Source organism: Hypomesus nipponensis, chromosome 17, assembly GCF_054491055.1.
Source record: "Hypomesus nipponensis isolate SF chromosome 17, ASM5449105v1, whole genome shotgun sequence".
NCBI lineage: Eukaryota > Metazoa > Chordata > Actinopteri > Osmeriformes > Osmeridae > Hypomesus > Hypomesus nipponensis.
In genome coordinates this window covers 5,478,662-5,618,685 of record NC_140377.1, presented here as the reverse complement: position 1 = coordinate 5,618,685, position 140,024 = coordinate 5,478,662, and the positions used below count along the sequence as shown (strand labels likewise).

Below are 140,024 nucleotides of genomic sequence, written 5' to 3'. Positions count from 1 at the left end.
CAACAGACTAAACAAAGGATCACACTCCATTCTGGAGGGTTGTTGGATCTAATTATCCAAATCAGTTTCCAAACAAATTCATCCAGCATCAAGACGTTAGCATGTGTGATTGCTATCTTGTCCACTGTTTCTCTGGCCTGTGCTAATGCTGATACAGTAGATTAGATTAATTAATGGAATTAGTTCTCCCCCTAGAGAAGTGTTATGCTGCCTCAGATTACCTATCAGCCATCTGGATCCAGTCACCCTGGCAGCATGGCAGATTGGTAAAGGAAACCAGAAAGGCTAAACGTCTGAGTGCGTGCGTGTGTGTGTGTGTGTGTGTGTGTGTGTGTGTGTGTGTGTGTGTGTGTGTGGGTGTCTAAGTGTGTGTGTGGGTGTGGGTGTCTGTGGGTGTCTAAGTGTGTGTGTGGGTGTGGGTGTCTGTGCGTGTGTAGATACTTTTCACCTCGCCTTGCCATTCGTCTGTAAAGGACATTGACTGGCTGCACAGACAACCTCAGGAGAGAGATTCCAGCTCTCCTCCAGGCCCCAGCTGACATGTGGTGGATCTATCAAGGCTGAAGTCTGCTCTTGTGCTTCCTCAGATCACCCAGACAATTTGGAGCGCTCGTTTTCCCCCTTCCTGCTGATGAAGCAGTGGAGGGAGAAGGACTGAAGAACACATCGGGAACATCTCGCCATGTATGCCTGCGAGTGTTTGATTTGTTTCACTCGCATGTATTTATTTATGAAATTGAAAGTCTTTCAGATGATTTTTTTATTTTTATGCTACAGTTGTGTGTGTGTGTGAGGGGGCGACTTCAAATAAAATATTTAATCTGAAGGATCAGTGATCATAGATCACATAGATTATATTTCATTAACTCATAATGAATGCATTTCCTTTTATTGTATCCATTGTTATATGTCATGCAGGCCACGTCCGACAGTGACAAACGCACACACACATTTATGAATGCTTTTCTTTCCCCATATTTCTCTTTGTCTCCCTGGTCTGTTTCTTCTGTTTTTATCTGTTACCGTTTATGTTGATTTTCTTATAACCCCATGTATACACTCCGTTTCTCTTTATAGATTCCCTTTTACCCTTATTATACCCCATTTGATCTTTTATCTTGACTTCTCGTACAATGAATAAATGATGCTTTCAAAGCCAAGCCAGAGATCCAGAACTTAGGAAGACTTCAACACAAGCAACTCAATTCTAAAGAGGCTGTTGACAGTGACCTCTGAGCAGTGTGCTTCCAGAAGGGTACAATAGGTATGCTTGTCACCCAGCATGAAGAATGTACGTCTGTATCCCTATGACTGTTCTAGAATCACAGCGTTTCTGCATCCCTGTGACTGTTCTAGAATCACAGCGTTTCTGCATCCCTGTGACTGTTCTAGAATCACAGCGTTTCTGCATCCCTATGACTGTTCTAGAACCAGAGCGTTTCTGAATCCCTATGACTGTTCTAGAACCACAGCGTTTCTGCATCACTGCGACTGTTCTAGAACCAGAGCGTTTCTGAATTCCTATGTCTGTTCTAGAACCACAGCGTTTCTGCATCACTATGATTGTTCTAGAACCACACAGCTTCATCGAGGCCTCTTCTGTCCCGAGCTGCTGCTCTTACTGCCAGCATCAATGATTCATCGAAGTCCTCTTATCTTCTGTGGCCTCTCTACTTTATGGTCAACATAAAAGCCGGGGTGGAGACTCTCCTGAAGGGTTGTCTGAGATACACAGGAAATGAATGTGGTATGTACTCTATAGAAAGGGACTACAATCTGTCCATCCAAGAGCTTGGTTCGTTCACATGTTTTATCACGTGTGTCGTGTTTCTGTCTTTGTGTCTCGATGATGGAACAGCCTTTTGAAGTGCATGCGCCTGTTGGTGATTGCGTGTGTGTGTGTGTGTGCGTGCGTGCGTGCATCTGTGTGTGTCTTCTCCCTTCATGACAGCCAGTGCAGAGTGGACTGGTGCACGTGTCAGCCTCACCCCTCCCCCTGGCTGCTCTCCCATGTGGCATCCCTCAGCAGCCATTTTCCTAAACACTCTCCATATGTGAGTGTGTGTGTGTGTGTGCGAGTGTGTGTGTAACCGCCAATACATGTGTGGGGGTATGCATTGTAAGGATGCCATTAAGTTTATGCATGTGTGTGCAAGGTCCTTGTGTGTGTTGACCGTAATTGTATGCATGTGTGGGGGTGTTTTTCTGCTGTCAAATGTCTCCCATTGTTCCATCTGTGAATGTATGTCAGAAAATGGTCTTACAGCAAGAGAGAGAGAGAGAGAGAGAGAGAGAGAGAGAGAGAGAGAGAGAGAGAGAGAGAGAGAGAGAGAGAGAGAGAAGATGGAGAGATATCAAAGAAAGAGACCTATTTATCTTATTGTTATTCCAGAGAGTGAGTGGGTGTAAAGTTATACTAGTTTCCTGCTTGACTCAGTCAGTATGCTATCTCCTCACCTCCAGCACTTCTCTTACAAGCACTATTATGTGACATGAAAAAACTAGATGAGATTGCTTAAAAGTGACTCTTACAGTAAATCACACAGGGTTGTGTGAGTTGACCACAGCTGAGCTCCACAGTAATAATTACATTCTGGAAACAAACAGACAGACCCCTGTTATCTGAGCAATAGGTGAATGTGTCACGTGATTGTCTTGACTCATGGACATGCCAGCACATCGACGCCGGACACCTGCTGTTGTTGTGGGCTTTTACTGCAGACTAGTTGAAACACATTCACCATCATCAGCCTTGGAGGTACCTAGAAGCCAGCTTTTCCTCCATGGCTGCCGTTCTCTCTTTTAAATATGGTTGTTGCTCAGAGAATAGGGTTATGGTTAAGGTAAATGAAACTATATGAAAGAAAGCAAAGACTTAATAATTGATAATAATATCTATATATATTTATAATAATAAATTAATTCATATTAACATAAATAAGACTCAGGTGTCCAATGGGGTTTGTCCTTGGTCCCTTGCACTTGCCTCTGTGAATATTCCCATAGTTACATGCTCGAGCTGCCAAGAATTTCAATATTTCACTGCCCGTCTTTCTCTCAGATTCCATCTATCTGCTAGGCACTGAGTCTCTTTCCCGCTCCCTCACTCCATTTCTCCAGCCTTCCTGTAATTGCAGACCTCTGCTGAACCCTGCACTCACAAGAGACTCTTTGTGCCTTCCACCTGGAAGAGTAGAGGAGAGGTGGAGGGAGGGAGGGGAGAGAGGGTGGGAGAGAGGAGATGAAGGGGATAATCCACAAGTCTAACATCCACTCTTCCCCTCCAGTCATCCCTCTATCCAGCCCGCCTGACTGTCTACTTACACCTCATTGTCTTTTAGGGTTAGTATCATCGGCAGGCAAGGCCCACTAACCACACTCATTTGCGTACACACCCGTGCAGCCTGAATTATAGTCCCTCTCATCATGCTGTTTAAGCTCTTAATGGTTCCTAGGTGTCTTGTGAGCTGGTGTTAGGCTGGCGTCATTTTCAGGTATGTAAAGAGAGGACAACCACCGCTCTGATGAAGGCGTCGTGGCAAGATACCTGAAAGAAGAGGGATGAATAGGATCTTTGTGCACAAATGTGACAGACGTGTGTGTGTGTGTGTCAGAGTGTGTGTGTGTGTGTGTGTCCGTGTGCAAGTATACAATATGTATAGTGTGCGAATAACAGTGTGTGCGTGTGTCTGTGTGAAAATGTGTGTGTATGTCTCCAATATGTGTGTATGTTGCAGCCTGTCAGCCACAGTTTCAACAGGCAACCACACTTGTTGTTCTGTCTCCCATCATGCCTCTGTGAGTCACCTTGCCTCTCTCGTCGTCCTGTCTCCTTCCCATGTCCCTGGCTGTCACCACCATTCCCTTCCTGCTGTCAGACAGTGAAGCGTTTGTAATGGCTGCACACAACCTGGTGGGAGTGTAAACCTTCACCAACTCTGCATCCCTCTCCAGTTAACCTGCCAGAGAATTTGGTCAGTGATGTCATAGGTTCTTAGGCCGCTTGTCAATTGATCTGCATTGTTGATCAATTTCTAGGGCAGGTTTAGGCTCACTGGTCATTGAATGTTTCCAGCGGATGTTAGGTTTTACAGTAAGAGGGCTCTCTTCCTAATCCCCTGATGGCACAATGATCTGTTTCCGGTCAGTCAGTTAGGTCAAGGCTCTATGTCACTTAAGTGCCTGGTCAAAGCTACGTGACAGGCTCACAGAGTTGGCTCTCGTTCCAACTGCTAGAGGTCCACCACACTTCACACATCAGCTGTAAACAATGCATGGCTTCATGTGATCTGATTGGCTGGCCAGTTCATTCACGCCACATGTCCTTTGATTTGATTGGGTCTGTATAAGGGTCCCGTCTTCAGGGTCACCCATGTCACAGAGCAGCTAATCGACTATATGGATGTTGAAGACAAGGTGTGTGACAAGCTGTGGAGATGTACTGCTAGATGTAGCCAGAGTGCACAGCTAGCTGAGAAAAATGTTTGACACCACATTTTGATACATTTAAGAAAGTGTAATTTTTTGTATGATTTTGCCAAGCCAAAATGTGAATGTAAACTTGATTTGCGTTAAATTGTAATCATTGTTCTAATACCTTTTCACTAGTCATATTTTGATCAACAGATGTACGTACAGTCCCAAACAAACTGCTTAAAAGACTGTTTCTCTGTTGTCTGCTGAAAAGAAAAAGACAGTTACACACACATATACCCACATGCACACACACACACACACATATGCACAGTCAAACACATAGACAGCCACGCAGCGCTTTTCTGTAGGGATCATTATAGGCCTTGACCTGACAGATCTGATTAAAGATCTTGGCCACGCCTTTACCATGACAGAGCTCAAAGGATCACACCACCACCAGACCACATGGAGTGGAGAGAGAGAGAGAGAGAGAGAGAGAGAGAGAGAGAGAGAGAGAGAGAGAGAGAGAGAGAGAGAGAGAGAGAGAGAGAGAGAGAGAGAGAGAGAGAGAAGGGAGTGGATTAACTGTGAGGACAAACAGGACTAAGAATAGCTACAGCAATTAGGAAGCAACCACCAAGAGAAGGAAATGGGATCTAGCGGGAAAGCGTAATGGCCAAAGTCCCAAAGTTAGCCAGATCAGACCTATGGACGATGATCATTTTAACAACAACTGATGACTAACAATTCCATTCTCCATATCCAAGATTCTGTTGATACTTCAACTCCTTACAATGATATTCAAATCCTTAGTGATTGATGACGAAAACAGACAATTTACACAACATATATGAACATCAGTCTTGCATTGTGGAGAAAGGAACCCACTGCCCTGTTCAGACCTACAGGCATGTCATCATCTAATAAAAGCTGTCTTGATTTGCATGTTGTCCAGCATGCACTCTGCTTGCCTCCTCTCTCCCACCACTAACTAGTGTCCTGGTTAATCCACTAGTTTTCCCAACAAAATACACACATTAAATGTATACTGTAAATAAGTACACATTGTAATTACACGCATCACATAAACAAGTAAACACATAATTATGGAACTCTGCTTCCTGTGTGGTAAACCAGAAATGTTATAGCTTCTATTGGCCAGTAACAGTTTTGGGGGTTTTCTTTTTTTATCAACTTTGGTGGAAATTTAAGGCACATATCATTATACAATATATTGTTTTAAGCCATAACATGAGGTAAGTTATTTCAATTTCTTTACTTATTTTTGTCATGATTTTTGTTTCCTCCCTGTGAATGATCTTTGTAATGAAAGATACTTGAATTGTTTTTTATTCAATCTGTGATGCATCCAGGTCACATCTTCTGGTCTCCAGTGAAGGGTTTTCCCCCATTTGGGGCCTGGCTATAGTTTGTGGTGATGAAGTCAACATCTTGGTTTCCATTTCCCTCCAGCGATTACACCCATCTATTATCTTTCCTGAGTGGAACCTCTGCCAATTTGTGTACAGTGAAATAAGGGCCATTTTGGGGTGGCTTTGTCAAAGCTGAGGGTTCAGATGCTTGTGTATCAACGTTTAAGCTATTTTTCCTTGTTTCAGAAACTTTGGGGGAAGTACACTGGCAGTTGAACTGAAAGGATATCCAGCCGACTACTCAGTTCAGCACATGAATACGTGTGGGAACTCGGGATGAAATCAAATAAAATCAGTTCATGTTATCATACAAGAAATCTTTCTTTTGCTCATTGGTAGTATGGAATTGTAAAATGTCAATACAAATACATATGTATAAACTACAATGATAGATCAATTCATTGCTCATTGTACTTTACTGACCTTTGTCTGAAATCTTATTGGGTCATTAAAGCTTTCATATCAGAAAAAGACCAGCCAAGATGAAAAGCTATAAACTAGTAAGGTCCAAATGTCATAGAGGCAGTGGGAGAAGGTAGAAGATGAGACCAGAGTGAGGTGAAGACCTCGTTTCCTTCCCTGACTTTAGGACCATGTGCCAGAGGGCAGCATCAATGTCAAGTTATCAAGTTCAGTCTACAGTGTTTCTTTGTTTTCGATTTCAGTCTCCCTCCATGTGTGACCAGCCCTTCAACCACCCATCACACACCCCTCTCCTACCAGCTCCTCCTCCCACTCGCCCCCTACCTAGCCTTGCACCCCGTAACCCCCAAACCTTCTGTTGCCCCTCTCAAATATGCAAAGGTGTCAATTTCTCTCCCCCCTCCTCCCAATCGTCTGTCCTCCCCTTCCCTTCCAGTGCCCCCTGCTGTCTTCCCCCTCCCTCCCAATGCCTTCTGGGACTTCAAGACCCATATGCCGGTGGTACCTCTCTGTTTGAACCTCCTATCAACCCTTGGGAAGGCAATGTGATTATGCCGTTTGAATCTATCTCACAAAAGAAAAAAGTCAATTCATGTCTAGAGACCAGCTACTCGCTTTCTGTGTTGGCTGACGTTTTATTATTACAGTTTATTCTGAAGGCCAAGAATGGAAAATTATTTGAGAACCGTCTGAACTGGGTTTCAGCCTATGGTTCTGCACAGCAGTACAAATAACACAGAACGCATAGTGGATTGAATGCTCCGCAACTGTTTTTTGTGTTGTGATTTTGACGTGCTTCTATACTTGTCAGTCTATGGCACAAAAATGCATACTAAATTGCACCTTGGCACGTATCAGTTTTATGAGACAACTAAGGAAACCATATGTTGTTCCGACTTTATGGAAGCAGGAAGTCTGTATCCTTTAAAAGAACAGCCAACGTTTACAGAGCACAGTGAATTCTGTGAGAATACAGACTGTACAATTAGGTCACCTACAGTTAAAAATATCCCTAGAACTGCTCATGAGCAGCTATACTTTCTAAGGAAACTAAAGACGTTTGGCATGTCAAAACTTCTACAGGTACACTATTGAGCATTCTCACCGACTGAATTACTTCCTGATTTTGGCAGCTACTCGGCTGCAGATCGCAAGGCCCCACAGAGGGTGGTGAAGACAGCGGAGCGCATCATTGGCTGCCATCTCCCCTTCGTGCAAGTCATCCACCTCCCATGATGCCTTAGGAGATTACAGAGAATCACAAAGGACTACAGCCATCCAGGCATTGAATTTTTCACACTGCTGTCGTCTGTTAGATGTTACAGAAGCATCCAGGCACAGACTACTAGACTCACAAACCTTTTTCTTTCACCAGGCCATCAGGCTTCTCACTCCTTGTATTTACCGCCACGTTTTTACAGCATTTGTACATTTCTTTGCTGTTTTTTGCTGCTGTTTTTTGCTGGTTTTACACAACTACATAGCTGGTCGTGTGTGTATGTGTGTGTTTATGTGTGTGTGTTGGAAGGGGGGCTTGGTTGAGTTAGTAACAACATGCACACCATACTACGTGTCCACTACGTGTCTGGTATACCATTTAACCTGTGTTTTTCCTCCAGAGACCACAACAAAAACACACATAGTTTAAAGACAACACGGCCACAAGTTCCATCCTGCCTGGCCCAGAATAGCTATATTTAGAGAGAGAGAGAGAGAGAGAGAGAGAGAGAGAGAGAGAGAGAGAGACAGAGAGAGAGAGAGAGAGAGAGAGAGAGAGAGAGAGAGAGAGAGAGAGAGAGAGAGAGAGAGAGAGAGAGAGAAAGATCAACATCGGGGAAGATAATCAGAGCCTTGGTAGAAAGGACTGGTGGTTGTTTTGTCCCAGAGGTAAAAGAAGAGAGGGAGGAGAAGAGGAGGTTGAAAAGGGAGGAAATGTAAACAAACCCATGACAGTCTGTTTACAATATGTTCTCTATGCATGGATTCGAAGCGACGGCGACCTATCATTTCTGAAAGCTTAGAACATTGCGTCACGTATGGTGTGTCTTCAACCTAACTGTGTTAAGGGTCAGTTTGACCTCAGAAGCAATCTAACCTGCTAGACAACCAGCCCCCAGTTAGCAGGTGTGAGAGGAGATGATACTGAAGAATGAAAACAATGCAGGTCAACTGGAAGAAATGAATAATGCAGGTGTGAAAGTGGTGAGGCAGGAATGGGAGGAGGAGAAAACAAACAATGGTAACATAGTAGAAAGAAATACCTTGAATACGTCAAATACTTTGTGGGTCAAACTGCATTGCTGTGCTGCGTAGGTTCTGTGTCACCTCTGACAGAAACACCATAATGTCCTGACAATTAAGGATGCCAGTTAAACTGGATTAGTTGGGTAGAACATTGGTGTGCAAGTATCCCTTTAAAACAACCATACTGAAGTGTACGTCTTCATTTCGAAAACTAAGTAGTCCCAACAATTCATCAGCATGTCATTTTTTTAAAGATTTGGGGTTTTCTCACATTCTAACTGAGGTTTGGACACAGTCTGTGTCATCGTTCACCAAATGACATTATTTACTACTGCTACTACTGTCTTGGAATGATGCAAACTTTTGTTTGTCTTGTGAAACACAAAAAAACTTTGGCCTCCACTAGACAAGGTGATCAGGTAATGCCAGTCTTGTTGGTCCACGTGTCATGAATGAATCATTACAAACTCACTTGGCTCTGGACTCTTGAACACTGGCTCTACCACTCTATAGGCTTGGCATCCACTTTTGGCATTCAGTTGGTGCAGTGATTCCCTTGAACATGATGCATCCCACATCTTGGCAGTAAGCAGCTCCATAGTAACACACCCACACGCAGAAATACACAAGGGTGTTCCCATACGTACACACACACACACATACAAACACATCTGACACACACACACAAGCACACAGGCACGAATACTCCAGAAACAGGATAGCCTTGAGTAGGTTGTCTGCCTGGGTGGATGATGGGGTTGACTCAGAACCTCCCTTGATAAAGTCAGCAGCATTGACACACCTCTCTCTCTCTCTCTCTCTCTCTCTCTCTCTCTCTTTCTCCCTCTCCATCTCATGACTATGTGTGTATACAAAGATCATGTAATTGTTTCTATTAACAATGCCCCAATCAATACAGCTCATACATCAATAACAGGATCGCTTGTCTAAGCCAGGTTGGTACATAGACCATGTCGGCCCAGACCATGCGTAGGCCTGGGCTTGCCCACAGTCACCTCTCATATCATAGGCATCCAACTTATATTTCTATCAATTTACTAGGAGCATTAATGTGTATCGGCTAACTGTGCAACACCAACCCACTTACAATATCATACATCCTTATTTATATCAGAACTTGAGACACTACTTTCCTTTATAACAACAAATTACATAATTCAGTTCATCGCTCGCTCAGGGTTATTTTGTGCGTTTAGTGCAAGAATCTCTCCTCCTACACTTTGCTCTGTTGTTGACCTAAGTAGCAGAGAGATTCTAGGTAAGAATTTGTTTTTAATCTTTCGCCCGGCCAAAAGGAATATTTCACCAGAAGTGTCTGTGCACCCCCTTGAGACTTGGTCAAAAAGTAACACAGAATGCACACATGCAGTCCTGAGAATCTGCTCATGTCTACATCTTTGTTTTCTTCTTCTCTGTGCCGCATACTGCAGCATGCCTCCAGCCTCCAGCCCAATGTCACATCCAAGTGGGAGATACCAACGACCCTATGGTTTTATTATTGTATTATTCTTGTTATTATCATTACTATTATGGATTTTATATAGATGGGCTCTGAAAACTGTCCATCCACCGAAGCCTCTGTTTTCTGAAGACTTGATGTACATACAATCCAAACAGTGTGGTGCATATACTGGTTGGTTCTGTGGTTCAGAGGAAGCGTGTTGGTTCGAACCAGTGAGTCAGAGATGCCCAGAGGAGGACATGCTGTCTGGATGAGCATCACGACCCCCCTGAGAGTGAGTCAGAGAGGATGACCGTTGGATAGGCAAGTCCTGCCTGCTGCCCACTTCTACAGCACAAAACGTGGGGGAGGCAAAAACAGTCAGAACACGAGTAACCGTGAAATGTATGTGTACCCAGAACATAACATTCAGACCAGAATTAGAGAACGTGCTAGAAACATCCTAAACTTTATGCAGGCTATGACTGACAGGCTATCACTGACACTGACAGTCCACAGCTGTGCTCGTGCACCACAACCTCCGTCCATATGTGTCTCCTACGTCCACACCATTTAGATACTAAAGTTGCCTTTCTTCGTACATCAAACATGAAGACTAGTTTGTTTTTTCCATAAACGCCATCTGATTTGCTGATGACTCACATGATGTTTCCAGAAGCATCCACATCCAGCTCTTTATATGCAAAGTACATTGCATAAATGTTAGTCAGTGCGTCATCTGCGCAGGCAAATGAAAAGGCAAGCAATTTATATAACTGTGTTGCCACAGATCTCCGCAGTTGACTCTCATATGTGCTACTGGTGAACCACATGTAATTGCTTTACAGAATCAAAATAAATGATGAGCTATGGATATTTGATCATTTCATATATATTTGATTTTAGTATGACACATCTTTAGTTGATTAAATTAAAACAAAAAGACGTGGTGCTCTATGTCCATTTGCATTCATTAGTGAGTGATTGTAACAGTATTCTGTACATGATGGAATATTACCAGTGTCAAAGTCTAAATGTGGCATGATGTGGTAACAGCATACTGTGTTGCTGAACTAAACAAACAAATCAGTTTAGTAAATGTCTGTTTCTCCAGCTGACCAGACCTGTCAGGACCCACAGTTTCCTGTTGGCCCAGGATAATTCAGTTACGCACATCATTCATTATTCAAATTGTTTGCAAGCATCTGGCCAGGTTATTTTAGAATTGGTCATTTTTAAGGAAATTAGCTTAGTTGGACTCACTTACATAAACTACCAGAAAATGTTTTCGACAGAATGGACATTTCAAATTCTAAAATGAAGGGTTCATGGTATACTGTTTGTCCCTCAGGTAACATAACATTTGAACATTTACATTTAGCAGACGCTCTTATCCAGAGCGACTTACAGTAAGTACAGGGACATTCCCCCTGAGGCAAGTAGGGTGAAGTGCCTTGCCCAAGGACACAACATCATTTTTGGCACAGCCGGGAATCGAACCAACAACCTTCTGATTACTAGCACAATTCCCTAACCGCTCAGCCACCTGACTACCCGGTAGATACAATGGTAGAGTTAGCTCTCCTCTGTTGTCTCTCAGTAGACCTCCCACCCGCTTGTACAGTATGTAGGTCAAGGCTGGTGTACTGTAACGCACACGGCATTGTGTCCACAGTCATGCAGGCAGCTTCTCAAGGAGACTCTGGGAACAAAAGTCTAAAAGGAAATGATGTCATAACTCAGGTAGGAAACCCAGCAGAGAGTCTGAGGAGTAGTCATCTTCAATGACACTCGGGATGTGTCCTTGGCCCTGCTCTGCACCTCTCAGTCTGCTAGGGACCAAATGACAGCAGCAAAACTTTACCATCAGGAAGTGACACACACGCACACATACACACACAAGCACACACTAACACAGATACGCAAACACAAATTCTAAATACAGACGCATTAAGGTACATGATATTAACGCGACTCGAGAACTCTCTCTCACCCACATGCACACACTAAGTTTGTCACAGGCAGGGACAGCAGAAGTGTGTCTGAGCCTCAGGACTCGTCCGTGGCTTGAGCCTCGTCCTGAGCTGCCACAGTTTACTGCATTGCGGAGAGGGGACGGAGGGAGGGAAACCATGAGAGGGAGGGGAGAGGGAAAGGGAGAGAGGAAGTGGAGATATGTATCGAGATAGACAAATACAAGGGGACACAGAGGGAGCCAGGAGACTGTAAAAGACAGAGGCAGAGAAGGAAAGGAAAGGGAAAGAGGAGAGGGAAAGGAAGAAAGAGAGAGAGAGAGGCAGGAACTGCATGATTCACCGCCACGTTTATTATGCTCTCCTCCCCCTTTTCCCTCTCCTCCATCGCCCAACCACAGGCCACCTCTCTTTTTACGAAAATTAAAAGCCGTTCACATTGAATTATTAAAGGACCAGCCTTAAAAGCACAACTTTCTCTATATTCCCTCCAAGGCTGACAACCCCCCCCCCCCCTCCCCACACCCGCGGGAGAGGAGAACAGATCAATGTGCTGACAAAGAGGGATGGTGGTTTCAAGAGTATTTTTTTAACAACTCAAGTGAAGTTCTTAAATTCACATAGTTCAACCACAGCCAAAACTGAATCCTGTAAGTGGATATCTGGAAACTCCTAGCAGTGCGTCCAGAGCAGTAGTAAAGTAAAATATTTAGGAAGAAACATGATTGGAAGATGATCTGTAAGAAAGCGAAACAGACAAGTATAGTGACATTGTTGATATCCTTCCCTTACTAAATCATGACTCTAATGTCCAAAACATTTACAGTGAGAATCTATGCCCCCCTTTTGGAATTCTAAAAAAAGGATATCTTTTGCAGCTTCCCGCAAGGCTCTACTGAACATAACTAATTCATGAGATAAACACAATTACCCCAGATGAGGTGAACATTGGTACAGTAATGAGGTTTTTGCACTCATAATGTTCTTTCTTTCATCAACTTCACATTAGAAAGAAGCAAGGGGCAATAACATAGCAGGAGACTTATCAAGTGGGTTTCAAAGCCCCGTAATACGACTCGACGTAGGAAACCAGGTCAGATCCACACATGGTGATAATGGAACTAGAAACTTCAAAAAACTAAAGTATGGTAACTCACAGCAAGGTTTTTTTAAGTTCTTTTTTTCATCCTTTCTGTCTTTTTTTCCTTTTAGACTTCCTTTCATTCTTAACCACAATCATCCCTTTTCAAATACAGGTCAGGTTTGTAACAGGCAGATGAACTAGCAGGTTTGTGATAGGTTGACCAGAGAGGGTGTGAGAGAATGACCTTAAAGCACTGGACCTAAGAAAGCTTGTCTCTCCTCCCTTCAGGTGACAGCTAATCTCTCTGACGTCTAAGTCAGTGAAGAACAGGATCATTTATGGCTTATCTTCCGCTGAAGGAATTGATTCCAGACACTAAGCCAGACAGGGCTACTAATACAAGGTCTGGGAAGTCGGAATTTGCTCAAATTAACAGAAATCTAATTTGATAATTTTACATACAAAATTGCAATATTGAGAATTTGGTTCCATGTGATGTAAGCCCCTTGTTACTGTAATCGTTCCGTGTGCACAACAATGTTAACCCCCCACATCAATGTGAACATGTCTGCCAGCACATATGGACTTCATACTGCATGTGCAATCCTGTGTGCTTTCCACACGTTACATGTAGGACACAAGCTCGTCAGCACGTGTGTGTGTGTGTGAGGGCATGGGGGTGCTGGTGGGAGGAGACGGGTGGACGCACGTGTGTGTGTGTTCGTGTCAGTGCGGGAACGCGTGCGTGTGCCTATGCACATGCAGAGAATCTATGTCAGAGTCAGAGTTATCTCTCAAAGCAGACAGCGGTGAGCAGGTCCCCCGTGGTTTACAGGCCGTGTTGTGATCAAGCCAGAGCATCGGACAAGTCTGTACACATTCAGCCTCCTCCCTGCTTCCACCCCTACAACCCTCCACCCTATCATCCACCCCAACGTCCCCCTCCACCCCTCCACCCCCCTCCTCTCCTCTCCTCTCCCCCGTCTACCACCATGCAGGGTGGCGGCGGTGACAGATAGCCTGACTGTCTGAATCATCTTCTTCTCTGCCACAGGCCGTCAGCCGCGGCACGATCGTTAGTTTTATTGTCAGCAGCTGAAGCTGCACTAACTGTAACAGATGAGGCAATTATTTGTCAAGCACTATTAAATATTGATGAGAGGGATGGGCTGGTGTCTTTCTCTCGGTTTCGTCTCTTTTTGTGTGAGTGTGTTGTGTGTGTGTGTGTGCTGTGTGTGTGCTGTGTGTGTGTGTGTGCGGGCATGTGTGTATGTACAGTATGTAGTTTGGTATTGCAGGGGATCTCTAAATCCCCAAACTGAAAAAGTGAGGTTGGAGCCAATAGACAGAAGCAGTGGAAGCTGGGTCAGATCCCTGTCCTGACCGAGAGTCTGAAAGAGGGGGCGGGGTCTATCTGGGTCTGCTCTCCAGGACGGGAGCAAAAAATGGACTAACACACACCCAGAGAAAAAAAATCGAGAGAGAGAGAGAGAGTGGATCCAAGCCCAGACTTGGCAAAGCTACAGGTGATCTCCTGTAAAAACACGTCGACAAGACAGCACCTGAGGATCCACTGGACTGTAGCAACCAACTGTACACCCATGAATGTTTTTGTCAGTGTGTGTTTGTCAGTTTGTGTGCGCGTGTGCTCGTGTGTGTGCTCGTGTGTGCATGCAGGCATTGCTGTGTGTGAAGTCTGTCTTCTTGGTGAACAATGAGGCAGTTGTGTTGTTAGACACATTTTAAAAGTCAGCCCTTCAGTGAAATGAGCAGTCAGATCTCAGTTGTGACACGTTACTAGTCCTTAGCACGATAACACACACACACCAGAGAGACATGCTCACTCAGAATGGAATAACACTGAGTCACACAAGCCCTGATCTGAGCAAACACATTAAGCATAATCCTCATACACCACCCTGATTCTCTGACACTACATTCGCAGCCCATGTACAAACACAACCACACACCATCTATACTCTCCCAATCTCTCTCTCTTTCTCTCTTTCTGCCTCTGTTTCTCTCTCTCTGCACCTCTCTTTCTCTGCCCCCCCCTCCCCGCCCTCTCCATCTCTTTCTATCTCTTCATCTCTATCAATCTTTCTCATACTCTCAGTTTCTCTGTCTCTCTCTGTCTCTCTCAGGGGCAGGATGCTGCAGCTTCGTGTTCTGGCAGCCGAGGAAGACTTTTACATGGTCCACTGACTTCAGTCACGGCAAGCCGTGTTACCGGGCAGAACCCACCCAGCCCCAGCCCTGAGCATGCTCACGAGCTCTCTGGTGACAAACTGAAACTGAGTGCTGAGTGTGTGACCTGGAACCGAGCACGCTCAGTGGTGTGGTTCTGGTTTGTTGATGAGTCAGTGAGTGTGCTACCAAGTGGGCCATAGGGCCAGGGGTGATGTAGTCTATAGATCACAGAGAGGGTAAGGGAGAAATAGAGAGAAGAAGAAGTAGATGGTGAGGGAGAGCGAAAGAGAGAGAGAGAGAGAGAGAGAGAGAGAGAGAGAGAGAGAGAGAGAGAGAGAGAGAGAGAGAGAGAGAGAGAGAGAGAGAGAGAGAGAGAGAGAGAGAGAGAGAGAGAGAGAGAGAGAGAGAGAGAGAGAGAGAAAGAGAGAGAGAGAGAGAGAGAGAGAGAGAATGGGTGGTTTAATAGCTGAGATCACAGTGCGAACCCCACTGACCATGGTGGTGATGTTAGCCTGCCAATCAAGAGCCTCATTGTAGGATGGGATGAGATCAGACAGAGCTGGTCTCATGGGGCTGTGACCCACTTCGACTCACGAGGACGTCTACTGTGGACGGAGAAGCCAGCTGACCAACCTGCAGAGACACAGAGTCATGTTGTCCTCCGGTGGTTCTGGGACATTGGAAGCAGAAGCTGATTGTTTTTGTTCTGCAATATGCATTTCTGTGATAAGCCTTCAGGCCCATTATACTGTATCACAATGATTCTATAATAAGCCTCTGTAATGGTTTTAATCTGAGCTCAAATGCTTTGGCTTCTCAGAATAGTGGGAAAGCATATTAGTGTTAATCCATGGATAGTCGTGGACGTGATGAATAATGGGAATTATGCCACCAGAATCAAACCGTAAACCGTGTGTGAGTGTGTGTGCAAAGTGTGTGTGTGTGTGTGAGCGTGAGTGTGAGGGTGTGTGTCAGTGTGTGTGTGTGTTTCTATGAATGAATTTCCCTCACTGAGTACACAATGAGCCCAAGACGCTGTGCTGTGTGTTTCATAGACAGCAGGGTCCCTCCATACGGCTCTCTCCCTGTGTGACAAGAAGAGCACTCTGAAGGGTCAAGGATGTCCCAGGACAGGTCATCATCCCCCACCCTGGTCAGAGAGACTCTGCCTGGATCTGGGAGCCTCTCCATGGGAGAAACTCCCACGCTGGCATCCTGGCACGCTTTCAAAGCCGCAGTCTTCAGAGGCAAAGGCTGCGTTGGCCTTTCCACCTGATCGATGGGAGCCGGTGGAGCACTGGCCGGAAGATACAGGGGGTCTCCACACAGGAGCTTGTCCTGTCTGTCACACACGCCTGAGAAGCCCTGGTCCTGCTTGTTGGTTGGTTGTTTGTGTTGAGGAAGTGCTGATGGTACAGTTCCCTAGATCACTTTGCGGGCGGTTTGACCTTTGACTGAGCGAGGCCAGCTATGGCCTCGCTCAGTCCGACTCCACAAAGAAGGAGGAAGGAGAACAGCATTAATCTAGTAAACATCTTTGAGGTTTTCCTGTGTGCATTAATGCCTGCATTTGTACATTATTGATGTATTTGGCTTATTTTACAGGCTTCTACTGTATAATGCAATTAATCCTCCTTGTTTGGTGATTAAGAATTCCATTAACAAGCAGTGAAGCTAGAGGGGAGAGCGTAGCTATAATGTGGCCTCCTGAGTTGTGGTCCCCATTGTAGCATGAAGAAGGGTGTATTAGCATAATAGCATAGTCTGTTTATGGCAACTTCTTCATTTTTTATCTATGTGATTAATATTAGGGTTTGGTTTATTGGCTGCATGCGTCTGCTAATTGCAGTTAAAATGAAGCATCACAACCATGCCATGTGTTGATAGAGATGTTGTTGTTCTTGTGCATGGAAGCATCAATCCATTCTGTACAACAGAGAGGCCTTTCATCTCAATTAGGGCTGTCTTACGTCCATTTGAATTGTATTTATGAATTTTATGTAGTGTATTGTGTTACACATTCAGACTGAGAGGAAGAAGCTTCAAATTGAATGTTGAGTCTATTCTAGAGTTTGGGCACAACAGCCCGAAGTTAACTTATAAAACCGCACATGGCCTGAGGTTAAGCCCATGACTTGCAGTCTCGCTAGTCCCAGCTCTGTCTCTGAAAAAACGCAAAGCCATGCAAAGAAACATGGTCATCTGGTCATCCTGGCCAGTCTCATCTCTCCTTCTCTTTCTCTTTCTCCCTCTCTCTCTCTGTTTCTCGTCTCCTGTCCTGTCTTGGTATATGGCCCCTTGGTGGGTTTAGTGGCGACAAACTCTACACAGAGACACAAAGACTCTCCCATTCATGTGTGTGGCCTCATTGTGAGCGCACAAAGAACATGCCGGCGGGCGCAGAACACATCAGCTGCCTCTTTCAATTCCTTCATTAATGAACGCAATCCTTCCATTTCTTTCTCTTGCCGCGCATCTCGCTCTTCATCTCTCCGTTCCTCCAGTCCCTCTATCTGCAGAGCCCACCCTTTGTTTTTGTCTTGGTCACACTGAAGGATACGTTCCAGAGAAGGCCATGATAACATTGAGAGGCCTTCAGAAAGTTTCAACAAAGGTCACCGGGGTCCCAAACAATACGTAGGACAGCCTTGTTTTTCTATTGTGTGAAGGCTGCACACAGTGGTTAGACAAGGGTTTGGTTTTTATCAAATATAATTGAATGGGTGTTTAACTTAAAAACGACACTTCACTGAGTGGGGATTCTTCTCACAAACTGGGTACCAGTAGATCCTATTCCTGCCTCCCTCTACCTGTTGTCCCCTGCTGATGGAGCGCTTGAGGTCTGTCACCAGTGTGGGTTTTCGCCTCTGTGAACACGCTGTTCCTGCCTCAGCAACACTGTTTGTTTGCCTAATTGGGTGAAACAGAGCCTGTGTTGCTGTACAACACAACTCTCATCCCCTCATGTCATCCCTCCACACACACATACACACACACCCCTCCCACCTCCCATCACCCCCCCCCCCACCCCCAACAACACCGCCGTAGATCAAATAACTGTCATCTGCTTGCCTGCGGCGCATTGGCTAACCAGCACACCACTGCTATCCCTGTTAATAACACCTGAGACTAAAACTTTATAACGTATTTTTCCTTCACCTGCCTTCATGATGCAGAGGAACTGTTCAGAGAGACTGTACTGAAAAAACCTCTTGTTCGCTTCTCTCTCAAAATAATTTGAAGCCAATACTGTTTGGATAATTGGGGCTCCAAAGAGGCATGATCTTAACATACTTGTGATCTCATTGGAAAGTTTCAAGGCTCAAGGGTACGGCAAGGTAGGCCTGTAGTTGAATGCTTATCTAGCTACAATCCTATTTGAAGAGTCCTGACCGGGAGAATTGCTCTGCTCCAGGACTGTCACTGGGCCCACGCAAAAACCCACTCACTGACACACTTTCACTTTGACCTATTTGTGTTTGTGTGTGCATGTCTGTGTGTGTGGTAGAGGGGCGGCAGTGCACTGTGTGGGTGTCCTGTGCATGTGTATGGCCTGCTTGTGTGTGTGTGTGTGTGTGTCGGGCATTGCTCATCTTGTCAAGAACACGACTTGTGTGTGTGTATGTGTGTGTGTGTAGGTGGGTGGGTGGGTGGGTGGGTGAAGGTTACTGTCGGTGAGAGTGGTTTTTGTAATCCTTTCATTTTGAAAACTTCTCCCTCAAAACTTCACTTCAAGACCTTGTCTGACGATAGTGCAGAGAGTGGAAAGTGCGTGCTGATGAATCCAACAAAGGCAGAGTATTTTAAAGCAGCATGGTTGCTTTTCTCTGGCTATATATTCAAACTAGACTAAACAGAACTAATCTGGTCAAATTGGCCAGAGCTGCAGTAACACTGCAAATGTTATGTTGATGTTTGAGCCTGCCTGATTCCGGCAGATTCTGGGTCAGCTAATCAGTGCCGGAGATGGGGAGTGAATCGTCCAGGGAGAACCAAGCTGATTATACAAGCTGAGTATATACATGTTGTTTTGTCCTGTGATTAGACTCCCACTTGCCTCCATGTGGATATTGCCAGGTTGTCAAGTAAAGGCTTCATAAACACCAAACACATTTGCAGGGTCCAGCTGATGTCACCCCTGTGTGTCTAATGTTCTAAGTGAAGGGATAGATGGTTAGTTATATTATGCAGGGCTCCTGGATTGTTTGGAGAATGGGTCTGTAAAGCCACCATTGTCTTACAGACACCACCTTCCTCAAACATCACCACTGTCCACAACAACAGTGGGGTCTGCAACTCCATCTCACAGTGCATGGGTAGAAAAAAATCTAATTATGTTTTTTTAAAGGGCAGGTTCCAATGACAGCCATGAGAATGTTGTTGTCTTTATTTCATAAAGGGCCGGGAAGCTTCATATCTCACGAGTGAAAAGGCACACCAAAAAAAAACAGAAAAACAAGGGCAACACGTTTTGTGGAGGATAAACAGCAGCATTACTCTTCTTGTGACACATTGGGGGATGTTAAACTAGGTTACTCCTGTCTCTTTCTGGATCAGCAGGAAAGCAGGCTGCATGTGAAGAAGTTTTTCAGTGACTCCTGCGACTTTCCTTCATGGCAGTGTTCATTAATCAGTTATGTAACGAGATACGCAGCCCCCTCGGGCTTAGTTAGCCAGCCTACTGAGGCGAGGAGAGCTGAGAAGAACAGGAGCCATGCCTTGTGACTGTGGTGGGGCTCTGGCTGTGATTGCCTCCTGGTGGTCTGGAGGAGAGATGCAGGTGCTTCTTTCCCTCCTGGTTAGGGAGGCTGGTAAACCCATGAAACAGGGCTGGTCAACAACAATCCAGCACGGTCCATGTGGTACAAACATGATCCTGAAGTATTGCAAGACACACAGATGCACCTCAGAGATACACACAGGAGGCATCAGCAGTTATGCATGTCCCCGGTGTTGTTCTGATTGGTCAGCCCCACGGGACACAGACAGAAAATCATTTGCCAGAAACGCAGTCCCATGGTGACTGTGGAGGACCAGTAACTTGATGAAGTAGGATCCGGACCCGGGCCACGAATGGCTGGGGATGACATCAGTCACTTCCTATTTTTTTTCCTGTGCTATTGTGACGCTGTGATAGGCAGCTGCTTCTGTTCAGCAGTGTTGAGCAGTGTTTAATGGGGCGGTGGGGGTCTGAAAGTCGGGCATTGCTCATCTTGTCAAGAACACGACTTGTGTGTGTGTTTTTGTGTATGTGTGTGTGTTAGTGTGCATGTCAGGAGCAGACACAACAGCCCCTCCCTCAAGGGTTCCTTTGCCTCCCCCTGAATTAGTTTCACATTGTTTCCAAGTCATTGGTTTGTGATTGGATAATAGGTCTTGATCAGATTATGATGTGCTTCACAGGAGGTTGGATATCTGTTTGTGTTGACAATATCCCTCTGTCAGAGGAGGAAAACACACACACACAGACACACTGCACTTGTTCTCCTAAGATTGAGCAGTCTGCCTCACTCATAATTGACATTTTGTTTCTTCCATGACTCAATTTGCCCTCTAAATTAGACTTTGAGATGAGTCTAGTTGGAGGATGAAAGCAGCAAAGCACATCTGACACTGATGGAAAACACTTGAGCTTCATCCATAATGGATGAAATGCATCATCCATGGACTAACACTGCGTCTCACATCATCATTATCCAGGGAATTCACTCATTGTCTGGGGAACCTTTCTTTGTCCTACTCCCAGCCTGAGCCTCCCTCTCCTCCTCTCTCCTCCTTTCTTCCAGATAGCGGGTGACCTCAACAGGGTGGGTCCTCTTGGTGGGGTGGGGGGTGAGGATAGAGAGGGTAAGTGAAAGGGGAAAGGGGGATTCCATCAGTCCCATGAGTCCCATGCTGAGAATGTTATTCTTGTTAATTTAATCTCAATGGGGGATTGTGTGTGTGCGTGTGTGTGTGTGTGTGTGTGTGTCTGTGTGTGTGTGTGTGTGTGTGTGACATTATTATTCACTTTTGTGGGGCAGGTTCTATGATTCACCCTTTTTATTGTCTAAGAGCCAGGGACTCTGGAAAATAAAACAGCTTGAGAGACGAGCCTGTTCTGCCTTTGCAACTTCATTCCATCTTTCTGAATGTCACATCAAAATGAATATGCCATTTGAACAGTCAAAGATACATTTAATACTGGCACACTTGTCAATTAAATCCTGTTAGTTGTTCCGTCAGTTGGCTCAAAAACCTAAGTGATATTACCTTCACCTCAGATCTTGTTTCAACCATCCCCGTGAACTAAATGTTGAGAGACGTGTGAATGGAAGACAAAAAAGAAGCAGAAAAGACAGTATATGATGGAGGACAGAATGACATACATACAAAATACATTTAAAAATAAATATTTGTTTGGAGTTCATGGAGGATTCCCCTTTGTAAAGCCCTTGTTTCGCTCTGGATAAGAGCGTCTGCTAAATGACTAAATGTTTCCTTCCTCTATCTTGGTGTGCGTCAGTAGTGCCTGACTCTTGCAGTGCCTACGTTACATTCTACATCAAACTTTGCAGGCCTCATCATTGTCCACCTGTGCTATTCTGGGAGATGCAAGTATAAAAACAGACTGGCAGGCCTGTAGACCAAAGCTGTATGATTAGTCCCAGCCAGTAGTGGGATGGTAGAGATGCTGATTGGGTAGTAGTAGGTTGGGAATCCCTTCATAGACAGATATACTGTAGACACAACTTCCTGAAGGCAGGGTGCCCCTCATGAAGAGGCTTGAGAACAATTATATAAATCATGTACGATATCTGGTTTTGTCTCAGGTCTGGGTTGAAGGTTTTAGGTGCAGTTTCTATCTGTGTGCCCTATCACACTGTAGAAATCTGTCATTGGGACATCCATCGATGAAGAACATAACCTCCTGAGGTCTCAGGTGGGGTCATAACCCTGCACTGATTAACACAGCCCATCCATCACACATCAACCAATCAGCTTAAACAGCATAATCAATGTTTATCACTAGGGATCAATAGCCCTCAGTGTTCAATCAATACATGGCTCATTCCAGAAGTTCTAGAGTGATCCAAACCACTTTCTGATGGTCAAAGGATAGCCTTTTTAGTCTCATTGTTTTTGGTGTATAAGGAATTAGGTAATTATGGTCCTGAATATAAGGCAATTGTGCTGAATACAAGGGATGGTCATGAATATGAGGTAAGGTTCCTGTGTATGAAGTGCTAAATCTGTAAAGTATAAGCTCATTCTTTAAGCTATCCCAAATATATACATAGTAGCTTGAAGTCCACAGTGAAAAAAACGTAGATTTCACTGCCCTCATGTGGTTCTAATCATAAACAGCAACGCAAACCAGGCGAATTCTCTATTACCACTGTTGAGAGACTATCAATCCCACATCACAGCTTTTTCTCAGAATTTCTGTCATCCATCAAATGTCTCAGTTTGCCTTTTTTCCCAGAAAATTGTTAAATCAGAGTGACCATTAGTGTCTCTGTGCCAAAACAGGAAGTTCATATACAGCCAGCAAGCATCTCCTGTCAACTTTAAGACCTACTGACGACTAAACTCTAGAGGAAACCTAACACATGCTGTCTGGATCTTTCAACCACCAGCATGTTCAAGAACATGGAAGTCGCTGATAAAGGCACAATATCAGCCTTGGTACTGCTTGACCTCCGTGCTGCTTTGGACTCAATGGATCACACGATACTCTGAGCCAGATTAGAACATGGGTGTGGCTGTCAGGGACAGGGAACAGTGGACAGCAATGACCTGTGGGTCCCTCAGGGCTAAACTCACACACCACTTCTCTCCAATCTCTGCAAGCTCCTACAGGGACAAATCCTACAAAACAACATTGCTGGTCACAGTTATGCAGATGCTTGTCTTGACTTGAAAACGAGTCAATTCAGAAACCTTGTTTCGGGATTTCTCTTTGACTTAGATCTTTGGCTCATTGCTGGTCATAGTTGTGCAGATGCTGTCTTGACTCGAAAACGAGTCAATTCAGAATCCTTGTTTCTGGATTTCTCTTCGACTTAGATCTCTGGCTCAATTGCCGTATCAAAACAGTAGCTTCTTACATTTTACTGTGATAACCTGTACCGCCACCACTCAACACCTCAGAATTACATCCCAATTATTTTTTACCTACAATGTTCTTTCTATAGGTATTGCTATGTAATTGCTATGTGATGTTTGCTGTTCATGGTAATATAAATGGGTGAAGAGACAGAGAAGGGGCCTCTTCCAAAGATTCCAGGGTGGAGCTTAAGGAAGCCGACAGCACCAGATGGTTTCATCCCACCCATCTTCTGGTTCCCTCTAGTGATCAAACCTTTTATTCTCAGCTTGATACATGCTTAACATTGTGTTCATTTGACTTTTATATGGAATGGCTGTATTCAGCCTGCTGGAAGCCTGGTCATTTAAATGTTATCAAAAGCTTTGACATTTGAAAATAAAACACTTGAAAAATGTATTAGAGTTAGAAAGTGGCTGAGTGCTCTTAAATTGTTGCAGTAAAAATGTATTTAATTCTAATTTGGCTTTGCAGCCATGCCTATAGTAACAGAAGTTATTAGACAAGATACATTTTGCATGGGGGATGGTAAGCTTTCCAGAGGTACATGGCTGAAGAACAGATTCCTCAGAAGGGACCTCCTCCAAATGTCCAGGGACCATCCCAACTTTCCACCAATCATACAGTAGGAATGTACCGTAGCCCCACTTGAGAACTGCAGGGATAAGCACAGATTCATGATTGCCTCAATAATTTACTGATGACAAACTGTCCATTCTAAAGGCAAATATTCATATTTTTATAAAACATAATCCAATATTTCTTTATCCACTCTTCTGGTATATGCTGGAGTCCTCGGATGAGAACAAGTTGCAATTTGCAATCAAGCCAATCCCAAGGACAAACAGGACCAACAGGATTAACAAGAACACTCCTCTTCTGCTAAATTGTGAAACATGGTCAAGAACTTCCTTCTCACTTTACTGGTGTATGCCAGCTGTGAACCGTTACGCACAACCTGCTGGGATCTTGGTCAGCATACTTTTTTGAGATTTCGCTAGATATTACGCCATCAATTACTTGAAGAAAGACAGACGTTGTGTTTATTCTGTGCTCAGGTGAAAAGCCCAGAGAGAAAGACATGGCTGCCAGTGATACATTGAAGGTGAGAAACGTTCTTGAAGAATGTGCCATTGTTAGATGGATAGCCATGGCTCGATGCTACAGATGCTTTTCATGTCGTTTAAAGTTGATTATTGTTGTTTTGTTTACATGATGTGCTTTTAAAGTGTGTCTAAACATTTTTTGTCCAAGTGTTTTCTTTAAAAAATAATGTTTGAATGTTTCCAGAGGACAGTCCAAAAGTCTGACCATCTGTGCGAGGGGGAGAAGGACTTTGTGCGCCAGAGGAGAAAGAAGATTCTGGATTCTCTGAAGAAGCACAACATCACGTGTGAACTTGTACGTGGACTATCGTGTCTGATCCTGCTTATAGTGATGCACTTACAAAACCAGGTGGTCTTTACTTTACTGACAACAAACTATAAGGGGGAATTGTACAAACGTCTATTTTGCCCCCCACCCAGGAGGATGTGCCTAACATTGCTCTGGTAGTGTCTGGGGGAGGCCAGAGGGCTGCAGTTGGCATGCTGGGGTCAATCCACCAGATGGAGCAGGATGCCCTGCTGGACACTATGCTCTACATGGGGGGGGTCTCTGGATCAACTTGGTAAAATGCATCATACAGGAGCGACACCGATGCATCAACATTCAATTTAGCTCGGTTTCCATTTATAGAACATACAGTTGGTTGATACAGAGTACGCTGTATTTCATGTCACCCTTTCGCTTGCCTCCCCTCAGGTCTATGGCCTCCCTCTACAAAGAGCCAAAGTGGAATGTGTCCAGTGTGATAGCCACCCAGAAGGGTCCCAAAGTGGAACTGGAGGAGGTATCGGACTGGCTGATGGAGAGGGGAAAAGAGCAGAACTTTTCTCTCAGCCATATATGGGGGGCTCTCACCTCCTCCACTGTCATGAAAGAGGTCAGTTAGCCAAACCACGCAGTTACTGCATGTCTGGAAGGGGAGAGTACGGTTGATTTAAAGTGCTTTGTGTTGTTGATTAGATGATCACAAATAAATTCTCTGAGGAAGCAACGAGAGAGGCCTGGAACCCTTACCCAGTCTACTGCGCCATAGACAAACACAGCTTCCAAGACGGACATGTTGAAGGTGCGTTGACACCTTCCCAGAGACTTTTAAAATGACACCTACCTCATGTCTTGGTGTAACTACTGACACACTTGCACTCCCTGAATCTCCCCATATCCCTCCCTGCCCTCCATACCCATGCGTCTCACCTAATCTCAACCCACCCACCCCTCTCTCTTTCCTACAGCATCGTGGTTTGAGATGACCCCTCACCGTTGTGGCTTCACAGACCTGGGCTTCTACGTAGACACTCCCTACCTTGGCAGCCGGTTCAATTCTGGGGAGCTGGTGGAGCAGAAAGAGGAGATGGATATGACCACCATGCAAGGTCATCAAGGGGAAGCTCAAAGATGGACTGCCAAAGTGCTGTTGCTACAGTGCTGTTAAAACCACTTCCTGTAGGTTGTGCGTTCCTCATTTGTGTGTTCTGTTTCGTGTTGCTGCAGGTATTCTAGGCAGTGCCCTGGCAGAGGACCAGACGATCAAAGACATGATGCCAGACTGGATGACAGGTAGTGCCATTGCTTTGTGCGGCACGGGTGTGTCTCAGTGTCTCTTTTGATCCTTAAAAAAAGGGGTCAACTGGGTGTCTAGGGTGTGTGATGTTCAAGGTTGCAGGAGGGGTCTGTCTCCTATCTCACAGCCAAATTTACAGTATTGTGTCAAAGAAAGCTACAGTATAACTTAACAAAATGATGAGAATGATATGTGGGGTGAGGGGTGAAGTCAAGCGTTTCTATTCAATGTTTCAATAAGCTATGAAGCTGGGCCGACCATAAGGACCATCCCTGGTGCTTGTTTTTCAGAGAATGGTGGTGATCTGCATGCCTACTTCCAGGCATACCAGCTCCTCCACACCATGGTGAACCAAAAGGACAATGAAGACGGAAACTCCTCCCTTCGCACCAATCTGGAGAAAGTTCTAGAAGGTAATGTGCATAACACAACAACAGATCTTGTTTATTGTTTGTGAGACTGTGGGCAGTGTTATTTTGTCAAAGAGAAGCATGACACTTCCTTTGCATTTGACACCCACATTGGTGTTAGTGTTAGTGTTAGTGTGAAAGAGGCTGACAGTGGTGATGACTGGTGATACTGGCTCCTTGCTGGACGTGTGGAGGCAGTAACAGAGATGGAGATTGTTCCGTTTCTCTATGGTAGACGCAATAAAGAAGAAGCCCCTCAACCTAGAGGGCTCAGCCACGGCGGAGGAGAAGAAAGCGCTATCTGAACAATGGGGCCTGGATTTCATCAAGGTTCTGGGGGTGTGGTGTGAAAGTCTGCAGGAGAGTCCTTTCAAACGCTTGGGTAAGTGTCCTGTTGAATCATGAATAAATGATAGTACAGTACTAAGTTGCATCAAATCTTGATCCTGTGGAGTGATTTCTATACAACAAGAACATGGTATGAACATGACAGTTTAGCAACTGCTAGAATGACAGCAGAGTTATTTCATGTTAAATTTTATCATCTTTTCCTAGTGTGCTGGATGATCAAGCATGTATTCCCATTGGTTGTGAAATGGGAGTGGGGCTCAATTAACAACTTCCTGTACAAGCATCCAGGTGAGAGAATACCGCTGAAATAACCTGCCCCATTGAAACCAAAGTCTTGAAGCAGATTTGGACAACATGATTGACCAACTGATTCTGTAATGTGTCTGTTACCGGGCAGACCCCAAGGTTCCGTCCAATCTCCAGACGAGGGAGACCCTTCAACTGATTGACGCGGGTCTAATGATCAACGCCCCTTACCCATCTTTCCTGGGGCCAAAGAGAGGGGTGGACCTCATGATTGTCCTTGAATACAGCGCAGGGAACATCTTTGAGGTAGACCACTGTGCTTCCTCTGCTAGTTGAACTAGACTGAAAGCTACGCTGAGGCTTAATGTCACAGAAGATCAGACTGGCTTCCAGGATCTTCTCCTCCCTCAGCCTCACCACATAGTTTTATGTTTCAAACTATCTTTGCAAAATGTCATGAGACAGTTAAAAAATTTGAAAAAAGTTTTAAAAGTTTAATAATAAACCGTCATTCTTCCGCTACTACAAAGTATAGTTCCTACATAAATCGTTGACACGCAACAGCCAGATGGACATCTTTGCCATCTTTTTCAATTTGAAATATTCGATGCGCAGTAATATGGAATGTTAAAGAATGTTATGAGGACAACCTGTGAGGTTATGCTGGATTTTACAATGGCATGGAACGCGATATAGCCAATCACAATCAAGGATGGGAACAACCAGTTTTAGAAATGTATTTTGAGCATGGTGACTCGGTTGCTTCTGGTACCCTCTGACCCAGTCCCTCCGTACACCCAGACGTTAGAGTTTGCCCAGAACTACTCCCGCAAGATGAACAAGCCATTCCCTCAGTTCAACCATAGCGTGCTGGAAGAGAGGGAGCAGCCCGAGGACTTCTACGTATTTGAGGGTCAGGAGAGTGAACCCACTATCCTGTACATGCCTCTCTTCAACCTGCGGAACTGTCAAGGTCAGTCTCCTTCTACAGCCAGCAGGGGAATTCAAAGTACTTTTGGATTGATCAATGTTCAAAGAAACTCCAATTTACTGACGTAAATGTATCGAAAACTAGGTGTATGATGAAATGCATTAAGTGAAAAAAGTAAGTCATATTCACTTCCAAGTTCAATCATGTGATCCCAACATCTCCTCCACTGTGATGTCCTCCACTTCCTGCTTGATGTCTGAATGACTTTCTAGATTTCGTTCCTCCCTAGATAAAGAAGATATCGCTAAAGAGAGGGAAGAGTACACCACATTCCAGCTGCCCTACAGTGCGGAGAAGATTGATTACCTTGTGGAGAAAGCCAAGGTGAACATGCGGAACAACAAGCAGAAGATCCTCCAGCAGATTGAGAAGGCTGTCCAGCGGAAACAGCATCTAAGGTGAGATCATGTCACATGCTGGAGATGTGAAACATCCTCATTTGCATGTTCAGTTGGTTCAGTAGTAACTTGTTGTTCTCCTTTCATAGGAATCCGGACACTGACAAAGAAATGAAGTGTGTGATACTGTAGCCAATTATAACCACCAGGGGGCCACACATGCCCACAATTATCCGTTTATATAAAATAAAATAAAAACAAGGATAACTTTCATTTTTATTGTATCTATTCAGTAGTAGGGCAAAATGGGGTAATTAGCCCCATCGTGAAAAGATGTCCAAGAACTCAGTTCATAAGTTCATAAGTGTACATTTTAGAAGGGTCCAGTTGCCCCCAACATATTACTACTATATTAAAACATATCCAACATCCTGTCTAAACAAGTGAATTATTTGTTAAGGTCTTACTAGTTGTACATGCAATATGTACGTTTAGATTAATTGAAAGCAGTGGCGAAAATCTGCTATCAACTTTAGGGGGGGGGGGACAATTATGACATTTTCTCAAGGGGACACCAAAATTACTGCTGCAGCACATTGTGTCCATAATCAGCAAAGCGCTTTCATTGCGTATTATTGAAATTACATATTTATGTTAAGTGATTTATGGGGGGGTCATATTTTTCCCAGGATGGGGGGGGGGGGGATTTCCGCCTATGATTGAAATATATACTGGAACGGTTTAAAATCATTTTTTATTGTTAAAATACATCGTTTTGTTCGAATATGTTTTAAAAATTGATGTTGCAGGCAACCTTTTTAGTCGAGCAAGATCAGTGGCACGTGTTAGTGGGAAAGTGTTGTGTGAAAAATCTGAAGACCCTTTGTGGGGATTGTGAATTAAAAGGAGAGGGCTTGCTACCCTGTGTAACAAGTAGGTAGCTACAACCGAAAGCGGTTCTAGTCATGATCCGCATTACATTTCCTTTGAACATTTTCCTAGAACACATAGGCCTACTTTTATTAAGGAAAGTTTAACATTAACGTTTACCATCCAATATGAATGTGCCCATGTCTGCTTCTCATATAGGCCTATATAAATATATATATATATATATATATATATATATATATATATATATATATATATATATATATATATATGTATATATGTATATATATGTCATATTACTGTAAATGCAAATTGTTCATGTGCGTCTTAAATTATTTTCTTCACACGCAGTCGCCGACTATACATTTGGCTATAGTGGATGAATCCGTGCTGCTACCTTGCTCTCCCTTTCTTCCTGTCTTTCGAGAGGGAGGGAGAGGGTGAGGGATGAGAAGGGGTAAGAGAGTAGGATAAGAAGGGGGAGAGCGAGAGATTGGCTGGGTAGAGCGAGAGATGATTAGACAATTTGCACATTCAAAACAAACGATATTATTGTTTTTTTATGGATTAGCAATTAACCATATTTGTTCATTTGCTCCATGGTGGTAGACCGCACTGCGCGCCAGGAGTCGAAAGACGGCAATCTTGGAACGGAGACAACTCGTTTTGCTGCGGGAAGATGCCTGAGCAAAGTTTGGCTTCGTTTGGAACTCTGAAGTTTACAAGCGATGTCAGTAGCTTTTACAAAACGAACCTGGAATGAATAAAGAATGCATATCGTTTGGGGCATACTTCAAATTTTTTCAGCATATGTCATCCGTACATCAGGTAGGTTGTGCTAAATTTGAAGTTGAGATACTTGAACGACTTTGAGATTTTAGTCGTTTATGACAGCGTCTCATATACTTTTAAAGATTAACGTATTTTGGGGCTATTTGATCCAACCCTCTAATGCTTCGGGATATGCATCCAGTTGCCAGATTATTCGTCACCAATTTAGTATCGCATCCAGGCAGCTATGGTGCTTTCCATTTGTGCACGAGGATTTTTGCTCATAACAGTTTTTAAAGTACGACTTGTAATAACAGTTCACTGCCTTAAATATTCATAATTTACAGGACAAAACATGTCTGGGATTAAACATTTGCCCCTCATATTGGTAACTCGGTAGAGGGGAATTTCCAAAAATCTGTGCGCGTCTGTCACATTTGTAATGTGGAGATTAGGTCAGCGTGATGAGTTTGAATCCAGAAGATCTTTTCACGTGTAGCCTTCAGTTATTGCTATTGCCCTCAGTTTTCGACATTGCCAGACTGAAATGCGATAGAAACTGAAGTCGCCAAGTAAGCTTTGCTTTGATGTAAAGGAAGCCGGTTAGACGCTTAAGAACTTCAGATCTGGTCTCTGGTTTGTCGAATGCAAAGGTTTATGATTTTCACATACTCCTATTGAGACAGCAATATGTTATCATAACCACATAGCCAGTATCAACACTTTGCAAGTGCTTAACAGCCTACTTTTACTGAACCGATACTAATTTATTACAATCTCTTATTTCAGCACAACAAATCTCATCAAAAATTCATGATGGTTGGTGGGCGTACAAAGATGTTGTCCAAGGAAGCTTTGTTCCAGGTAATAACTCTCTCTCTTTCTCTATCTCTTACACTCCTACACTCCTCCCCACCTCTCTGCAGTAGGACTGTCAGGCTCAGGGCAGTCCTGCAGTTCTTATGAGATTTTGATCGCAATCCTGTCTCCCCCTACTTCCTCATCATCCTCACCCGTGCCCTGCTCTGTATACAAGCTGTGCCAAAGCCTCATTGCCTCCTTCACCATTCCCTCACCGTGTTCTTTTAACTGATCTCTATCTCTCCTCCACCTCGGTTATCCTTCTTCTAGCCCTCCTCCACCTCTCCTCTTTCCCCCTCGCCCCCACAGCCACACTCCTCCACCTCCCTCCCTGTCCTGTCTTTCTCAATCCTTGCCCTTTTGATTGTGTCTCCATTCCTCCACCTCTCTTTTTACCCCTCCGTTCCCCAGTGACCTTTGAGCTATGAGCGGGCGTCCGATTATGTGTGACAGAGAGGCCGTGACCCAACGGCAGGTGACAGCTGTACTGCGGGAAAGTTCATCCAAGATGGAACCCTTGGTGTGGTGTGTTTTAGAATGCTCCCTGACCTTTACAGTGAGCATTCTGCTGCATTATCAGAGTGAAGGACACAGGAGACATGGCCTTTCTCCCAGTCACGTAGCCATCAGTTGTTATCACATCTACAGTGTAGACCTGGGAAACAGGGGAATCCTCTCATCTGCTGGATGACTGGCTGGAAGTTTGGCTGACTGGCTGTTTCACTGGATGGCTGGCACAGATCATTGTTACTTATTGGGAAAAAAATGTGTTTTTTTTCGATTTGGAAGGTGTCGTTTTACTTTATGCTGGTGAAACACTATACAATTTTTTAATCTTATAAGATTTTCAAACTGTGAGAGACCACAAACATGAGGACAAAAAAACCTAGATTTAGCAGTTTTGCTCCTACAGTGTGTGGTCACTTTTAACACACCTCACACCAAGGAAACATCTGATAAAATCTGCAGAACCATCAAGATAATCGGGACATATGTTACCTTGGATTGTCGGAAGGGACGAAATTGGCCCGATTATCCTGTGGTGTGTCCCCAGCATTAGTTGATAATGAGATCATAAATACAGGTTTAAGCAGGTTACATGCATGTTGAACAGTAAGTAGACATACATTACATGCTGTCTGGTGGTATTGGAGGAGGATAGCTGGGGAGAATAACATAATTCGGTGTTATTATTTGTGTGTGCTGCAGTGTTGGTAAGTAGGTCACCAAGTTAGTGATCACAGACACTTCTCTGGCTTTTCTTCTCTCACTTACACACACACACACACACACACACACACACATACATGCACACACGTGCACACACACACACATGAACACACGCACAGTATCTTTATCACTCTTTCTCTCGCTCTCTATTTCGCTCTCTCTCCTTTTGCCTAATACACACGCAGAGTACAGACACTCACACTCACGCCCTTAAAGACTCCAAGGACCGAGAGAGAGAGAGAGAGAGAGAGAGAGAGAGAGAGAGAGGGGAGAGGAAGAAGCAGATCCCTCCCACGCCTGAATGAGGTATGAGCGATTTGAAATGGAGAGGGAAAGAGAGGCTGGGATAGAATTATGATTACTCTGCTCTCAGTAATCTTTTAATGGCATTACCAGGCAGCCATATTCACTGTGCCGGCACTTTGTATTCTACACTATTACTCAAGGCAATAATAACATTAAAGCCCTTCTCCCTGGTCGCCCCCCTGCCCCCTCCACCCCCCAAACCGCAAGGATGAGTGAGCTGGTGGAGCGACACACCCGTTATCATTCTCAAATGCCTTCCCTCCGGCTCAGTGTTCAAACCAGCAACCCTTTGGTGGGCTGTGGGCTGCAGCGGCCCTTCCAGAAGGGCAGGACGCCCCTTGGTGTTTCTGTTTGGCACAGCTGACCAATGTATGACACGGCAGGTTAGATAACAACTGGCATTTGGAACCTGTTAAAAAGGAAAGCAGAGCCACACTAAGGGGATGAAGGAGCATTGGAGATGCCCGGGGACGTGACGTATCCTTCTTGTCATGACAGAGGAAGATGTGTTTTGCACACAGGATATGTACTGGACAGATGGCGTTGAATCTAATAAAATATTTTTACAAGGTCGGGATGATAATGACTTGTCGAAAAAACGATTTTCCTATTGCCAACCATTCCCTAGAGTCCAGGCTTGCTGTATTGATCATTTTTTAGTCCTTGTAATGTGGGATCATTCCATGGCCTATAGTGTGCCTTGACCCAACCTTTAAAGAATAGTAGATTCGAGAGCCTAGTTCTGAATGTTTTACCCCAAGTCTGTACAACAAAATTAATTCTGACCAAAAATAGTATTTTCTAAATCTCAAATCCCGCATCACTCGGTACCTCCGGTTCCTCTTTGGCGGTAACAGCTGCAACACAAATATTTTTAGCAAAGTGTTCCATCAATAGTCCTCTCTGAGCTCTGGGGGTCAGCCGCGCCCGATAATAAATTGCATGATGGATCATCAGCCAATCCTCTTCTCTCAGTAGGCGAACTGTGAAGCTGCGCTTTCTGAGATGGTCGTATGGTGCCGCATGCTAGCGTGCACAAGCACTCTCTAATTTGTACACCTGGAGTAACTCTGTGGTGGACAACTAGCACACGGAAGAGGTGTGTTTGCACTGGTCGTACCCAGGCAACATTCACAGCATGGGTTAAGACACACAGAGGGCAACTCGGCCATCTTTTTGGGGGGAGATTTACTGTAAAATTGGAAATATAATCCTGCCAAATATAGGGAGGCTTGAAGGCATAATCGTAGAAAGTGTGTGCATGTGTGCTCATGTGTAAGTACCAATTTAGCGAGAGGGAGAGAGGATTACACCACTTTTACGTCAGTGTTTTAGGTAACAATGTACGTCAGTGTTTTAGGTCAGACAATGTATTACGAAAACTTACCTACCATTACGTGTATTACTGTAACAGTGTCCCTTATCATACTGGGTTGGCAATTCAGCATTTTTCTGTGTTCAAAAGGGGTTCCAGTAGTTCGACACTACTAGAGAGGAGCAAGAAGATCATTAAAAGTCATCTTGAGTAAGCAGCTAGATTGTGAGCAGGAATGTGCGCAGCCTGAACTGGGTTTTGCCAACATTGAGCAGTCCTGACACATCACAGCCAGTAATCTCAGGAGGGTGTCACCACTCTATCTTTGTCATTTGCATCTTTCACAGGAAGAGCTGTTGCTTTCATCCAGAGCAGCATAGGCGTAATGTAGGTCACAGATACAGGGTCTAATGTATGGCTGGTGGTTACACGGCAGTTGCTTTGGCAGTATTAAAGTAAGCAGGCTGTCTGTGAGGGGTCAGATGGCTGAGCGGTTAGAGAATATGGCTATTAATCGGGCTATTAATCAGAAGGTTGCCGGTTCGATTCCCGGTAGTGCCAAATTATGTTTGGCACTTGCCTCGGGGGGAATGTCCCTGTACTTACTTTAAGTCGCTCTCGATAAGAGCGTCTGCTAAATGACTAATCTAAATGTCTTTGTGCTAGTGAAAGGCGAGGCCGTCTCCCTATCTGTGAGATCACAGGTCGTAGCCGGAAATATGATGTCTCTTAGCATCTCTGGTACCGACGTCTGATACAGTCGCATGGTGGATTCAGAAGATGGTTTTCTATTTTGGGATGAATATTCAGACTTTCCAAAGGCTCTCGGCATTCTGACATCTTTTGACAGTTTCTTGGCACCAATTATACTGTTCCAAGGTTTCAGTGTCCCCTTAACAGGTCTCTGAGGTGACATATTGTATTGTTTGGCTTGGAAGCCAAGGGTTAGGCTTTTAAACAGTCCCTCACAAAGCTCTCTCAGGAACCCAACGATTCTATAAGGAAGCTTTTTACAATTTGGTTCTCACACAAGGGACCACCTTTTTATGTAATCAACAGGAATAAAGGGGGTCTGTGTCTAAATTGTCTCCCTGCTTCCTTCTAGGCTTTCCAGATGCAAATCAGGCTGTAATCCTACCCTAGTAGAGCTTCGTTAATATCCCTGAACCCTCAGCCACACACATAAATACACACACACACACACACACACACACACACACTAGCCAAGCTGAGCTGCACACATACTCACACACACAGCTGAGACACACACACTCAAAGAACCGGGCACCATGATATAATCAGGTTGACGTCAGGCTTGTTGGCCAGGGGTGAGGATTGTACTCTTGAGGTCAGGGCTTCCACATCTGTCGCCTTTCTGCTTCTTTTTCAAACTGTAAGCTCTGATGGGCCAGAAGAGAGAGGAGGAAGACTGAGATGGAGAGGAACGGGATCTTCCCTGATACTGAGCCAAATGTATTTGAGCAAGGGGGTTGAGTTAGAATGGGAGGGGGCGAGTGAAGCAGGGAGAGAGAGAAAAAGGCGGGAGGGAGAGGTGGAGAAAGATGTCACTCACCTTCCACTGAGCCAGATTTTCTGAAACAGAGGGGGATTGAAAAACAAATGTATGGAATGGAGAGGGAAAGTAATTTTTATGAGAAGGAAGAGGACAAAGGTGTTTGTAGGGGGTTGATAGGGGGTCAAAAAACGCTTTTTTATAGTAGGATTAATGTGTATGTAAAATACATTTCAGGTGATCGTATTCTGTAAGTAATAAAAAATAATCATCATCATCAGTGGGGTTAGGGTTAGTGGGGTTAGGGTTGTTAATATTCAATGCATCTGATTTGAGGTCAGTGACAGGATGCATGTCCAATGAGTGTGGTTCTAAATCCACTGCAGGATGATCAAGATAATCAGGTTTGGCATCACTCACATGGTCAGGGGGTCAGATTCCTGGGCAGATCTAGCAGGAACTATGCAAGCTTTAAAAAGCTCCTCTTCCAAATGGAGAGCCATTTTGGAAATATGCCTTTTTGTCAATTGAACAGCGAGAAGTGTAACGCTAAGTGTCACAGTATGTTGATTCAAATGAAGATCTGCTCTCGTCCACCCCTCATCTGATGTTGATGTGTATCTTCAGTCATTCACAGCACGTGTTCTAAATTCGAAAGAGGCTACTCTTATTTGATCTTTTTCTTTCCCAGTATTCCTTGTTTTGCCTTGGCAACTGCTCACACACACACACTTCCTCCCCTTGTCCCCTTGCTGCAGTGCCATCGTTCTGGGGGCTGGTGAACACTGCCTGGAACCTGTGTGCCATGGGGAAGAGGCAGTCTCCCATCGACATTGAGACCAGTCGCATGATATTTGACCCCTATCTGACCCCTCTGCGCATCAACACAGGAACCCGCAAGGTAAGAAGATTGTAGCAGATCCCCTTCTTGATTGGGGGGGGATGGGGAAGATCCATGGTCTTATAGGCTTAGGAAACAGTGGTTATGTCATTTCTAATCTATCGTTTGATAATGTTGTATGAATTTAGACCAGGGTGGACTGAGCCTTGTTGTTCAAGAGGAACAAAGAAGCCAAAGTGACTGATGAAGTCAAATCTCTTCATAGAATGAATCTCTTCTCCAAACGTCGCTCCTGTCCGAGCCTCCAACAGGAGTGTGTGTTTTCAGAGCGTTGAGCCAGCAGCAAGCCACAGCCCCTGGTCCCCCCCCTGGTCCCCCCCTGGTCCCCCCCTGGTCCCCCCCTGGTCCCCATGAAGATCCATCAGCTGCCCACACTCAGTTACCACAGCAGCCATACAAGCCTTGCCCCATCCTCAAATGACCCATAAAACAGACGGGCCCATTACGGGACGGCACTTACTGCCCGAATGAATGTTGGCAGGATGCCCCGTGCCTAGGCTGTCAGCTGAGAACAGGGGCAGAGGGTACTGGGTAGGGGGTTATGACCATGGGGTCAGATAGGGCACAAATAGGGATACTAGGTAGAGAGAGAGTGGCCAAGTGACAGCTATAGGGGATTAGCAGCGTAACAGTAACAGAGAGCGGAGCAGGCCCACTGGGGCGAAACAGTAAAGCTCATTAGGGACTATCTGAAATCACAGGAGAATGAGAGCAACGACGTGAAAACGGGCTGCCGTTACTACAGTGACGAGTCAAGCTGTCGCTTTAATCTTAGGAGATTTGATAGTGTCCTTTTTGTGCAATAATGGTGTATTTTTTTCTTCTTCTAAAATGTTATTGAAGAATGAACGAATTGACCAGCTGTGGTGATGTAAGATTAAGGGTAAGATTTGATGTGAGGTTTGTTTCATATTAAATTAGTCACGATTCACGGGTTAGGTGACAGATGACAGACACAAGTGTGACTGATGGGAAGCAGGTTTTAATCCATTTGTTTCAAGCAGCACATGACTGGGTCATGGAGCTGAAGCTTTACAATTGGACCTGAAACACCAGTAGATATGTTTGGTCATCAGGCTACTGCAACCATTAGCCTGGAATCCGAAACACGTCTGCGGGTCTCTGGCTTCGACCGTGTCACCAGCACACTCCTCCTCTGGCTATGTGATGCTTGAGATGTGGTTTGATGAAAAACACTGAAGAAGAAGAAACCGCAGAGTGGTGCAGACATGGTGGAAGAGCACTAGAAGTGGTGGAAGTGTATGAGAGTGTTAAATCCTCTTTTTAAGTCTACTTTTATGATTAATACCAGTGTGCATCTGCTGAGTGAGAGGGAAGCGTTCGACCATCTGTCCTGACGTGAGACTGTGTGAGAGTGTGTGTACGTGTGTGTCTGAGAGTGAGTGTGAGAGTGTGTGTGTGTGTGTGTGTGTGTGAGAGTGTGTGTGTTTGTGTGTGAGTGAGTGAGTGAGTGAGTGAGTGAGTGAGAGTGTATGCGCCATATAGCATGGCATTACTGATATTCTAAAATATCTTTACCAACAGATTGGATATTTTGGCACACGAACCATCTGGTTTCCTTTGTTGCTCCAATTTTCTGCAGTGTTGGCTTCATTTTCAAATCCCACTATGCTGTCAAAGCCACACGTGCGTACACACACCTACAGACACACTCACAGGCTAATTCTATGTATCCCTAAAACTATTTATGCATCCAAATCCACACTGGGTCATTTTCTTCTCTCAGAAACAACACTAAACAATTTATCTCGGACACATGGGGCCAAAAAGCACTCATAACTTTGGAATACTCGATAAAGACAATTAATACTAAATGGTGGCATAATTCGCCAGGAGAACAGAGACAACATGAAACTCAGCTGATTAGCTATTTAACATGAAAAACGATTCTGTTCTATGACACTTTGATTTTGTTCGCCAGCGTGGTGACATTTTAGTAATAAATTGGATGCAGTGGGAGCCAGTGACAGAGCATTAGTCATTTCCTATCTCACTCGTTCCCATGCCCAGTTGCCCACATAGACACACTCACTCACCTACACACATTCTTACCCACTCATACAGATACACACACACACGAGGACAAAATAATTAACCCACCAAGATAGACAGTTTTTTATTAATGACCCCATGCGTACAGTACATGAAACATTCAGTGGACAACAGGTTGGCTTTTTGACAGCTTTTGTCATGCTAATTAATATTTTATCACAACATATTGGTACTTATATCTTATAAAATGTGAGAAATCCATTAACAATGGATCTATTGTGACAATAATAACCAGAAAGCGGCTATTCTCCAACTACAGCAAATACAAGTTGAATCAGATTAAAGTCAACGGTGTACACATAAAATCGGATTTCTTCAATTATCCTCAGTTGAACTTGAATCGGGGTGAACAAAGTCGTTTTCCTAAGCGGGGGAACAAAATTTGGAGCAGATGAAAGTCGCTTTAGTGCACCTTGAAGATACGCAGGTGTCACATCCAGACACATCTTCAAATCCTCCTGATTCTGAGCTTCCCGGTGGTGAGCTACAATGTGCTGCTGGAGAGACCGAGATGGAGAGAGGAGGCAGGTGGAGGAGGTGACTGTGAGGTTATATACACAGAAGATTAATCATTCTGACCGGTGTTATACACTCAGTGGCATCACGCCTTCACTAGATGAGATGATCAGGGGTCGTCCCGAGGTCCACATGACCTTTGGATAGAGGAAAGGTAGTTGAGATGCTTTTAAGTATAAAATCAGTTTGTTTTCCTCGTGTCTTTCATGTTTTTATTTTACGTTTTTAAATTGAGTGAAAGTCAGAAACTATCTCAGGTCTGTCAGTGGGAGATTTCTGCAAACTCATTTCAAAGTGCTGCTACATCTCTGCTGTGCCCTCACCAGCATGTTTACTGCAATTCCTCTGCAACTGATCTCAACCAGAGCTCTCCCCAGTGGTTCCTATGCAGTGTGTGCGTTAGTATGTGTTTGTTGTCAGGCTGTGTTCGAGAATGTCGGCGTTCAGTCATTTCCCGGTGTCAAAAAACCAAGCCGAGATGAGAACCAGGGGCTGGGGTGAGTTGTTAGAGGCCTCAGATGAGTTGTGTGCAGACAAAGTAGAGGGGCCGTGATTGCTGTAGCACAGGACCCAGAGGACTTTGGATCTCCCTCAAGGAAGACGAGCACTAAAAGGAACTGATGGGGAGCTACTCAGTTCTACATCAAAGCTAGGCTAGCTTGTCTTTGTGTAAACGCCTGTATTGCCTGCTTGCAATTCTAATGATGTGGCCTCAACTATGGAGGCAAACCAGAACACTAGAGGCCCACAGAAGACAATCAGTATGGGTCAATCATAACCTCAAAACTGGACCTCAGCACTTATCAGAAAATATGAGCTCCCAATATCTGAGCTTAATTCACTGAGGCGATGCAGCAATTAGTGCAAAAGGCTTTTCAACCCGGCCAGGCTTGGTGTGATTCCTGGTCTTGTAACCCTGTTTAATCTAGCACTCTTGTTAAGCAGCTTTTGTATTTCCACAGAGGCTGCTGCTGTGTTTTGGACTGCTTTGAGCCGGATACAGAATCACCATATCCCTAAATGGTGGTGCTATTCTGAAATCAACACTTCCTGGTGTGAAAGTTAAATCGATATTTGAAAGTGAAGGCCAACCATCAGGTTTATGGGCTAACCCTAACCCTTGGCTAAGACTGTTGCGATAGTGTGTTTATTTATTGTTTATTGTTTATTAAGGATATCCATTAGTCTACACCATGGTGGAGACTATTCTTCCTGGGGTCCAGGCAAACAATATTACAATACAATATAAATACATAAAATGCAGTACAGCATGATTATCACAAAAACACAGACTTAGAAAACAACATTTACATTAAACGTAAAATAATACCTAAAATCCCTTAAACACCTAAAATAATAATCTAATCTACTATAATTTCCTTTCTAATTATAGCTGCCTTAAATTTCCTTTTGAAATCACATTTATTTCGTGTCAGAGTTACATATGAGGGGAGCACATTCCATTATGCAATGGCTCTGTACTTTACTGTTTTCTTAAGTGCATTGCTTCTGGGTAGAGGAGAGTTAAAGTGTGTATATACATAATGCAATACACATGCATAATCTTACGTTTTTAAAGGGAATTTCCAGGTGCAACTTTAACCTCTATATAACCTTTCTTTCCAGTGTCATTTCAGTCTTGCTTACCCTTAGTAATCTCTGTTTCTATTTCTTGCAAATTTCTGAACAAATGCTGTCAGTGGTTTTGGATGGTATTTAAAGTAGAGTCGTTGAAGAGGCGTCCATCTTCCTCAGAACTGCAGTCAAAGCAGCAGGCAGGTTGCTACCTCACTGCTGAGGTAATTAGAATAGGTGTCAGAGGAAAAATGGCTTTAATACATAACACTGTGGAAGGATTGAATTAAAGTTCATCTCTCGCCGTTTGCTCATTTGATTACATGCATTATGCAGCAAGACTGAGGAAAAGGCCCCCCCCGTTAAAAGCCTATTAAAAGTGATGTGTCAGGTAAAATGTATGACTTCTCTTGCCTCATTTTAAACATCAGCCATAGTTTCTTTCCAGTTTCCCACTTTGATCAAATGACTTCATTCGACCTTCTTGTGATAAATGCATGGCCGGTCCTTCCTATAGGCAACATAGGCAGTCGCCTAGGGCGGCATGAAGAGGGGGGCGGCATTTTCCAAAGTGCATCCATGAATGAACCCTCCTGCACTACCAGCAGAGGGGGCCAACGGCGCCACGTCATATGGTGTCCGTGTTGTGGTTTGGCCTTTAGGGGCGAGACACTAACAGGGACACTAAAACCTTCAGATCTTAAAATCCTTCAAAATGTCATAGCATGCAGCGATAGCATCAAGTCTTTCATAAACAAATGTTGATAGAGAGAGTGAGAGATAGGGAGGGGGGGGGGGTGCATAGGTGAGTAAGTCATTTATCCAGTACCGGTCCTAGCACATTTGGCACTACTGGATAAATTACTTACGTATGCTCCCCCCCTCCCTGTCTCACACTCTCTCTATCGACATTTATTTATGAAAGACTTGATGCTATCGCTGCATGCTATGACATTTTGAAGGATTTTAAGATCTGAAGGTTTTAGTGTCCCTGTTGGTGTCTCGTCCCTGAAGGTGACAGGGAACACAACACGTGAGCTGCTCTCGTCACACTCAGTCCATCGTCTTACCTGCTTTAGCGGTGACGTGAGAGAGAGAGAGAGAGAGAGAGAGAGAGAGAGAGAGAGAGAGAGAGAGAGAGAGAGAGAGAGAGAGAGAGAGAGAGAGATCAACGTTTTCTCAATTTACTATGTATTAATCCACCTTTTAAAAACCTCATTTGCAGATGATCTCAGTGGATTACTCTGTGGTTATGACAAGCCTGTGAGTGCTCTGAATGTTTTAATTACATTTTGCAGTACAGGCACGCAAAAAAAATGTGTTTGGGTGCAGTTTCATTTGCACCCATTCATTAAAGAAAGAGTTGAGGAACTCTAGCATTGTTTTCAATCATAGGTAGCTATGTATTGACCCACTGGTGTATATGCACCTTTCCTCTCTGTGCAGATGGGAGGTACCATGTACAACACTGGCAGGCATGTGTCACTGCGGCCCGACAAGGCTCACCTGGTGAACATCTCAGGTGGGCCACTGGGCTACAGCTACCGACTGGAGGAGGTCCGCCTGCACTTTGGCAGTGAGGATGAGCAAGGCTCCGAACACCTGTTAAATGGACAGGCCTTCCCAGGAGAGGTAGGTCTGGGACACCTCACCGCATGCTTCTTAAACTGTAGTTGACAGACGACTTTGTTATGATGAACTACTGGATTCTTATTCGTCGGACGCTGACGTATTCGATAGAGGAGACGTTATTAAGGCCAACTCCTAATGTGTCTGAGAGAGATGCTCGCTGCCCCATCCTAGCCTGTCTGCTGGGATGGGTTAAGGCTAACCCTGAGTACAGTTGGACGACATGATCACTCTCTCTAGCACTTGATTTCATGGTGTTTTTGGAGTATCTACTAGCATTGTCTCTTTCATCATGGTGGATTGTGACATTGGAAGCGTGTACGTGAATGTATTACAAATGTGGGTTGAAAGACTTAATCGTTACTATGGTCCTCTAGGTTCAGCTCATACACTACAACCAGGACCTGTATGCCAACTACAGTGAAGCTGCTAAGAGTCCCAACGGAATAGCCATAGTCTCCATCTTTATTAAGGTCACTCCTTCACATCTTCTGTACCTCCATGTCTACATAAAGGTCACAGCTGGATATCTGTGCTATAGCCTGGCTGAAAATTCACCTGTGGTCTATTGTTGTACGGGTTGGAGGGTGTGTGTGTGTGTGTGTGTGTGTGTGTGTGTGTGTGTGTGTGTGTGTGTGTGTGTGTGTGTGTGTGTGTGTGTGTGTGTGTGCGTGCGTGTGTACGCTTCTAATGCATGTTTCTGGTTTGCCAAGTGAGAGCCCCATGGTGTTACAGTATTTGCTGGTGTGTATTATAAATATTTGATGGTCTTCTACATCTCTGGTCTCACAGTTGTCTGAGGCCTCCAACATGTTCCTGAACCGCATGCTGAACAGAGACACCATCACGAGAATAACGTACAAGCGTAAGCATTCATCAGCCCCTCTGTCTTCCCGTCTGTCTGCCTGCCTGTCTGCCTGTCATTCTGCCTGTTTCTGTCTGTCTGTGCGTCTGTCTGTCTCTCTCTCTCTCTCTCTTTCTCTCTCTCTGTCTCTCTCTCTCTCTCTCTCTCTCTCTCTCTCTCTCTCTCTCTCTCTAACATAGACATTCACACTGACACATATCATCAAACAAGCTGGTTGTTTCTCCTGTCGGGAAAGCACCATTAAAACATTGTTGTGTCTTTCATGTCAGATGATGCCTTCCTGTTGATGGGTCTGAACATAGCTGACCTGTATCCAGACACCACTCGCTACATCACTTACGATGGTTCCATTACGATCCCCCCCTGCTTCGAGACTGCCACCTGGATCCTCATCAACAAGCCAGTCTATATCACTCAGATGCAGGTAGACCAGCCCCCAACCCATACATGTGCACTCTTGAACTGATTGGCTCTCTGTCATTAAAATAAATGTTTTTGTCTTTTGTTCATCTGCTGCTAAATCGTATCATCTCTCACTCTTTTGGAAATCTCTTCCTTCCTTCCCTCCTTCCTTCCTTTCTACTCACCTCCTCTCATCTCTCTTCCTCCCATCTGTCTCTCTCTCTCCCCGCAGATGAATTCTCTTCGTCTGCTCAGTCAGAACGAGCCCTATAAGATATTCCTAAGTATGAGTGACAACACGCGGCCCGGCCAGCCCCTTCTCCAGCGCTGCATACGCACCAACATCAACTTCAGCAAGCAGGGGCGTGACTGCCCTAACAACCGAGCCCTCCGCCCGCAGTACCGAGGTGTGTGTCTATGTTTGTGTTCTCATGTGTGTCTGTGGGTGTGGATGTGTCGGTTGTTGGCTGGGGGATGCGTGGGTAGCTGTGTGTTTTTAGGTTTTGAAATTATATTAATTCAAGGTTACCCCATCTGGTTTCAGTGGTAAACATTGGGAAAACAAACATACTATATATTCTCCCATCTTCAAACGTTTTTTTTTTTTCCTTCTGCCTTCCAGTTACAATAGATTGTAGCCTTAAGAGTGTTTCAAGGTCAGTTGTACATACTGCAAAATCTGTGTTCTCTGAAAATTCAATATGCGTTGGCTCAGTTCTCTTTCGCCTTTCAAGGATGTCTGTGGGGACAAAGCTGTTCCAGAAGATCAGAAACTGTGGAGGTTCTAGAAGTATTGCCTAAAGTGAACACTCTTCCATAACCAGTGGCCATAACCATGCTAACTCTGTTCTCTTTACAGTAAACCAGTGGCTGCTGAAGTAGCTACGTGAATATCTAGTCTGCCACACAACATAAGAAGAGAGACTCCATTTTAAATCCTGACGGCCAACAATGGATTTTAGTGTGGAAATGTGTTTATATTGTTGACAGGTTGTCTGTCAGATTTTTTGGGGACACAGAAAATGAGATTTGGAACTCTTTGAGCCTGGGAGCAGATGGATTCCCACTGCTGCACCTGGACAGTGTTGTTTCTGTTGCTGAGAATATCATTTGCTCTGTTCTTTTTTGTTTCATATATTTTTAGAGACGTGTGAAAGAAGTGTGAAACACATTTAGGGGACTATAGAGGGAAGGAATATTTGCCTGGACTCAGTCGTGTGGCTAGAAGGGTAACATATGGGGTGTGGGTGGCAGTGCTGGCCACTACTCCATATTTAGACCTGTGGTTGTTGTTTGTGAGGACTATTCAGCCCTGTACACGTCTGTGTCCCTATTTGTGTTGCATGGACCAATGCGCTGGAGACCACAAAGGGGGGCGGGTCTCCGCAGTCAACTGACGAACTATTGACTGTTCGAGTACACCATCATCTGACTCACTTGAAGCCCCCCAAAATCCCCAAGGACCAGCACCATACAAATGAATGGAATGACCAAATATATTGACAGTGACTTCGGATCCAGCTAACTTATTTAGATATGAGTCGAATTTCACCTCATTCTTAACACTAAATCTACTTGTGATATTACAAACGTATAATCTTTTTGGGATGGATGATGTTAAACAGAGAGACTGACAAGATATAGTGTTTTGTATTTGCAACACTTTTCTAGCCATCTAGGCCCTTTGCCTTGTATTTGTTCATTTGTTTACACTGTTTGCTGACTGTGTTATGGGCCCAGTGCTCTTGAAATCACAAAAAGGAAAATATTTACTGTATCACTTCTTACACTGGGCTTATGTATTCTGTTGAATGTTGTCTTGTTGAAATCTGAAGAGAGCATGGAACGTGATTTGTCTACAAATTCTCAAAAGCAGTCACAAAGCAGTCTTCATCAATTATTTATCCTCATTTCTGATTCTAAGCTGTGTACGGAGTTGAAGGGAATGTGGAATTGTGTTTTTGTGCGTGTTTGTGTGAGTGTGTGTTTGTGTGTGAGTGCGTATGCTAGCTCACTGTCTCTTGTGGGGATTATCTTTCTGAATAAAGAAGGTTAATTAAGAATGTTAAATCTTCTCGTTTTGCATCGTCTTAAGCTGACATTACATAATATTTACTGTATGATAATAACACTTTTCGCCCCCACACAGTAACAGCTTTTGTGAGGGAGAGATCTGATAAGCATTTGTCATCCAGGGCATCATCTACAGGGGCCCCTGCATCAGTCTGACAGTGTTGCCTAGCAACATTCTTTACAGTATACCAATTCTGGCCTTCCCCCTCCTGTTGAAATTAATATTAATATTCCTCCACATTCACATGCCTGTCTGTGTGCAGGCGATTGGTGGTCGCGGTTACCATGGTATCCCTGAGCTTGCGAGGCATTGCTCACTCTCACACTTTTACACATATAGGTCAGACAGTGCAGGATGTGTCTGGTCTCACTGTTGGGCATGTGCTGTGCTCACCAGACTTTCAAGCAAGAGTCTGTTTGTCAAAGGATGACGTTTTTACGAGTGAAAAAAGCCTCATCCCCGTCCTCTTCTGCAGTCCAGTCAGCAGGAGGCTAAGAGAAAAAGGGAAGGGGGGGGGGGGGGGAGAGAGACTTCCGACTCCCAGAGCAGGACGCTCCATATTGGTAATAAATTTTTCAACATCCAAGAGTAGTCTGGAATGACAAGACTAGTCTAATCTAAGTCCAACACCACTTCCCACCCACCCCAAATGCACAAGCACATTTATTTTTACACCTGCAAATACATACTCTCTTACGTATATTATAGCAGCACAAGGAGACCATAAACTTGAACAGTATCCTCAGTCCTGGAACACAGTACTCTGGTAGTTTAAAACTGAATTAAGCTCAGTAGGACAGCTAGACATAACAAAACCAGACAACATTGCAGAGTTTAATGTAATATATCGCTCAAGAGGTTTAGCTTACATGTACTGCTGCATGCTTGGGGGAAGCTGTTCCTTCTCAGGAGCTGTTACATCACAGTCAGATGTGGGCTGCTTTAGTCTGGGGATGCTCTCTAGGACCAGTTCTGGGATGAAAGGAAAGCAGAGACTAATATATCCAGGTCATTCCAAGCAACATGGGAAGCTCAGGGGACTCCCCTCCCACACAGAATCCTCCCAGTAGGCCTAGAAGTAGTTCAGTTATACAACAAGTGATATGTACCCACTTTAGGAATTCACTGGGCTTTATGGTCTTATGCCAAGTGATGAGTCCTAATATACATGTGTGTGCGTGCGTGCGTGGATTTGAGATAGGTGTACTGGTTACAGTAAACTAAAGGATAGACATCCCTCCGTGTTCAAAAAGCCATTCGACACCATAGAGACGGTATTTTACTGACACCTAGTGGTTGGTAGGATGGTAAATTGCAACAATGACATTTTAGCATTGCAGGTCACCATTAGTCAAATACATTACAATAATTGATCTGTTTTAAAAACGTCCACGTTTGTCCTATAAATTCTTCGAAATTGTTACGATGATTGTGTATTGTGTACTGCAGCCACTGTGTACGTTGCTTGTTCTCCGCAGCGGCAGGTGGCGCTGTGCCCAATTGAACACAGCAGACCGAAGCAGGGGAAAAGCTGCAGAGAGTTTAGGCCTCCAGATTCACAAACAGCGCGTCCGCGTCGAGGGAACAAAGGAGTTGTAAGGTATGGGCATGTTAAATGGTTTTTACTTCGTGAATATTCGAGTAGATTTCAATATGGCATGTAAAGCTGATGCCAACTACATTTAGTAGGAAATCGGGGCATAATCGTTTCAAATGTATCTCTTGTAGACTTTCAAATGTGCTGTCATCTTGTCTACAGTAGACGATTAGCCCCGCTAGCTTGCATCAGATTCAAGGCACTTCCGCGCTGTTTTGCTAGCCTGGTTACTTAATGTCAGCTAAGTATTAATAGCGACTATTTTAAATGCATATGATGCATACGCAAACTAGCCAAATCTTGAACTCCGTACACAAAGCAACGTGTTCACCATTCAATACAATGTGACCCAAGTTCAGGCAGCTACTCCGTGGTGTCTAGCTAGTTAGCCAGAAAGGGCCTTTTGGGGGCTTTGTGTTTTCACTTGCCTGTCTGTCTTTTCAAAAAGTTCTCTTTTTTGTATTTTTTTCACAGAGCTGAATGATGGAAGTAGTGTAAACTTCAGGACCCCCCCTCGCTCAAGATGTCAAGTAAGGAATTAAACTGAGACGCTGATAATCTTTCCGGCAAAAAACAATATGCAAATTATCATAGTTACATCTGACACAAAGTGCACTTTGGGGTTTTCGATCCCTGACGATTAGTGCTAATTGGAAAACCATCTGTTGTTTGTTGGTCTAGAGGCAATGTTCTTGACCTCAGTTTAGGCTAGCTCAAATAAATGGCTTTGTTTTTTTTTTTCTCGCAGAAAGACCTTCCTATGCCCCTCCCCCTGCCCCCACTCCCACAACAGTAAGTATCTCTCACACTGTAAGGGGAGTGGGCCTACCCGGAACTCATCATCCATTGCCTGCTTAATCGCTAACGTAATCCTAGAACAGATACTAGATCCAACAATTTGACATGGAACTACCTTACTAACAACATTGGTATAAATTAGCTGTCTTTGCTAACTGAAAACTTTCAGACATATGGTGGCACATAAGACATGTGTGGTTTGGCTGGTGTGGTTTAGTAGTTGTGGCTATGCAAGACATGCCCCATGTCAACCAATTAATTTACCGGGTACCACCAGGTAAGCCTTGTCAGACATGTCAAAGTTTTTTTTTAAGACCAAACCATCCACCATGTAAATCCTCTTCTGAAATGTTTTGAACAGAACTCCTGTGCACCTTTCAGGAATGTCTACCACAGAAAGCCAAAATCACCTATTAATTAGTTGTACTTTATTTTCCAGAATAAAGAACACATTGATATGTAAGCGTTCTGGACAGTTGCACCTCCCGCTACATCCCCTTGCATTTAAACTGATGTTTCTGACATCACAATCCGTGTATTGAATAGATGACTGCTTCTGCATTGCATAACCATAAGAAAAAGAAACCAAACAAAAACAACTTCTTTTTTTTTTCTTCTTTTTTTTTTGGTCCCTCTCCCCCCTCTTGTTTGTGTCATTTCTCATTCGTGTTTTGTCTCACTTGTCTTCCATCAGCAATTGCCCTCCGCCCCAGGGTTTGTGGGCTACAACCCTTACAGCCATCTGGCCTACAACAACTACAGGCTGGGAGGGAATTCCGGAGGCAGCAGCAGGGTAATGAAAGGACCATGGCCAAGCAAGCAGGACTACTGTCCACCAGAGGAGGGAGGGAGGGAGGGAGGGGCGGAAGGTTTAGGAGCCAGGCTTTAGATTAGTCCCTCTGAAATGACAGGAAAACTGAACAAGAAAAAGTGGAAAACTAGACATGATTCCCATCCTCAATTTGTCTTGAATTGATATTCAAATTTGTTTTAGGAAGTTCTAATGTCTCAGGCATTGAAAGAGGATGGGTGATAAGTTACCTGCACCAAGTTGTCAGTTAGCTTGACTTCAGTAGCTGGGCCACTCCTCTATCTGCTGACAAACTGTTATTAACCTGATTCAGGTTTGGCTTTGGGAAGGAGAACAAAAACTCACTGTAGGCTGTTGAGATACACCCAGCATGTCTTGTACCAGATGGCTGCCTATCTGCTGATGCCCCGCCCCTCTTAAACTGCTAGTCAGCATCCCCATGCCATGCAGACCCCCACGGTTACGGCGAATCAAGACTCCAAATAACTGGGTCAAGTATTAGAACAGGGAGACAAACAAGAAGCTCATCTCTTAGGACAGACATGGGTCTGAAGTCAGCAGGTCTGTCACCCAAGTAGCATCCCATTGCACCGGACAAGGTCATATCGTCATTGTCACATTCAGTTTTGTCCCCTCTGCCCTCTTTTCATAGTGCTAGTGGCGTTTTGTTTGGTAGTATAAAGTAATGCCAGCACACTCAAATATTACAATACCTACCTTCATGGTTGCTTGATAAAGATGGTTGCTGCGATTCTTCTGTCTTGTGTCATTGTGGTCTACTGAATGGTTTGGGTTAGGAGTATTTGAGTGAACAGGTATAGCTTTATCACAGTAATAACAGAAAGTGATGTTTGGTTTTCATGAATGTAATGTAATGTAATGTAAAAAAAAAAAAAAAAATCCCTAACAAATGTGCCTATTTTGCTTGGGGTCTCCACTCTCTTTCTTTTCCCAGAATTCCTCAGGAATCACTGTTCCCAAGCCCCCCAAACCTCCAGACAAGCCGCTGATGCCTTACATGCGGTACAGCCGGAAGGTAAGCAGGAAGGTAAGACACCCACGGTGTCTGCTTTTACTGCTTGTACAGGGGGAACCCACCACCCTCCCCTGGGGGGCAGGGGGGGGGGAGACTCCCCTCGTCCGTGCCACCCCTTTCCCCCCCACCCCCGCCCTGCCCTGCCTCCTCTGACCGGGAGGTCGGAGACTGAGTGACTTCAGTGAACCCCGCGTCCCCCTCCAGAACCTGTCGTCTCTCCTTGTCCTCCTTGTGTTGTTATGTCTCCGCCCCTGTGCTGCTGTCGTGTGCTGTGGCTTCCTCCTGTTCTCTGCTAGACCTCCACCGTCGTCTATAGAACTAGACCTCTTTCACCCCTCTGTTTTCCTTTTTTTGAACTCGCACAATCATTCATTGGCTGCCCCTCACTGCTTCTGTGCGCTTACCCCTCTCTCTCCCCCCCTCCGCTCTGGCCTGCGCGCGCTGTCAGGTATGGGACCAGGTGAAAGCCTCCAACCCAGACCTGAAGCTGTGGGAGATCGGTAAGATCATCGGAGGGATGTGGAGGGACCTGACGGACGAGGAGAAACAGGACTATCTGAATGAGTACGAGGCTGAGAAGGTGGGTGATGTCGCCGCTGACCGTTAAGAGAGTTTCCAACGACGCAAGATAAGATGGTGTCTTTCAACTCTGTAACCCGAATTGAAAGACACCAACCGTTCTACGTGGGAGGATAGTCTGATTCGGCCAAGACCAGAATACAGCATTCACCCACTCTCCTCTCGTCGGTGCAGATCGAGTATAACGACTCCCTAAAGGCTTACCACAACTCTCCGGCCTACCTCGCCTACGTGAATGCCAAAAACCGTGCGGAGGCAGCGCTGGAGGAGGAGAGTAGACAGAGACAGACCCGCATGGAGAAGGGCGAGCCCTACATGAGCATCCAGCCTGCAGAAGACCCCGACGGTAAGCAGCACAGCCGCACTTCCAACCACACTTCAGTTGCAGAAGTGTGCGTGTTCTCAGAATTTAACTAGTTGTTTCCCTCCTCCTCCCCCCCCCCCCCCCTATCTGCCTATCTCTTCTCCCTCCCTCTGCCTGCCTGTAGACTACGACGACGGCTTCTCCATCAAGCACACGGCGGCGGCGCGCTTCCAGAGGAACCACCGGCTGATCAGCGACATCCTGAGTGAGATCGTGGTTCCCGACGTCCGCTCCGTGGTCACCACGGCCCGCATGCAGGTCCTCAAACGCCAGGTCCAGTCACTGATGGTGCACCAGGTAGGCCGCTCCGCCGCGCCACCGACCCACAACACAGCCCCTGACTGCGAGGCATAGCCTGTTCATTTCTTGCACACACCCTGGTGCTCCTGCCCCTCTCTCACCCGCCGCTCTCCTCCACAGAGGAAGCTGGAGGCGGAGCTTCTGCAGATCGAGGACCGTCACCAGGACAAGAAGAGGAGATTCCTGGAGACCACCGACTCATTCAACACTGAGCTCAAACGGGTAAGACGCCTCTCCCCTACATGTCACCGCAAGACACCCCGAATCAACTCGTGTGGGAGTTGCCGTTAACGGCGTGCCGTCTGGTCTCCAGCTGTGCAGCCAGAAGGTGGAGGTGGACATGGAGAAGCTGGCGGCGGAGATGGCGGCGGCGGAGGAGGCGGCCAGGCGGCGGGTGGAGGAGAGGGAGCGCGAGGCGGCCGAGCAGGCGGAGAAGGCGGCCCAGGTGGCGCAGGAGCAGCAGGAGCAGGCTGACAAGGCCGCAGCCGCGTCGCCCAGCGCCTCGCAGCCTAGCAACCCCGACCAGAGCCCCACCGCCACCCCACCCGCCCAGGCTCCGGCCTCAGAGAGCAAGGAGGAGGGGGATCAGCCCACCCCCATGGAGACAGGTTAGCTTAGCGACCGTCTCCTCTGACGCTTGAGTGCCGCTCGTCGTTTCTTCGAATCGACTTGAGCCGGTGGCCGTCGGATGAGGAAAACGGGGATCCGCATCGTCGCTGTTCTCACGTCTTGTCTTTCCTCCGTTCTCTCTCAGACGAGGCGGCGCCCGCAGAGCTATCGGAGCCCCAGCCGCCGTCTGAGGAAGCCACGCCCGCCCCCGCGGAGAAGCCGCCGGCGCCGCCCTCCGAGCCGGCCGAGAGCGCCACCACGGACGAGGGCACCAACGACAGCACCGCCCTCTCCGAGAGCAGCTCCGAAGCCCCCGCTCCCCCCCCAGCCCCCGAGGCCACTCCCCCGACCCCCACCTCTGCCCCCGCAGAGGAGCCCCCTCCCAGCCAGCCACAATAACACCTTCCCCCCCCCCCCCCCCCAGAATGGTAGCCCTGTTCGCTCTCGTTACCCAACCTGGTGCTGCCGACCTGAGGCCCTGTCCAGATCCAACCATCCAACCCCCCCATACACACCTAGCCGTACCCGAGGAGGATGAGGGCCAGCATGGGCATCAGTCTGGCCCAGCCTGATGGTGAGCCGGAGGTGTGAGTACAGCAGCCAGGGTTTGTTTCTGGACAAGGTTTCTGGCTTCCCCCCCTCCTGAAGTGCACTTCTGCGCCTCCCTATTTGGAATGGCTGGAACATGCGTTGGGTAGAGGGGGTGTGTGTGTCCACCAGCTCCTAGATTTCTTCCAGTTCATTTCCTGTGAATCCAGAAGGGAGAGGCGGGTGCACACACTCCTGAGGGTATGGGGAGGAGATTGCAGGCCACCCCTCTTACCTTATTGACCTCAGCTTAAACCACACACACAAACACACACACATAACCCTTAATTGCAGAGAGGCACTCTGGTTGGTGGACCCATGTGGGAATCCTTCCAGTACATTCCACCCGTTATAAAGTTATCATAAGTCTCTGGTAGCCTCTACAGGGTTGATCTTGAGGGCCATAGTACTTGAGCTATACAAGACCCATTTCATTTTTTTTTTTACCATACATGCTATTTTTGTTGCCTCTTATGTTTGGTAAGTTAGGCATCCATTCGTTTTAGATTGACTGATTGAATTCCACAGTGAGTGAAATAATTTGCCCATGTATTGTTGCTTAGTAAGAGAAAAATTGAGAACTGTTAAATGTGTCACACATGCATCCAACTCCCTACTGACAATTCAATTACAAATGGACATGTAACCTCACACTTTGAAATGACTGTTTTTACTTGAATCTAAATGATTTTAGTATGCCTCTGCTTTATGCATATTATTTTGTACTGGTCTACTTCTGCCCAAATAAAAATGGTTTCTCTGTCCCTTTGATTTAGTGTGGTTTATTTATTGTAGCCCGAATTGTCATGCGTTTTAATCTATTTTGGCTGAACGAATGGGCTTATTACAGTTACCTAAGCTGTCAACACAAAAAGTCGACCTATGCAGTTATTTCCGCTGCTTAAGGTTGTGGGCCGGTTGCCATGCTTCATCGTCACAGCGCTTGAGCAACGCGCACAAGAGCGCAGCAGATGGGCACAGTTGAGAAATCAGGAAGGATGAGCATCCGCGCGCTCAGCCTTTCCATTGCGCTACTCCACTTGATTTCTGAAACAATAGCGGAGTACTCCTCCAAAAGTGATTTGGACTACGAGTTTGGAGACTACCGGGGCAAATGGTGTATAGACGACCACGGTTTCGTTTACGGCATCGGAGAGGTTTACTATCCCAGCCCTACCGCGTGCCCTTGCACCTGTACGGAGGACGGACCTGTGTGTGTACGTCCGAAGTGTCCGCGTATTCACCCAAGATGTACGCGAATTAAATACAAGTCTTGTTGTCCAGTATGTGAGGCAATTGCGAAGGTTTGCGTTTATGGAGGCAGAACGTACAGCGTCCTCGAAGAATTTAAGGTGAGGCTATATTCACTCAAGTCGTGACGCTTTTACGCATGATCCATCCTGCCTGCCAATTTTTTGTTTACAAAATGTAAATAGAAAACACCGCATGTTTAAACTTGCCATCCTGTTTTTGCTTTGTTTTGCTTGGGGATGGATAGATCATCTATTCTTCGAAATGAAATAACATTTGAATGAGCTCTGCATGTCTATGGGCCAAACTACTATTTCATGATGATGCACAAGGATCAAACTGGGGTAAAACCCCAAGCATTGATGGATTGATTACAATCCATCACACACACACTATCACCCCGCAAAGTTTTTCTTGAATGTGATGCAAACCAAATGTGTGTGACATGTTGGATCTGCTCAGTTTGTCTCTGTGTGTTTGTGTGTGTACTGGTGTTTCAGTTATCTCGCTGTGAGCGCTGTCGCTGTGAGCCAAACAGGGAAGTGTACTGCACCATCTCCAACTGCCCGGCACCTCACTGTGTCAACCCCACCTATGAGCCCAACCACTGTTGTCCTGTCTGCCGGAGCGGTGAGAATGTTGTCTTCCAGGCTCTTACACATTTACATTTAGTAATTTAGAAGACGCTCTTATCCAGAGTGACTTACAATAACTACAGGGACATTCCCCCTGAAGCAAGTAGGGTGAAGTGCCTTGCCCAAGGACACAATGTCATTTTGCATGGCCGTGAATCGAACCGGCAACCTTCTGAGTCATAGCCCGACTCCCTAACCGCTCAGCCATCTGACTCCCATGTACACCCTCTAGCCCTCACCCCCTAAGATACAAACAAAACAATCCCTGTAGTAGTGACTGAAGTGGGAATACCCAGTCACCATATTTCTGCATTTGTATATCAATAGTGATCTAAAAGGGAGATTAGCTGATGTTCATGGAAAACAAAATGGTTTTACACTCCATCCCCCTGGCCACACATATCTCCGTGACACACGTTCACATGCCCGAGCACGAGGTGCGCACGTGTGTGGAAGTGCAGCCCCCACGCACAACATCCGCTGATCAGTCTTCCATTACTAATGGGAACTTTCACAGTCGGTGGGTGGGATTGATCATGTGATTGAGAACACCCCGCAGCTTTGAGTCAAGCTATTACACAACCATGTTTACACTTGCACTGCTGCTCCCATGAACTGACCTCATCCAATCCGATGGGATGTCGATGCCAATGTGTAGCTGATGGAGATCCTTAGAAATGACTGATGCATTATTGGTAATAGTTATAGCAAATGCTAAAACATAGCATAAGTAACATGCCGTGACATTTACAGCATTCCATTTTAAGTTACTTTGCAGATGGCATACTCACCAAACGGTACATAATATGGTTGGTCTGGACAGTGATGAACACATGAAGCACAATACTCATAAACACGTTCTTACATTGCCTTCTGTAAGCAGGGATGGACCCTTGCCCCACAATGCCCAGCCAACTCAACATGCAGTGGGCTATTTACTATTTTGACTGTGTTGCTGTTGGACACAACACCATCGAGCGGCTCAACAGCGTCTCTATTTTCCATCGCATCCCTACTCCCTTACGTCAGCTGTGTGAAGTGAAGATCCATAGTTCAGAGCCAATCAAATATCCTTGATGCTCTCTATTTAACTACATCGGAGGCTGCCATTTGATCACTACAGGGAAGCAGTATACGGTACAAACACACACATATCTGTACACACACACTCATGCAGAACAAATGTCCTGCTTTTTCCCATCAGGCCCAAACTGTTATGCGGGGAACGTAGTGATCTCGGCTGGAGAGCGTGTGGAGATGGATGAACAGACCGTGTGTTTCTGTACCTACCGGGACGGAACCTGGCAGATGCACCCCCAGGCCACCTGCGAGCAGCGGCCAAGCCCCAGTCCCACCCCGACCCCCACCCCCACCCCCAGTCCCAGCCCCCCAGAGGATAGGGTCAAGCAGAGGGGTGGGAGGAGGGCCTACAGCCCCCGTCTGGACGTCATCCCCTGATTGGAGAGGTGGAGCGGTGGAGGAGAGGGAGAAGGCAGTGAGTCTGTGTTTAGGAGAGGGAACGTAAAAGGGTGGGGGGAGTGATGGAAAGGATGATTATTTTCTGTCCTAAATTGTTTAAGGGGAGAGCAAAGAGGGAGGAAAGGGTTCAATTTAGCATGACCACAGAATATTGCTAATTCTGATGTGCTCTGTTCATCTTCAGACGACCCATGACCATACATGCTTCCTGATATACATCATGACTCAAAGAAATGACTGATCAAATGACTGAAGTATTGGTGGTGGCAATTTGGATGGAAAGACTGTAGTGTGAATGGAGGAGGGGTCGGAAGGGAGTGCCAAGGGGAAACATGGCAAGCAGGTTGTTTTCCGCGCCCTGCTGAGGGCAGTCTGTGAAGGGATTAAGGCCAGCGATGACCACCACCACACATGCACAGAACCATAACACTGCTGAAACACTATCCTCAGAATGTATAAAAAATAATTAATTGGAAACAGACACTGATTCCTATTAATGTCAGTTACTCATGTTTCTCAAGTTCCTTCCAGCTTCAACTTCCATTCAGAACAAGGGCTTTAAGTGGACATATGTAGCAGTGGTTCCAATGCATTTCTCTCAGGTGCAGGCCTTTCTATATAGCTGTTAGTCCTGGTGTTGTGCTTAACATTGTCCATTTTCCCCTCAAACTGATCTGTGTACCTTTGTGAACGAGTTGGTATCACCTATATGCAAATGTAATTTCCTCAATATCAATGTGTAAACGGCCAAGCCCCAGTCCCACCCCGACCCCCACCCCCACCCCCAGTCCCAGCCCCCCAGAGGATAGGGTCAAGCAGAGGGGTGGGAGGAGGGCCTACAGCCCCCGTCTGGACGTCATCCCCTGATTGGAGAGGTGGAGCGGTGGAGGAGAGGGAGACCTATATGCAAATGTAATTTCCTCAATATCAATGTGTAAATGATGTAAACCCATGTTTGTGAAATAAAACTGTTGAAAACTTTGAGGTAATGTCATGTGTGGCCCATGTAACACCCATTTTGTGTGTGCTTGCCTGTATGGCTCAAAGGAACTACCACTAGAGCATCTAAGGGCACATTTAATCATTAATTAGTAGGGGTAGGAATCTTTTGGTACCTCAAGATTCTAATCGATTCTTGGGGGTCACGATTCAAATTTCAATTCAATATATGCATACATAATTTTTTTTTAAATACATTAGATTTTTAACATTTTTTAATCAATGTACAGTAAATCGCTAGAAGACTTGCGGGTCATATGTGAATCGATTTTTTTCAGCCGCCCCTACTAGACAGTGTACTAGTGTGGATTCTTTCCTATGCAAATCTCACAATTTGAAACTGCTGCTGTAAAACGGGCGGTTTCCAAAAAGCCAGAGTTGACGTCTGCTTGCGTTTCATTAGGGCTATTTCACAACCAATGTTACATAACCTATTCGGAGACCTTAAGGAACAGTGTGAAATGCCCTATACAATCAGTCAATGACCCCTTTAAAGATTTGTGTGGCTCCTAGCCCTACAGGACACTGACCACACACGTTGCCTCAGGAAAGCTGGCAGGATTCTAAGAGACTGTTACCACTCATCCTTTAGTCTCTACCCCATTGCCTTCTGGCAGGCGATACCCAGGCGTCTCGCACACAGACTGGACAAGTTTCTTTCCAAGGGCCATCAGGCTTCTGAATGGACATCGATATGGACACTAATACACTTTCCATACTGTCACTTTCAGCTACCGCTTGCACTATCAACAATATTGCACTATTGTTCTTCACTTGTTTTGGCAATATTGCACTATTGTACTTCACTTAGGTTTATAGGACATGGTTAGTATAAGTTATGTGTATTTTGAGGTTTAGTATACTGTAGTGAATATTGTATATCAGGTTTACAATATTTTCGCTTATCATATATGTAATCTATGTTCTGTGTACTTATGTTATGCCAGGTTGCGTAGCGTTGTTTTGTCCTTAGAATTTCAGCGCACAATCTGACCCTGTGCTGTTCTGTGCATCTGACAAGACCAAACTGGCCTAATCAATCATCTCGTTTGTGAAAGTCCAACGATGACCATAATGACTCCTTCAAGTGTAGCAAAGGGTCCGTGTAAGTAAATGACTACACGAGGCATTCTAAACTTTATAACAGTTTTTATTGAAAACAGCGCAGGGTCCAGGTCAGGCTATGCTGCCAGCGTTAGAGGCGATCCTCGGCCAGAGGTCGGCACACTCCTTGGCCACAGGGCCTGTGATCGCTGAGCCTGGAGGTGAGAAGAGCAGACACTTACAATACAGGCAGTTCAGCTTCCTTCCACCTGAAAGTCTACCCTACTCCACCCAACTTGATTTGAATCAACAGGTCAACGCGTCTTTAAAATCAACACCTGACTAGAGCATGGAAAGTAATTGTCATGGACAACTCAGTCTGGCTTGTAGAACAAGACACATTGATTATGTGCTAAAAGTTGTTTCATCACGGATTGAGATTGGTCGGAAACGGTAACACTGCCATCTCACCCACCAGTAATGAGTTTACTTTTCCCTTCTACGACAACTCACCCAGCCACTGACCGGACAACGCAAGTGCTTTTTTGAAGGGGGGAGGGGCATTTCGTTTAACAATACATCAGAATTGCATGCAATTGTCTAATAGTTTATACAAAATGTACAATAGGACCTGTTCTAAAATGTAGCAGTGGGCTTTGAACCCTTGACCTTTGAGTCAGATGGGTACCAAAACTCACCTTTCATTTCTCCTTTAACGTTCACTATGACCCCCGCATTGTCTTCAAAGTAGAGAAACACACCATCTTTTCGCCGGTACGACTTTCGTTGCCGTATCACCACTGCAGGATGCACTGTAAGAAGAATAGGGGGTATTAGCCACATAGGGTACATGTTGGGTTGTTTACACTGACTACAGTACCGTAAACACAGACATTCGGAGTGTCAAAGTAACTTATTTTTTCTTTTTCTTTTACAGCTTCTTTCGACAATTTAGTGAGAAATCTAACACCTCCCAGATCCCACTTCCATTGAACTGAAACGAAAGCTGGAATAAAGGTCAACTGAGCACGTGCAGACTCACCCTTCTTCCTGAGTTCGGGCTTGCCTTTCTTGACTGTGGCCATCACCATGTCACCCACACCAGCGGCGGGCAGACGGTTCAGACGACCCTTGATACCCTTTACAGAGATGATGTACAGGTTCTTGGCACCTGAGGAGAGACGGAGACATATGGACGTGTTCTCTACATGGAAGCCACATTCCCCAGGTTTTTCCTGATCAACCTTTCACAGACTTGAGTGAAACCTTTGGTAGAACCATTACAATAGATAGCACAATACAAACTGACACTTCATGACTGCATGGGATTGTTTCATCACTGATTGAGATTGGTCAGTAACAGTAGCACTGCCATCTCACCCACCAGTGATGCGTTTTGTTTTTCCCTTCTTCGACAACTCACCCAGCCACTGATCGGACAAAGTAAGTGCTTTTGGAAGGGGCCATTTAGACCCAAGCAACACAGAAATGACACCAACTAGCACCACTGTTACACAACATGCATAATGACACTTTAAAACCATGCCTGTTTGTACACCTGATATATTGGAAAGTGTAACCACATGTGAAATGATACTGAGGAACCTCAGGCATGGACCCTGTTCCCCCTGCTGGGCAGTCGATATCAGCATGAGTTTCCATACCTGTGTTGTCAGCGCAGTTGATGACCGCTCCCACTGGGAGACCCAGGGATATGCGGAACTTTGCTCCAGATGACCCACCACGTCCTGGCAAGGAAGCAAACGTTAACTACAGACGAGACTTCCAACATAGCTTCTAATGTTGAAGTCTTGAATAGTCTAAATTTGTCCCATCATGGATTGAGATTGTTCAGTACAGATGAGAAACTGCCATCTCACCCACCAATGATGCATTCACTTTTTCCTCCTTCGACAACTCACCTAGCCACTGACTGGACAAGGCAAGTGCTTTTTGAAGGATAACTTTAACAATCTGGCCTGCGACTCAACTGACCCAGAAGATGTACACAAATTACTTATCAACACAGCTCCAGTTAGCACATATCGCGTTAATTAGAATATATCGGATTCACTTGTTCAACAACATATCACCAGGAGTAACCATCGTGTACTCTGAGCTAACGTGCCTTGTGTATGTAGGTAGTGACTAAATACGTGCCAGTGCCAAGTTGACCAGCAAAAGAAGCATTTAGGGGGGCACAATCATCATTTCAGAAATACATTTATCGACGTGCAACGTTCACTATGGAAGTGACCAAGTGACAAACTGTCAGCTCTCGATACACATGCCACTGCTGCACAAGAAGCTTGCGGGAGAAATGTGCCTCCACGCAAGCTCATGAATTTACCTCGGAACGGTAACTACAGTATCTAGCTTTCTTTTAAACTTAGTTAAATATTGGACCCATTCAAGTAAACCCCTTAAATCGGAACGACAGTAAAAAGCATGCAAAAACAACATCTTACTTTTAAGTTACCTAGCAATAGGCTAGGCAGCGCTTAGCAAACATGGCTGACATCAAGCAGTCTGTCTTTATCCCTCAAAATCATGTTTTATCTTTAACAACATCGCTCAAATAGGAACGAATACATTTAATATGATGGTTCATCTCAAGGAAGCTAGTAATTTCACTGTGCTACAGACGATTTAAGCATAGGATGAAAGTGGATGTTTCATAGCAGGATTCATACCTCTCTTAGACATTGCGGCAGAAGGGAAAGAGGAAGGCGGAAAAAGGAAACAAGAGATATAAACTAGTCGAAGTCATCATATCCGTTTGGGTGGTATAACTCTAGTTTTATACACCGCCACCTGTTGGCTATTTGGGGAAGTTTATAAACACGATTTTTGGTTACATCACCCTAACGATACAGTAAAACTGAGTAAATCTGATTTAAAATTGCAAAATTGCCATGAACTATCATATACGGGTCTGGATTTTTCCATGCACTAGGCCTATGTCAGACTATTGTCACCAATATATAGCCTATCGCCAAAATACTGCTAATTTAAAATGTGAGAAATTGGGACAAGTCTTCCTCATCCTCAGGCCTAGAAGTCTGACAACCACAGATGACACGTCTCTTTCAGGCCCCCCCTTGAGAAGTTAAGCATTGACATCTACATGGCTTCTCATTCTGCTCCTCGCTCGAGACTAATAGTGAATTAGCTGGTGTCACCATCATTACAATACCTTCAAAAGTACCAACATGACCACCAGATTTATATAAATACTGGCATTTTTGTGACTATATTTCTATGTAGGCTACCTACCTAATCCAAACCAGTCCTCAGTGTTATTAATGATGACCATGGCCTCTGTTTAATAATTTGTACAAATAAACCTGCTATGCTACTCTGCATCTATTCAATTTAAACTACAGCATTGTATTCCTACAAACAATTGCGTTCTCTAAAGATGCTGCTTGGAGCAAACGAAGCTGCATTGATTCAACATTTGTGGCTACATTTTTTGTCGCCTTCTTGAGGTAGCTTGAGAGAACACAACAGAAAACGAATTCTTAAATGTGGTCTTTATTAGGCTACTCGTTTTTCTTTTGGTCCCGTTATGTGATGCCCTTAACAGTGTATTCAATTTTACTGCAATTACACAATTGCGTGTTTGTTTTTCAGAATGTAAGAAACTTCCACATTCAACATAATAAGCCTCTTATTTAGTTGTAGCTTCAGACATAGCCCTAGCTGCATCAATTAGGGACACTAAATTGCATTTATCTAGCTGACCAGACCAGTTGAAATGTATGGACAATCTAATTTGACCAACCACATCAAATTAATCGCTTAAGATTCATTGACGGGTGTGGAGAGGTTTAATTTCTTCAACGCATGTCAATCCCCAGAGGCTTCGCATCTTCTGTCGTCAAGGTAACAGACCTTTGGACGTTTGAGGGGTTAGTCATCCTTCTCTGTAAAGGACAATTTGGGCTCCTCCCTCCTCTGTGGTTACTGATGGAGAGAGAGAAGGAAAGGAGTGGCAACAGGATGGCAATCTACTCATCTGTCCAATTTCAGCTGCGCCACGGTTGTTTTGCGTCACGACTGGGCAAGTTATCTTATATTTGACGCTTTCCCAGGCGGCTGCAACCTGCGGGGATCACCGAAGAGATATTGCCACTTCTCGGCAGTTCAGTTCAGACATGTTTTTCAGTTTCCTCAGTAATAGGTTTGTTTAGCTTTCCTTCTTTATTCAGGAACTGATCCAAAACACACCCACACTTCAGTGACGGAACTAATAAGGATCTCGGCTCTCGCACTTGTCGGCAGTAAGCTATAAAGGACTTGCCTCTGAGGTAGGTGATACTTGTGGTGGATTCACCTCATATGAACCTGTATCCATTCTGCAAAATACAGTTCCACGCTGTGCGCAGCTTTACAGGGCGGCTGTGTAATTTTAGAGTTATAGACAATTGATCTTTTTAAGAAAGAACGTTTAGCACAACACCGAATGCACTTTGTAAAGTACCCTAACCTACCCTGCAAATTGTACTAGTCATGTAATGAGACAAGTTTCCGTAAGCAGATCTCATACAGTCTAGTATCACATGAGGTAGTTTGTGGAAGCAAAAGATAAGAAGCCGGTTGACGTTATCCCTGTTTGTCATGCACGCACGTGAAGGAACACTTTTTTTTAACTTTGAAGAACGATGCAAGAACCCAGTACAGGCTGCAATAGTTTTATGTTGATTAATAGTGAGACGTATATTTATTGGAAAATATATATCAAATTCATGGAATTAGCCCTCAAATGCCGAAGATACTCTTGGCAGACCATTTTGTAGTGATCTTCACCTGTTGGATCACCTCGTTGATTCCCACTTCTGAAATTTAGCTTAACATTTTCACGCATAGTGAATGATACACATACGATTCTGTCACAGGATTATCTGAATCCTCAAGCATTAATTAAACAGCATAATAAACTGCTTTTGTAATTACATCATATCCTTTGGTTCACATATTTCAACCACAATGCTCTCTGCTGCTGAGGTTATGCCCTCTCTTCTTCTAACACAACACAACCCATCCCTAACCCCCCGTCTCTCCTTCTCCCCAAGCCCCTCTCACTCTCTCTGTGTCCCTCTTTGCTCATCAGACCATGGAGGAGAGTCCCCAGCATACTATGCGAGGTCTGGGGTCCCTGCCCTGGTATGTGGGGGGGTCCCAGGTGCTAGGCCTGGCCTGTGTGGTGATCACAGGTGTGTGGATGGGTCACTACCGGGGGGGCTATGCCTGGGATGGATCCTCCCAGGAGTTCAACGTTCATCCCCTCTGCATGGTGCTGGGCCTGGTCTTCCTCTATGGGGATGGTGAGTTTCAGCCACACAAACACATTGGTACTAGCAAGCAGACCCAGAGCACAGAGAGCTTGCGTCTACGCACATCAAAAATACATTCTAATGTTTTTCTATTGTATCAGGAAGATGAATTGCTTGCAAACTGTTTACTGTTCCCCAGCAACAAACATCAGCCTTTGAAGGAAGCTGTTCTGTCTGATAGTCACGGTGGCTGTTATAGTAGTTGTAGCCTGGAGGTTCTGTCTGAACTATTAGATTAGTAAGAGGCTCTGCAAAAGCTACACAGAGGCCCAGTCACAGACCCAACGGCTGTTTCAGTAAGACAGATCTGATGTTGTTTAAGCAGAGCACTGATGTCTCTTAAGCTTTTCTTTGTGCGTCTATGTTGGATTGTGTGTATGTGTTTCTGTGTGGTCGTATGTGTGTACGTAAAAAAGGAAACTGTGTGTCTGTCAAGAACGTTTGGTTGAAAATTCCCACATTGTGAAGTCTGCCTTGTGTTGACTGATCACTTACAGAGACTTTGCTGAGGAATACTCTGTACGGTCACACCCAAAACAGAGCTCCACTTTGCCCAACAACTAAACAAGTCATTTACATTAATACCAATTTAAGTCGCTTTTCAAGTGTTGCTCTTGGCTGCCACATGGAGAAGCCTGCTAAACTTGTTATGAAGGTAATCATTTCAGCTGTAGCGATTCAATTCCAATCCCAGCTGCGGCAATTAGATTAGGACAATAAGCGTAAAGGTCAGTGAGCCATTAGTGTGTGTGTGTGTGTGTGTGTGTGTGTGAGAGGCAGAGCTGTCCACACAGGGCTGGACACACCCTGGGGACAGAGCAGGTGTCTGGAGACAAACCCAGGATGGACAGACTGCTTTAGCCTTGGGGGATTCAGGTTTCTCTTGTTTACCCTTGTGACACTATTAAATAGTGTGTGTGAGTGTGTGTATATGTGGGTTTCTGTTGTGTGTATATGTGGGTTTCTGTATGTATTTGGGCGGTGTTTGTCTTAAGTCATAGTTCTTTAACAGACCATAACGTAATCGAAACTTTGTCACTGTATGACTTCCGGTAGTTTCTGCCAAGTTTGTTGTGCTCCTGGAAGCTGATGTTAGTGTGACCTTGGTGATTGCTCTCTTGACTGGAATCATGCTGTAGACTGAGCTGGTCAAGTGTGTGTGTGTGTGTGTTTCAGACTGGGCTAGTCACAAGTATGTGTCTTAGACCGCTCTCTAATCTCCCCATAATTGTGAGTCTGAACACTGTGAAATTGTGCTGTTGAAGCTCTTCAGAGAGTACCTGACCTGCATTTAGTGACTACGTAATCACATACCTCATAACCAGGCCCAAATGGAATATGTGGGCGCAGAATTTTCAGCTGATCTTTATGAGGATGGATAAATACTTTTTTGCTAAGTCTGTCAACATTTAATCGACCATATTTGCCGTCAAACTGTTGTGGAACCTCTTCGGGCGCATCCGACATAAGAACAGGACGGCTAGCAGAATCCGCAGATTTCCGCAGATTTTCAGTCTGAATAACCGCAGAAAATGTGAAAAAAATTGCGTATTACGTTTGGGCCTGCTCATAACTCTTGAGAAGCACAGATAAGATGTATATACATTTAAAAAAAAAAATTGCATTGTTATGAAATATTTTGTTTAGAATGAATTGACATGTAAACACTGTATGACTGGTATGGTAAAGATGTGAAATTTGACATAATTTCTCTCTACAGCCATCCTAGTGTACAGGGTGTTCAGGAATGAGAACAAACGCAATGTCAAAATCCTCCATGCGGTCATCCACCTCCTTGCACTCGTCATCAGTATAGTGGGTAAGACCTGTTTGTGTGTGTGTGTACGTGTGTGTTTTCCAAAACGTTAATGAATTGTGAACATTGTGAAAGGCCATAGATAAGGATGGGCTTTTGTGAATGGGCCTCTTTGATCCATTCACTAAATTCACTCATCCCTATAGTTCTAACTGTTGACACCTCTCTCTTTTGCTCGCTCTCTCTCCCTCTCTCTAGGTATGGTTGCAGTGTTTGACTTTCACAGGACAGCCAAGATCCCAAACATGTACTCCCTCCACAGCTGGTGTGGCATGGCCACCTTCGTCTTCTTCTGTGTTCAGGTGGAAAGACACACACACACACACACACACACACACACATACACACATACATACATATCACCTTCAATTTTCATTGCTCATGGGCTTGCATTAAATGGTTGGGATGGACTACAGACAAAGCAGTGCTCTTAAGAAAAAAAATGTATCAGCTGGCTTTGTATATTAATTTAGATCCTTTTCCACGTCTTTTGACAAAATCATTTTCTAAACCTCTTTCTTCACTTATCCATTATGTCTCTCCCCCCCCTCCCTCTAGTGGGTGATGGGCCTGGCGTTCTTCTTGTTCCCCGGGGCGTCGGCCCGGCTGAGGAGCTGGTACCTGCCTCTCCACGCCTTCTTTGGCCTGGTGCTGCTGATCATGGCTGTGGGAACCAGCCTGCTGGGCATCACAGAGAAACTGCTCTTCAGCATCCAGTGAGTTATACTTCAGACCGCTTAGAGCGGAGGCAATGCAACCTGGCTGAATGCTGTCTAGATATTAGGATTGACTCTTTGCTGACACACCTGGGGCCTGTCCTTCAAAGCAAGTTACGCATACCCAGGATAAGGTTAACAACTGCAATCATGTATTAGCGTTGTCATAAGATAAAATATACCTTTATTTGTTCCACAATGGGGAAATTCGGGTCATGACGGTGGTTATAATCTCGATAAGGTCAACTCAGGTTTTCCAGTCTAGCAATGAGCGTGATCCCATTAAAGAGGCAGTGTTTGCACCATGTGACAAATCACAAACATGGACAAGCCCACCAGAGCCACAGTTTAAACATGACGATCAAGCCATGAATAATAAACTCATTTAAACAGGTCTCAGGGTAAACAAAGGTAACGATGGATCTGAAGCTACAGATTGGTTGGCGTTATCGCTGTGTGCTAGCTTGTTGACATAACTGCGTGCACGGGGTGTGTCCATCCAGGAACACCTACTCCAAGTTTGACTCTGAGGGAGTCCTGGCCAACGTGCTGGGACTACTGCTGGTGGGCTTCGGAGTGCTGGTGGGCTACGTGGTGACGCGGGAGGACTTCAGACGACCCCCCCATCCTGAAGAGGAGGCGTTGTCAGTGCACTTTAAGACCCTGACCGAGGGGGGGAGCCCAAACTCCCCTTAGTAGAGCTGCTCTCCCCCCGAAAATGGACGGCCGTTGTTTTGTTTCCTGAAAACTTGATCCAAACCTTTTTGAAATGTTGTAGGTGGTAGACAACCCCTCTGGTTCAGTAGCTGCCCTCAATCCAATTTCCTGTACTAAATGAAGACGGCTCACATGCCCCCTAGTGTTCCCTAGATTTACACAACTGACTTAAACTGGTGTAACCATTTTAACAATCACACAAGTGCCATAAACCCAAATATCTTCACAAGAAACAACCTCTGAAATTAAATGGATTATCTCCTGTTTCTCTTTTACAGTACTATAAATTACTTCTGAATGCTCAAGTGTGCCTTTGTCTTGGTAAGGCAGTGCCAAATACAAGCCAAACTGGGTCCACCAGATATTTTCATGTTGCACTATTTCATAGGGTTAACATTGCTCCATTCACAGTTGAGAGATTAAGTGATTACGTGTGTTGGAGAGCTGTCAGTATCTTAGCTAGTGATAATCAGGTATAATTTACCAAGGTACTGTAAAAGGATCTGTCAGGGGAATGAGAAGTAGATGTTTCCACAGATAAGAAACAAACCTTCATTCTAGCTTTCAGTTTATCAGCATAATGTTTGATGTTAGATTAAGAAGCAAACTCATGTTTACTTCTGTTTCTGTAGCTGTATAAAGATGGATTCAAGTAGTACTGTAGTAGGAAAGGTGACCTTGTTTTTAGTCTGATATTTTGAAGTATTCTTCATTGAGCTGTTGTGCATTCCTGTGTGCTTGATGTTCCTTTGTAAAGATCTGCCTGTGTCATACATTACAGAAACACAGATGGAAAGAGATTGTGCAAATATTAGAAACCTTGTATGAAGATATAGTTCTGTTGTCCATATTGTAATGAATTAAGAAGGTTTGATTCCTTTTTGCTGCTTGTTTATTTGTCTGCTCAGATGCCCCCTTGTCTTGTCTGAACACACTGCCTGATAAACTGATGGAAATCCATTATCTTGCTTACCATCATATCACTATTAAAGTGGCATGCCTCAATTATTACACTGGCATTAGACTTGACTTGTCAATGTGTTAGTGTGAATCAGAGTCTTATATTGAAGTTGTATTCAAATAGAAGCCTGAGCTACTAAATAATCCAGGGTTTTAGAACCATGATAGACATGTTATGACTGTATGAATGGAGAGACAATGAGTCGTACAACGTTTTCGTCTTTCTTTTCTTTGAAGTGGTAACCATTTTTAAATAAGTACATTATTTTCTCATACATACAGAGGATTGTACAGTTTACAATCGTTTAACTGGGTTTCAAAAAAGGGGAAAAAAGGAAAATGCATTCATGTTTTTATGACCTTCTGGTTTAAAACTTCACAACTCACATATACAGACAATGTACAGAGAATTCTGCTCAGCAAGCCCCCGGAAACTCTACGGTAACCAAAGAAAACTGCAAAGAGAATATTTGCCAGAAAACATTTTCCATCAGTATCCCTTCCTCTGCTCCTCCGTTCAAATACTGATAACCCAGAATCAATATTTTTCAACTTCTGTACAAACACGTGTTACATTATTGTACTACATGTTCATAGGAGCATGAGAGACAGAACAACCATGCATTTGAAATCAACACGACATTTACAGTCATTTACAGTCAACTCTATAAAAAAAGGATTTTGAAAATAAACGCTATTTTGTGCCTCCTTCCCTCCTTATGTCCACTTGTCAGATGAGGGAACTGACTAGAAGCTCCTCCTACTCCAGGAATCAGGCTCAATCATAGGATAGGCCTCCGAGATTGGCAGAAGGTGCGTCCAAGCAACAGGCTCATTAAGTAAAGTATTTCAATGGCGAAATAACTGGAGGGTCTTGCCGGTATACGTAAGTCTCTTTCAACTTTCTTGTTTTCTTTGTTTATAAGGATGAACCAATAAGAGCCGAGAAAATACTGAAGAAATCCCCTCAAACCAAAACAGGCTCTCACCAAAAAATATATCAACAATATAAATAAATAAGTATGCATTGGCTTGAAAACAAACGTCAGCACTGATTTTCAAAGGCATAATATTACAGCAAGAGAGAGAAAAAAGACAAAAAGAAACAAGACCGAAAAATTGAAAATACAAACTGTAGTTGGAACATAGATGATAGTGGTTTGTGTGAACAGACTGAGAAGAGTCACTCATTAGCTCATAGCTCATTAAGTGCCATACTGGGGTAGGGGTTGGGCTGTCACCATACAGTGTCTATATGCTTCATTGTAAGGTTACACTGACCTGGATGAAGAGTACAGACAGACACACCCCCCTGTATAACTGTCATTTATGTAAAACAGAAACATTCGCATCACTTCCTCTGACAGCATCATCCTACTCAGATAGGCATGACAAAGGCACTGTGTAAAGGAAGTGTATCCCCAGACGAAACTTTAAATGATTAGGCATATCTCTCAATGGATGAATACGCTGATATCTGACTCATAACTGGCTAGCGATAGTGATAGGTTCAAGTCCAGCTTTGGACCCCATTTCCCTCATGTAACAACACAGAGCTTAACTTTGCACCTCTCCTTCCTTCCACAGGTGGTCCCTTGTTGATGGATGTGTTTAAAGGTTTTATATGGTGATAAAAACGTGTATGTGCGTGGCTGTCAGGATCTGACCACACTTAAAGCAGGTCAGCGTTCCTGTTTGAAGCTTCAAGAACTACAGCTTGGATGTGAAAACCGTTAAGCCATAAAGAATAAAACGACGATTGGTGAACCTGAAATTGATTTGAAACGGTTGCTCCTCAAGGCTTTCATGTCACCTTAAGAGGAAACCTTGGAAAATGCCAAAGGAAAACGGAAAAATATACAGTCCAACAGAAATATTCTTTTTTGTTGTTGTTATTTTACAAACATAACTTAAATGATAAATATTCTTTTTTTATTCCCTATGTACAAGTATGTTAAGGACATTTGCAGTTCCAGATACAGCAGATGACAATGTTCTCCTGGTTACAGTCTGTTGTTATTGTGCCATTTAAGAGTAGGAGGCCTTAAGAGTTGGACTTCCATGGATGAACTAGACAGGCTCTGGTCTCGCCTCAAACTACCCCAGGACAAACAGTCCAAGGCTGGGGAAAGCAAAGTGTCCTGCCTGTTACTGGAGGCTCCCAGGTTATAAACATAACATATTTTCTGATCGAAATGCTTTTCCCAAGGCCTTCCCTTTTTCATATCGACAAAACACCTAGGCAGAAATATTCTCAGTCTTTCTGAGTCATTGTGTTTATTTTACTTCCAAGAAAAAAAAGAAAAAAAACGTTTCTGAAGTTCCATGTTTGAAACCCAGTGAAAAGCTGAGTAAGGTAGAAGGAGAGAGAGCGCTTCAGGGAGGAGCGAGTAGTAGTTATGAATGTACAGCAGTAGAATTGTTATTCCTGTCACAATATTGTCTCTCCGTGACTCAACAACGTCAGCAAGCCTCTCATCTTTCTTCAGTCTGTTGTGGGATGACTCACGAATGAACGTCAGCGGGCCTGGCTTTCCTCAAGTGACAGTCTTTCTCCCCCCCTCCCTCTTCTCCGCTTTCTCTCCCTCTCTCTTTATCGAGTCTGACACAGCATCTCCCATCTCGTAAACCCTTACTGCGCCTCTCCCTCGCCCCCCGTCTAGACGTTGGACTCTACAAAGGGTCTCTTTGGTTTGATGGGGGAGGTGGGGCCTTGCCTTTCCCTGGACATCTGTCTGTACTCGCTGTCCTGGTAGGCTTGCGCCACGGGCAGCGTCCGCGCCACCTTCACGTCCGGGTAAGTCGGCGCCTGGCTCACTCTGCCCATGCCGTCGGACCGGCCCTCGCGGGCACCGTTGGAGGGCGGCGGTTGGTAGTAGTCGTCGTCGAGGAGGTGCCCGTTGTGGGCGTTGTTGGTGCGGTTGTAGTAGGCGATGTGGCTGAGGCCGGAGGGCTGGCCGTAGCCGTGCGTGGCGGCCACGTTGCTGGGCGACGTGGCGGGGCTGGTGACCACCGTGTCCAGCGACGACACGGCCCAGGAGCGGCCGGCGGCGGGAGGCTGCGGGATGTACTGGTGCGTCCGCGCCGTCTTGTCGATCACCCCCATGAAGGGCGTGTTCCTGGAGCGCAGCGCCTCGCCGGGGTACGTCCCCCCCACGACCCTCATGTCCATCGTCTCCGGGGGCGACGCGGGCGAGAGGTCGTCGCAGTAAACCCCCACCCCGCCCTCGTAGGCCAGCTGCAGTGGGATCTCCATTTGCTGGACCGAGGCCGAGGGCCGGAAGCCCGGGCCTAGATTAGCAGCCGAGCCCCCAACGAGGCTGCTGCTGGAGGGGGAAAAACGCAGGCCCACGCTCTGGGAGTGGATGAGAGGTCTGGGGGTGGACATGTGGGGCTTGGGCTCCGAGGTGTTGGAGCTGATGGGCCGGCGCAGGCCGTGGTGGTTCTCAGGGGAGCCCAGCGCTGTCTGCCTCTCCAGCTCCATCTCCAGCTCGTGGGGCGACACGGGGTAATAGGCTGCGGATTGACTGCGGCTGATCTGTGGGGTCTGGCCGTACCTCGGCCCCCCTCCTCCTCCCCCGGGCCGATAGGCTGAAGAGGGCCTCTGATGAAGGGGGAGGTCATCCTCCATGGGGCCCCCGACCTGCTGGTAGAGAGCCCCCGCGCTCAGACTGGCCTGCACCTGAAGAGAAGGCCTTCCGTCCAGGGCACTGGGGTACCCCTCGCCCAGGTTAGGGTACACCCCCTCCCCCAGCTCGGCCAGGTCGGGGGGCAGGCGGGCCGACATGGAGTGAGCCATCTGGGAGTAGGCGGAGCTGCCCAGCACGGCGCTGGAGTGGGCGGACGCGCTGGGCTGGTTGGTGCGTATGATCTGGGCCTTGGCGGGCTGCAGCCACTGGCCCTGCTGGGGAGGGTGGGCCTGCTCCTGGAACGGGCCCTGGGAGGGCAGCTGGAAGGAGCGCTGGCTGGACATCTTGGACAGAGGAGACTTGGGCCGGCTCGGGTGCTGGTGCTCTGACTGGTAGCGGGCGGAGGCGGACTGGGGACGGTACATCCCCCCGGCGCTCTCCGAGGTGGGGCTGGCGCGGTACTGGGGCCCCCGGCGCAGCGGGGAGGGAGGGGGGCTGAAGTGGTAGGCGGAGGGCTGGTGAGCCGGGGAGGTGTGCGGGGGGCTGGGGCGGTAGTGGGAGCTCGGGTGAGTCGGGGAGAGAGACGGGGAGGAGGACTGGTACCCCTGGCGGGTGGGGGAGGACATGGCGGGGGGGCCGGGGCGGAACTCAAAGGCCTGGCCCAGGGAGGCCTGGCCTCCAGAGAGGTAGGGCGGCTCGCGGTGTCCCGGGGAGGGCGTCAGGCTGTGAGAGAGGGGCAGCACGGAGGGAGACGGGGAGGAGCGGGGCAGGGGGTCGGCGGGGGGCGGGGCCTCCATGTCTCTCTCCATGTAGTCCGCCTCCTCCTCCTCCTCGTACAGCTCCTGGCCCGCCTCCAGCTCCGACGGGCAGGGGCGGGGCTCCAGGGAAGGGGGCGGGGCGTCGTTGGGGGGCAGTTCAAGCTCCTCCTCCACCTGGCGACACTCCTCCTCCACCCTCTGCAGCAACCGCTGGATCTCTCGGTTGTTGGGGCAGAGGCGGGCGGCTTCACTCAGGTCCTCCAGGGCTGCGTGGAACTGCCTGGAGGGGCCGCAGGGAGACAAAGGGAGGGGGTGAGGCAGAGATGACCCAGAGACGACGAGGAAATAAAAGGGGTTTCACAGGGTAGAGGAGCAGAGAGATAGAGGAGTTTAGAGAGAAAGGAGTAGATCAAAACTCGGTACAGAGGAAGCGTAGGAGAGAGACTGTTTGAGGACAGAATGTTAGAAGGAGTGAAAAGAGGAGGGGTTCAAGAAAGAAGATAGCGTGCACATATATATATATTTATTTTTTTACCAACCTGGGAAAAAGATTTGTGTATTTGAGAGTCTTAATGACTGTGTGATCGAGAGGATGAAAGATGAGAGAAGGGAGTGAGTCGAGAGGTGTAGGCAAGGCAGCCGGTGAAAATATGTGTTAGATATGTGACTGTGAAGTGAATGTGAAGAACAAGAGCTGAAAGTGTTTTGACACTGTCCTCAGAGCAGTCTGTTCAGACGCAACTCAGTGATGCAACGTGGCGCTATCCTTCCTAAACATCTATAGAAGTACATCCATACATGAGCAGCCACAGTCAGCAGCAGTGAAGTCATGGCATAAATGGAGTCACGAGGTGTAAACAGATGGATGTGGTGGTGGTGGATGTGTGGTGATTAAGATGCCGACAGACCAGTGACAGAGCTAGTCTCAGAGCCTGGTGCTCTGGTGATCTCTCATTGATCTCTCACAGTAACATCAAATCAACCCAGTGTAGGAATACCCCTCAAAAAGGAAAGAGGTCGAATGGCACCGGGAGAGGCCAATCAGATCCTTACGATTAGGCTCCACCTCCCCCCCCCCCCCCCCCCCCCCGGTCTGCGCGCCAGGCCTACGCCACCCCTGTTCTCTCCATTGCTATGGTTACCTGCTGCTGCGCTTGGCGCGGGCTCTGGCGTAAAAGGCCTCGTACGATTTGGATTTCAACTCTAGCGCCCTGGTAGCAAACTCCTCAGCCATCCCAAAGTCCTGCAAGCAACAACAGGCCGACAGTCATTCACAGAGCCACACATCCATGAGATGAGTCATAAAGGATTCAAACATGAGTCATTCAAGAGTCATTCAAGAGTCAAACATGGGTAACAGTTGAGGATGACAGGATAGAGGAGATAAGGGTTTCCCCCTTTAATGTAAAGCTGAATGATATGCAGATACACAAAAAGAAATACTATACAGTGGAACTCGACGTATCAGGGCCCACAGGAGACACGTGATTTTCCCTGAAGTCATGAAGGTATGTTCAGTCAATAAAGAATAACATAAGTGTAATAATATGAGTCCGTATCACATACAGATGAGAAATGGGATTCTGGCGTTTGCAAATACACCCAACACAAAAACCCATATATGGCTGACACTGTTAAAACCATATACACATAATCACCATGAACACAATAAACATTACATTTCAAAAATCACATGAAATGTGCATTGCCAGTAGTACACTATGAACCACACACACACACACAAACAAATACATACATACACAAAAAACCTGTGTTCCCCATCTCTCTGCAGGTGAACATTGACCAAAGACCAGCAAGACAGACCTGAACTAATACCTTGCCAACTGGTGGACCAGAAGAAGACACAGACCAGAACCAAGCAAACCAGAGGAAGGGATGGAGGATGCAGGGCTATGTATGAAGCTATGTATTAACCGGTGTTAGCTGTGATGAGTTTTTAACTCCAGCAGGGGGCAGTGTCCCACCTGGCTGGTAGTGTTGATGACGGTGAGTGGCCAATAAGGAGGATTGCGTTAGATGTCACAATTAGTGCACGGTCAAGTGAGTGTGTGTGTTTGTTCCATGTGTGTATATATGTGTGTGTCTGTGTGTGTGTGTGTGCGTGTGTGTTACTCACGTTCATTTTCCTGCGGCAGCGGGACAGGTTGAGCAGCAGAGAGACCTTGAGCTCTCGGAAGGTTTTGAGGTCTTCGCTGAAACCTTCTCTGGGGAACTTCTTCAGGGCGTACTGGTACCTCTGGGCTGCCTCCTTCACTTTCCCCTTCTACACACACACACACACACACACACACGCATGTTACAAAGGTAGGTTAGTACAGACGTACTAGTACAATAGTACTCATTACACAAAGGAGCGACCACACTGCGCTGGACCGCTTCAAAGTGTCGTGGTGTCAAATTCAACCAATGCCGAATTCTCTCTGTGTGACATCTAGTAGGACTAATAGGACTGTTTAGAAGTCCGGAACGCGCTCCGAGGTGGAGTTCTGGGTGTGGAGGGAGGAGGGAGGAGGGGGCCTGACCTTGTAGAAGCCGTCGCCCTCCTCGATCAGCTTGCTGAGCAGGACGATCATGATGTCCGGTTTGGAGGTGGCCATCGCCCACGTGGCCGGGCCTGCCGCCGACACGGTGCATTATGGGATAGGCCCGAGGAGAGGACGGAGGAGGTGATGATGACAGGAGGAGGTAGAGGGGGGCAGGCGTAGAGGAGAGGGAACAATGAGCAGGAGGAAGGAGATATCTGGACAGGTCTACACAGGGACCGGCCCCCGATCACACTTCAGTTATCAGCATAGAGCTGGCTGTGAGGCCCCCGGGTTTTGAACTGTCTTCTGATCTGTATCTCACGTAGTTGGACTTTTCTGGAAACTTCTGGGGGGGGGGGAGGGAGGAGGAGCTCCCTTCTGTTGCGAAACGAAAACGGTGGACTGGAACTCGGTGCGTGACGTTCAGCTACAGCTCAATACGAAGACATGTGGGGGTTGTCTTAGTCAACCGCATGCTGTGCAGGGAGAACACGGACAAACACGAGCCATGCTGGAGCACTGACCGGCGAGGGGGGGGTCCGTCACAGTCACATGCACTGCCGCCCTCCCACCAGCAGGGGTCATGCCAGAGCCGGAGTGATCAGAGGTTAATATGTTGGAGCCCGGTGGAGGTAGAGAATGAGGACAGACACCAACACACACACAGACACACACGCGCGCGCACGGAGGTGACAGATGAATGTGATGTAGCCATTTTAGACTGGGTGACTTGGATCATGTTCAACTAATCACGTAAATCACAGACCACATATAGAAACAGAGAGAGGGGGGGGGGGGGTAGGGAAACGGGAGTGAAAAAGAGAGAAAAGAACAGGCAAAACAAAAAAGCGATTAAGGGAGGCAGAGGAAGATACATAAGAATAGATGAGTCAGCTTGAGAGAGAGGTAAAAAACGAGAGACAGTGTGTGAGAGGAGAGAGAGAGAGAGAGGTAAAGAACGAGAGACAGTGTGTGAGAGGAGAGAGAGAGAGGTAAAGAACGAGAGACAGTGTGTGAGAGGAGAGAGAGAGAGAGGTCGACAAGCAGGGCGAGAGCGAGGCACAGTTAAAGAGAAACAGGGGGGGGGGGGGAGGTAAAGTGTCTGTTACCTCGGGGTCGAGTGGGGAGCGTCTGATATCCTGATTAGTGAAGGAGGCGGAGTCAGGAGGGGCGGGGTTTTGATTGGCGTGTTAGAGCAGGGGTTTATGAAGGTACGGATGTTAGGAAAAGAAGGATGGAACCAACCCATAGGAAGACCCCAGGAGTCCCAGAAGTAAAAGGATGAGTACATTAGTATGTGGGTGGGACAGAGTGAGAGAGAGAGAGACAGGGAGCAGGGGGGGGGGGACAATGACATGGAGAAGAGAAGGCAGAGGTGGGTTGTTGGAAGTTAGAGAAGTGAGTTAGCAAAGAAGTGCAGCAGCAGTGAAGCAGTGGCAGTAGTAGCAGGTGTGGGGAAGGGGGAATGGGGGGCTAGGAGTCAGCCACCATGGTAAGCATGGACGGCAGGGGGGGGGGAGGTGCAGTCTGACTGGGAGAAACATACGCCTTCAGAGTAGGAGGGATTCAGGAAGCAGGGTGTCCAGCCATGTCAGTATTCCATAGACCGAGACCCACTATCTCTCCAGGTAAAAAAAAAAATATTCAAACACTGCCAGAGAACCCTGTCTTATACCTAGTGGGAAAGCAAACACTAGACTAGTTTCAGCACAGAATAAAAACTGAGAAGGTAAAACCATTTCTTTTCATCCATAAGTTTGATGAACTGATCTCAGCTAGACTACTAAACATTCCCCCGGTAGCCCCGGTGGCCCCAGGTGGTCAGGTCAGGTCCGTACCTATCTTGGCTCCCTTCTTGAGCAGGGCCACCACCACCGAGGTGTTCCTGCAGCCCACGGCCCGGTCCAGAGGCCTCATCCCGCTGTAGTCCACGTGCTCTATCATGGCCCCATGCTCCACCAGGTACTGGACCTGCACACACACACAAGCAGGGGCTGACTGCTACTATTCTGGGATGGTTGAGGGTGAAGTTCTACAGGTGTGTGTGAAACCCTCTGTGACATTGCTTGTAAAAAATACAAAATTAAAAAAAGCGATATGAAATTTGCTTTAGATGGTTTCATTTGGATCTACTCTAAGGCATCGTCAGTAACCTGGTTCTTTCAGAGGTAACAGGTGACTGAGAGGGTAAGTGTAGTCGGCCTTCGATGACTCACCACTTCGGGGTCTCCGTAGAAGGAGGCGAGGTCTAGGGGGGTGCGTCCGCTCTTGTCGGCGTGGGCCGTGGCCGCGCCCCTCTCCACCAGGGCTCGGACCAATGGGAGGTGTCCTTTGAGACACGCCCAGCTCAACGCCGTGAGGCCTTCCTTGTCCATCAACGCAATGGATGCACCTGCGAGCAGAGGTCAGGGGTCATGTCGTCAAGGCAGCCAGTGTTGAGACTCATCTTTGACCCTTTTCATGCATGACAACCAAGTGTTCGGTGTGATCTTATCTGTTAACACGGAACAGCCTGGCGGTGACCTCTGACCTTGTGCCAGCAGGAACTCTGCAGTGCCCAGGTGTCCCTCAGAGGCCGCCATCATCAGCGGCGTGCGGCCTTGCTTGTCGGCCATGTTGACGTCCGCCCCGTGGTTCAGCAGTAAGTCCACAATCTGGCACAGACCGGAATAACATCGAGGGTCAAAAGGAGGAGGCGAGGCTAAGTCACTTCACCCTCTCTAACGAATTCTACTAAACCGCAAACGTGGGACCTCTCTGATCTGCTATGACAGGACTGGGAACAGATTCTTGGGAGGAGGGTCAGGCTTGCACCCATCCAGTCGTGTTTCGATCGGAGATGACCTCTGGGAAAGCTAGGAGGGGCGGCTAGGAGGGGGGAGAGGGCTCCAGTAGAGAGGCTGTGCCAGCCTGCTGGGCATGACGCTGCCTGCTACCCACCTGCCAGTGTCCCTGGCGCACGGCGCTGAAGAGGGGGACGATGCCCCGGCGGTTTGGCTGCCCCACAGCTGCCCCCTGCTCCAGCAGCAGCCTGCACACATCCAGCTTCCCCCTGCCTGCTGCCGCAGTCAGAGCTGGGTAGAGAGAGAAGGGGGGTGGTGGAGAGAAATGGAGAGGGCAGGGGGGAGAGTGGAGAGAGAGAGAGAAGGGGGTGGTGGAGAAAGGCCGATTGAGAAGGGATGTGGAAGAGAGGGAGAGAGAGAGGGTACCAGAGATTAAAAAAAGAAGTAATAATTCAAGGTTGTGAGAAATATGTTCCTTGATGTGTGCTTGTCACGTCATGGCGGTGTGGTAGGAGAACCTACCGGTCTCTCCCCACAGGGTGTCAAAGCTGTTGATCTGGGCCCTCTCCTCTTCCTCCTCATCCTTCTCTGGCAGGTCCAGCAGGTAGGAAGCAATCTGGACAAAACACACACAGCACAGGTGTAGGAATTAGGAACGCTTTCTCTGCTGTTAGAAAGTCTCATTGAAAGCATTAGCTCTCTGAGCCTGTGTGTTATTGTGTCTTTGTGTTCTCCATATCGATGTGTGTGTGTACCTCTGTGTAGCCCATGCTAGCAGCAGCGATGAGGGCCTGCTGGACAGCGTGGCTCTTGGTGAAGGCTCCTGGCGGCTGGCCATCAGGGTTCCAGTCACACTGCACCAGGAACTTGACCACCTCCAGGTGACCCCTCAGCGCGGCGTGAACCAGCGCACTCTGACCGTTCCTGTCCAGATGGTCCACCTACACGCGCGCGCGCAAAAGGATTGGATCGTCAGAATGCACGCGACACGGAATATTTCCCATCTCTACACAGTGTCGAATGTGGTGATGCGGCATGACCTTGGCCTTGCGCGAGCAGAGCGTGGTGACGATGGCGAGGTGTCCGGCGGCGGACGCGTATCCCAGGGCGGTGAGACCGCTGTCGGACTCGCCGTCCACGTGCGCGCCGTTCTCCAGCAGCAGGCCCGCCGTCTCCACGTAGCCCAGGTGGGCGTGGACACACAGCACGGGGGCGTTGTTTAGCACCTCGGAGCGGTAGTTCACGTTGGCCCCGCCCAGAATCAGCAGGCGGCTCACCTGGGAAGAAGAGACGCCTGTGATTGGCTGAGGTTCTGAGCTTCGAGCTTTCTCTGTGTGTGTGTGTGTGTTTGTCGTGTGGTTCTTAGCTGAGACGAGCAGCTCTAGTGTGCACCAGTATGTGTCCACTACCTTGATGTTGGGTGTGTAGAGGTTCCGTAGAGAGGCCAGCGCCGTGCTTAGCCCCTCTGTGCTGTAGGAGACCCACAGCCCCTGCAGGACAGAGGAGGAGACCCCGACTTTCTTGCTCAGGCCCTGAGGGGGGAGGACAGGGGAGGAGAGGGGAGAAGGAGAAGAGGTAAAGAGTTGGATAATCCAGTCAGGATTATGATAAACACAGTCCTTGATAAAAAAATAAATATAAAAAAAACAGGTACTTTGACCTGTACTTTGGGTATTATGTGTTTTTACGTTTTTCTGGAGTATTATGTTTTGGGCTCCTTTCTTTGCACCAGCAACCTTGTTCCTGTACCTCCAACAGACAGACAGGGCTGTGAGTGCAGTACCTTGAAGATGTGTGCTTTGAGGATGTGGTGTCCCATCTCGATGGTCTGCTGTCGGTTCAGCTTGCCGTCCTGCCTGGAGAACCAGAAAGCCAGCAGGGTGTGTCCGCTCCGGGGGTCGCACAGGAACTTGGTCTTCTCTCCTTCCTCCCTCCATATCAGCCACTCCCGGAAGGAGGGGTGCGTGAACATGCGCGTGCCGTCCCGTCGGCGAATCAGGAAGGGCGAGAGCTGCTCCACGCGCTGCTGGAAGTCCTCCCAGTCCAGGCCGGGGCCGCGGATGATGCCGGCGTTCACCGCCCCGTACACCTGCTCGTCCGTGAGCGGGTGGAGCGAGGCCACGGCCACGTTGAGCAGTGGCAGGGCGCGTTCGAAGGAGGACTGGGTCGGGAAGCGCATGTTGAGCTGGAGGAGGTAAATCTCAGCCAGGCTCACTGGCACCACCTAGTTTATTGGAGGGGGAGTAAGAGAGCGCATTTGATTATGTTTGACAGTATTATAAAAATAAAACAAATGATAACTATAGTTCATATAGAATATTTATTATAGGTTTGGATTATTTATTTTAAGTTTAGACGGGCAGCTTGGGATTGTAGATAGGAGCAGTAGCAAATAATTCCAATGTACCTCTACCTGTTTTTGTTTTAAATGGCAAATAAACTTGAAACTTGAAAGAAATAAAACCAGCCGGCCACCAACCAGAAAATGGTTCAGAACCACGGAATTTCTGAATGTGCAGGTACCATCCAGTCAGGGTGTGAATGTGTGCTGGTACCATCCAGTCAGGGTGTGAATGTGTGCAGGTACCATCCAGTCAGGGTGTGAATGTGTGCTGGTACCATCCAGTCAGGGTGTGAATGTGTGCAGGTACCATCCAGTCAGGGTGTGAATGTGTGCTGGTACCATCCAGTCAGGGTGTGAATGTGTGCAGGTTCCATCCAGTCAGGGTGTGAATGTGTGCTGGTACCATCCAGTCAGGGTGTGAATGTGTGCAGGTACCATCCAGTCAGGGTGTGAATGTGTGCAGGTTCCATCCAGTCAGGGTGTGAATGTGTGCAGGTACCATCCAGTCAGGGTGTGAATGTGTGTGTACCTTGAAGCTGGAGCTCTTGAGGACCAGGTATCCCTTCTCTATGAGGTCCAGTGTGAGCTTCAGGTACAGGTAGGACCCTCTGCTCAGGGCCTTCAGGTGGGCGCTCAGCTTGGTGAAGGCCGCGTTGTCTAGACGACCGTTGAGGGACACGTTACTCTGGATTTCGACACTTCCCTGGATACGCTGGAGCAGGTAACCCTGGAGACAGGGAGGAGGGGGGGGGGGCGACGACATCCCAACACAGTCACAGTGAGTGAGGGAGGAAGTTTGTAAGACGATGTGGGTGAAATAAGTGTAAGTGTGTGTGTGCGTGTGAGACCTACCTGCAGGTCCTGGTCGATGGCGTCACTCTCCTCCAGCCTGTCCAGAGACACGTGGTGGAAGGGTAGCCTGTTGGTGATGTCCTGCAAGGGGAACACAACAGTAAATACAAGCACTCTCTACAGTCTCTCGTGGTGTTGGGTGTGTGAGAGAGAGAGACTGTTTGTGTGTGTGCTGGAGCCCACCTGGAGCGAGGTGCGTACCGTGACCACCAGTTTCAGCCAGGGGGGGAAGCGCTCCATGGTTTTACAAAGGAAGGAAGTGATGGTGTCTCCGTAGTCCGGCTTGTGAAACTCCGCTTCGTTCAGACCGTCGATCAAGATTATCAAGTCCTCCTCGCAGCCTATCTTCCTCTCTGTAACGGGTACACAGATATCAAACCGGGTTGCACGCCCAACACCAGAGCTCCTCAACGGCAAGGGGTGGCCTCGGCAACCAACCCAAACCACAACAAACACGGCACCCGCCGACCTCGACGTCAACCCCTTGCCCTCCGGCAGACTGACCTCTGTGCAGGGCGTCCAGGGGCTCCAGGACGCCTCTCCTGAAGGCCGCCAGCGGGTCCTGCACGCAGGAGCGCAGGCTGAGCGTGCTCTGTAGGTGCGGCTCCCTGAGCAGCTGCTCGCGGTAGGCCAGGAGCTGAGGAGCCCGGCACAGCAGGGCCGCCACGTTGTGGACGAACTCCGGCACCAGGCAGGTGTAGGCGTTGTCCGCCTGGCAGTAGTGGTAGGCCACCACCTGGGGGGAGGGGGGGGGGGACACAGAGGGAAGGCGCGTCACGACCGGGTGTCTCCGTTGCCGCGTCTAGCCGTGCCTTCCCCCTTCGAAATGTGTGGTGGTACTTTGCTTGGAAAGTGAACTGAGTCATTTGTACTGAGGACTCGCAGTCTCAGTTGCAGTCGTGCAGTTGTCGAGTCCAACTGTAATGTTCACTGACGAGTAACCAAACCCCCATCCGAGACAGGGGCTCGGAACGGGCAAAACAACAGCTACTCCAGGTATCGTCCAAACAAAATATCTTCAATATTTAATGGAGTGCTTCTCAATATTTTATCAGTGTGCTGAGAATATAATGAAGGCGTCTACTTATGGCAGCGCCGTGTCTGAGCGCCTGCACTGTGAGGAGTGATCTAACTGGCAGTAGGACCCTGGGGAGGAGGACCAGCATTCTCAGCCAGAACCCAGATCCACTCAATAGGATACCAACTACCAAAATCCAGACATCTATGATGCATCCCTGGATACAGATTTGTGTGTCTTAACGATTTTACAAATGGACATTTTCTCCTCCAATCAACCATGCGAGACACTGCGGACGGAGGAGGAGGAAGACCCGCCTCGAATATGTAAACAGTGTCGAGGTCTACTCTGCCATACCGGGTACCTGAGGGAGCTGTGTAGCTGAATAGCTGAGCGAACTGCCTTGGAGGCTTCATTCAACCACTTCCCTCGTTGACAGAGCCGGTTACATATCTCACTATTCCAGGGGTCAGGCACGAAATGAGAGATACATGCCTCTGGACACATCTGAACGTAGGGATACGTTGGGTGTGTCAGTGGACGTCTGAAGTGTTTGCGTGCGTTTGTGTGTGCTCGGGGGGGGGGGGGGGGGGGGGGGGTCAACCGCTGGGTTCGTCTCGTATTAAGAATGCATTGGGCTAAGAGGATCTAATGGCCTGACTGGAACACAGCCCCCTTGGCATATGAATATTACATGAGACCACAGAGAGGGCCAGAAAGACAGAGTACGTAGAGAGAGAGACAGAGAGACATAGAGAGTGAGAGTGAAAGAGAGAGAGAGAGAGAGAGAGAGAGAGTCAGAGAACAGCTTGGATTATGCTCGTCTGTCTGGCATCTCATACTCCTGAAGTTCATGACCCAGTGAGTGTACCTAGCATGGATGCTTTGGTAAAGACCACGCTACAAAACCCGGGTTCTAAATACTGCACTGATTTGTCATCCTCCAAGACATCCCGTTTCTGCTTGACCTCCCCACCACCCAACCAGACACCCAGCCAGCCAGCCACCTGGGATGCCAGTCTCCTGAGGGCCTCCTCCTGGCGTCGTCTCATCTCTGGGGTGCCCGGGCAGCTGCCCCCCAGGGTGCCATGGGAGTGCTGGGTCTGGTTCAGTGGCAACGTCTCTCCATCTAAACCCACACACACACACACACACATTTAGAATGACAACAAAGACAGCTACACTGGTGGAATGAATGAGCTAAACACACATTGTTAGACAGACTTATTATGAAGAGGGTTCAAATACCACCAACTGTATGTACAGACAAGTGCACACACACACACACACACACAAGCGTACGTTTGGGTGATGCATGGGGACTGTCCGAGGCAATCTGCCTCATGCGGTTGCCATGGCAGCTGAGTGCGACCAGCCGCGAGATGATGGCTGTCTTGCCGAAGCCCACGTTGCCAACCACCACTACCCCACGATTGGCTGCTGGGTCGTCACCACGGAGACGGGCGTCTACTTCCTGGAATAGCCACTCCCTCCCGGTGAAGAGCGAATCAGAGGTCAAGCTTGGCACCTCGAAGAGGAGGGGCTTCAGGGCAATGTCAGGTGGACGGTAGGGAGCAAATCGCACTGCAGCATGAGAAGAGAAAACAGTTCAACACAACACTCACTACACTGTCCCTGACAAGATGAGAGGGAAGCTAAAGTGTTAACGGTATTTACTCGAACGCTGATATTTTGGTGCAGTGTCAATTTTCCACCCAAAGGGGGTGCTGTGCATCTACACTGACAACACAAGGTAAATTCCAGTTATTTGGATAAGGGGTAATATATTAAAAGTGAAATGAAATAGCCAGATGAACTGCCTGATTAGACACGGAACATATTCCATTCAAAAGGTTATCGGAGGGTTGTCAAAATGCTACAGGAATGCTAGCTAAGTAGAGAAGCACAGAGGGATTAGCAGGAGAGCAACAGGGAGAAGAAGTGGATCCTTTCTAGATAACCGAGGGGCTGGGGAGAAGCTCCATTATAACCATTATGAGCTCCAAGCGAACCAACACAGAGCAATGCCTTATAATGGTGAGAAAGGGGGGTGGGTGGGTGGGGGGGGGGGGGGGTAGAGTAGAGTAGAGTAGAGTAGCAGCACTTACGTGAGTTAGACTGCCAGCCATGACTGTTAGCTGAAGCTGAGACAGGGGACAGAGAGAGAGAGAGAGAAGAGAGAGAAAGAAATACAAAGAGAGAGAGAGGCGCAAACATGGAAAGAGATAAGCAAGAGAGAGAGACGTGAGAAAGGAGGGGGAGAGAGAGAAAAACAGAGGAGGGGGTTAGGAGGGGCCGGTCTGGCGCAGCTAAGCAGAGCAGAGGGGATGGAGAGAGAGAGAGGAAGAGAGAGCATGGTGGAGAGCAAGCGCGACCACACCCAAACCTCCTCACCGGGATATTACACAGGGATGGTGCATTAAACACACAGAAAGACAGATAATCATAAACGCTCAATCCCGACGCTGTGCCAACACAGCATCCCTGAGGTATGAAAAGCAAATGTGTGCTCATCTGTCAGCGAGCAGAAAAAGGCGTGTCCTCGCCTGTTCCTACACAGAGCGACACTGCAGGGCTGTGAGGAAGAGATTTTGCATGTGTGTGTGTGTGTGTGTGCGCATGTGAGTATGAGAGAGAGAGGTAGAGAGAGAAAGAGACTGTGAGTGTGTGTGTGTAAGATAATGCCCGTCCTTGCAACATGAGCCCGGTGGTAGTGTTGTGATGAGGGAGAAAGGGAAGGAAAGGAGATAGCTCCGTATGAACTTCATCCCCCCTGCGTCTCCAGAAACAGCTGCTGTAAGCATGCTAGACTGGCACAAGACTAAAAATACAGACTCAGAGACAGAGACACAGAAAGAGAGAGAGAGACAGAAAGACAGAGAGAAGACAGAGAAATGATGAGAAAGAACCAGGAAAAAGGTGTGTCAGGTGGAGACAAAGAGGGAGCGAGAGGAAGACTGTGTGTGTGTGTGTGTGTGTTACTGATAGAGCCTTGTCCATGAGCGATGTGGCCCGAGACAGGGACCCTGCTGTGACAGATGAGCAGGGAGGTGGAGGACAGAGGGATGAGGGGAGAGGTGGACGAGGAGGAGGAGGAGGGGAGGGAAAGTCAATAACATTGATCTAGAGGGGAGAGGGATGAAGGTGCAACCGGACCCCAGGGAGGTGTGTGTCTGTGTGTGTGTCTCTGTGTGTCTGTGTGTGTCTTGGTGTCTTTAAGCGATGCTCACAGATCTATGATTTATGCACACGTATATATTACACAGACACACGGCGTACACAGCACAACACCAACATACCAACACAAACACCATCACGCACACATCAACACGTTCTATGGGTGGCCAAGACATATAAAGCAGGCTCAAGTTTAAGACAAAACAGACACCCATCTGTGTATTCCGCTCGCAGTCATTTATGTGCATGCTAATACTGCTGACCTCACCCCCACACACACACACACACACACACTCCCACAGACAACCGACAGCTACCTCGGAGGTCCTGTGCGTTGCGTCCGGCCCCAGAGTTCTGGCGCGGCATCCTCAGGGAGGTCCTCAGGGGGGTGTGTCTCTGCTCATCCAGGTACGCCAGGTCCTCCAGGTGGGCGGAGCTGGTGGCTGCGGGAGCAGAGGGAGGGAGGAGGAAGAGAGGAGACGGCAGGATCAGCCTCTGCTCCTCAACACGCACAGGAACACCAGACACGACCAGCGGACCCGGTGGGAACAGAAAACACCTCGCCAAACGTGACACAACTCCCACACCATTTATCATCCAACCTGAGTCTGAAGCCGATGTCAAAGTTCGATGGAGGACCGAGGAAAGAGTCCAGAGGATTTAAAGGGTCTAGCTACTGTTACTGCACTGCTTTTCCCAGCGCGCGCGCGCACGTGTGGGAGGTTGTGTGAACGTGTGACTTTGTACAGTACACACTAAACACACTTCCTGCCTGTGATGGCCTCCCCTGCTGACAGACTGTTTATCACCTCTGTGGATCCAAATCTGCCGTCAGGAGTTCAGAAAGTTGACTTGGAAATCACAGTTCATCAAGGATGAAGTGGAGGAAGAAGAGGAAGAAGAGAGGAGGAGGAGGAGGAGGAAGAGTACAGTTTTATGACTGTGGGCAGAGTAGCATAGAGCGGAGTTTGGCAGAGCGACAGAGATAACCTTGTGATTCAGGGAGGGACTAAAAATGCACCTCCTTCCTTCCTGACAGGAAAGAGACTGTGTGTGTGTGTGTGTGTTACTGTGCATGTTGACAGACTTATGAATTACTATAGGCATTCAGCCATTTGGAGTTTGGGGAAAAGAGGGGTTTGACCGAGAAAAAGAGGCTTTGGTGTTGGTTCATTGTGGCACCAGGCCCTGATAAAGGGTCTGGTCTGCCAGGATAATGATCTTTATAAAATGACCCCTTTTTTTCAATGCCTACTCCTCCAGTCGCCACCCTGGCCCATGTTGCCTCCACAAATCTCCCCTTCACTGCAATGCAGCTAAAATGGAGGCGGTGTTAAGATTTACTGTGGTTTACAGGGACCTTGGTGTGTGTGTGTGTGTAGGGGCCTTGGTGTCTCGGCGCAGGTTTATTAGAACCTAGGTGTTTTACAGCCCTGCAGTAAAGGACTGTCCTGTCATGGCTGCTCTATGGGGCACAGGGGGCAGTCAGGCAGGCTGCCAAAGGTCTGGCCAAGCCCTGATGCTCTCCGATATCTGCATACACATCCATGTTTTCCTCAAGGGTCACTGGCTGACAGTCTCTCTCTCTCTCTCTCTCTCTCTCTCTCTTTTAACAGCATATGAAATGGGTTTAAATGGTGTCCTACCCATTCATTCACTACACTTACGACACCAGTAATTACCTAGTAGTTTGTGTTCCTACAAAACACCCTCTTACAAAGCACCCGAGTAGGGCTCTGGCTTTCTCACATCGCTCAAAGCATGACCACACAGAAGGTCTTTGACCGGGGGGTGGGGGGGGGAGGAGGAAGAGAGAAGACATTGCCGGGGGTGTGACTCACCTGCTACGGAGTTGGGGCGGGGCATGAGGTAGAGGGGGATGGAGTGGGCGGAGTGAGAGGAGTGGGCGGAGTCCAGGGACCTCTCGGGGATCTTGTTGAGGCTGTAGGTGGAGGCGGCCATGTTCTCGTCCACGCGGTACAGGAAGGAGTCTCCGCCGGGGGACTTGTGGCTCTGCCACAGCTTGAGGCTGCCGCGCGAGCCGTCGCCGTGCTTCCCGCCGCGCTCGGCGTTCTCCGAGTAGCTGGTCAGCGTGGCTGGAGGTTGACGGACGACAGGGGAGGGGGTGAGACAGCGTGCGGGGGGCGGCTACGAGCGTACCGTGAGCGGGGGCGTCAGTGCGTGTTGTCGGACCAGCCACTGTTCAGGATGTTCGAGCGCGTCCAACTTTTGTGTGTGTGTGTGTGTGTCGGGCCTCACCGATGATGCCGCTGTCCCTGCTCTCCAGGGTGGAAGTGGGGCTGGTGATGGAGCCGTAGGCCCCTGGGTTCCCAGAGCCCCCTCCAGGGGGCAGGGTGGAGCAGGGGCTGCCTGCAGGGGGGGAGGTGGTGCTGCTGGCCAGGCTGGAACATGGGCTGATCCTCTGGGTCACCGACATCACCTTGACAACCAGCAGAAAGTAGGGGGGGGGGGGGGGTGACAGAGACAGAAACAAATAAATACGTGTTCATGGAGTGTGGTTCCAATTTGGAGAATTCATCCGGATTTTTTGCGGCGCAGTGGTAATTTCTTCTTCCCCTGTAAGAGCCGGGTGACACAGACACACACACACAGACACACACACAGACACACACACACTGCTGGGCCCCCTCCCCCCCCACATTGATACAGTCCTAGTCTGTCACATTATTCTACTGTTGAGTCATCTCTTTCAAATGCATTCTGATGACTCAGACAGTTTTCAAGCGAGCCATTTCTGCTATTTAATGCACTATAATTCAGCACAATATCAATATGTGTTGGGAGCCCTCGCTCTCTCCTTCCCCCGCAAGCATATCCAGTTATGTTGAGTACAATCTTTGTTGCAGAATAGGAAAAAGAGAACCGGGGGGGGGGGGGGGGGGGGGGCATGAAACTGAAAAGAGAAGGAGAAGAGAGGAGCAGAGAGGAGAGGGTAGAAGAGATGAATGAAGAGGAGAGAGGAGAGGGGAAAGAGGAGTGAGGAGAGAAATGCATATGGGAGGATAGATAGGAGAGAGGATATGAGAGAGGATATGAGAGAGGATAGGAGAGAGGATAGGAGAGAGGATAGGAGAGAGGATAGGAGAGAGGATAGGAGGATAGGAGAGAGGATAGGAGAGAGGATAGGAGAGGATATGAGAGAGGATAGGAGAGAGGATAGGAGAGAGGATAGGAGAGAGGATATGAGAGAGGATAGGAGGATATGAGAGAGGATAGGAGAGAGGATAGGAGAGAGGATAGGAGAGAGGATATGAGAGAGGATAGGAGGATATGAGAGAGGATATGAGAGAGGATAGGAGGATATGAGAGAGGATAGGAGAGAAGATATGAGAGAGGATAGGAGAGAAGATATGAGAGAGGATAGGAGAGAGGATAGGAGAGAGGATAGGAGAGAAGATAGGAGAGGATATGAGAGAGGATAGGAGGATATGAGAGAGGATATGAGAGAGGATAGGCATCTAATTCCAGCCAATCAGTTAATCAATTATGCATGACTGTGGCGTTAATTGGATAACGGATTGACTTGCACATTAGTCATCTGAAAATAAATTGGCAGATTAGTTGGAATAACTGTGAGCTTGAGAAGAAGAGTCCAGGGGTGTCAGGATGGAGGTGACACAGAGAGGGAAGTAGGCCCGCAGACGAACGGTCACTAGTGTGGATCTATAGTTAGGACACAAGAACGAGATCCCACATGGGAGGGAGGTTCCTTCCCACCTAGCCTCCCCCAGGCTGCAGCTGGCTGTGTGGGAGCGGTGGGAGGCTAAACTGGGACTTGAAACACCAGGGTTGGGTTGGTGATACACCGCAGCATGGCAAGCTGCAAGACTTTATCTGTCTCTAGACTGGGTTAGAGAGGTATAGCTAGTTCTAGACTGGGTTAGAGTGGTATAGCTAACACTAGACTGGGTTAGAGTGGTATAGTTAACACTAGACTGGGTTAAAGAGGTATAGCTAGCTCTAGATTGGGTTAGAGAGGTATAGCTAGCTCTAGACTGGGTTAGAGAGGTATACCTAGCTCTAGACTGGATTAGAGAGGTATAGCTAGCTCTAGACTGGGTTAGAGAGGTATAGCTAGCTCTAGACTGGGTTAGAGAGGTATAGCTAGCTCTAGACTGGGTTAGAGAGGTATAGCTAGCTCTAGACTGGGTTAGAGAGGTATAGCTAGCTCTAGACTGGGTTAGAGAGGTATAGCTAGTTCTAGACCGGGTTAGAGAGCTATAGCTAGCACTAGACTGACTTAGAGGACTATAGATAGCTCTCTGGGTTAGAGGAGCGTAGGTAAAGTGTGTGTCTTTACCTGGCTGTGGTCGTGTTCATCCATGCCGTACTGCGCGCCCCCAGGCACGCCCTCATTCATCTTGTCCCCGAGCAGGAAGCCGAGGCGCGTCATCAGGGTGTTGGCCGCCTCGTCCACAGAGGGAGGGGGGCCCAGCTCTACAGCCTCCTCACCTGGAAGGGGGGGGGGGTGGATAAAGTTCAGTTTATAAAGTCAACAGAATGACTGTCGAAGGGCCGAACCTCGAGGCAAGTCAATTTGTTATTTTTGGTCAGTTCATACAATCAGGCTCCCTTTCAATGTCACATGGCAAGGCTGGACCCACAGAGATTAAAGCTGGATTACTCTCTATGGCGAACACACCACCCCTATCTCACACTGAGGGACAGTCACACCCTTCCTCAGACAGCTCTCCCAGACTCTCGTCCATAATTGACTGCCCAGACACAACGCCACAGGTCCGACGACCACACCTCACCCCAGGGACTCCTCTAAGCAGCCTAAAGAGGGTCAGTGTCCGTCCCTGACAGTCCTCACCGCCGGCCGGCCTGTCTGTTGACTGACCATCCAGCTATCCCACGGCGTCCTGGCGGGGAGGGAGGTGCTAATCTAATGCCCGTCCTGAGCGAGAGGCGAGGGGGGGAAAACGCTGACGGGGGAGGAGTCCACGGGCTCTTGGACCCTGAGGGAGCTTCTGATGGTCGGGCAGTGGGAGGCCAGGAAGGAGATTAGACATCCCTCGTCCTCAGCCCTCCAAACCCCTCCCCCCCACCCCAAAAAAAACCCAGAAATAAATTTAAGAAAAAAGAGAAAGGCTAAATCAAAGCTCCCTGGAAAGAAAGCTAAAAACACAGATAAGGGTAGGAGCCGGCTCACCGGGGTCTGGGTGAGGAGACGAGGAGAGACGGGACGAGGAGAGAGCAGAGGAGGAGGCAGGAGAGCGTCCGAGGACACGGCTCGGCTCATCCCAGCAGGTTTGTGTTGGAAAAAAAGCAGCAGCAGCAGCCTCTGAGCTTCAGCCTCCTTAATGCTGAGGACAAATCTGGCTAATCCTGCGATGAATCAGACTGCACCCGGGCCATCACCTTAATCAAAACACAGAGAGGCTGGGAGCGTGCCGTCGGCAGACCCCGCTGACCTCTCCCTTGGCCCGGGAGTGGGTAAACACAGGGGCTGAGCTGGTCGAGCTTGCTAAGAAATGCTCTCATCCCCTTGATGCTGCCAGCGTGCTGTGAGTCGACACACGGCGGTGTCGGCTCCCCCTCGTCACCACTGCCTAGTGTTTAGCATCCAAATGAGCCTGGAGGCACGCACAAAGACAGCAGATGTGATGAAAGGGAGACCGAAATCGAGGAAGGGAACGAGCGAGAGACAGCGAGCCGGGGGGAGAGAGAGACATAAGGAGAGAGAGACATAAGGAAAGAGAGAGAGAGAGAGAGAGAGAGAGAGAGAGAGAGAGAGAGAGAGAGAGAGAGAGAGAGAGAGAGAGAGAAGCAATGAAGTAGCCTGTAATCAGGTCCGTTTTCTTGCCCCGTCAAAGACAGACAGGTAAAGTGGTCCCAGGGGGGCGGGACACAGGAAGTTAAGAACACCAATAAAAGCCAGGGGTGGCCATCTGGAACCCTGTTCTGTTGACCTGTGGTCACGCCCCCTCTGCCACCACAAACCATAAATCTGTAGCGTGATGAGAGACCTGAATAGGACCACTGGCCCGGGTCAGAGACCACTATGCAGCCCCTCAACAGTGAACGCTCATGATAATTGACCACACACAGAGATGGGACTGAAAGATCCAACCTCACCCAACAGACCACAGACCCTCATTCCGCTAAAAGCAGTTTGCCAGATCGCTTGGCAGTGGACACGGGATGCACCATTTATCAGACTTGCTGATTCCAATCAAACCCATGGTTGGTACTGTTATGCTTTGGCAAGCACGGCTGAATTTGATGTCCGTACGTGTGTTTCCTCCACATGTATAACATAACGGGCAGGTACAGTACACACTAGGTGTTACTGAGCATAGTCTTTCCAGCCTTAGATGGATGTGTATGGGCTTACAGTAGAAGATAAATGTTTCATGAGAGCAGAACATGTAAAGGCTCAAAGCAGCATCCTGTAATCCACTAGCAGGATGATTGATCTTCATATTCATGCATTCTCCCCTGACCCAGATATGCCAACTGTACAACTCCAAGCCAGTAAGATAAAAAAAACAAAACTGCACAACATGTCCCTGTCTTCCAGATCTCAGGGGTGAACATATGGTCGAGTCTCTCACAAGAAAGTAGACAAAGGAGACGAAACTTTATCGCCAGACTCCGTCAACAGCACAAAAGGTGTACTTTGCTCACTTCTGCATGCGATATAGTATTATGGTGATCTCTCTCTCTCTCTCTCTCTCTCTCACACTCTCTCCCTGCTAAATATCACCCTGTTAAAAAGGAACAATACTGTAGATGGTAGTCATGGTAACTATCAGAGCAGTATGGAATGTGTGGCTAGTTGTGTTCCCCTCTCTGTTTTTTATACAGTTGTTTTCCATTCCTCTCCTCCGCCCGCTCATTGTTTCTTTCCATCTTTCTCTCTCTCTCTCTCTCTCTCTCTCTCTCTCTCTCTCTCTCTCTCTCTCGGTCTCTCTCTCTCTCGGTCTCTCTCTCTCTCTCTCTCTCGGTCTCTCTCTCTCTGTCTCTCGGTCTCTCTCTCTCGGTCTCTCTCTGTCTCTGTCTCTCTCTCGGGCTCGGTCTCTATCTCTCTCTCTGGCGGTCTCTTTCTCTCGGTCTCTCTCTATCTGTCTCTCTCTATCTGTCTCTCTCTCGCTCTCTCTCTCTATCTGTCTCTCTCTATCTGTCTCTCTCTCGCTCTCTCTCTCTATCTGTCTCTCTCTTTCTGTCTCTCTCTCGCTCTCTCTCTTTTGGTCTCTCTCTTTCTCTCTCTCTGGCGGTTGTGTGCTCTTTGTCTGTGCTCCTCCAGCAGGCTTTCTGTCAGGGCTGACAGCCTGTAATTACGGCTGGATCCCCGGGCTGACACCATTAAACACAGCAAAGCTCTGCATGGCACATGGCGGCAGAATGTTCCGGATCAGATAGGCCTGTTCCGAGGTTCAGACCCAGACACTAGGACATTCTTCAGCTCTGAGGAAACCAGGATACCGACTGAGGATATTGGCATTACGGCGAGTATAGTTAATTCGAACGGCATTCTAAACTGACTTACTGACAATGTGCAACCGTGCAGAGATGCACATACACACACACCTTCCAGAAAAAAAGGAAAGACGGAGACAGACACTGACAATAAACAGGTCAGACTAGCTGCAGGATGCTGAAGACTTTGGAGAGTCGGGAGTTGTGGTTAGGGTGAGGACATGAAGGGGTAAGAAGGTGAAGGGGGGATGAGTTAATGGTGAGGAGGTGAAGAGGTGAAGAGGTAAAGGGGGTGAGGAGGTATGGCTGGGGAGGGGGGCTAAAAGTGAGGGGCGAGTTATGGAAGTGGGTTGATTTATAACCAAGGTGTTATCTCTGTTTGAATGACCCCTGACCTCTGACTCTCTTACTGCCAAAACAAACATCCAGTGGCTCACATCCCAGGAGCCGAGGCTCAAACCAACAACCAGGTCTTGCACGTGACCCACAAACAAAGTTCCTCGATAGATTCAAGTCACAACCTGAAGGCCCGAACCTGGAATTGCGAGTCCAGCTGGACCCAGACCAGCGTGTTCCCTGGGTCACGACACAGTTGTGTGAGCCGTGTTCCTCCATCACCTGTAGAAACCGGCTCCTCTCCAAACGGAGCCATAACACAGGGAGCGTCTCCACAGCTCACATGTTCAACTCGTTGGGCTCCGGGTTACAAGCCTCGGGGGGAGCCCCTCGTAAACCGATCCCCCGAGAGCCTGGCTCTTCGCCCCCTCCCTCCCTCCCCCCTCTCTCTCTCTCCCTCCCCCTCATCCCAGAAGGCTTTGCAGTTTAACGGGGGGACGGTTCCCGTAAAAGTCTCCTGTTGTGTCGTACTCTTGTTTACCAAGAGGCGGGGGGAGAAACAACATTATCACAGCGAGGGAGCGGAAGTGTCACGTCTCGTTCACTTCAACTGTCTCACGGCACACGGAGGTCTCGTAAAAACACACGCCACTGTTCCTATTGGCTGACGGGGGGGTTTGACTGACAGTGCCCACTGAATGCACAGGAAGGGAGGCGGAGAGAAAAAAAACTTCACCACAGATAGTTAGTCTGGTAAACAATCCTGGTCCAGAGTGGACAATCCTGTAGACTGGTGCTCACAGCCTAGTATAAATCTGGACCTTCTTCTGTTATGTTCCACCATCCTGACTCATTCATGTGCCCCATTCTGCAAACCAAAGCCCTTAGGAATGGAGTCTCCCTGTGCCAAGGCCAGCAGTGACATACAGCCTTTTCAAACCACATAGAGAAAGAAGCTGACACGGCAGAGAAATATGACCCCCCCCCCCTCACCCTACCCCCCCCCCCCCCCTTCCTCAACACCACACAGCCTCAGCTCCAGGACTTGATGGCTGCACAATGCTGACTGACTGACGCAGTACAGAAACCTTAATCTAAAAATGTCATGATCATTCCTGCGGGTTTGACGCAAGGTTTCTACGCCCCCCTGGGCTTAGCCTGGCTCGCTCTGCCCTCTGACCACACACCAGAAATGCAGCGTCTCCAGAGCGAACACACCGAGGAGGTGTGAAATCCACATAGCACACAGGAGGGACTGTCTGAATTGGATGGGGGCTCAGGCAAAGCTGATGGATCAGCCAGTTACCCAGTCAGTCAATTCGTCAGTTAATCAGTCAACTAGCCAGTTACTCAGTCAGTCAGTCAGTCAGCCAGCCAGTTCATCAGACAGACAGACAGACAGAAGGACAGACAGACTGAACTCCGAGGAGAGAGGGCGCAATCACAAACTCCCGTTAGCGCTGAGCTCTTAAAAGTACATGTCCGAAAATAAGTCTGCAAGCTGGTTTGAGTTAGCAGGGCCAAGCAGAGCAGCTACAAAGGTTTCTGAGGAGCCGACTGGTGTGCGTTTGACAGAGAGTGTGTGTGTTCAAGACCATGTGTTTACCTACGCGAGCGTGCGTATATTATTGAGGGCATGCGTGTGTGTGTGTGTGTGGTGTGTGTGCGTGCGTGCGTGCAAGTGTTTACGTGTAGTGGTAGTGTAGTGGAGACACAGAGCTCAGATGAATGACAGGGTGCTCGTCCATATGGGAGGATCAGAATAAGACCTTGCACCCAGGCTCCAGGGCTGGTTCCTATCTCTGCCACATTTCAAATCCAACCCCACGGTTTCTCAATTCTACACAAGGCTACCACGTCTCTTCCGGAAGGATCTTAACTATTCCGTTAGTGTCTCAACAGTCATCTCCAGTCAAGGTCTCTCTGCCTCTATTCTTATCTCTCTCTCTCTGTCGTCTCTCGCCCAGTCTTTCCAGGATACACAGCCTGCTCTCTGGCAGACAGACAATGCTACCTGCTTAGGAGAACTATAAAGGGGTAACTCTGTAGTATCAACTGTAGTTTTGTTGTTTTTTTTGTGCCAGGAGACCCCCCCTCCTCGACTTCCTCCCAACCACTACCTCTCCTGCTCAGTCTTATCTGCATCTTTACCTCTCACAGGTGAAGGGTAAACGGCCCCCCTTCTCCCCTCTGCCCCTCCCCACCCAGTCACACGGAGGCTAGGAGAAACTGACATTCAAACATGATTCACAGTATGGAATCAGAATCAGAAGACAGACACTCTCACGGATGCAAAAGGTATAGAAGGAGACACAGAGGTCCCCCCCCCAGCCACTTTACATCTCTTCACCTCCTCTTCCCTTCCCTCTCACCTCCATCTTCTTCTCCTCCTCCCCTCACCGGTTCCCCCCTCTCTCCTGTGCCGTCAGGACAACCAGGACTGGGATCTAAGGTAGCGTTGCGAGACAAGCAGCACACATCCAATAGCAATCTCCGCAGTGCCGAGGAGGCGTGGCCAACTCTCCTCGCAACGGCGCCGCCACCGCAACCGTTCTCTCCGGGTCGTAGGCCAAACCTCTGTTGGCGCGAGGTCCTCCTCGTTCCGGCGGGCCGAGCGCACGCCGGGATCGCGGACGCGCCGCAGTCCATGATAGCCCGACAGAGTCCTCCGGCCGGGCTGGGGTCAGAGGCAGCTGGGGTCGGAGGCAACTGGGGTTGGAGGCAGCCGGGAGGAGGCAGACAGAGGAGAGCACTGGTGCTATGCTGGCGACGATCCGCTCCCGTCCAGTGATCACATGGAAAATGAGCTGGGAGCGTCTTCCTGGTTCTTTTTCCCCTCTCTCGGAGCGGGGATGGAGGGACGGAGGAGGGAGGGGGGGGGGGAGGCGAGGCCTGGGCCAGTGGTTAGGTTGTTCTGCAGGGCTTCAGAGAAACCACTGGCTGGCGAAAGACTTCAACAGAAACCATACGCAGTCTGAAGACACGGAGTCCAAAACGCCGCAGAGCGAGGGGGGGGGGGGGAGGAGAGAGGGACAGGAGGAGGGAGGGAGGCCTGCCTGCCAGAAACCACCAAAGTTTTGGGATGAAATGGTGCTGTAAAAAGTAAGGGGGCGTGACACACACGCAGACACACGCACACACGCGTTCACTCGCTAAAACAAAACTGGGCTGACCGAGGGGTCGGTCTTACCGGAACAGTGAATATCCAGGTCAGTATCGTTGGCACAAGTAGAGCGGAGCATGGGGAGGTCAAGGTGGGAGGAACCCCCCTCCAAAAATGGTTCCTTCCACAAGGAAACATACACACTGTTACACAGCCACAAAGAGAGAGAGAAAGAATGGGCAAGGAGCCACACAGAGAGGTAACCACTGACAAAATGAGAATGAGAGAGAGAGAGCGGGGAGAAGACTGAAGACTAGAAGACAGATGGTAATGCTTATGGGGAGTGTGTCAGCCCAGTTCAGGGGGGGTTGGGGAGCAGGGGGGGGGGGGGAAGGGAGGGGGTCAGGTTACACTGTTGTTGGGTCACAGACACAGGGACGGTCAAACGGGGGGTTGGGGTCATCGCCCCCTGACCCCTCCCCCGTCTCCTTAGGCTTGTCTGAGGAGCGAGGAGGGGTGTTGGTGCGTGTGAGTGTGCGGGTGCGTGTGGGGAGAAGGTCAAAGTGGCTTATGTTTCAGTTTTTTCCTCAGACAGCCAGGCTGTCAGGGTGATCCATCTGTGTCTATGTTTCCCACTATTGTCAGTGATCTTGTTGATATAACCGAACACCATACCTGCTGTTGTTTGTCTTCCTTAAAGCTCTCTTCGTTGGCTGCCGTCAGACACGCATAAACACACACACACGCATCCTAATATCTTAGAAGTTACCAAAAAATGAGTGCAGAGAAGGTTCATGACTCAATCATACAACCCTATGAAACTAGTGAGAGAAAATGCTCCATTGTTGAGCATTTGAGGGTAAACACAAGTGTAAGTTTGTTGTTGAGACAAAGCCAGCCCTTGCAGACTAAGGGCCCAGACAGCGTCAACTAAAAAGGAGTAGCAGAGATTCTCGGCCCAAGGGCGGAAGACATAACACAAAAGGAATAATTGGGACGCATAAAACTTGTTAAGTGAAATGTTTGAGACAGCCGATGGTGGCAAAAGCTGAATGCATTCCATGAATTGTGGCCCTGGGAACAAAAGGAATCCAGCTCCACAGTAAAACATGTCTGGCTTGCTGACTGGGGAACAGAGGGGGGGGGGGGGGCGGCCACACACTGACAAGAATAGATCCAGCCGAACCTTCCAAGCACTCTGGTGCCTTTGTTTGCCTTTCACGATGTGGGGATGCCGAGATTCCACTTTCAGAGCGGGACCAACTTAGTCAACAGGCCCGACGGAGAGATCCAGCTTGTGATCGAAACGAGCGCTTCCTAAAATCCTCGGTGTCGGCGTGTGTTGTCCTGCGACTGCCCCTGGCTGCGGCCAGACACAGCTTGCATCCTTCATCCAGTCTCTCTGGAGCTCATGCGGTCCAGCAGACGAAGAGCGCGGCCAGGGAACGGGGAGGGCAGGCGGGCTGTTTCAGCGGCGCAGGCCAGCATGGTCTCGGGGAGAGGTGGGGGGGGGGGGTCGGAGACGCAGGGTGTGGATCTAGAGGGAGCCGAGCTCAACACTCCCTGTCTGGCCTGTGGGGAGACTGTTTCCAAGTCATGCCAGCCATGTACCAGGAGGAGAAACACTCAAGAAAAGAAACGCACAAGAGACGCAACGAGAATAGGCTCAGATTCATCTTTAGTCTTCCAGTGGTGTCCAGGAAAGTCATGATCCCTCACCAGAAAGACACAGCCAGACCTAGATGTCCCAGACGTTCTATTCTAGTTCCCCCAACTCCCTTTTTTCAACCCACTGACGGTATGGGAATCACTGTGGAGAACGTGACAGAGAGCAGAAAACACAAGACTGAGCTGCAGGGTAAGGAGACAAGACATTCTGACATGAACTCGTGTCATCCAGAAACTTCCAGCAGTGCTGTTGGTATGTTGCTGTGTGAACTCTCTGGAACTCTCTGGAGGCTGAGTGCGGCTCCAGGGCGTACGCCTCCTCCACTCTCTCTACCTGTCTGCCGGGGAGTGACGGGCTGTCACTGCTGCCGTGGGGGGTAAATCACAGTGCTGCTCACCCCCACTGGGAGGGACTACTGAGAACACGGAGGGAGAAATAAAACAGGAGACCAAGACAGAGAGATACAAGGAGAGAGATACAAACAGAGAGAGAGAGACAGAGAGAGAGAGAGAGAGAGGGAGAGAGAGAGAGAAAGAGAGAGAGGGAGAGAAAGAGAGACAGGGAGGGAGGGAGGGAGGGAGGGAGGGAGGGAGGGAGGGAGGGAGGGAGGGAGGGAGGGAGGGAGGGAGGGAGGGAGGGAGGGAGGGAGGGAGGGAGGGAGGGAGGGAGGGAGGGAGGGAGGGAGGGAGGTGAGAGATATTGATAGAAAAAGAGAGAGAGAGGGAAGAGGAGGGAAGAAGTACAAGAGAGAAGAAGTTGGGATGGGTATATCTAGGACGTAGCTGTCCTGCTCGGAGCAGACGCACTCCTCAGAAGCCATCAAAGGAAGAAGAAAAAAGCGGCGCGGTTTCAAGGTCCCTCGCTGGAGTTGAGCTGGAGTTCACGGAGCACGGGGAGAAGTTGGGGGAGCTGGAAGACTTCAGAGAACTAACGGGAAGTTGAAGGGAGCAAAGCCAGGCCAGCGTCTTCACATCACTTCATTTGCAACGAGTAAAAGGGCCAATTCAGTGCAGTTCACCATCGTTCAGCATCCTTATCACTTCCCATCTCGGGCTGTACGGCTGCCTGTTCCCACCAAATTTGAAGTGGCACAAATCTGGTCTCTGTCGCCTTCCATGACGCGGACAACACGTGAAAGGGGCATCCTGTCCCCTCGACGAGCGCCCGGGCAGAGTGAGCGCGGCGTGTGAACGCGACACTTCCTGTCACTCCGTCTTCATCATCCTCAACAGGCTGCTTGTCTTCCTCCCGTGGAACATCGAAACCATCACTGAACACTGCTAGTAGAGCTGGACACATTTTCCCATTCAATTGAATGGGACTTTTGACTGGTACTGCATATGAAAAAAAACGCAACGCCTGTATCATGCGGTGCTGTAAAACGCCCACGTTGCTGTAAAACGCCCACGTTGCTGTAAAACCCACTGGTGCAAAGCTTAGAGAGCCGAAGCAGGAAGTGAACAACTCTTCCGGTATGAGACTGTTCAGATGTAAACTTATCAGAGCTGTCTCTGCATGGAGGACAACACAGTCTGGATATCGACGTAGAAATAAACAGGACGGAATGTGAGCGGCAGGGAAATGAACAGTTCAGTGTTTATTCAAGGGTTGAAGGAGAAAGCAGATGTCAGATGTGACATTTTCCTACAGCGGCACTTTTCCTGTTAGTCTCCTGTGAGGGAGGGACCCTCTGTCACCATGATAAATTCACTAATCCCACTCACCAGATTACATCATCAGAAATATGTCAACAGAACTGCGGCACACACAGAAGGGCAGAGTTGTGAGCCAGTTGGGTGTGCGTGTGTGGGCGTGCGCGCGCTTGCTTTGAAAAATCCATATCATATGCCAGCATTAAGAATCTGGCGCTAATCAATCATGACAAGCAGTTTAGGCATGAAGCACACACATCTAACCTCTCCTTCTCTCCCACACCCACCCAACTGACCTGTAGCCCTGACGCAGCATCACACAGGCCCTTCACACTCCATTAGGCAGTCATTAAGGTAGAGCGGGGGTGCAGGGAAGGCAGGGCAGGGCCTCTTATGTCATGTCGCTCCTCACCAAGGTCATCCATCAGGCTGCCTGACCAACCAGGGTCAAGCACAGCCCAGCCCAGCCCAGCTCCACTCCCAGCCCAGCCCAGCCCAGCCCAGCCCAGCCCAGCTCCACTCCCAGCCCAGCCCAGCTCCACTCCACTCCACTCCCAGCCCAGCCCAGCCCAGCCCAGCCCGGCCCAGCCCCACTCCCAGCCCAGCTCCACTTCCAGCCCAGCCCAGCCCAGCCCAGCCCGGCCCAGCCCCACTCCCAGCCCAGCTCCACTTCCAGCCCAGCTCCACTCCCAGCCCAGCCCAGCCCAGCCCAGCCCAGCTCCACTCCCAGCCCAGCCCAGCTCCACTCCACTCCACTCCACTCCACTCCACTCCACTCCACTCCCAGCCCAGCCCAGCCCAGCCCAGCCCAGCCCGGCCCAGCCCCACTCCCAGCCCAGCTCCACTTCCAGCCCAGCCCAGCCCAGCCCAGCCCAGCCCAGCCCAGCTCCACTCCCAGCCCAGCCCAGCCCAGCCCAGCCCAGCTCCACTCCCAGCCCAGCTCCACTCCCAGCCCAGCTCCACTCCCAGCCCAGCCCGGCCCAGCCCAGCCCAGCTCCACTCCCAGCCCAGCCCGGCCCAGCCCAGCCCAGCCCAGCCCAGCCCAGCTCCACTCCCAGCCCAGCCCAGCCCAGCCCAGCCCAGCTCCACTCCCAGCCCAGCCCAGCCCAGCTCCACTCCCAGCCCAGCCCAGCCCAGCCCAGCTCCACTCCCAGCCCAGCCCAGCTCCACTCCCAGCCCAGCTTCAGAGACAGAACCCTCCCCCCAACAAGAACCAGGCTCCATCCTCTCTTGTTGACCTACGGTAAAAGATTGCGGGAATCAGATGCTGATTTTGACTGTGTGAGTGTGTGTGTGTTCTATGACAGCTGTCCGTTTCCCTGAGCATCACTTCCTACGCTGGTATCCTGTTATGCAAGTGGTTTCCATGGCAACCCAGCCACATAGGAGAACGTGTCCCAAAGTTGCCACGATCACCCACGTGGACTTCTGATTGGCTGTCCCTCCCTCTGGGGGATTTCCCCAGGAAACACACCTGAAGCTTGAGTGGTGGATTTCTGACTGCTCATTGGCTAATGCATCTCTGGCTGGTGATTGGCTAGTGAGGGATAGAACCACAAGGCACCTTCCCACACAGAACATCATGTCACAGCGACCCACACACAGCTGTCCATTACTTACATGCCGACACTTCTGTAAAACACACACACATATATGCACGCACACAGAGCAGCCTGAAAATATAGCACCCTGTCTCTAGTTAATATAAAAACTGCAATAAAAGAAATATACAAAAAAATACATATTTAAATTGAAAGTAATGAGAACAAAGTTCACAAAAAATACATAAAATTCGATGTATAAAAATTCTGAAGCTAGGTTGATAGATTGATAGATAGAACGAGAGAGCAAGAGAGAAAGATGAGGGATGTAAAAAGAATAATAGCATCCCAACCGTTGTAGTAAATCCTTCCTGCAGTGAAGCCAAGCAGAGATCACTTCCAAACAAGCCTGCTGTGTTGTTCTGTACGCGGTGAAGACGAGCGATGCCACGGGAGCTGAAGAAACATTTTTCCACCGAAAACGATCCTCAGAACTGATCATTTCCTCCCCTCTCTCTCCTCCCCCTCTCTATAGCCACGACATATCCCTGATGACTGGTGATGAATGCATCCAGGGAGGATGGGAGAGGGATAAAGTGAAAGAGAGAGGATGAGAAAGAGAGAAAGAGAGAGAGAGAGAGAGAGGAAGCCAGGGAACTGACTAAGTAAGGGATGGAGAGAGGAAGAGGGGAGGTAGCGCTCATCCAATCACATGACGCCCTCCCAGAATCCCCAGCTCGTGATGGAGGGAGGACGGAGGAGGAGGAGGAAGACCAAGGTGGGAGTGGAGCTCCTCTCCTCCTCTGGGCCCCGTGGCGTCCCTCCATCCCCAGAGACAGATGGTGCATGTGCTCACAGCTCGTTCATAGAAAACAAGATGCACAAACGTTAGTGGGTGTTTCATCTATAGACTAAAACACACTGCAAGGAACTGATGGTATACTCAAATGTTAGAGTGAGGGCGGTTCAGAGCTGTGAGTTTCGAGCTGACAAACACGGGAAACGCAGACCTTCTGTTGTTATGGCAACACAGGTGACAGTGGCTGTGTGTGTGTGTGGACTGGAAAGTGTAAGCTGCAGTAATTAGAGGTACAGAGATGCTGATGGGATCAGCCAATGGTATAAAAGGACAGAGGTGGTGGAGAGAGAGAGGGAGAAGGTCGTTAACATCAGCCTGGTTTATAATCGGGTTACTCTTTTTCCCTCTTCCTCTCTCCTTATCATTCCCGGTGTTATCTTAGTGGGCCTAGTGAGATTTGATCTCTAGTGTGTGTGTGTGTGTACGCATACCTGGGTTGGTGTGTGCTTGAGCAGTTGTGTTTGAGTGAGTGTATGTGTGTCCTTTTTTGTATGTAGGTGTGTGTGTGTATGCGTGTGTGTGTGTGTGTGTATGTGTGTGCGTGTGTGTGTGTGTGTGTGCGTGTGTGTGTGTGTGTGTAGCAGCAGCACTCAGGCTGTCTACAGGTCAGGCCTATTGACTGCAGCCTGGATCCTAATTGAATCACCAGCACTACCGCTGCTCAAGACCCTATTGGATTAACCTAGACACTAACTGCACTAATGTAGCCACGCTCTCTTTCCCATCTCTCTCTTCTCCTCCTGCGAGGGGAAAGAGGAGCAAGCCACTCCAGCCCAACCTGAAGCTCAACCACCAAACGTCCTGGACGACTACATTCTCCTCACACTGTGTATTCTACGTCAGGGAGGTAGTCATTCCAAGGTTGAACAAGTGATATTAGACAGATCCATCAATCACATAGTGTATGTGTGTGTGGAGAGGGGTGTGTGTGTGTGTGTGTGGGGGGGGGGTGTCAGATGTGAGATGAGTCCACAAAGACAGGCAGTGTGATTGATGTAGAGGGGTCATCTTCATCTGTCAGGGGTCAGGGGTCACCCTCCAGCCTAGGGACCAAGCTGCCTTAGCATGGATTGGCCTCATTAATGCGTTTGTGTGTATATGTGGCTAGTGTCCGTGTGTGTTGAGGTGGAACATGAAACACAACATAAAAAAATACAATATTGCACAGCTTTTGGTGTCAAATGATCTATTAGGCTTAACAAGGTTGTGCTTCACAACAGCACCAATCCCAGACACTGTTAGAAGCTGATGAATGATCTAACTAACACAATAGCGTCGAGACTATTTCACAACATTCCCAATGTCAGACAATACAGTACGATAGATAGGAATGTGTATGTTCAACACACACTCTTAGTTAGCTAGTAGAAACTAATGCTATGATTGATAGGGCTCTGCCGTTAAGCAAGTATGTTTATGAGCTAACTAAACAAAGATTGATCCAATTCTGCAATGCTGAACAATGCTAAACCAACACAGTCCCCTCTCAGGTCTGTGTCGGTTGTCGTCACCCAGAATGAGCCCATGTGGAATGTGAACCAGAGTCAAACACAAAGAGTAAAGGTCCCAGTCTCATTCTACACACAATAGAACAATGCAGAAAACTATACAATTTAATTACATAACAATAATGTACCTACAATGTTACCGTAGGTGTTCCTATGTAGTTACATGGTACGTAACCTAGTATAAATTGTTGCCCAGTACTGAGTTTATAGTGTAACAATGTTGTTCACATGATGTCACACACACACTCAATAAGAGAGTAAGTAAGAAAGAGAGAGAAAGGGATACTGAGAAAGATAGGCAGATAGAGGGAGAAAGAAGCAGGGTTAAAGAGAAAAAAAGAGACAGAGAGATACAGCCATACAGATAAAAAGCGACAGACGAGAGACATCAAAGCCTCTATTCAGAGGCCATGTCTGTGCGGAACACATCCACAAACCGGTGACACATCCCTGCACAATTGTGTCTGACCTTCACGCGCATTGTGACAGCATTGTGACAGCATCACGTCAACATAAACCGACTGTCACAACTTCAGTCCGTTCTGTGAACAGGGGAGGACAAAGAAAAGGACCTTGAAGAGTGAAGAGAAGAATCTAAGTCTTTGCCCCCTGGTGGCCGGCACCGAGACTGATCTCTGTTCACGCCCAGCCTACTGAATGAACCAGCCAGCGTCTCCTGAAGAGGATCTGCCCCCTCAGGCTAGTCATCCAAGTCGACATTCTCTAAAGCTGCTGGGAGATGTGACACTTTTGTGAGGTAAAGTTGGTGCATTAAAAACTCAAGATAAACTGAATCCCTACCCTTCGCATGCAAGCTGAATCCCAAGCTTAGCTAGGCTAGCTGTAGATAGGGAGGTGTGAGTGATTCTAAGCTATCTCCCTCATACACATTACCAAACACCTACACACACCTCGCTCTGTCCAACTCTCACACACCAGGCTCCCTCACACTGGAAAGGCTTTCAAACGTACACGGATGCCTCTCGCTTACACACACACACACACACACACACACACACACACACACACACACACCCTTTGGACAGCCTTTGAACGCTCCATCCATCCGAACAGCACACACACACACACAAACAAACACACCTCATATCCCTCTCACCTACTCGCGCTGGCTTGTAGTGTTACCTCACAATTATCTCACACACAATTGCTGTGTGTGTGCAGTTGATATACTGGCACTCAGTGAGGGGGGGGGGGTCCATTGCCCATCTTCCCTCCCCCTGGGGTGCCTTCAAAGGGTCCTAATAAAGCCTCCACAGGGAGGGGGCACCTCAGGGCTGGCACCGTGCTGGCACCGTGCCCATGGGGGGTGGGCGGGCAGCTGTCATATCTCCAGTCCTATGAGAGGGCCCCCTCTGGGGGACTCTTAATCAGAGGTGTCCTTTAGCGAGCCACCAAAGCAGCCCGGGGGAACGGAGGTCTTATCTAAACCACCGAAGCTGCTGTAGGTGTGCCTGTGGGAACGCAGTGTGTCCGCGTGCTGTATACGGTGCGTCTGACTCGACCGGCAGCCGTTTAGTTGTATGGGGCTCCTCAGCTGGGGGGGGGGGGGGGGGCAGATCTGAGAACAGTCAACCGCGTCATGTCTGCATTCATCTTCAGGCTCAGTCAGGTCTTATCTGACCTAGGATCAGCGGTTAAGAATCTCCAGTCCCCTTGACGCCCCCGCCCCCGCCCCCCCCCCCCCCCCCCCGCTGTGGAACACTTCATTCAATCCCATCCCCTTTATCAAACCCAAAGGAAATTCTAGCGGGCTGTGCCGTTTCGGATCCCTAAACCGACAAACCCAGCCTTAGGGGGGGCTGGGAGAGGGGGTGTTTGGTCGGCGTACCTGGCATTCTCTTGGTGGGCTGCAGCCTCATGTTGATGGCCTGGTGGGAGAGGAGCGGCGAGGAGGGCAGGGAGCGCGACACGCCCTCCATGATGCGGATGTGCTGCATGCCCTCCGTTACCGGGAGAGGAGGCACGCCGTAGTCCCCCTCAAACAGCCCGTCACTCTCTGTGGAGCTGCCGCCTGCGGACACACACACACACACACACACACACACACACACACACACACACACACACTGGAGTTAGCGTCACTAATCATACACACGACCCATAGATCCTTGTCGGCAAGACACTTTAGCGGCGAGACGTGCAGTGAAAGGGCCTGTCACGACGTGTCACACAAACGCGGTCGAAAAGACACCGCACACACACACACGTACACGCGCACGGGGTGCAGAAGCGAGCGCGCACACAGCTGCTGGCGCGTTGAGATAATAGCCGATCACAACTGATCCTGTTGTGGGCCACGTCAACACCTCCAGGTGCAGGACTTGATGAGGTTTCACACAGCCAGCTGGTGTAGCGCTGACGCTGTCGGCATGCTGGGGATGGACGCCTCCATTTTGTGCCTTCAGACAAGCAGCAGCCTGACGAAGACCAGTCCAGTCCAGACCAGGGGAGGGGAGCGGAGGGCAAACCCTGATAAAGACAAGTCCCGGAGCAGATACACTCCAGGCTAACGTGACACGCATTGCTCACGTACAGAATGTTTTTCCAATGGACGGAAGCTGGACCCGGACTGCGGTCAAAGTATCGTTGCTACTTTAATATTATTGAAGAAGCCTCACAGGGGAAGAAGCACACACGTGCAGACTGGAGTTAGTATGTGTGGCCACTCCCAGACCTGCTTTTCCCAACACAGATCATCCCCAGCCTCTGCAGCTCAGCTCCAGGTGGCTCACAGGCAAACAGCAGAGAATAGGATGGGCTCATAATGTTACCCATCTACCAGGAAGTCACTCGCTGTCATGTGTCATGTCTCGACACCCTCACCTCTTCCCCGGCTGGGACGTAAGGCAAGGAACACAGGACGTGACACAACACCAGGTGACACCTACTGTCACACATTGTTGCGGGGCACGAGACATGACACGACACTGTGTCAAACTGGCAGGCCAGGTGACAGGCTCTGCAGCTGCAGCAACAGCTCACCTCTCAGGGTGTATTAGACTGGGGGGCTGTCACACCTGCACACACACACACACACACACAGGGAGAGGGAAGACGAAACCTATCCCTACATACACACAAGCAGGACAGAGAGACGCACAAACAAACACAAGACACATTTTGAAAATACCGTTTTTTGTTCTGTTGATGTGTTCGGTGCCTGAATCCATGGTTACGATTAAGAAGCTTTCATGGCAGCAGAAGCCATGTTAGACTGTAGGTCACTTTCATCAACACACTTTCATCAACACACACCGCTGTCTGGATATGGGAAAGCTTCACACACACTCAACTCCACACATTCGACACTCGCTGCACCCACACAAGACGAGAGACGGGTGATGGTATATAGAGGTGAGGGAGGGCTTAACAGCTACACAGCCTCGAGGTCATCAAATTATTGAAACTGCTCTGGCTCAGAACTGTCAGGGCCATTCCAGTGGACTGAGGCTTCGGAACTCAATCCTTCAACAGCTTCTAGAACATTCCTCCTCAAACAAGCACTGCCGTCTCTGTAGTCACGCAGAAATGCCGATGGGATTTAGAGAGAAATGGTACGGTAAGATTCAATACACACACACACACGCACAGACACGGACACACACACACACACTCGCAGTCACACACAGGGTTGTGCGTCAGATGGCGTCAGACAGGAAGCAGCTCTGCTGAGCTTGTCTAACGCTCGGCTGTGCAACAACAGATGGTCCGGCAGGACACACGGGCAGCTCCGCACTGGGAAACACGACATGTGGCGAGCGTGTCATTGTGTGTGTGTGTGTGTCACTGTGTGTGTGTGTGTGTGTGTGTGTCACTGTGTGTGTGTGTGTATAGGTTCATTGTGAACCGATGTGGGTATGGCATCGATTGCGCTTTAGTGGATGCTCGTAAACGTGTGTTGAAAAGCCTTTCCCAACAGCCACACGTAAATAAACGGTGCGTGTGCTGCAGGTGAAACAGCACAGTCGCCTAACCTGTGCCTCCAGCTGTACAAACCCCCCAGCAGTCCCCGGATCAACGGCCCCACCTCTGAGCCTCGCCAACTTCCCTGGGCGGGGCCCTTTGATCAAGACCACCCAAACAGCACGGCCGCCAGGAGATAAGAGGACCGTGCCGTGTGAGAGAGGGGAGGGCCGCGGGGAGGGGGGTGGGGTTTGGGGGTGGGACAGTGAGGCGTTTCCTGTCGCTGTGGGGAGATCAAAGAGAGTGGCGGGTGTGTCAGGCTTGGTGCGGAGCAGGGAGGAGGGGAGCTGAGCTGAGAGGTAAAAGCTCAGTTCCCCTGCTGGGGGAATCAACCGGGTGATTAGTCACTTTCAATGACCTCTGAGAGCGACGGCACCTGTGTGTCTCTCACGCAAGCACAGACACACACAGTCACACTCACACACACACACACACACACCATCAGACCCATCCACAGAGTGATAAACATCCTGGTATGTGTGAACAGTGATGTAAAGCAGTAGATATCTGAATTTACGTACGGCACCTCCCTGGCTGCTCGCCTCATCAGAAAGCACTCCAGTAAATCTGATCTGTGATCTGCTGAGTGTCCTTGAGACTGAAATGGAGCGGAGGACAGCAGCCTACATCACTCATTACCCTGCTGGCCTGCCCAGGCTGCGCACTCCATCACTACAGGCTTGGAGAGGGGGAGGAGGGGGAGGACGGAGGGAGGGAAGATGAGGAGGAGAGGAAGGAGGAGGAAGTGGAGGAGGAAAGTCTGGAGAGATGAGCTTGCTGCCCTTGTCCAATCATTATTCAACCAGCCTGAATCAAGTACAGGATGTTAGCAGCATCTTAGCATGCTAATTCGTTCCCTTTACCAGCTGAAGTTAGCTCACTCCAACCCCCCTAAACAGCGCCCCCCCCCCCCCCAGATACCAGGCCCCCAGGGCACCAGCCAACAGCAACTGATGTCGGCTGGTGCCTGGGGGCTCATCCCATGTGGGCATGGGCCAACACCTATTAGTGCTGCACTCACTCCCTGGGAGGAGGGGAGGACAGGAGGAGAGGAGCAGTGGATGAGGAATGGATGAGGAGAGGAGGAGGAGAGGATGAGGAGAGCAGGAGAGGATGGGGAGCGGAAGAGGAGAGAAGGAGAGGATGGGGAGCGGAGGAGGAGAGCAGGAGAGGATGAGGAGCGGAAGAGGAGAGAAGGAGAGGATGGGGAGCGGAGGAGGAGCTCTCTGGGTGGTTGTAGCGTAAAGCCTGACTACAGCACTGTGTTGGCCCTGCTCATCAGGAGACTGAAGACTGCATGATGCTGGGACTTTGGGGAGGAGAACAGAAGGATCTGTTGGGCCTCGGCTGACACAGGGACAGACAAGCCCCCGAAGCTAGAGACGGATGACATCAAATCCACCAAGTCAAGTCCTCTTCACCTCCACAAGCCAGTAATCGGATGCAACCACGTAAGGCTGTAGTCCCTGGGCTGTAGCCCCCGGCCTTGTGGACTCACAAGAGAGGATGGCCACGACACAGCTACACAGCGCCTGACATGCATTCCCATGACACAAGCAGCTGTCATTGGAACCGCCCCCACCGCGCCCGTGATTGAGTGTGTGTGTGTAACCAGGGAGGAAGGTTTGCGTCACAGCGATGGCTGCATGCCAGTACACCGTATGGCGTTCCAGTTTCCAAATCCACTCTCTCTGGGACCCAACTGTTAGTTATGGTTCCGGCACGTGCTCACACACACACACACACATACACACACACACACACTGTAGGGATCAATAGTAACCCAGGCCTGACGTCGATGTGTGGACACTCTCCCTTGACAAGCAGTTCACTTAGGATCTTTTAATGAGCCAATAAAGGATACATTGCCATCCAGGGATGGTGTAAGAGATGATGTACTTACAGACTGGGTGTGGCTGAGGGACATTCAATAACCATAAATGTAGTACTGGTGAACTACTGGAACACTCTTAAAGGTGAACTCTTAGGTTTTAGTAACCTAACCTCAAACCCCTGTAAAGCCTGCGTGCGTTTCGTGCGTGCGTGCGTGACAGGAGATTCTAGGGCGTAGTCTTGCATGGTTCACTACCACAGCTCTCTAAATCACAGGCTGGACTGGTGAAGGTTGAATGTGTGTGTGTGTGGGTGAGGGAAAGAGAGGGAGACTAAAGAGAAAGGGAAAGAGAGAGAGGGCTAAAGACAAAAAGGAGCACACTGTACATCGGGACACTGTGAATAAGTAAGTAGATTTACACCCCCCCCCCCCCCCCCCCCCGCGCAAAAAGTTCATCAGATGACGTCGGTGGACCCAGACTAAAACCGAGATGAAACATAACACGGGTGTATAAACCTTCCAGCCATCCCAGGAACACAGGGACAGGGAGCCAGGCCGCTAGCTGGGGGAGTGAGGGTGCTGTACGTGCAGTACGCTCTGCGCTGAGCAGAGACAAGACTTGCATGATAAAGACTGAAAGCATTCCTGCAGCCTCAGCAGTACCGTCCACGCTTGGGAGAGGAGAGCATTTCTACCCGGCATCTGTGTTCTGGAACTGTGCGATGGGCTCTTATCTAACCCATCCGCCTCCAGCATGAACTCACGCATGCCCACCTTCGCCATCCACCCACTGACTGGCCAATCACACACACACGCGCGCGCAGGTACACACACACGTACACACTTTGATTCATGTGCCGTAGCGTTGTGTCGCTGGTGAGGAGGGAATGTGTCATTAGGCTGTGCGTGTAAATCAGCACAGACACAGAACAACACGCATCCCCTTTGTCACACAGAGTGTCTCCGAAGCAGTTAAACAGAACACCGCAGCCCAATAACAACCCCTTCCATTGTGTTTGACTTGACAAGACAAACGGCTCACCGCTACCGTGGTGGATCTGAGATGCTGAAGGACGCCCTCCGCCCTCTTAGCTAACTGTTCAGCACCCCCCCCCCCACACACACTCCGTGGTACTCTAACTCTCTCTCCTGGTACTCTAACTCTCTCTCCTGGTACCCCAACTCTCTGTCCTGGGCCCCTTACCCCCACTCTTGATCCCTTAACCCCCTCCCCAGTCCACTAACCCCCTCCCCAGTCCACTAACCCCCTCCCCAGTCCACTAACCCCCTCCCCGGCCCCCTGTTCCTCTTCGCCCCTGACCCGAGCCTCCTTTTCACCTCCTAGAGCCTCCTCCCTCCTCCTCTTGCCCTCCTTCCTCGCCCTTTCTCAGTAAGGCTCACCTTGGCGTGATCTCCCCCGCTGGTTAAATCCTGCAGCATGGTGAAACCCTGGACAGACGGAGCAGCGAGGAGCGAGCGAGCAGCGAGCGAGCAGCCCAGCACTGCCGCACCAGAGACCGGAGGCAGCGGACGAGAGAGAGAGAGAGAGAGGAGGTGGAGGAGAGTGACTGAGCTGGAGGACAGTAAGGAGAGGTGGTACAGACTGAAAGAGAGCTGTCTGCAGTGTCGAAGCAGAGTGCCAGGTACTAGCGCATGCGCAGTAATGTGCACACACATGCTTATATACAGTACAGTACACACACACACGCCGGCAAAGCGGATAGACTCGCCCTCCTCCTCTCCCTTTCAATCACAGCTATTAGACTCCCTACTCCTTCCTTCCTTCTCTCTCTAAGATTTTTCTTGACGTTGCATCTTGTAAATGTATATATAGAGTGCGTGTGTGTGTGTGTGTGTGCGAGTGTGTACGCGTGTGAGTGAGTGTGTATTCCAGACTGTAGCCACATAGAAGCAGGCATCATTTCCAGCCAACCACTCTCTAATTGGCCACTGATGCAGAGGGAGATTTCACTAATGTTTAGAACCAGCTACTTTAGATTGAAGGACCATAACACACACTGATCATGCGCTAATGGACTGCAATAATGTTTGTAAAACAGATAAGTTAGACAGACATTCACATCAGTCCGTAAGGACACTCAGTGAGCCTGTTGAACAAAAGCACCAAGTGGCAGAAAAAACGACATGTACAGTGTTCTTTATGAGGACTGAAAATGAACAACATCATCCCAGGTATAGATAGCAGTCCACATCAAGGCTATTCTACACAGCTTCTTTCCTTCTTTCCAACTGCATCTCCCTCCACTTTCTATCCACCTCTCCTCTACATACCTCCCCCCCTAATACCTCTCTTCTCGAAACCTCCCCCCTCTTCTTTACCTTTACCTTCCAGTGACTACCGGGGAGGTGTTTACGAAAGTAAAATAAGTGACTGGTCTCATTTTAGACCGGTATTAGTCAGGCGTGTGTGAGTTAGTGCAGAGATGTGTGCTTGCCTGTACGTGTGTGTGTGCTATCGCAGCGTGCATGCCTGGCTTAAGCCTACGAACACAGCGTGCATGTATCATGTGTGAGGAGGGAGGTCGCAGAGCGCGCAGGATGGGAGATGACACTGCCCTCCGGGGCTGCAACTCAACGGGGACAGCTTCACACACGCGCGCGCTGAGCTTACAGCTCAGCCTGTCACAGTGTCACACACACACGCGCGCACACACACCTTAGCCGACACACTTACTGATTCATCGGGAGAGAAAGACAGGTTGAGTGAGCCAGTATAAGTGAGAGAGAGAGAGAGAGAGAGAGAGAGAGAGAGAGAGAGCGAGCGAGAGAGAGCGAGCGAGAGAAAGAGGGAGGAGGTCTACAGATTATATAAGCCCATTGTTGAATATGCTACCTGTCTACTAAATCATGCCTGGGCATCATGGAAAGGCTGGGATTACTGCCTAGTAACCGAGCCTCCCCTCATCTCCCCTCACAGCAGCGATGATCCCATCCACCGTCGACCCCCCAGCTTCCTTACATAACACTTGGCTCAGCGCCTGATTGGTCCTGCCCGCCTGAGCCGCTACGTTTGATTGGATTTCATCACCGCTGCAGATGGAAAGGCCAGCAATTAGTAGGAAGTGCTGGGCCTGTGTGTGTGTGTGTGTGTGTGCGTGTGTTTGCATCTATGTGTGAGTGCGCGTATATTGCAATGGCTTTGAACGACACACACGTGAACACACACTTCCTTTATCTCTCTTGGTCTGGTTCCATCATCCTCTTTCAAGGTTGGATCCCTACAAGCTGCTTAGCTCTACAGCACAGCTCCCTTGGCAGCTTTCTGCAGGTGTATGCGTGCGCGCGCGTGTTTCCGTAACCAAATCTCTTCAGCAGAGCAGCGCTTAGGTGGTGTGGCTGCAGAGACGGAAGAAAGCAGCCCTCCCTAACACGACCAAGAGTACTGCCTCGAAAAGCTACCAATCTATTGCCCAGTCCATACCCCCCCCCCCCTTCAGCTCTTCTGCAGCCTGCACTATGACCGTCACACGAAGCCAGCAAAACCATCTTGTAAACCTGAAGGAAATGAAGCCTTAATAAATGGCCTAGGCCATCATTGACTGGAACATAAGCAGCAGTGGCTCATCATTGGAAGCAGTGCTGGGCTTGTTGGTGCCCGCTCGCCTCTGTGTTCTGAACAGAGGACGGACAGGAAGGCTGGGGCTGGTTCCAGTAAACAACAACATCTGGCGTACCCTCTGCACATGTGTTATGGCATGCCGTGAATGTTTACCACAGCGGGTAAGTGTCTGTGTGTGTGTGAGGACTGATCATGGTGGGACTGCGTTCCTACAATGCTCCACTGTAGTACTATACAACCCTCACCTCCCTCTCCCCGCTCCCTCCAGTCCCACAACATTCAGAGCAGACAGACAGCTGATTCCTTTCAGGACAGTTGAGGACACTGTCCCGGGTTCAAACCTTCCGTCTCAACCATGTTCTCACACTTCCTGGTGTGGAGTGACATCATCGTAGTCTGCTCGGCAACTGGCTGGTCGTCCAGACCTGATTTATTGCTAACATGTGCTGCTGTGCAGATCTGGGCTCCAGTGTAGTGGTGTATGGACTACGAGAACATAACATAGGGGTTTGGGGTGGGGGCGTGGGGGGCAGTGGGAGGGACCAAAATACTGCATCTGGAAGAAGAGACGGAGAAAAAGACGGATGAGAAAGACACGAGGTGGGAAAAAAGAAAAAGATGCGCGTCATAAATGCTTCACCATAACTGGTGGGGGTCTGCCCATAAAAATGACAGGATTGAAAGAGATATCGCAGGCCAGAGAAATAAAACAACAGACTGGTAAGAGGAGGCGGCGAGGACAGGAGAGGACGGGAGAGGCTGCTGCAACACTACAGACATGGATTCAACAGCTAATTGACTGGTACTATTTCTGGAAATACCCTGTGTTCTGATCAAAAACGGGTGATGATTGAGCCATGAGAAGAAGACATTATCGAAGATAACGTCAAATATAACACAGAGACACACACACACGCCAACTCCAAATGAGGCTACATGGCACCATCTCAACAGCCTTTTGGCATACTTTTTTGCCTCGCACACTTGATCGATGTCCTTTGACAGCTTTTCATTACATGAAACAGTGCAGTGTGCCAGTTGAAAAAGTTCTCCTTGGGCCCCTGTAACTTACGAGCCTTCAATAGCACACAGTTGTAGAATGTTGTGGCCCTTAATAACCCTAGACAGGCCTCGATAGCCCTCCATGGAACTTTAGCCCACTGTGGTGGGTCAGGACAGAGGCCGAAGTGAGGGGAAGCTCGTCTGACCTAAAGAGTAGAGATACCACAAACTTTTAGCTCTCAATCACCATAACTACCCTGGTAGAAGGCTCTGGAAGGTGGAGGCCATAGAGGCTGGGCTGAGGTGGACCGGGTGCTCTGAATAGCTGTCTGTTTGCTGAATCAGGCCTCTGGTAAGTTTGGCTGACAGCAGTGTGTACACACACACACACCAACACACACACCCACACAAACACACACACTGAGAAAGGTAAATAGACCCAGGAGGGGGAACTCTAAACGCCCATATTAGGAGCAAAAACAAACAACTGCCAACGAGTAGTACAAATCGGCCAAACAAACATGCTTGTGTGCCGTACACAAGCACATACACCCACACGACAGACATGACAACGTGTCAGGGGCAAACAGAGAAGGTCTCCGCTGCCAGTAAACAGATGCTCTGGTTACAGCAGTAGACTAAAGATGGGGCCCTAGCTCAGCTAACCCCAGTGAAACTGTGGGACAGAATAAAAGTCAGCAGTAAAGTCTAACCTTGGTCAGACAAGGGCAGTTAGAGAACATTGTAATGCAGGGTTATGTGAAGTATAAACTAACGTCAGGAGACAACCGTCCTCCGGTTTCATGAGGTCTTTGGGAGATTCGGGGATGCATTCAGGATTCCAAAGCGTTCCGGACTGTTCCGAGAAAGAGCAACGTTGCAGGGCATGCTCGGAATTAGAGAGGAGGTGAGACCAGCCCCGCTCTAGGAAGCTTCTATCTGAGAAAGTTCAGAACGTCCCTTGCTTGGGCAGCATATTTAGAGTGGAAGAGAGTCGGCTGCTTCACTTCGGAGCCGGCGCTTCACGCCTTTGCCGCGGATGTGTGGCACGTGCGGCACTGCTCCCCCCGAGCCTCTGGCGTTGCCACGGAAGCGCTGGCATGTCATTCTCACCTCCGTCTCGACGTCACACCGTTTCTCGCCTCGCCTGGTCACATGTGCAGGTAGAGGCTGGAGACCAGGGAGTGGGCGTGGCTTGAGAGGAGCGACTAAACAGGGTGTCAGAGGACCACACACACACACACACACACACACACACCAGACCCTCGCCAGGCTACTCACCACTGTTGCGGTTCTTCCGGTTGGACTTGCCGCCCAGCAGCATCTTCAAGCTGTTTCTGAACATGGCTGCTCTGCTCTGCTCTGCTCAGGCTAGGGACACACCTGAGGAGAAGGAACACGAGACAGTCAGGCCACTAACCACCGGCACAGCCAGGCCACTAACCACCGGCACAGCCAGGCCACTAACCACCGGCACAGCCAGGCCACTAACCACCGGCACAGCCAGGCCACTAACCACCGGCACAGCCAGGCCACTAACCACCGGCACAGCCAGGCCACTAACCACCGGCACAGCCAGGCAATCACTTCAGCTGGGGGCGACCTGTAAGGGGAGGAAGGGGAGGTCGTGTTCATATGGAAATAAATATCATGCCACGTTTGGTGTCTTCTTCGTGACTGGGGCAAACCCCTTGCTTCTTATGGGAGATCATTCCCCAGCTTTGACAGGCAGAGGGGTGAACAGAGGGGAGGGAGCATGAAGGGACAATCCCTCCGTATTCATGTGCAGCCCGTAATTATAGTACGGAGAGATCGCTCATGGAGGTTTGTCATGCTCCACAGACTCTCTTCCTGCAGTTAACCGTCACACATTTGTGAACCCAAGTGCATGCCGTGAATCTCATCTCATCCTTTGCGTTCTCTTTCTTGCAAAACGCATCCTGCTAGAGAAAACAGGAAGGCGGAATTATCTCTTAACAAAGGAGCTAGAAGGGCAGTCTAGCTGCAAGTGTACAGACTCACACTCTGTCACTTTCTCAGGAGTCCTCAGTCATGGTCCCCTGTAGGTTCTTGGAATCCTTCTCTGCCATCATTGGAAACAAGGCACGACTCTACTAAGCTTTACCAAAATAAAATCTGGAACGTGTTGGGCTAGCTTGTGTATTTTTACTCTAATCTTTATGAAGATTGGATCAGCCTTTCACTGGCTTCTCCCCAGCTCCCTACAGAGGCTGTAATGTCCTCAGCCCTCACACACAGGACCCAGACAGAGGCACACACTGGGACCTTGTGCTGCTTCAGGCCCTCCACACACACACACACACACACACACACACACACACACACACACACACACAAGGCATTTGGCCACAGATAGGTTGTTGTTTGTCCAAAGTCCTGTGCTGCTAATGGAGTCAATTAGCAACTGGATTAGAGTGTTCCCGACATCTGAGAAAAACCAGAGAGAGGGGGGGGGGGGGGGGGGGGGTAGAGTGAAGGGGAGGGAAGTTCAGAGAGTCATAGAAAGATCGGCGTTCTTTAGCCTGTATGTGTGTGTATGTTGTTGGTGGTAGCAGCAGTGTGGTGCCGTAGCCTGGAGGAGCAGATGGTCCATGTTAAAGCAAGAGAATGACTCAGCCAGACAGTGCTGGGCCCTGTGGCTTCTACCACTGGCTGCCTGCTAACAAACAGCCTCGACACACAGCAGCCAGCAGGACGCTCTGCGGCCCCCTGCCTCGCCTCGCCTTTTAACATTCTCTCCTTTCTTCTTTCGGGCCCCCACCTGTAGCCTCGCTCTCTCTATCGGCCCTCCTCCTCTTCCCTTCGATTTCTCGTATTTTTACGGCGTTTCTTCTCTTTCTTCCTTCCATCCCTTGTTGTCCTCATTTGGACTCTGGTCTTTGTTGTACCAACAATTACCCCCCCCGCCCCTCCCCCTACACAGAAACACTCTCCCATTCTCACTCTCTCTCCCTCCCTTCCTTCCCTCCTCCCTGTCTCTCTTTCCTCTTCCGCGTCTGCTCTTCTACCTCTCTCCCTCTCATTTCCATCGGTCTGGCCCTCTCTCCTCCCTCTCCCCCTCCTTCTCTCTGCCCCAGGCTAGTGGGGGTCTGTGGCCGTCCTCTGACCACACAACCCCCAGTGATGTTTCCTGGAAACCAACAGCTTCTTTCAGCACCCCCCTCCCCCCCCCCAACCCAAAATCCCTAAACCAAACCCCTCTGTTCCAGAAACACACATGCACTTGGGCACGCACACACACGCACACACACACACACAAACACCCCTCCAAAGTGACGTGGCAGGAGGGGAAAATAAAGACCCTCAGCCTCATTTCACTCTCCCAGCTGGAGATGACTCTAATCTGCTCCACATATCCCAGCCCTGCTCTACTACCACTCTACTCTGTCTCTCTCCCTCTCTCCCTCCAACTCCCCCCCCCCCCTTCGCTTTCTGCCTAGAAAACAACCCTCACTGCAAATAAATCAGCAAGCCAGATGAGGACTTAAGGCACACCACGGTTGGTGATTTAAACAAAGACAGCCGTTCTGAGTGTGTGGGTGTCCAGCCACGCCCCATTGGGACGCACACATCTCCAGCAGCCTTGTACAGCACCATCAGCTTCAGTACCAGGCACGGGGCTAGTCTCTCCATCCCCCCCACCAATCACCCAGCAATAACTCCACCTCTAACTCGTGGACGGATTTAGCTATGTCAACCGCAAATCCCCGAGATTCAATCACCTCAATTCATCCTGTGCCATTAACAGGAGTCATCTCTCCTATTGTCGCTGACATTCTCCCAGTGTATCTGGGAGAGGGGGATCTCTGGGCGGCTGGGTGGAGGAGAGGCCTGCAGTCAGTCTGCCCTGTAGCGGCCTGTGTTTACACTGGACGTGATAGCAGGGAACCTGATCTGGGGGCCCTCTGCCCCACGCTGGCCCAGGTAGCTGTCAGGCCTGCTGCTGTCAGGACCGGCACCGATGGGAAACAGATGGGGCACGGAAGACAGGCTGTGGAGTCCAGATATACAGTGTTTTCATGGCTGTAAATGTTATGTATTTTTTCTCATGGGGGTATATATCACTTTACCTCCAGTGATTCAGCACTCTCTCCCCTTCAGATAAGATCAAACCTAACTGATCAGTTTTTGTGCGGATGTGGGGTGCGTTTGGATGGAACCTGTCCAGAATATTCAGGTCGGACTTTTCGGAACACCAAAAGCTGAACTTCAAGCTACAACATCAAGCCAACTTCTGTGCAACTTTAACAACAGAACAGGGTACATTCCAACCCTTCAAAACCATACAGAAGCCATTTTCTCCTTCTAGGCTAAAGAGAACTAGTATCTGTATTCTGTAGTTAAGTACTCAAGCTTAGACATACAACAGTGTGTCCTGTGTCAGCCATAAGTATGCACATGAACCTTTCTCTCCTTCTCTTTCCGTTTCTCCCTTTTCCTTTTGCACTTTCTCCCCCTCTCCCCCTCTCTCTCCATCTCTCTCTCTCTCCCTGTCCCCCACCCTCTGTCTCTCCCCCCTCTCTCTCCCTCTCTCTCCCTCCCTGTCTCTCTCTCCCTCTCTCCCTCTCTCCACTCTTTACGTCTGAGGGGACAGGGCCATTTGCTGGAGCGTGGTGCTGTGTAATTAATAAGCCAGGGATTGCCGTGGCGATGGAAACGGTGACCTTACACGGTAGCGTAGTGCCGAACGGCGTCTAATGTCTACCTGCGTCAGCAGAAACACGGCCCGGGGTCGGGACCTATCAGAGCTGAGGGCCATCGTCGGCACGGTGATAGGGGAGGAGGGAGGAAGATGTGAGGGGGAATACTGATGACACTGTGTAGCTGTGGGCTGGTGTTTATCCTAAATACTAAACATGCTCTCATTTATTTCCTCCTTAAGGTCATTTTAGGGGACAGCTATATAAACGCCTATGTTAGCCCTTTACGAAGGCCCGTATGTTAACCCTATGAAGCCCTATGCTAACCCTATATGAAGGTTTATAAGTTAACATTACATAAAGGCCTATATGCTAACCGTATATAAAGGTCTATATGTTAAAATTATATGAAGGCCTATATGTTAACCTAATATGAAGGCCTATACAAAGGCCTTTATGTTAGCCTTATATGAAGACCTTTGGGGTAACCCTATATGCAGCCTTACATGAAGGGCTGGATGATAGGTCTCAACAGTTCACCTGAGCCATGATGGCTTGATGATGTGCGTGTGTTTGTTTGTGGGAGTTCTTCCCTAAAAGCTCTGCAACGCTGCATCCCAGTGCCGACAGAGCAGATGTGAGGCATATGCTCCTGCTCCTGAGTGGTGAGGAGAGTCCACCCCTACCCCTCTCCAGGTGGGCGGAGCCGCTCATCTGCTCTCTCCTCTCCCTGACTTTGGGAGCCTGGCCAAACCAAACTGTGTCGCCATGGCGGGGGGGTAGGGGGTTAGGAAGGTAAGGGAAGAAAAACAATCAAAACTAACTTGATATATAAGAATTCTTATAAGAAGATTTTTTCAACCATTTGAAACTTTTTTTCCAAACTTTTTTTGTAAAATATTGTTTCAACCTTTTAAAATAATTTTTGGAGCTTTCAAAACTTGTGGGGGAAAAACGAAAGAAAAAAAACGAAAGAATACAAATAAAAAACAAATAAACTCAAGGCCCGAAATTGCAGTAAGACGCTTTAGGGCTTTTAAGGCGTTTGAAGTAGAACATGCCGTGTGTTATCCAGGCCTTCCTGTTGACCCTGCTGCCTGGTTAAACTGAGGGATGTTAGCTACACTCCCTCACCCCCAGCAGACAGAAGTCCCTTATAAGTCCCCCAGCTGTGCCGGGCCAGTTTAGCTGAGGACAACCATGGAGTGGAAAGAATGGTTCAAAGGCAGGCTGGACTTGAACTCCTGGTGGATGGGTCAGATTAAACCCCATCAGTGCTGCGTGGGCAAGCCAGGCCAGCCCTCAAAGATGTGGTAGTGGGGCCAGCAGACAGGGCTGGACCAGGCGGTGTTTTCACTGCTAATCCACACAGCACCGATCTCCTCACGCTGGTAAGTCGGTGGGATCTTCTGCACAGTCATGCAAACAGGGTGGATATGGCAGCAGGTACGATATGAAGAGAAAGGGGAAAGAGAGAAGATGACAGACAAAAGGAGAGAGAGTTGGATCCCGTACAATAATGAGGGGTGAAGGGGCACATGTTTGAACATTTTAGCCACCAATCTACCATCCTCCGGGAAAGGGCAATTTAAAAAGGGGTCACAATTAGCATCAGCCATTCCCTCTACAAAGACCTCCCCCAAACATAAACACAGTCTAATCAGACTCTAACTGGCCGGTATGATGACTGGAGCTAATGAGGGGTGCAGCTAACAGCGCTAACAACAGGAGTGGTCATTACACTGGACCATGGCCTCCTCACCATATGTCTGCCATGATGACAAACTAAACCAAGAATCACGTCCTGACCTCAGTAGGGACTGGACTGTGTTGGGGCACGAGGCTCCTGACCTGGAAGTAATTAGGCAATGATAATCCAAAGACTTGACACCCATATCTGACCCTGCGTTCAACTGTTTCATTTTCACTTGAGAAGTTATGAACGGACTCGAGAAAACCTGAAGCAACAAAGACATTTTTTTTTTTTTTTTTTTTTTTACTCTACTCCAGACAAACCTTGCAGGGAGTCTTGCTCCCACAGGCAACCGGAGTCAACCCAATCAAAAAAAAAAACCTTCTCTTCCACTGTGGTGAAGCTACCACTGTGCTGAACGACAGGCAAGGGATGGACAGAGAGAGTGTGGAGAGAGAGGGGATGTGTGGGGAGAGGGATGAGTGGAGGGGGATGTGGAGAGATCTACAGGGAGCAGTGTGTGGGCTGGAGAGGGAGTATAGATTGGGACTGGGAGGGAGAGGCCCTTGGTCCCAGCGCTGCATGCCTGCCACACACACACTGGCGAGGGCCCAGATGTCCGATTCAGTCGCGCCTCTGTGCCTCTTCGGCCTCCCAACAACCCTACCCAGGGGAGCGCACGTTGGAGGGGGAAATTGTTTTCACTCAAAAGGCCTTAGGTTAGGATTTAATTCCCTTCCAAACGCACACACACAGAAAACACACTCACTTGCAAACACACACAGAAAACACACACTCACACACACAGAGAAAAAACACACACTCACACGCACGCACAGTAGGCTATGTTATACCGCTTATTTTGTGCTTTCCACGATCCCAGTTTCTCTCTGGAGAGGTCTGACTGAGGACCAGACAAGGCTGTCTGAATCACCTCCACCTCCCCTGTAGAGAAGCACCGGTCGATGGCCCTGACTGCCTGACTGACTGGCAGGCTGACTGGCTGACTGGCTGGCTTTAATGGCTGGCTACCCTGCCAGCCAATCGTTACCTTCCAGCCAGTCATCCAGATCAAGGCTGCACTGCTCTCGACAGGTGATAGAGGACCTAGAACAGGCGAAAGCTTCAGTTCTGATGCTTGTGCAGTTACCCACACACACACACACACACACAGACAGAACTAGACAGAACTTCAGAGTCAAAAAGAGAACTTCAGACAGTCACAGACAGTAATAGACAGGCACAGACAGAACCACAGTCAAAGTAATACAGCGCCACAGACAGTATCTCAGCAAAGCATTGTCCGAAAGACGATCATTTGGATGAGCAGAATTTAAACTGAAATTATCCATTATTCTTTAATCCCAAACACACTGTCTACCCTTATTAGAGTTGGAAGGCTGGGATCGGATCCTTTCTCCTCTAGACTCCAGTAGTCTGGCTGACTGGGAGTCTTTGTAGTGTTTCAGACTACAGGAGCTGAAGGCTGTTTATGCTAATCTCAGAGAGAATCAGCCGCTCAGTGGGATAATATATCCACAGTGAATGGAGCCCCCCCCAGTAGCTATAAGACATCAAGCCCCCCCATCCCGCATTTGGGGGTTCTGTATTCCTCACACACACAGTCTCTCTATCAGTGCTCCATCTAAATAGAAAACAAGGGAACAGCCTGCTAACAAAAAACGTCATGGCACTAACAAACTGAACACAAAACTGTCACTGCAAAATGAGTCATGGTGTAACACAGCCTCAAACCAAACTGTGGGGTAGAAGTACCCAAGGTTGCAAGCTTCTACTTTGTGGGCCGTTCTCACCCGACAACAGAGGAGAGGAGAAGGGAAACGAGCGGCGGGAGAATTTACGGCCCAGCTCGTAGTCATGTTTCCTGTGTTTGGTTTGAGAAGGAGCTCTGGGGACAATCACAACTGCAGTGATTTAGGTCTGTGTGTGTGTGTGTGTTCTATTGACCTGTGTATATTTTATAGTTATTATATTAACTTCACGGTACCAGAGCCATAACTAAAAGTGACAGCGTTTGATCAAAGACATCCAGTTAGCAGTATATTCACACCGGCCTCCACAGTCCTCCAAGTGTTAGTGCAGCCTGTGGCTCTGACCTGTCCTCACCTGACCATGGAGGAAACGTGAAGAGAACATGAGAGCAAACTCGGGTCACGGCACTGTAACCAGAATAGACAAATGTGGTCCTGTGTGTATCCAGTGTCTGTGTGTGTGTGTACGTGTGCGTGTGTTTACATGCTTTACACTGAGGAGGATGTCAACATAGTCTGACAGCTGTAATGACATCTTCCTTCCTGCCAAAGAGCTGACACATATGTCAACTCCCATCATGCTTTGCTCACGGGGGCAAGAACACATGTCACCAGCAGGCTAACAGCAGCGACACGTCAAACACCAGCATCTCAGAGACACTGGCAGTACCACCATCCTAATATACCCTCTCTGTCCTGAAAAGACACCCGCTAGCAATGTGTGGAGCCAAATGGGCTAATATATAGTGGTAGCATGGCTCTAATCCTCTGAATATAGCAACACAACAAGGCCAACACACTAGTACAGCAAACTAGAAGGGCTAACACATTAGCAGAGCTAGCTAGGGCTAACACACTAGCAGAGCTAACTAGGGCTAACACATTAGCGGAGCTAGCTAGGGCTACATTATTTCTACAAAGTACAAACTTCTTAACCACGCAACGGTCTTGTCAATTACTGTGTGATTCTCAAAGAAAAGGATGACAACTCCATGGCTGTCAGGACGTGTTTCCAAATTGAGTTATAATGAGATCCTGTAACAAAGCTGACCTCTATAGTCTTCAGCTGTGACTGCGAAAACTAGTCAACATTCTCCGTCATTGTCTTGAGGCAATGTCTGACGCATAAGAGACAGCCGGCCGTGTGTGTGTGTGTCCTGGTGCTCTGTTAAGAGGGGTTGCCAGTGTGCCAACTTGCCTGGCAGGGGGTGGAAGCGGATTTTCTCTGTCTAATGGCTTCTGATGAGAAGGTTCTGGACTGCTGGTTTCACCACAGGAACCTTCTAGTTGGAATGGTGCTCCATGAAGAACGGCCCCACTGTGGAAATGTTTCGTGTCACACGTATCAAGCTCCTTTCACACGCTCACACACACACACACACACACACCTACCCCGACTCCCTGTGTGATGCTGGGAAATTGATCTGTGCATGTGTCGAAGTCCACTTTGCGTCATCTTATTGCTGCAGTCGGTCTGTTTTGTGTACGACTATGTGTTCCTGCCTGTGTTTCTGTAGCATCGTGTGTGTGTGTGTGTGTGTGTGTGTGTGAATGCCTGGGTCTGTATGGCGTGTTAGCAAAGGCTTGTGAAAGTATGTAGGTGGGCAGAGAGGGGGGCATGGTATGTTTATAACAAGCTTACAGTGGAAAGCAAGCGTAGCCAAACCTTTGGGCAGCATACCAACATGTCGAACGAGGCAGTTCTCGAAGACGATAACGATTGTATTCAAATCCAAACTCTAATTAATGCATCACTTAGCGACAGCACAGGGTTGCATAGCAACAGGAGTATCGGGCTGCAAGAAAATGGAGGGAGAGGTACACTGTAAATGTTTGTGGGCGGATGTGTGAGTGTGTGTGTGAGTGTGTATTTTAGTCAGAGACAGGTTGGTTGCGCAGGAGTAAACAAGACAGATGTGAAATACATTTTAAATTGAAGCAATGAAGAAACGCAGTGATCTTATCTGTCCGTGTGTATGTGTGTGTGTACTCATTTGGACAGACACCACTCGCCCTTTTGTGACAGCTGTTTGATGCTGCTCCTAAACCACTGAGCCTGTGCCCCACACCCTTAAGCCTTCACAGTTAATGAAGAGTGGACCCTTTTCACCTGTCGGAGCATTTGTGTGCGTGTGTGTGTGTGAGAGTGAGTGTGAGTGCGTGCGTGTATGCACGTGTGTGTTCTTCATTCTTTCCTTCCGTCTTTGTCTCCATGTGTCTAATCCACAGCAGCTGTATTATGCGTGTGCGCCCAGCTGAATCCACTGTTCCGTGGTCTTTACAGGGGAGTCATTCCTCCTACACACTCCTGGTGTCTGCTTTCCATGACAAAGGCGGCAAAATCAACCTTGGGATTATGAAAGGGAGAGGACACTGATTTTCATACGCGTATGTCTGCGTCTGTCATTGTGAGAGAGAGAGAGAGAGAGAGAGAGAGAGAGAGAGAGAGAGAGAGAGAGAGAGAGAGAGAGAGAGAGACAGAGAGAGAGAGAGAGAGAGAGAGAGAGAGAGAGAGAGGTGAAGTGAAGTGAAAAGATGAGAATTCTGCAGATCAAGCTGTTCTAGGCCATGGCTGGTCTGTTTGGTCTGTTTAGCACACGCACACACACGTTCGCAGACACACCCACACACACACACACCAGGCGAACACGTGCACGTTCAGGACTGGGAACGTGCACAACGTAGGACCGCGCGTTGGAGGAGGGGGTATTCAGGCAGACAAAACACCCTCCACAAGTCACAACCCACCTACCACCCCCCCACCCCACCCCACCCCACCCCCCACCCATCTCGTCAGGTACACAAACATCAACACACGACAGCTCCCCCAAGCTCGCTTGGACAAGGCGTCTGCTCGATCACCAAGGCATGTGTACCAGGCGCTTGTACATCAACAAGACCTGAGACCTCCAGAGAGGGACGTCTGTCTGGAGCAGCTTAGTCTTCATCAGAGAGACACGGGCGCTACGCGCCACTGGCTCCTCAACCATGCAGAGGCACAGGAAAGGGCTTAGCTGGAGGAATACCATTAAACACGCTGCTTTAGGTGGGGGTTTTGCTAACACCTTAATCTCTACACACATTCTCATACTGTATTCATATGCACACACACACACACACACACACACACAGGCCAGGATATCCTACAGGAACCTGGGTGTGCGTTTAACTGTTCTTTTTCTGCAAGCGAACAAAAGGGTTAGGGGTAGTGGAGCTCGCCTTGTTCTTCTGCCCTCATTCATACTCATGGCGGTCAAACGGATAAAGCGAAAAGGAAGCAGTGACCGCGTCGAGAAACACCAACACCAGGAAACACTCGACTGAAGGTTCCATCCCCGGCCTCCATCCACCAAGCCTTGGACAACACAGCTGCTGGACACGGGCTGTTATTCTTGTGTTACTGTGTGCGTACGTGCCTGTGTGAGCGTGTGTGTGTGTACAGACTAGACCATGGCCCAGGGGGTCCCCTCTGCCCCCCAGCCTAATGGCTGTAAGTGGACAGTCACCAGGCCACCATACATCTCCCGGCTGACCTAGTTGTGCTGCTTCAGACCACTCCACCCCCTTCTCCGTCCATTCCAGCACTACATAGGCACCCCTCCGACACACACACACACACACACACACACAGGACTAACATAAAGGGCTTTATAGGATGAAGTATTGTAGCGAGGAGGCTGCATTTTCACTGCCCAACAATGTGAGCAGCACCAAAATAAAAGGAGAGCAGGGGGGTTGAATTGATGACAAAAACAGCAGAAAGTATGTTCTGGAACAAGGACAATATGGAGGAACAGCTAGGATGGGTTTCAATGAGATTTAGGTCACAACCCACAAATGAACGGCAATGTGAAGCACTGACCAGAAACCCGGTGTTTTACACAACTGCCGTATTTAGCCCTGCTCTGTCAATAAACTACGGAGCCACATACACCACAGTCTCATCAGGTCCACATAGACAATGATGACCACGACTGGTTAGGCTATACTGGACTTGCATACAAAATGGTGTCCTCTCTTTAAGATTTCAAGACAGCCCCTACCACAGAATGAGAAGAATTTAAAGTAGGCCCATCAACAAAACAGAGATAAAACACAGTACCGGTCCAATTCTATCCAGTCTATTACCCTTCCACACAACGTAACAGAGCTGTGACGCTGGTATACTGTGTTAAAACAAAGACCAATTCCATTCACCTTGCACATTACTGCCTGGCAATGTGTATCAGCTGACACCGAGTGAAGACATTACTCGGCAGGAACATTTTTAGACCAGTCACTGTGTCAGCCACAGGGGGAAGTGAACGACCAAGGGTGTGTTCATCAACACTACTGTAAAAACAAAGAGACAATGATGGCTCTGGGCGCCCTGGTGAAAGAGAGCAGCGAGAATGTCCGGACTCAGGACGGTCGAAACGCTGGTCCCGAATGGACCGACCACTCGGAGACGCTCTCTGGCTGTCACCGCCGTAGCGATGCTTCTAAAACGGGCAGAGGGGAGGACATTTCATTTCTGAGGGAATTGTTTACGTTGTCAAGCGTATCATTACAGACTGGGAGGCTGGGGCCCTGTGATTACAGGCTTAGCCTGCTGAAACAGAAAGAATGAGAGGAAGAAGGAGGGGGAGGGGAAGATGGGGAGAGAAAGAGATAAATAGAGAGAGAGAAAGTGAAAAATAAAGATACAGAAAAAAAGAAAGAGAGACAGATAGGCGAACACAGACAGCACACTGGCCAGGAATGACTTCTCATAATAAGTTCTTAGGATAAAGAATGTGTATGTTTGATTGCTGCAGCATAATAATGTGGTATTTCCTGAAACTCATGCTTTGGAATCATCTGTGAATACAGAGGTCTAATGCTAGCAACGTGATCAAATGGCATTTTACCCACAAAAGCACAAGAAGTCTCCAGAGACAAGGGAATTATAATGCTCTGGTTGGTCAGAATGAACACTACTGATGGCCACACCCTCCCATGGGGCCCATTGTATTGGCTACACAAGCTGTCAATCAATCACAGAAGCCAGACGGCGTGTCTCCGGAGGCTATGGCGGGCGGGCGGACACACAAACACAAATGACAGCATCACACACAGGAACATGTACGCAACTATGATCAAATAAGATTTGTGTGTGTGTGTGTGTGTGAAAGAGAATCTAGAAACAGGCACAGAAGGAACAAAAATGATGGAACTTGACATAGCCAAGAGAGAAAATGGAAGGTTTGACAGGAGATGGCAGTCAATAGCACAAAGATAGCGTGTGTCGGAATACAGATAAGACATAACCTCAAAGAAACATCCAGAAAACCCTTCACCTATCATGTACTGTCTAACACCTCACAACGGGGAAGCCAAATTTCCACTTAATATATCTGTATCTTTAGGACCATTAGGTCAAAAAGTAAGACCTTTTTGATTCCAGTTCACACCACGCCACACATTCACACCACCAATTAACCAAGTGTCAGCAAAAATACCTTCCTGTTAGGTAAGAGAGACATTTCATGGCTCAACCCTGTGAAGAGCGTGATGAATACAAATGGCTGAAGAAAATAGAAGCCTGCTACCGCCTGATGCTTGGAAAAGGTCAGCTCCTCTCCCTGCGAGACCTGTCTCGGCCAATCAGGGTGCAGTATCTCCTATAACAGATCAACATCCACTACAGTTCGAGCAGCCAGCCCAATCCTCTTATGTCCGAGAGAGAGGGTACAGTAAACCACTATAACAACTCATACTGGATTTACTAAGCTAGACACACAAGACCTGACCCTATAGGCTGCATCCAACTGACCAGCAAGTCAAACAGTAATTAAACATCATTTCCTCTTTGTTGCGAGCATGCTTCGTGAGACTAAAATGGCGGCTGGGCAGCACAGATGTGTGTTAAGGTGTCATCATTAGCCTCATGCTACGACTCCTACAAACTAGCAGCAGTCTCCCTGGGCCTCCTCTGGCCTCGGCTGTGAACCAGCAGAGGTCTAATGAGGCCTCCAACCCTATAGACACTCCCCACCCCTGCCCCCAGGGCACACTGCCTACGTACAGCCTCCATACATAGACCTCCAATTAGCCAGGGCCTGGCTTTGAACACTGTTGCTTAAGCGAGTGTCACCCATATTAACGAGCATTCCCTGGCCAGTTCTCTTATTTGGACTGAGATGGAAAAACAGGAAGAGAGTCAGGTGACATTATGGACTCTAATTTGTTGGGTAAAAAAAGAAAATGATCAAATAGTAGAGAATCAATATATACTTCATATTTAATACATTGCACATTGAGGCTGTCAGATTGAGACAGTGGCAGCCATTTTGGCTCATAAGCCAGTTTCTCCTAACAGCCCACAGATGGGAGCTCGAGGCAGGCAACTGTAGTGACTGGAGGATCTGAGCAGACTGCGGGGGCTCCCTGACAGGAGGAGCTGGAGCTAAATGAGTTTCCAAAAGACAACAGCCGTCTTGGCCATCTTGTTCCCTGTCTAGTGAACACACTGGCACAGTCAGGGGAGAAGGGAAAAAAAAAGAGAGCAAAAACAACCCTTTGACAGAACACAACAAAGCTCCTCCACAAAGTGGTGTCTGTTGGGGGTGAACACGACCCATGTATTCCCATCATCTCTCCTCTGCTAGTGACGGAAGTTTCTTGAACAAGTATTTACATTCAGTCGAAGCATGCCCGTGCTGTGGTTAGGCTATTATCTCGTTAGCAGGGTGACAAAATAAACAGGGATTGCAGGGGATGGAGAACCACTGCAGATTCGCACCATAACAGTCAGAGTAAAGGACCTATTCATGAGACCCAAGCTGGGAGCTGAGTCTCTCTTCAAGCAAACATGGAAGACTGGAGCTCGTCGTAGTATTGGTGAGTCTGGAGTGTGTGTGTGTGTGTGACCCTGCTTACACATGCGTGCCTGTGCGTGTGTGTGTGTGTGTGTGTGTGTGTGTGTGTGTGTGCGTGTGTGGATTGAGCACGTTACCCTAACCACAAACACCTTACCAACATGAGGCGGAGGGAATAATGAGAGAGACGGCGGAAGCAGGCGTCCATGTTAGTGGTCTGTAAAGGCTCTCACACGCCGCCACTACTGGGGCTCTGCTGTGGCCCAGGCCCTCACAGACCAGGGCGTGAGTCTGGGGACAGAGGGGGTGCCTGACTGGAAACAGACGCCACGCTAGCAAACGCCTCTAATTAGCGATGGTGCAGGACAAATAAAAAAACATGACTCTTTGAAAGAGAGAGAGGCGGGTGAGGGGGACTCAAAGTCACGAGTCAAGGTCATGCCTAAGCTGGTAAAATTACCACCAGACGCGATGTGAACACAGACGAGTCTCTCTCTAATGACCACACCACAAACAGAAGGCCCCAAAACTCCAGAATAGCCTTTCGACTGGCACAGTGACACTACATCGCACATGCTCCACTTCATCTTGTTAAGCTAGCCACCTACCTAGCACTGGTTCACCCAGCAAAACTCTCTTCCTCCGGCGACAAACTGCAGGGTCGATGCTAATGAGGACCATGTGTTTGTCCTAAAACGAACTGTCCTCGGTTGGCATAACAACAGTGTGAGTCAAAGCCCAACTGAGAAGGAATTATAATCAAGTCGTTTGCCTTCTCGACTTGAAAGTTTGCTTCAGCAGAACTTCCTGGCTTCAGCGTACCCCTGTGGACTTGCGTCTGTCATCCCCATCTCCGTGTTTACATAGCTATCCGACCGTCTCCCTCCGGTTACTTCCTGGACCAATGACGAGCTGACCCTGGCCGGAGGTCAGGGGTGAGAGAAGCAGGAGGTCACAGGGCATCTGGAACTCGAGACTTAAGTGTAGGAGATGACAGACAGTCACAGGTGCCGGGCAGATCAGTCGGGCCTGACCAGAGCACTCCTCTGAGAGGTCTCTGAAGGCCTCGACAAAGAGCTGTAAACATGGCTTCCACGCACAGCAACTGCCACTGGAATGCTATTGGAGTGTTACCAAGTCAGCCAGTTAGTAAAACTAGACTAATCCGACTGCAGCCAATAGCTGATTCAATCTACTGCAACACAGGACCAGAAGAAAGGAATACAAAAATATATCTGACAGCTGAAGTTTCTTTATAAGCCTTATCAATTATTCATGGTCTTCGATTCCTCCCTGCAGCAGGATATCTGGTTTCAGGTGGAGGATTAGAGGAGCTTGGTGTGAAGACAGGTCTGAGGCTGGAGACTACAGTCGAAGCAGAAAGCTCTGACGCTTATCATCATCATAGTCACCGCGCTGATCAGAACCGATCTGCCAATCCCATCATCCACATCGGCGCGTTTCATCCTCGAGCGACACCGACGCTGTGAGCGAGTGGGGGGGGGGTTCTCACACCCACCCCTCTGTGGCACCGCCCACAGTGCAAACTGTCGCCCCGATAGGCCGTGTCGTGGGCGTTTTTTTGAGGACGCAGGCGCTTTGTGTCTGAAGACCACCAAGGCCGGTAGGGCTGAGCTGTGGGCATGAAGCAGATCCCCCCCCCGCGGAGAGAACGCCCACTCCCGCTTCCACCGGGTCTCACACCGCCTCCAAAACAAATCTGCTCGCCTCTGCGGCTCTCTGAGCACAAAGACAGTGTTTACTGTTGATGTTGTTGCCTTTCGCTCACTTACCTCTGACCATGAGAGAGAGGGAGAGGAAGGTCTTCTGGAGATTTCAGACATGGTTTTCTCCTCCTCTCCGCCTCCCCTCCACACACAGAGAGAACCGGGAAAAAAAATTGCGCTTTGCGAAATTTCGCACTTTGCGAAAATAAAAAGGGGAAGGGAAATAATGAGTTTATGGTGATGATGATAATATTCGTCACAAAATGTCTGCTATTGTGCCCCTCGGATAGAAAGAGGGAGAAAGGGAGAGAGATAAAGATGGTGGTTTGCTGTAATGTTGATGATCCTGCTGTGTGTCTGATGATGGAGAAACAGAAGCAGAAGGCTGCACAGTCTCTCTCGATTTTGTTTATTCTCCCTCAATACCACACCCTCCTCGACCCACCTCTACGTGCTCAACGCTACACATCAGAAAGATGGGAGCTCATGGCCCTGACGTCTCATGTGTTGCCCTCTCACGCTGTTCCTCTCAGGCCCTTCTATCCGCTGGTCCAAGGAGGGGTTTGGCATGGCAACTTTGGTTCAGAAATCGGACCTGTTCATTTATTTGTCAAGCACTGGAGTGTTGCCTGACGTGTCGCCAATCCCAGCGCATGCTTGCCTGTCTAATCAGGAGAGACAGCTGGAGCAGCCAATTACATGTTAGAGAGTGGATAAGGGGGCTGTGTTTCAAGCATCTGTCCACTCAAGGCCTTCAAAACAACTGATAACTAAATAACACTTCAGCGTCTGAAAGACTCAGAGCGTGCGCACACACACACACACACTCGCACGCACACAACCAGTCTAATGGGCCGTCAGAGTTAAATAAATTGTTGGTTGCAGTGAATGTACATGACAGCCCAATCATGGCGTGGAGCAGGCTGTGAGCGGGGGCTTGTTCCGCATGTCCTCCACCAGGGAGAACAGCTGGTCAACACCCCCAGATGTCTGGATACCGTCTCCCTAACAAGAATGTTTATCCCTGTTCTGGGTATCGCTACACCATCAAGCCTCTAAACAGAGGTTCTCTTTCAGGGGATGGGTCAGGGAGGGCACACTGGGATCCTACTGTCCAGTAGTGACTGTCCCAATGACCTTGGTCATGAACCATCGACTTTGGTCTTTTTTCTTTTTTACTCAAACCAATGAGTTAGACGTCTGGATGTGCCCCACCCTTACCAGCTGGGCCGAATAATCTAGCAAATGTCAGTCTCAGAGATTACCGGGTCTACAGAGGATACTGAGGAGGAGTGTGAATGAGAAGCGGGGGCTTTGACAGGCAGCAGCGGACTAGATTAGCGGGGGTCTACTGTGGTTGGAGGCTGTGTGAGAGCTGAAGACGCCTCATTATAACCGAGGCAGCACCAACAGCAGACTGTTGAGCTAACAGATGCCTGCTGATCTTTAAATAACCCACATTACAGTAGCTCTGTCACTGGCTCACAGGTGGCGAGAAACACACTTCAACACCTCAGCCGTGCATGGAAAGTGAGACATCACGCAGGGACACACATAAACACAAACACACACACACACACACACAAAGAGCTCAGAGACACTGACTTCTGACTGATTTGCTTTGCATTGGATGTTCCAATACAGAACAGATTAACTGCTTTCATGCAGGCTTCTTTCTCATGAACACATCATTAGCCCGAGCTCAAAGAGGTTTGCTGGGGTAATAATAGGTTGAGTAATGTAACAGCAACCATCAAGAGAGGAACAGAGCCAAACTGGATCATTTGCACAGTGTATAAAATCTACCCTACTGTATGGATTCAATCCATCCATGAAACTAGGCTACAGCACATCTGTAATCTCATTGGCGGATAGAGTCATAAACTAAAATAATAAACTGAAGTCATTAATGCACTTCGATCGTTAGCTCAGCCTGTTAAGAGTTCCCAGTCAGCAGTGCTTTTTATCCAAGTCTCTCAGCTCACAAGTTAAAAACAGTTACTGTTGAGAGCTTAATCTAATAATGAGAGGAAGGTTTTCCTTTAGAACTCCTAAAATCCCCTCGAAATGATAAAACAATTAGCCTGGCACCAGTCTGTCTGTTGATTTGACATTTCAATGAAACGACTCAATGAAACATGCACATGATTTCTGTAATCACTTTTTCTGTTGGCATATCTCATGTAGGCTATGCCATATGAGTGCCTCTGGCATCTATAATGATTACATTCACGCAATAAATATTCAATTTAAAAAGTAGAATAACCCAGATGCCACTGAAATTTTGTCCAAATTAGGGCACCATGTTGTGTTTCAATTCAACCCCATTTCTAACCAACCAAAGAGCCTTATTCTGCCCCCACACTCACACGCTCGCTACCCTCCTTCAGCTGTCACATCTTTACATCTCAACCAACCAGACGATCTCTTCCCCTTGACAACAGGGACAAAGGGAGAAGTCAATTGGCTGTCTCCGGGGTAATTGTCTGGGCCAGGCCCCTCCCTCTTCATACAGATCCGAGGTAATAATCCCTGCTAATCCACTGGGCAGCATCCCGCAGTGGCACCCACCCTCATTGTTGCTATGCTCATTACAGACGCTTTAGCGACGCTCAAAAAAGGGCTACCTTAGCATCCTATATTCTTCCTCCTCCTCCTCGTCCTCCTTCTTGTCTATAAAAGGAGATGTTGTGTCTTGCTGACATTGATGGCCCAAGGCCAATTAGCCTGTCGTATCTCCACTGTCCTCCTCCCTCACTGCCCAGTAGCCTAAATAGGGGGGAGATGGCTACTGTAGCTAGCAACAGGCTAGCACAGTGGAGGAGGTCTCCGGCTCCATTTCACAGCCAAACGCCAATTTCACGGCTGGTCGGCCGCTGGATAATTAGATGAGCCGCGAGCGGACGTGGTGATGCTCGCTGTGGCCCCTCGACCGTCTGAGAAAAACAAGAGTGTGTTTTCTCGAAAAGAGCTGGGAGAGAAAGAAAGAGGAAGGAGAGAAAGAGGAAGAGAGTGACAAAGAGACAGAGAGAGAGGCAGACAGAGAGCCAGGGAGAGGAAGAGGAAAAGAGAGACAAAGAGACCGAGAGAGAGAGAGGCAGAGAGAGAATAAAGTGAAGAGAGAGAATTGAACAGGCCTAGTTTCAGCGTGTCTCTCACTTGTCTCTTGTGTTAACGAGGATGGTGTGATAAGGGCCTCTGTTGGTGGTAGCTGGTCTGAATGCTCACAACAGTCTATACTCTATACGGAAGTATTCCATCTTTACATACGTAGTAGCATTACTCCCCTAACTGTCAGCAGTAACAAATGTGAGAAGGCACAGGGAAGGTAAAATGAACAACAAATCAAGAACACCTTAAAAAGGCGGTGAGAAGTCAACAATTTATTTGTTAAAAGTTATCTAGAATCTCATAGCAATCAATGTTCTGCTACCGGATCTGTAATTCAAAAACAAGACATTTTATGAATTCCTATAGATATACTGCATCTTCAGTGGTCTTCGGTCCCTAAACCCTGAATTATTTTCCATGCAGATACTCAAACTCCACCACATATGGAATGGCCATAGCCTGATGTAGGCCTGCCAAAGACCTACCTGGGGAACCATTACCCCCAGTTGTTTGGAGCTGGAGCGCAGCAGAAAGAGACTCGTTTGGAACAGAGAAAACTGGAATTTACGGCGTGGAGCCCAGTCCAGAAGACCTATAATGGGGCCGTGTCCTGTTGTTGCGTGCTGCGTCAAAAATGTCAGACATGGTTTAGAAGAGAGCTCAAAGCTCCCTTTACAAGCCGTCCTCTGAATTTGAGAGTATCCACTTAGCGACGGCTCTGTTAGTCTGTTCACTGCAGACTGAGCACCTATTGTGAATCCCAGATTAAGTGCCTCATAGTTGTTAACTATTCTCTGTGCACAAAGATGACATTGTCTGAGGTCTTTTCAGCGCATGGTAAACAAATGGCACATGATATGGAAATCACATGAAAACTTTTGTATGCGTGTGTTTATGTGGGGGCGTGTTTGTGGGCATGTTTGCGTGTGTAGGTAGTTGGATGTGGGTAGTGACTTAATAACCTACCATGAGTAGGGACAATGGTCCCACTGAGAGACAATGGGGGGGGGGGGGGGGGGGGGTGGTGGTGGTGGAGGCAGCGATTGGCCGGGCCTTTCTCAGGACTCTCTCTCTCTCCACACCCAGGACCGATCTCCCATCTCCTGGATCACTCACTCTGGTGGCTCCTGTCAACACACACATACACACACATTAGATCATTCTGGAGAACTGCGAGCACTAAAAACGGCCGCACCTGACCAACACTGGTTCACTGCACCATAGCTAATTAGTCAACTGAAATTAGGATCAAAAGAGAATTAGCCTAGATAAAGAAAATAACGATTAAACTGAGGCAACAGGAGCTACTTCTGAAAATCTTTGCATAACCTATGGTGGAATAACAAGGTTTCAGTTTCAGACACAGTCAGTGGTAGAGTGAGCTTGGTCATTTAACCCTGGAAGAACAGCAGCATAGGATGGGTGGGTGAACACATTAGCTGCCTACAGTATGTAGGCCAGAGGTACACTAGCTGGAGTCAGGTTAAGGACACAGCCATAGGCCCCTTGGAAGCTTCTCTCCAGAGAGGAGAGAGGGAGAGTGGGAAAAGAGGGGTAAGGGGGAGAGGGGTTAGAGAACAGCGCCAAAGCAAAAAAACATCACGCAAAAGCAACGAAAACTCTGAAAGCGGGCCATCTGTCAGAGTGAGTTTTCTCCGTCTTCCTGGCCCCCGTTCCTGAACATCCCCCGTTCCTTCAGTCCTCTGTTTTCATACAATCCCGTCTCTCTCTCTTTTTTTTCCGTTTTCTCTCTTCTGAAACTGCACCTTAAACCTCTGGCAGAACTGGCGAGATGCCAGCCATTCCTCAGGAGAAGGAGCCAAGTGGGAGAGAGAGAAAGAGAGATCTACATAGAGGCCCTCATCCTCCTCTCCTCAGGTTTCCTCCGTGGAGCACCCCAGCGCCGGGCCTATTGTTTGGATGCGACATGAGACCGCGTACGGTAGTGAAGCGTGATATGGAGACCGCGGGGCTGCAGCGCGAACACCGGCCTTGACAGCCGAGAGGCGCAGGATCAGCCCACCAGACCGTAACCAGGCGGGGGACGGACGTTCGAAACAGCCACACCTGAACCCGCTCGACTGCAAAAAAATGTTACACATCCTCTCTCGTTTCATACTGTCCTGTGAGGATCAATCTCCGACTGGCTTAATGCAACAATGGGATTTGTGGCTCCCAAAAGGGCCTGCGCAACGTAGACAACCTAGGCTACATTTCAAATAAACATGAACCCGGAGGAGGACGTTGTTGAATTGAACATCCTTCACTTTAATCTTCTTATTGGCTGTGCCGCTGACAGGGAGTGTCAAATCAGGCAACATACCGCAAACAATTAACAGTAGAAGTCGAACCAACTGCCTCTGACCGTCACAACCAACCGCTCTCTGACAATGCCAGCGCACGATGACTCCAGAGCCACAAAATGGCCGCTGTGTTGCCAGGTTTGAGATCTCTGTTCGCCAGGATGCTTGTGTGACCGAGTTGCCGCAGGGGCAAACAAGCATGGAGGCGACAGATAGAGAGATCATTGACTGTGTCTGAGAGGGCAGCCATTGACTCCTACACACAGATGAGGGTGTCGCCCCCGAGGCGGCGGAGGAGGGAGAATATGGGATCTGTCACTTATGTAAATGCCATACGCATAGTCAGCGAGCACGAGGAACAAAACGGCCATTATCTGTAGAGGCTGTCGGGGGGGAAGAAGAAAAAAAAAGAGCGAGGGGGAGAGAGGGAAAAGGAGAGAGACCTGGGTAGCTAGAGCCAGCAGAGTGGAGGATCTTGTGGCAGATGCGGAGACAGGAAGAGAGAAGAAGAATAGAAGGGAAGATGTTTAAAAGAGAGACTGGACATGACGATGAAAAGGGAGTCTGTGGCAGACATGTAGAAGCCTTTACACACACACCCACACACAGACAGACAGACACACACACACACTGGAGACTGGGGGAATCCAATGACATGCTGTGAGGCTGAGTATCCATGGAACTGGGATTTGAGCAAAAAGCACACCTGTGACGTCACACTGCCATACTGCTGAGAGAGATAGACAGAGAGACAGAACAAGACAGAAAGAAAGAGAGCTTAGAAAGACAGGGAGAGGGAGAGAGAGAGAGAGAGAGAGAGAGAGAGAGAGAGAGAGAGAGAGAGAGAGACAAACAGAGAGAGAGAGTGCTCTGAGATCTCCAGGCCGTGGGGAGATCAGGGATGTTTGGTTTTTCCTGTGTGTAGCAGAGCCCCTTTCAACACAGTCAAGTACAGTACGGCACTACACCTCTCTCTCTCCCCCCTTTATCACTCCCTGCCTTTCCCTCTCTCGATCTCGACCCCCCTCCCCATCAAACTGTTAGGGACGCGCTGAGAAGTCAGGATATCTCACAACAAGCTACTGCTATCTGGAGAAAACAGGCTGCAGAACACAGTGAGATCCACCCAGCTGGGGTGGAGGTGTGATGAACCCCCGTCCTCCAGCCCTCAGGTCTACAGGCTCTGAGAAGAGCACCTCCAGCTGTTGGCACCTCACCAGCTTAGGTTTCCTAAAAGATTGGGCCACTCCACAGCTAGATGGATGACCTCAATTCCACACTGTCCCCAAGGCTCATGGAAGTGTGTGTGTGTGTGTGTGTGAACACAAGGGAATGACCTGAACTTTTTACAAATGTGTGTGTGTTTGTGTTGACTGTACACAAACTGTGTATGACTTTATGAAGCAAAGGGGGTGACTGTCATTTTGGGAAGTAAAGTGAACACTGGTCTAGACACGCACACAACCGCACACACACACACACACACACACACACACACACACACACACACACACACACACAGGAGCTCAGGATCTGGGGAGTGAGGAAGAGGGCTGGGAGGACATGAGGTGTGGGGGAGGGAGGTGTGGGGGAGGGAGTGGGAGGGTTCCCATGCAAACCATCTGCCTCAGAGCAGATCAACATCTTGATTACAAGACGATGATGTGGGGGGGGGCATATTACATCTGCATATCTTATCTTATTTTAAGATGTTCTTCCCATGCTTCATAGAACGAACTACTAATTCAAAGCCACAGGGAGCATTCAGTAGACAACCCCCCCCCCACCACGTCTGTGAGTAAGATGGAAAGATTACACAGTCTGCAGGACCAGGCTTCAACACAAGGAAGGACCCGCTTGGTCTAAGACAAGCAACGGGTACCGTGCTACAGATCCCAAACCCCTACACCCCTTCACCCCTACACCCCTACACCCATACACCCATACACCCATACACACCTACACCCATACATCCATACACCCCTACACCCCTACACACCTACACCCATACACCCCTACACCCCTACACCCATACACCCATACACCCATACACCCATACACCCATACACCCATACACACCTACACCCATACACCCATACACCCATACATCCATACACCCCTACACCCATACACCCATACACCCATACACCCCTACACCCATACACCCATACATCCATACACCCCTACATCCATACACCCCTACACCAACCCCCCCCCGTCCAGGAGAACATGGCTCCCTTCCGTGACGAACACTACCAATTATCATCCCATCACTAAACAGAAGAGGTGGTCTGTCATCTTAATACGTCAGGATATTGACCCCACCGTACCTTCTTCCTGGTACTGTCTGTTGAGACGGGGCTTTGATGCAGTTAATGGCACTCTCAAGACAGAGGGTCAGGAGGACAAGTATTAGTCCAGCCTGTACATGGATACAAAATAACAGAGAAATTCCCTCCCCCCTCGCCTCTCTACCACCACCACACCCTCCAACCGCCCCCCCCCCCCGATCGGCCCACTGCTGCTGCTGTCACCATGGTAACTGTAAAGGCTGGAAACTGTAACTGTTAGCCTTTCGAGCTTAGTGTCAAAAAAAAAAATACGGGAATTTACAAAAAAAACTGTCAAAAGGTGCGAGCGTTCATCATGACAAGCAACAACATTTCATAAATCTGTCATCTCAAGTCCCCTTGTATAGGTAATGGATCCTCTATGGTCTCCCTGTCCATTCAGCTGCTGTGTCTCAATTGACAAATCACACGGACCCTCTCAGGCTGAACCCAGTTCAGAGATCTGCCAATCAGATGTAACAGTCCCTCCTTGACCCTTCCTCTGAAGATTTCAGTGTCTAACCCCCCCCCCCTTGTCACAATCCATTAATCTGAGTACATCTCAGCGGGTCTGGGCTCAGCCCCTCCACCCCCTGCCCTCCCCTCCACGTCCAGTCCTCCCCCCACCCCCTGCCCTCCCCTCCACCCCTCCCCTCCACCCCCAGCCCTCCCCCCACCCTCAGCATTCTCCTCTACCCCCAGCCCTCTCCTTGAGGCCCCCACCACCACACCCAGCCCTATCCTCCACTCCCAGATCCTTCAGGATCCTTGTCTGCAGGGGCACTGCATGATCTCAGTATTACAGCTCAGCTATCTGGCAGAGCATTAGTCCAAAGCCCAGTGGGCTTACGAAGACACAACCTCGGTGGAGACACTGCCCCAGTCTAAATCAAATATCTGCAAAAGATCCCATATTTGCTTCCCCTCATAACTAGCCTAAGTACATTTTGTATACCGTCTCCCTGTTCAATTGTCAGGACCAATTTGAATAGCGAGTTACAGCTTTCCACGAAAACAAACCATTTCATTTCATCTCCACTGGCTTGGAGCTGTGAAGCTCGGAGCTATTCCAAAGCCCCAGAGAAAGCTGTCAGAGTGCTGGTACGGCTGTGTTTTGATCGCTGATACAGCCCTACGCTGCAGAGATAAAGGAAGACTTTTCCCCCCTCATGTCCTGTGTAATCAGTTCTGCAGCAGGTTCTCAAAGCTAGTCTATCCTGAAGACCGGGCTCATTCCTCCACAGTCCCTCTCATTACCCAGTACCAAGAGGATGCAAGGCCCATAGAACCATGAAGACACCGAGAATCCTTTGTGTGGCACAAAGTCAGAATGTTCCGGAACACAGCCTTGGCTGGCTGAGATAAGGAGCTCTTCTTCTCTAGTCTGTCTGGAGGAAGTGCTGTCTGGTGCGACATCCTTTTAGAATTAGCGATGCTTCCCATCCCCTCCCCCTTGTCAAACTCCCCCTCATTAAGTCAATTACACACGGGCCAGCCGCTGGAGCGCAAAAATTGCAATTTCGCATGCCGTCCCCCGAGACAGAGAGGAGCAACGCTCGGCCCAGCGAGACGGGAGATCAGGAGATCAGGGGTGAAGAGGTCGGAGAGGAAGGTCGGAGGCTGTGGGTTGGAAGACGTCTGGTGGCTGAAAAGACACACGTCTGATACGGCTGCAGGGATTCTGAGCTGTGTGTGTGTCTGAGTGTGTTTGAGTTGGGGTGCGAGCGTTGGCTGTCTTGTGTCTGAGTGTGTTTGAGTTGGGGTGCGAGCGTTGGCTGTCTTGTGTCTGAGTGTGTTTGAGTTGGGGTGCGTGTAGGTGTTGGGTGTCTGTGTATGACGTGTCTGTGGGTGTTCTGTGTTGGTGAGTTTATGTGAGAGAAAGTACCGGAGAAATGCGTGTGAGCACATTTAGGAGAAGAGGCCGTCTCCCCCCGTCTCCCCTGTCCCACAGCAGCTCAGAGACCAACAAAGAGGCCTGAATCAGTCAAATCCTTCATACTGGGAGGTGTTGATTTCCATATGTAAATCCCTCCAGGGCAAAAAGGCCCGATTCTGCTGATAAATGTAAGCTGGCATGTCTCACCCCTTGAGTCCTGATCTAGAGTTACAGTTATTCTAAAGCCAAACACCAGCACAGCTCCCCTGGCCTTCAGGCCAACACTACACCCAAATCTGCTCTGGTCAGGTCTAATGCTGTGCAAGTAAACAGATCTCTCCATGTGCGTGACTCTAAACTGTAAACTGAAGTGAGTTAACTGAAATGAATCATTCTGCTGGCTTCGCCCTCCATTTCTGGGGGGCTAAGTCATCCACTGGCTATTCATGCGATAGAAAACATGATTATGGTATTTGGTATCAGAAAACAGGATGGGATTTTATGGTTTTCCTTCGCTCTCTTGTAGCTAATGGTGAGTGTCTGTCTCACCGCTTGTTGTGTGACAGCAGACTCGCTACCTCCCTCCGGTGTGATACACTGATCTGCCCAGCAGAATGAGATGCTTCTATACGTTTTATGTTTCAGACCCACACACACACTCCTATTTACACATACACACACACACACTAAACACACGCTAAGGAAGCAAGGAAACAAAACGAGATGGATGATCTAGCCCCCACAGGGGATTGTGATTAAACCAACTCATCCAAGCTCTAAAGAGACTGGATGTGCGTGTGTGCGCTTGGGAGAGATGCCGGTGTGTTGGGAAAGATGTGGGGAATGGAAGATAAAGGTAGCCTGTGCGGCCTTTATGTTAATAGCATTCCCCTCATTTGCATGAACTATTTCTTTGTCTCCATAGAATCCCAACTGTCATTTATGCATGGGGCTGGTTTGACACACATGACCCGTCGCTTCATCAGAGAAACACGACAGCTAAATACAGGTCAACGTGTATTAAGTCATTAAGATAAAATCATTTAGCTGGTCGAACATCTCATGGCTAGATCCTCAATTTCCATTAGCCCCACAGTACAGTAGAGTGGTCCGTTAACCATCAGCATGTGGCCCTTGGGTCAACCACCCAATGACAGACAAATAGAGAGACCTCGAGGGAGGGCATAGATCTGCTGCTCTGCCCTTCCGCTCT

At 48.4% G+C, this 140,024-nt stretch overlaps 7 protein-coding genes across 11 annotated transcripts; 5 read left to right on the top strand and 2 right to left on the bottom strand.

Moving 5' to 3' along the window:
* Positions 1-23,977: 23,977 nt before the first annotated feature.
* Positions 23,978-28,749, top strand: LOC146253149 (cytosolic phospholipase A2 gamma-like). Of its 2 annotated transcripts, XM_084678070.1 has the most exons (15): positions 23,978-24,286; positions 24,373-24,419; positions 24,605-24,715; positions 24,841-24,983; positions 25,118-25,298; positions 25,382-25,487; positions 25,654-25,794; positions 25,913-25,978; positions 26,273-26,395; positions 26,628-26,774; positions 26,948-27,031; positions 27,141-27,295; positions 27,791-27,962; positions 28,210-28,378; positions 28,468-28,749. In XM_084678070.1, exons 1-15 carry the CDS (start codon positions 24,211-24,213, stop codon positions 28,508-28,510), a joined length of 1,764 nt encoding a protein of 587 aa, XP_084534196.1. In that variant the 5' UTR covers positions 23,978-24,210; the 3' UTR covers positions 28,511-28,749. The 2 variants fall into 2 exon arrangements, with proteins under 2 accessions (XP_084534196.1, XP_084534197.1); XM_084678071.1 differs by lacking the exon at positions 28,468-28,749 and having other exon boundaries at positions 28,210-28,382.
* Positions 28,750-29,875: 1,126 nt separating this feature from the next.
* ca10b (carbonic anhydrase 10 (inactive)b) lies at positions 29,876-45,190 on the top strand. The gene is made up of 9 exons (XM_084678103.1): positions 29,876-30,037; positions 30,770-30,844; positions 35,964-36,106; positions 41,717-41,902; positions 42,277-42,372; positions 42,692-42,764; positions 43,034-43,188; positions 43,399-43,573; positions 44,026-45,190. The coding sequence occupies exons 1-9, from the start codon at positions 29,980-29,982 to the stop codon at positions 44,046-44,048; spliced, it is 984 nt and encodes a 327-aa protein (XP_084534229.1). The 5' UTR covers positions 29,876-29,979; the 3' UTR covers positions 44,049-45,190.
* Positions 45,191-46,763: 1,573 nt separating this feature from the next.
* smarce1 (SWI/SNF related BAF chromatin remodeling complex subunit E1) lies at positions 46,764-51,733 on the top strand. Its single transcript, XM_084678939.1, has 11 exons — positions 46,764-46,840; positions 47,312-47,367; positions 47,586-47,629; positions 48,330-48,428; positions 49,402-49,494; positions 49,931-50,062; positions 50,236-50,407; positions 50,550-50,722; positions 50,846-50,947; positions 51,039-51,333; positions 51,480-51,733. Exons 2-11 carry the CDS (start codon positions 47,361-47,363, stop codon positions 51,731-51,733), a joined length of 1,371 nt encoding a protein of 456 aa, XP_084535065.1. The 5' UTR covers positions 46,764-46,840; positions 47,312-47,360.
* Positions 51,734-52,920: 1,187 nt separating this feature from the next.
* Positions 52,921-56,021, top strand: LOC146253146 (von Willebrand factor C domain-containing protein 2-like). Its single transcript, XM_084678290.1, has 3 exons — positions 52,921-53,274; positions 53,674-53,803; positions 55,013-56,021. The coding sequence occupies exons 1-3, from the start codon at positions 52,921-52,923 to the stop codon at positions 55,264-55,266; spliced, it is 738 nt and encodes a 245-aa protein (XP_084534416.1). The 3' UTR covers positions 55,267-56,021.
* A 1,394-nt stretch (positions 56,022-57,415) lies between these two features.
* Positions 57,416-60,115, bottom strand: rpl23 (ribosomal protein L23). The gene is made up of 5 exons (XM_084678415.1): positions 60,024-60,115; positions 58,995-59,078; positions 58,373-58,501; positions 58,029-58,142; positions 57,416-57,545 (listed from the first exon to the last, which is right to left on the bottom strand). The coding sequence occupies exons 1-5, from the start codon at positions 60,034-60,036 to the stop codon at positions 57,463-57,465; spliced, it is 423 nt and encodes a 140-aa protein (XP_084534541.1). The 5' UTR covers positions 60,037-60,115; the 3' UTR covers positions 57,416-57,462.
* A 1,146-nt stretch (positions 60,116-61,261) lies between these two features.
* cyb561 (cytochrome b561) lies at positions 61,262-66,929 on the top strand. Of its 2 annotated transcripts, XM_084677022.1 has the most exons (7): positions 61,262-61,396; positions 61,545-61,643; positions 62,447-62,660; positions 64,390-64,488; positions 64,684-64,787; positions 65,044-65,201; positions 65,705-66,929. In XM_084677022.1, exons 3-7 carry the CDS (start codon positions 62,450-62,452, stop codon positions 65,895-65,897), a joined length of 765 nt encoding a protein of 254 aa, XP_084533148.1. In that variant the 5' UTR covers positions 61,262-61,396; positions 61,545-61,643; positions 62,447-62,449; the 3' UTR covers positions 65,898-66,929. The 2 variants fall into 2 exon arrangements, with proteins under 2 accessions (XP_084533148.1, XP_084533147.1); XM_084677021.1 differs by having other exon boundaries at positions 61,331-61,643.
* Positions 66,930-67,088: 159 nt separating this feature from the next.
* Positions 67,089-113,891, bottom strand: tanc2a (tetratricopeptide repeat, ankyrin repeat and coiled-coil containing 2a). Of its 3 annotated transcripts, XM_084677020.1 has the most exons (25): positions 113,781-113,891; positions 103,949-104,131; positions 88,307-88,458; positions 86,245-86,425; positions 85,827-86,081; positions 84,303-84,428; positions 82,111-82,392; positions 81,816-81,937; positions 80,295-80,526; positions 79,974-80,143; positions 79,791-79,871; positions 79,468-79,665; positions 78,378-78,818; positions 78,004-78,126; positions 77,635-77,871; positions 77,350-77,535; positions 77,117-77,210; positions 76,752-76,885; positions 76,342-76,465; positions 76,028-76,203; positions 75,650-75,782; positions 73,809-73,900; positions 73,403-73,549; positions 72,408-72,508; positions 67,089-71,545 (listed from the first exon to the last, which is right to left on the bottom strand). In XM_084677020.1, the coding sequence occupies exons 1-25, from the start codon at positions 113,842-113,844 to the stop codon at positions 69,538-69,540; spliced, it is 6,042 nt and encodes a 2,013-aa protein (XP_084533146.1). In that variant the 5' UTR covers positions 113,845-113,891; the 3' UTR covers positions 67,089-69,537. The 3 variants fall into 3 exon arrangements, with proteins under 3 accessions (XP_084533146.1, XP_084533144.1, XP_084533145.1); XM_084677018.1 differs by having other exon boundaries at positions 77,635-78,126; XM_084677019.1 differs by having other exon boundaries at positions 77,635-78,126; positions 79,992-80,143.
* Positions 113,892-140,024: the final 26,133 nt, after the last annotated feature.

What these genes read in the sequence shown, in the direction of transcription:
- LOC146253149 (XM_084678070.1), top strand. Translation starts at nt 24,211, where the DNA reads ATGGTCAAGAACTTCCTTCTCACTTTACTGGTGTATGCCAGCTGTGAA. An exon ending in CCTCCACTGTCATGAAAGAG is followed by an intron (nt 25,299 to 25,381) that starts GTCAGTTAGCCA and finishes GTTGTTGATTAG; the next exon opens with ATGATCACAAATAAATTCTC. An exon ending in CCAAGACGGACATGTTGAAG is followed by an intron (nt 25,488 to 25,653) that starts GTGCGTTGACAC and finishes TCTTTCCTACAG; the next exon opens with CATCGTGGTTTGAGATGACC.
- ca10b (XM_084678103.1), top strand. Translation starts at nt 29,980, where the DNA reads ATGCATATCGTTTGGGGCATACTTCAAATTTTTTCAGCATATGTCATC. An exon ending in GACAGGCCTTCCCAGGAGAG is followed by an intron (nt 41,903 to 42,276) that starts GTAGGTCTGGGA and finishes ATGGTCCTCTAG; the next exon opens with GTTCAGCTCATACACTACAA. An exon ending in TCTATATCACTCAGATGCAG is followed by an intron (nt 43,189 to 43,398) that starts GTAGACCAGCCC and finishes CTCTCCCCGCAG; the next exon opens with ATGAATTCTCTTCGTCTGCT.
- smarce1 (XM_084678939.1), top strand. An exon ending in CTGCCCCCACTCCCACAACA is followed by an intron (nt 47,630 to 48,329) that starts GTAAGTATCTCT and finishes GTCTTCCATCAG; the next exon opens with CAATTGCCCTCCGCCCCAGG. An exon ending in GCCGGAAGGTAAGCAGGAAG is followed by an intron (nt 49,495 to 49,930) that starts GTAAGACACCCA and finishes GCGCGCTGTCAG; the next exon opens with GTATGGGACCAGGTGAAAGC.
- LOC146253146 (XM_084678290.1), top strand. Translation starts at nt 52,921, where the DNA reads ATGAGCATCCGCGCGCTCAGCCTTTCCATTGCGCTACTCCACTTGATT. An exon ending in GCGTCCTCGAAGAATTTAAG is followed by an intron (nt 53,275 to 53,673) that starts GTGAGGCTATAT and finishes CTGGTGTTTCAG; the next exon opens with TTATCTCGCTGTGAGCGCTG. An exon ending in TTGTCCTGTCTGCCGGAGCG is followed by an intron (nt 53,804 to 55,012) that starts GTGAGAATGTTG and finishes TTTTCCCATCAG; the next exon opens with GCCCAAACTGTTATGCGGGG.
- rpl23 (XM_084678415.1), bottom strand. An exon ending in CAACTGCGCTGACAACACAG is followed by an intron (nt 58,502 to 58,994) that starts GTATGGAAACTC and finishes GTCTCTCCTCAG; the next exon opens with GTGCCAAGAACCTGTACATC. An exon ending in CGTTAAAGGAGAAATGAAAG is followed by an intron (nt 57,546 to 58,028) that starts GTGAGTTTTGGT and finishes TCTCACCTCCAG; the next exon opens with GCTCAGCGATCACAGGCCCT.
- cyb561 (XM_084677022.1), top strand. Translation starts at nt 62,450, where the DNA reads ATGGAGGAGAGTCCCCAGCATACTATGCGAGGTCTGGGGTCCCTGCCC. An exon ending in ACTCGTCATCAGTATAGTGG is followed by an intron (nt 64,489 to 64,683) that starts GTAAGACCTGTT and finishes CCCTCTCTCTAG; the next exon opens with GTATGGTTGCAGTGTTTGAC. An exon ending in AAACTGCTCTTCAGCATCCA is followed by an intron (nt 65,202 to 65,704) that starts GTGAGTTATACT and finishes GTGTCCATCCAG; the next exon opens with GAACACCTACTCCAAGTTTG.
- tanc2a (XM_084677018.1), bottom strand. Translation starts at nt 113,844, where the DNA reads ATGTTCAGAAACAGCTTGAAGATGCTGCTGGGCGGCAAGTCCAACCGG. An exon ending in TGCGCCAGGGACACTGGCAG is followed by an intron (nt 76,466 to 76,751) that starts GTGGGTAGCAGG and finishes GGTCTGTGCCAG; the next exon opens with ATTGTGGACTTACTGCTGAA. An exon ending in CAAGAAGGGAGCCAAGATAG is followed by an intron (nt 73,901 to 75,649) that starts GTACGGACCTGA and finishes TGTCGGCGGCAG; the next exon opens with GCCCGGCCACGTGGGCGATG.